This window comes from Neocloeon triangulifer, unplaced genomic scaffold (assembly GCF_031216515.1).
Source record: "Neocloeon triangulifer isolate White Clay Creek 2 clone unplaced genomic scaffold, ASM3121651v1 ptg000017l, whole genome shotgun sequence".
Classification (NCBI taxonomy): Eukaryota; Metazoa; Arthropoda; class Insecta; order Ephemeroptera; family Baetidae; genus Neocloeon; species Neocloeon triangulifer.
Genome location: NW_026775559.1, coordinates 6,025,057 through 6,149,419, shown reverse-complemented (window position 1 = coordinate 6,149,419; position 124,363 = coordinate 6,025,057). Strand labels below are relative to the sequence as shown.

At 37.9% G+C, this 124,363-nt stretch overlaps 18 protein-coding genes across 37 annotated transcripts; 10 read left to right on the top strand and 8 right to left on the bottom strand.

Annotated features, from left to right (window-relative positions):
• Positions 1-6,230: 6,230 nt before the first annotated feature.
• Positions 6,231-23,313, bottom strand: LOC132203705 (protogenin-like). The gene is made up of 18 exons (XM_059631656.1): positions 23,165-23,313; positions 14,977-15,173; positions 14,542-14,650; positions 13,651-13,853; positions 13,243-13,339; positions 12,712-12,856; positions 12,166-12,589; positions 11,879-12,109; positions 11,636-11,828; positions 11,088-11,435; positions 10,718-11,029; positions 10,416-10,662; positions 10,237-10,367; positions 9,936-10,177; positions 9,734-9,884; positions 9,509-9,678; positions 9,275-9,382; positions 6,231-9,221 (listed from the first exon to the last, which is right to left on the bottom strand). Exons 1-18 carry the CDS (start codon positions 23,226-23,228, stop codon positions 9,081-9,083), a joined length of 3,513 nt encoding a protein of 1,170 aa, XP_059487639.1. The 5' UTR covers positions 23,229-23,313; the 3' UTR covers positions 6,231-9,080.
• On the top strand, positions 22,990-25,929 carry LOC132203706 (eukaryotic translation initiation factor 3 subunit L). Its single transcript, XM_059631657.1, has 6 exons — positions 22,990-23,615; positions 23,680-23,870; positions 23,953-24,261; positions 24,320-24,620; positions 24,680-24,844; positions 25,199-25,929. Exons 1-6 carry the CDS (start codon positions 23,589-23,591, stop codon positions 25,862-25,864), a joined length of 1,659 nt encoding a protein of 552 aa, XP_059487640.1. The 5' UTR covers positions 22,990-23,588; the 3' UTR covers positions 25,865-25,929.
• A 1,765-nt stretch (positions 25,930-27,694) lies between these two features.
• On the bottom strand, positions 27,695-30,677 carry LOC132203345 (homeobox protein rough-like). Its single transcript, XM_059631060.1, has 3 exons — positions 30,467-30,677; positions 28,397-28,634; positions 27,695-28,242 (listed from the first exon to the last, which is right to left on the bottom strand). Exons 1-3 carry the CDS (start codon positions 30,675-30,677, stop codon positions 28,104-28,106), a joined length of 588 nt encoding a protein of 195 aa, XP_059487043.1. The 3' UTR covers positions 27,695-28,103.
• Positions 30,678-34,369: 3,692 nt separating this feature from the next.
• LOC132203342 (angiotensin-converting enzyme) lies at positions 34,370-39,992 on the top strand. The gene is made up of 13 exons (XM_059631056.1): positions 34,370-34,678; positions 36,318-36,476; positions 36,917-37,013; positions 37,283-37,426; positions 38,035-38,226; positions 38,278-38,375; positions 38,466-38,635; positions 38,698-38,822; positions 38,879-39,125; positions 39,188-39,286; positions 39,384-39,527; positions 39,592-39,758; positions 39,817-39,992. Exons 1-13 carry the CDS (start codon positions 34,370-34,372, stop codon positions 39,957-39,959), a joined length of 2,094 nt encoding a protein of 697 aa, XP_059487039.1. The 3' UTR covers positions 39,960-39,992.
• A 624-nt stretch (positions 39,993-40,616) lies between these two features.
• LOC132203604 (uncharacterized) lies at positions 40,617-47,442 on the top strand. Its single transcript, XM_059631489.1, has 7 exons — positions 40,617-40,758; positions 42,947-43,042; positions 43,101-43,227; positions 43,282-43,444; positions 43,823-44,641; positions 46,311-46,451; positions 46,684-47,442. Exons 2-7 carry the CDS (start codon positions 42,951-42,953, stop codon positions 46,896-46,898), a joined length of 1,557 nt encoding a protein of 518 aa, XP_059487472.1. The 5' UTR covers positions 40,617-40,758; positions 42,947-42,950; the 3' UTR covers positions 46,899-47,442.
• Positions 47,443-47,881: 439 nt separating this feature from the next.
• LOC132203603 (heat shock 70 kDa protein cognate 4) lies at positions 47,882-51,035 on the top strand. Its single transcript, XM_059631488.1, has 4 exons — positions 47,882-48,042; positions 48,335-48,544; positions 48,919-50,036; positions 50,249-51,035. The coding sequence occupies exons 2-4, from the start codon at positions 48,337-48,339 to the stop codon at positions 50,876-50,878; spliced, it is 1,956 nt and encodes a 651-aa protein (XP_059487471.1). The 5' UTR covers positions 47,882-48,042; positions 48,335-48,336; the 3' UTR covers positions 50,879-51,035.
• Positions 51,036-51,401: 366 nt separating this feature from the next.
• Positions 51,402-54,576, top strand: LOC132203602 (hormone-sensitive lipase). Of its 2 annotated transcripts, XM_059631487.1 has the most exons (11): positions 51,402-51,868; positions 51,928-52,114; positions 52,204-52,429; positions 52,495-52,685; positions 52,740-53,205; positions 53,265-53,440; positions 53,492-53,802; positions 53,851-54,007; positions 54,065-54,190; positions 54,246-54,359; positions 54,429-54,564. In XM_059631487.1, the coding sequence occupies exons 1-10, from the start codon at positions 51,510-51,512 to the stop codon at positions 54,327-54,329; spliced, it is 2,283 nt and encodes a 760-aa protein (XP_059487470.1). In that variant the 5' UTR covers positions 51,402-51,509; the 3' UTR covers positions 54,330-54,359; positions 54,429-54,564. The 2 variants fall into 2 exon arrangements, with proteins under 2 accessions (XP_059487470.1, XP_059487469.1); XM_059631486.1 differs by having other exon boundaries at positions 51,403-51,868; positions 54,246-54,576.
• Positions 54,577-54,579: 3 nt separating this feature from the next.
• LOC132203601 (centrosomal protein of 131 kDa) lies at positions 54,580-57,778 on the bottom strand. 2 transcript variants are annotated; one of them, XM_059631485.1, is made up of 11 exons: positions 57,631-57,778; positions 57,381-57,515; positions 56,625-57,309; positions 56,401-56,563; positions 56,137-56,344; positions 55,875-56,078; positions 55,407-55,817; positions 55,141-55,352; positions 54,887-55,076; positions 54,762-54,835; positions 54,580-54,701 (listed from the first exon to the last, which is right to left on the bottom strand). In XM_059631485.1, the coding sequence occupies exons 1-11, from the start codon at positions 57,712-57,714 to the stop codon at positions 54,593-54,595; spliced, it is 2,475 nt and encodes an 824-aa protein (XP_059487468.1). In that variant the 5' UTR covers positions 57,715-57,778; the 3' UTR covers positions 54,580-54,592. The 2 variants fall into 2 exon arrangements, with proteins under 2 accessions (XP_059487468.1, XP_059487467.1); XM_059631484.1 differs by having other exon boundaries at positions 54,762-55,076.
• Positions 57,779-58,121: 343 nt separating this feature from the next.
• Positions 58,122-61,131, top strand: LOC132203068 (peptidylprolyl isomerase domain and WD repeat-containing protein 1). Its single transcript, XM_059630525.1, has 13 exons — positions 58,122-58,216; positions 58,539-58,758; positions 58,815-58,917; positions 58,971-59,167; positions 59,223-59,310; positions 59,364-59,472; positions 59,528-59,746; positions 59,797-59,915; positions 59,970-60,156; positions 60,214-60,350; positions 60,399-60,685; positions 60,738-60,889; positions 60,949-61,131. The coding sequence occupies exons 2-13, from the start codon at positions 58,548-58,550 to the stop codon at positions 61,090-61,092; spliced, it is 1,953 nt and encodes a 650-aa protein (XP_059486508.1). The 5' UTR covers positions 58,122-58,216; positions 58,539-58,547; the 3' UTR covers positions 61,093-61,131.
• A 2,158-nt stretch (positions 61,132-63,289) lies between these two features.
• LOC132203231 (regulation of nuclear pre-mRNA domain-containing protein 2) lies at positions 63,290-67,566 on the bottom strand. Its single transcript, XM_059630854.1, has 11 exons — positions 67,283-67,566; positions 66,623-66,833; positions 66,430-66,556; positions 66,214-66,367; positions 66,022-66,151; positions 65,790-65,965; positions 65,570-65,738; positions 65,369-65,481; positions 65,264-65,314; positions 64,757-65,190; positions 63,290-64,698 (listed from the first exon to the last, which is right to left on the bottom strand). The coding sequence occupies exons 2-11, from the start codon at positions 66,807-66,809 to the stop codon at positions 63,912-63,914; spliced, it is 2,328 nt and encodes a 775-aa protein (XP_059486837.1). The 5' UTR covers positions 66,810-66,833; positions 67,283-67,566; the 3' UTR covers positions 63,290-63,911.
• A 33-nt stretch (positions 67,567-67,599) lies between these two features.
• LOC132203232 (tRNA (adenine(37)-N6)-methyltransferase) lies at positions 67,600-69,472 on the top strand. 2 transcript variants are annotated; one of them, XM_059630857.1, is made up of 6 exons: positions 67,600-67,722; positions 67,804-67,899; positions 67,951-68,298; positions 68,362-68,519; positions 68,581-68,983; positions 69,045-69,472. In XM_059630857.1, the coding sequence occupies exons 2-6, from the start codon at positions 67,853-67,855 to the stop codon at positions 69,334-69,336; spliced, it is 1,248 nt and encodes a 415-aa protein (XP_059486840.1). In that variant the 5' UTR covers positions 67,600-67,722; positions 67,804-67,852; the 3' UTR covers positions 69,337-69,472. The 2 variants fall into 2 exon arrangements, with proteins under 2 accessions (XP_059486840.1, XP_059486839.1); XM_059630856.1 differs by having other exon boundaries at positions 67,613-67,899.
• A 1,243-nt stretch (positions 69,473-70,715) lies between these two features.
• LOC132203738 (gephyrin) lies at positions 70,716-73,183 on the bottom strand. 2 transcript variants are annotated; one of them, XM_059631726.1, is made up of 4 exons: positions 73,025-73,183; positions 72,425-72,936; positions 71,872-72,282; positions 70,716-71,805 (listed from the first exon to the last, which is right to left on the bottom strand). In XM_059631726.1, the coding sequence occupies exons 1-4, from the start codon at positions 73,077-73,079 to the stop codon at positions 70,870-70,872; spliced, it is 1,914 nt and encodes a 637-aa protein (XP_059487709.1). In that variant the 5' UTR covers positions 73,080-73,183; the 3' UTR covers positions 70,716-70,869. The 2 variants fall into 2 exon arrangements, with proteins under 2 accessions (XP_059487709.1, XP_059487710.1); XM_059631727.1 differs by lacking the exon at positions 73,025-73,183 and adding an exon at positions 72,996-73,023.
• LOC132203743 (ragulator complex protein LAMTOR4 homolog) lies at positions 73,106-73,977 on the top strand. Of its 2 annotated transcripts, none has more exons than XM_059631731.1 (4): positions 73,106-73,215; positions 73,282-73,367; positions 73,429-73,546; positions 73,620-73,977. In XM_059631731.1, the coding sequence occupies exons 2-4, from the start codon at positions 73,296-73,298 to the stop codon at positions 73,724-73,726; spliced, it is 297 nt and encodes a 98-aa protein (XP_059487714.1). In that variant the 5' UTR covers positions 73,106-73,215; positions 73,282-73,295; the 3' UTR covers positions 73,727-73,977. The 2 variants fall into 2 exon arrangements, with proteins under 2 accessions (XP_059487714.1, XP_059487716.1); XM_059631733.1 differs by having other exon boundaries at positions 73,145-73,218; positions 73,284-73,367.
• On the bottom strand, positions 73,968-84,556 carry LOC132203739 (uncharacterized). Its single transcript, XM_059631728.1, has 12 exons — positions 84,395-84,556; positions 76,828-76,915; positions 76,609-76,764; positions 76,323-76,511; positions 76,147-76,266; positions 75,838-76,082; positions 75,651-75,786; positions 75,469-75,594; positions 75,286-75,415; positions 75,107-75,230; positions 74,843-75,039; positions 73,968-74,785 (listed from the first exon to the last, which is right to left on the bottom strand). Exons 2-12 carry the CDS (start codon positions 76,841-76,843, stop codon positions 74,482-74,484), a joined length of 1,743 nt encoding a protein of 580 aa, XP_059487711.1. The 5' UTR covers positions 76,844-76,915; positions 84,395-84,556; the 3' UTR covers positions 73,968-74,481.
• A 298-nt stretch (positions 84,557-84,854) lies between these two features.
• Positions 84,855-85,874, top strand: LOC132203742 (large ribosomal subunit protein bL32m). The gene is made up of 4 exons (XM_059631730.1): positions 84,855-85,001; positions 85,179-85,424; positions 85,478-85,611; positions 85,672-85,874. The coding sequence occupies exons 1-4, from the start codon at positions 84,908-84,910 to the stop codon at positions 85,816-85,818; spliced, it is 621 nt and encodes a 206-aa protein (XP_059487713.1). The 5' UTR covers positions 84,855-84,907; the 3' UTR covers positions 85,819-85,874.
• Positions 85,843-88,475, bottom strand: LOC132203741 (carbonic anhydrase 2-like). Its single transcript, XM_059631729.1, has 7 exons — positions 88,197-88,475; positions 87,568-87,672; positions 87,286-87,453; positions 86,658-86,814; positions 86,502-86,607; positions 86,219-86,446; positions 85,843-86,162 (listed from the first exon to the last, which is right to left on the bottom strand). Exons 1-7 carry the CDS (start codon positions 88,261-88,263, stop codon positions 86,010-86,012), a joined length of 984 nt encoding a protein of 327 aa, XP_059487712.1. The 5' UTR covers positions 88,264-88,475; the 3' UTR covers positions 85,843-86,009.
• Positions 88,476-88,788: 313 nt separating this feature from the next.
• On the bottom strand, positions 88,789-93,986 carry LOC132203737 (chromatin assembly factor 1 subunit A-B). The gene is made up of 9 exons (XM_059631725.1): positions 93,780-93,986; positions 93,554-93,604; positions 92,766-93,492; positions 92,300-92,603; positions 92,043-92,247; positions 91,797-91,990; positions 91,560-91,742; positions 91,366-91,504; positions 88,789-91,306 (listed from the first exon to the last, which is right to left on the bottom strand). Exons 1-9 carry the CDS (start codon positions 93,793-93,795, stop codon positions 90,240-90,242), a joined length of 2,886 nt encoding a protein of 961 aa, XP_059487708.1. The 5' UTR covers positions 93,796-93,986; the 3' UTR covers positions 88,789-90,239.
• Positions 93,987-94,350: 364 nt separating this feature from the next.
• LOC132203105 (endophilin-A) lies at positions 94,351-121,594 on the top strand. Of its 15 annotated transcripts, none has more exons than XM_059630588.1 (15): positions 94,351-94,537; positions 101,381-101,523; positions 113,446-113,514; positions 113,578-113,794; positions 113,850-113,983; positions 114,037-114,103; positions 114,366-114,464; positions 115,084-115,169; positions 115,222-115,325; positions 115,376-115,467; positions 116,487-116,588; positions 117,615-117,647; positions 117,875-117,961; positions 118,338-118,453; positions 118,505-121,594. In XM_059630588.1, the coding sequence occupies exons 2-15, from the start codon at positions 101,479-101,481 to the stop codon at positions 118,622-118,624; spliced, it is 1,371 nt and encodes a 456-aa protein (XP_059486571.1). In that variant the 5' UTR covers positions 94,351-94,537; positions 101,381-101,478; the 3' UTR covers positions 118,625-121,594. The 15 variants fall into 15 exon arrangements, with proteins under 15 accessions (XP_059486571.1, XP_059486568.1, XP_059486569.1 ...); XM_059630585.1 differs by having other exon boundaries at positions 115,069-115,169; XM_059630586.1 differs by having other exon boundaries at positions 114,037-114,105; positions 114,356-114,464.
• The last annotated feature ends 2,769 nt before the right edge of the window (positions 121,595-124,363 follow it).

Sequence of the window (124,363 nt, the reverse complement as noted above, 5' to 3'; positions counted from 1 at the left end):
CAAAATGACCCTTTGTTTGCTGCAGACGGGCGTTTCTTTCTGATAGCAGATGACAAATGTTGCATCTTGTTTTAAACGATTAAAAAAATCGTTCACGCCCTGTTGAATAGGGTGGTGATTTGATAACATCTCGCGAGGAGGGCGTTATCCAATTACGCATTTCCAAGCCAAATCAACTCAACTCGCCTTCAGAGACCTCTCAGCAGTGTGACACGGATTCTGTAAGTGTCTGCAGCTGGAGGTTATTTTTTTTCCAATTTCACTCTCTTGGTAATCGCGCGCAGAGCAATTTACGAGCCTGCTGCTGCTGCTGATCGGTTTCGCCGAGAATAAAACGCACCGCAAGCAAGTAATTAGCTGCAAATTTGCCATTAAGACAGCCACCTGGGTTTTCTCAGCCTTAATTACTGACCTTTTATAGAAAAATCACGCGAATCCAACTATTAACGCAGGTTTAATGTGGTTGATTTCTGCTGTAAGGTGTGCCTCATGCTTAGATTTTAGATATTGGACAATACAGGTCTTGCGCGCACTAAAAGCCATTTTTGATTAGCCTTTTTGGAAAGCATCGTTTTTCCAAGCAAAAAAATTATCAAAATTTTTTAGTGTAGTATGGTCCTAGACCCCATTACCTAACACATTGGCCTAATTAAGTATAAAAATAAATTTTATATACATTTGAAAATATCACGAGCTTCTGAATTTAGATTAATGTTATAGTTGACAGTCTATTTGGTCAGGAATGATTAATTGAAGCAAGACTAGAACCTCGACGCCTTGTTGATTTTCACGCTGATCCCTCGCTTGTTAATATAGAATTGACAGAAACGAACATGTGATAAGCATTTTGATACCTAGACTAGTAGAGCAGAGGCCCACCCCGAAGTATTTTTTGAGACACACCTGTGGAAGCAGAGATACGAAAAAGTTGTTCCCCTAACACTGAAAATTTTATTAACAGTTGTTGCAAGTTAATGGACACGGTGCTCAATGAAAAATTAATAGAAAGTGAATATTTTTGTAGCTGCCTAATTTATTTTAGAAGATCATTCCCGACGAGCGTCGCGCCGTCGAACCATTGCTATGAGAATTGTATCATATTTTTTAAAATTAACGCCATACTACTTGTGTGTGATCGAGTGAGCGAAAAAAATACAATGTACGTTTATTGTAACATACACTCTATGATTATTAATCACTAAGCTGCAGGACGGTGACTTGTAAATATTAATCACAAAATAAAAGGAGAGAGACTTAACCAACCAGCCGCACTTAATTATTATCAACATTCCCAGTGACCTTTCTAAACACAAAGTAAAAGTCCAACAAATTATTTGACATAAAATTTTCCTAAAACTATTTCAAAATTTAACATGGACATCATTAAAGTCTCATTTGCCTCGAGCCCTTCAAATAGACACCCCACTTGACAGGGGTGGCGACACTTCTGGCGCCAGTGCAGCCCTCGAGACGAACAGGTGGGCACCGACCTTGAAAGGTCACTCGACGGCCTAGATTGACGGCCACGAGGAAGAAGCAGCGAGCGTGCCGCATTGCATAAGACCGAGAGCGCCAAGGAAGCAGCTGCACGAGGGCCAAGCGCTGCCGGTGCCAACGAGGTGTTCTTGCTAATAAATCCAGCCAGATAAATAAATTCACGAGCAACCGGCAATCGGGCGCGCAACTAGTTAATTAGGAGTAATGGCACTGGCCTGGCCCAGGAAAAGTGGATTGGAATTTCATTAATGTATTCATGTTGATTGGAAGACATGCAATATATTCTACTGGTTTTGATATTTTTACGATTTTTACTTGAACCAATTGAGATTCAAAATTATTTAACATTCAGTCGGTGCAGCATAAATTTTAGAATTTAAATTTTTGTTAACACTTAACAGTCACTGTGACAGAAATAATATAATCAGTTTTGAAAGAACAAAATTGAAAAAAAAATAATAATAATATTCGTATATTTATGGTAGTAATTTATAATTTACAAATTTGATGACATATTGTTTCTCAAATAATGTTACAGAATTTATTTTAAAAATAATAACAATAATAATAGTTGTAAAATTTAAAAAATGCATGTTTAAGGTTGAAATTTTGTTGTATAGTTGGTATAGTTTATTAAAATAAAAATATTTAACTATCATTACTATAAATATTGTTTACAAATTAAAACTAGATTTTTATACTAAAAATAATTTGGGCAAAATGCAATAAAAATCAATCGGACAAATTTTGCATATTCGTGTCATATGAATGAAATTGTAGTTTTCATATAATATATGTCAAGTAAGAATTTGGAAACAAACTTCGTTCAATATTTAGTTAATTAATTTAATTAGTTAACACCGTTTTAGTGAGGGAAAAACGATTCCCTTATGTCATGAGCTTAATTTTAATTAATAGAGCCTGAAGACAAAAGCTTCTCTTGTTCTCACCATAAATTTCAGCTGATCATGATCAGCGCACGACTTTAAGCAAATCCTATGCCGCTCTTTCCAACTGAGGAGAAACAGGACATGGAGACCAAGATTGCCGCGCGCATACTTTCAGATCGCAACCATAAAAGCCGCTAAATTCGCTTTTCCTCTCATCAGAGAGCAAAAGTTGAAGGAAAGAACTTTCCGAGCGGAGGCGTTCGTTGGGTTCATCTCTTTGCAGTGCCCGCAAGGAGATTTCAACGCTGGAGCGAGTTCTGAAAAAGGTTGCGGGCCACACCCTGAAATGAACCCCTTCGCGCCATATTCGGAGCAGAGAGGAGACCGAGCAAAAAAACGGCGGCAACAGAAAATTTTTAGTGAGAAAAAACAGGGACGTTTATTAAACACGTGGAGTAAACAGCGACTCGCTTCGTGTTTGCTCAGGTGTAATATCATTCCAAGCATGCCTCAGGTATTTTCGTACCTGAGCTCTCATCCGTCTCGGCGGGCAGGTCGCGACAGAGTGACATGAGCATCGAGATTCGACGCCTTTCCTCCGGCGCATGCATAATATACAGTTTGATTATGAGAGAGAGAGAGCCTTTGCCAAGTGCTGCTTTATTCCAGACGGCTCTTCATAAAGTCCATCTCATAAAGGAAAGGTGCAAAAATGGACACCCTTCAAAATATGACTCATGCTATATAAAACTTCGAGGATCAAAAGCAATTTTTTTGTACTCCTTTAAACTTACGTTTATTTAGCTTTTTTAATAGCTCAATTTCCAATAATTTTTGCTAATTTTTATTTCTCCTGGATTTGGTTGGTTTGAAGATTGTTTTATAATGAAGAAGTTCATTTGCACATTCTTAAGTAAATAACGGTCAATTGACTAATTTGTCTTATACAAAATCATTAAATGAGCACAAAATCAAATTTTAAAAATAGAGCAAATAAAGCAATAAAAAAATACATTTTAAATAAAATAAACATGTCTTAAGTTATGCTGTAAAAACATATTAACAATCTAACAATTTGGACAAGTAAACAAGAAAAATAAAAAATATCAAAATCAAATAGTGGTAGGCTGAGAATGTGCGATCGTAACTTTTAGGACATTATCAATTAGGATATTTTCTTTAGGACATTTTCTGTTAGGAAATTATCTTTAACCTCAAATTAGGACATTATCTTTAGGACATTATGATGGTACCCAACCAGATAATTAAAAAATATAATTGAATTTAAATCACGCATAATTATGATTTATGGAAAGAGATCAATGGACGAAAACATTTTCTGTTTATAACTGACTTCTTTATTCCTTACATTATATATGTAATTACTTTTAAATAGATAAATGCTGAAACATTTCACTCTTTGCATTCAAAACTATTTATGGCTCCGTATCTCTTTCTGTTTCTTTTTTTTTCACGTCGCAATCGCAATGAAGGCGTAAGAAATAATGTTGAAGTTGCAAAGTCCCGCTTTTCTTTTCCTTTTTCTGCTCGGTCCGTAGGATAAATCTTTGCCGGAGAGTGCATTTCAGTGCCTCAACCTGTTTAAAAAAAAGACGCGCCATGCTCTTGATCTCGATGCAAATAATCTCTTAGGGTACGTTGACTCTCCCTGCAACATCTCCAACTCCTCCTTAACAACCTGGATCACAGGTGCTAAAGAAAACGCTCTGGACAGTTTTAATTGCAATTCGAGTAGAGAAAAAGCCATACATTTTCTTCTTGATCCGTTTTAATTTATTTGACTTTCGTTTTAAAAATTCAATTCCCTCGTAAGAGGCGGATCATGATTTTTTTTCTCCGCCGAGCATTCCGCTTAATTACGGTATAATAGCCCCTCATTAGCGACGTCAATTACACTCTGAGGACAATAATTAATCGGAGACAATCAATAATTGCTGCTCTGATTTCACGGACGTATGTGCGCAGAAAATAAATAATATAAAAGTCGAACAAAGGCTGAAAGGCTATCAGTTCGCTTTCCGCGAGATGTGGCCATTTACGTGCCGTACGCGGCTATCCATCAATAAATTATCGAGTGCCCACTTCGAACAGCCGTCTTTGGAAAATATCCTTGCAAGAACTAACCAAGCTTAAAGGGCAGTGAAAAAAAATTAAAGGAATTAAAGGATTATTGGTAATTGTTGCAGGTTTTTTTTTACATATACGATTTAAAATGTAAAGTGTTATTAAATTTAACTCTGTATTTTATAGCTTTTATAAAAGTTCTATTGTTTTTATTTTAAATCTATTTAAATTTACAATTCAACAAAAAAGACGTAATTTTTTTTTTAATCATTGTTTAAAAACTGATAAATCATAGCATAATTAATTTTTCTAAAAGTCTTAAGAATACATTCTTATTGCACTTTTAATTAACATTTCACTCAGAATACTTGACTCTTTCTCAGTGCACTAGCTTGCTAGCTTATATTCAATTAAATGCCGTTTTCCATTAAAGATGGCTAAATATTGAAGTTTGTAGAATCCCCGATAATCTCATGCATAGTGTACAACAATATTTTATCGTTTATTGTGTATTTTTATTTTTAATCTCCAAACGTATCCCCTGTAATTTCATTTTTAAATGTAATGACGCTCAAATCAAATTCTTAATGCTTAATATAAAAACAAGCCAAAAAAAATCAAACTTTTTAACAAAATCAGGCAGGAAGATTTTTTTTAAATCATTGAATAATTGTGTATTTTGTAGCATTTTGCATGAGTTGTAGAGACTCATTATTATCACTGCCCAACAACAAATAATCTTGCAATCTGGCAAAGAACCGCGATTAACTTTTTCACTGTCCCGCAGTGAAATAAATTACGAGGCTGGTTCTGCTAATCGGCGGCACAGTGTGCTCTACGCTTATTTATTATTTCATTTGATCCGCGAGCTGAGCCTTTGAACGCACAATTATCTGATTTGGCCCGATATGGAATGAAAATTGCAACAATAATGAAATGCATGCAGTCTCTTGAGAGCGGCCGCGTCGATGAGAAAAGCGGTGGAGAGGCCGCGAGGCCCAAGGTTTTCGCCATTTAAGGCGCTCGCTGCACAAGAAAAAGCTCTCGCGGCGAGAAAAGAGCAACGCACGTTAATGCGACAACCCCAAATTTACGCCATGCGAAAAAAATTTACTCAAAAAACTGAATTGTTCTCTGGGTGTGGCAATAAAGAACCTAATTATCAAGATTTTATATAGCATGAGAAAATCTCTGTTTGAAAAAGAAAATAATTTTCTTCTTTTGAAATTAAAATTTTGAATATATAAGCTACATATTTGCCAAAGTCAAAGATAAAAAGCATTTTTTTTTACTAGAGATGTTTATTTTTACGTAGCGTCTTTTATAAAATTTTGTCAGGTGCTGATTATTATTCATTCACTTTTCAATTTTTAAATTAAAATATAAATGATTCCTTTAAACAAAATTACTGTAGAGTCTAAGTGCTTCTGCCTTTCACAAATATTTTAGCAATTATTTGCAGCTCAGAAGATTTAAAATAGAGCAAAACTGATTTTCTTAAAGATGCAAAAAATTAATTATGATTAAAATTTCACAAATTTTAAGAAAATGATGAATTTAATACGATTTTAGGAATAAAAATGATAAAACAGTATGATTGCTGATAATTTTCGGATTCAAAATTCCTTCATTAAATTTTCGTTTTTGAATTGGTTTCAAGTCAATGAAAAATTCAAAAAATTGAGCACACATTTATGTGAATATTTTTGCTATTCAAAATGATTATCAAAGGGTTGGTTGAAATAAGACAAAGCAGAGTGCGACTGTTGTGTGATTTTTATTATTTTCATTACATATTATTTCTTTATGTATAATTTACAAACGTGAATCAGTCAAATGCAAGTATATAGGTGTATGTAGGTAATCAATAAAAAAGGGAGAGCGGTCGCGCGAATTTGCAAAAATTGTACACATCTGCGAGTAGTTCGACTTTCCGCGCGCCCTTGAGCCCACGCTCCGCGCGCGAGTGAATCAAAAAAATTTCTACAGAAGCGTGCGGAGCAGTTGCAAGCAAGGGTTGGTTTTCGGGGCGGCACGGATGGTGGCGAACCAGTTCAGGGGGGAAACGCCTCAGGAGTTAGACAAAACATTTCATCTCCAGCGTTCAGGGCTTTCGCACGACCCCTCGTTCTGAATTACTTAGCGTGTATTCCTTCTGGTTTTGTAATTTATTTTAGTATGCTATTATTTAACAAGTCTCATGGTAAATTAATCAAATCTGGCCAGTAGGAATGATGCTGCGTCAAACTTTATTCTTGGCGGAATTATGCATGTGTTATACAAGGAGGAGAGCTTGGAAAATTTTTCATTTCTTCAAAACGAATATTATTTAAAAATTTTCAACAATGTCCAATTTATATAAAATATACAAAAATATTTTTCAACAAATCAAAATATACAGGTTCCAATTTTAACATTCGAAATTTCCGTTTCACTTTTCCAAGCCATCCGACAGAGAACGTTTCGAAAAATGCAAGGGTTTGTTTTTTCGCGGAATGCGGTGGGAGTTGTGAGCTGCTGAGTAAAAAATTTGTTCGTTGTCTTAGGCCGGAGGGACCTATGTTTCTGGTTTACTGTTTGCAAAGTGACACCCCTTTTGTATTAATTTGTTTGTTTTGTCGGGGGAAATTGCCAGCATTTCCCTAAAGTCAGCGTACTGTTTGTATTCAAATCAGACACTACGCGGCTCAAAATACAAAGCAGATTTTCTCAATATAAATCGGTCGATCAACGAGTTTTCTTTTTTGCGATGACGCGAGAACAGTAACTGTTTTGTGTGTGTTTGTTTGTTTGTTTTTACTTCATTTTTCAATAATTAATCATTCCTCCTATTCCATCTAATAAGTATTAAATATTATTTAAAAATACAAAAATAAACGTCTGTCTGCGACCTATTTTTATTCTGATGGCAGTTTGTAAAAGTTATATATTCGTCATTTTAAAAATGTGTTTGTTTGCCTTGCTTGCTTGTGTTTGGATGAGTAAAAAAACCATTCTCCGCGTCTTCTTTACTTGGCCTTCTGTGACATTACACTGTGTTCATTGAAAAAGCATAAACGATTAAATTGCTACATACGAAACAGTGTGATATTTACACGCACAGGAAAAATAGAGAGGAGACAAGACGGGAAAAAACATGACCAAGTAGAAGAGCTGAGAGAAGCCACACACATAATTGTCTAATTAATTGGAAAAAGTCAACTAAAACAAACACTGCCATAGCGACGAACTGATTGTTCGCCAATGAAATCCCTGTGGATGGAAGTAATTTCTAGTTTTGAGGTACGTAATAAATATAAAAAAAGAAATGGTTTTCTTCCAAAAAAAGATTTACAATAAAAAAATAAACTATTAGCAACATTAAAATGCACAAACAGTAAAATATGCGGCAACGCTATAGAACTATAAAATCAATCAGACGAGAAACAGCGGCATCCGAACGGTGTTTTCCAATCAATGGAAATTTAAAAAATAGAGAACAAATCTGATATCAGCGATAATTTCTCTTCCAAAAAGATTCTTAGCAACGTCATTAAGAGATATTGGGCAAGATAGTGATAACTTTAGCTTTTCCAACATTAATCGAATATTATTACATTTTATTTCTATGCCACTGTTACGTTGAAACTTCCATTAACCATTCACTAAGCTTGTAAAGGAAAGTCACTGAAAGTTGAACTTTTCGACTTCAACACGCACACACTGAATCAACGTTTTCAAAGGAAAACCATTGACGATTATTATCCCTGGAATATTTACGAGAAAAATTCAACTGTTTGGAAATTAAAATCGGTGACTCGATTTACGAGCTTAGTGACTGTTGCTGCAGCCGTCCAGACAGCGGGCAACACTTTTCTTAAAGCCTAACTTATGATTCAACGGATTTTCAAAATTATGAGGTGTGTGGATTAAAGACCTCCTCTTACGCCTACAAAGTAATGATGCCACAAAAATTAAAAAATAAGATTTATCTGAAAATGTTAATTATTAAAAACTACTCTGAAATTAACAGATAAAACCTGTGTTGTTTGTTTGTGTGTCGTGTTTGACGGCATTATGACTTCTTGGGCAGATATTACTCTAAAAACCTCACAACGAACGCCGATTTGTCAAAGTGGCAGGCGGCAAGGAAGTTCTAAACAATAATTTCTTATTGTGTGTTGCTCCGGATAAATTAATGAAAAGGAATACTTGACACGACTGGGAGAGAAGAGTCCCTGAGTGTAGCACTTGAGGTAGATTAAAGAGTTACTTTACTTTCTGCAATTTTTCTCGAACCGTGCCCTAAATTTCTCTTGTAATTTGCTGTACGTATTTACAAATACTGAAGTGTTATTGCTGCGTGATTTCTTTTTCTCGAACTGTTTTTAGCCGTCATTGTGAATTCAAGTAAAATATAATAACTGAAAAATGCATCGTGAGCAATAATAAAGCTCAACTCAGCCAAATGCACATTTCTCGGTTTAACTTCAGAAAGGAAAAAACGAGATTCTTCATTATTTACAGAATCAGGTACCGACTGTGAGGTAGTTTACCCGTGTTCACTTCTTTCGAATAACTTGTTGTGTTAAACTTCTCCTCTTTAAATCTATACAATAGAACTAAACCTTAATCTTCTGCTAGCACCGTAACTTGAGTCACGTCGGCCGCCAGCAGAGGTTCCACTTGACACGACGGGCAGCCCCGAGAGTTGCAGCCAGGCCCAGGGCACGACGGACATGCATTCTTTCCATCTCCGTGCGAATTGAACTAAAGTAAAATTAGCTTACCAAAAGGCAACTTCAATTGTAAAACCAATTTACCTGGGGGTTCTCTGTGATGTGCACTTGGTTTAGCAGTGGGGTTGAAATGCCGTTTGGTACTCGGCCATTGCTATGAGCACCATTAGCTTTTGGGGTGGGATACCAACCCTGAAACAGGGAAAATATTTTAAATTTAGTTATACCATAAATGAGGATAAAGTTTAAAAAAAAAAAAAAAAAAAAAAAAAAAAAACTTTACTTGTGACAGATTTAGAATGAGTCATTACAACAAACCTTAGTGTCGAGGTGGGCTGGTGAGGCAGGGGGAATGTTGGAGCAAGAACTGAGGGCAATCATGTCGATGCCTTCTGTGTGGTGCATGCCATTGCCATTTGTCTGAGGTAAATCGTGATTAGGACTACGCAGCACTGAAGACTTGGCCAATCGCAAGGTGACAACCATTCCTAAGAAACATTCAGGATAAGAATTTTGGAGTAAATCAATGTAAATTTGACTAACCAATGATGATCAAGACCGCAGCTGTGCCGCACAAGATGGCAAGAAGTATAGTGTATCGTGAGGTAGGGTTGCTTGTTGTTTTGTCGGATGAGTAAATTTCATTGCTCAGCAAGCGAATCGGCATGAAGTCTGCTGCTTTTCCATAACCAGCCTGTAAAGAATTGGTCAGATCAAAATATCTTTTGAAAAATATTAAATTTACCTGAGTCGAGGCTTTTACTGTCAACTGGTAGCTGCTATGAGTGAGACCTGTGATTTCGGCAAATGTTTGGTTGGCAGAAACTTGGAGCCATTCATCCAACGGCTTGCCAACATTTTCCTCCAGGGTATAGTAGATTCTGTAGGAGCGCAGCTGGCCATTTGACTCCACTGGAGGTGACCACGAGACTTTCCCAGCAGTCAAGTTTGTCTGGGCGAACATGAGGTTTGCTGGTGGGCCAGGAACTACAATCATGCACAACATGTAAGTGAGAAAATTTGAAAATTTTATTATTATTTTTTACCATCTTCTAATGTTTGGCACTCTATTATTTGGCTGGAGGGTCCAAGATTGAGGTTTTTGTCGAACATCCTGACTGAGAGTTTGTAGGTAGTGTGAGGTTTGAGGTCCGAGATGAGCACTGAGTGCTTGGAACTGTTTTTAAAATTAGAATGGAATCAAACTTTAATAAAAAGTACAAACCTATTTATAAGAATGGCAGATTCTGAGGCAAGTGATTGGCAGCTAATGCTGAAAAATCCATCTGAAGAGCCTTCCCAACTGAGTTTGATCGCATTAGGACTTGTGGCGGCTGCGTCAAGAGACCATGGAGGGTGGCTCCCCTCGCTGTCCTCAGGTTGATCAGGCTGGAAAACTTTAAAGCCTGACCCGCCAGCCTCCCCCTCTTCATTAAGGGCTTGAACTTGGACCATGAGGGAGTCTTGGGGATCTGATTTTTTTATTTATTAGTTTGAAAAGCAAAGTAATATGTCCTCGGGACGTACCTATATTGTCAAAAACATAACTGCTTGTTGAACTGTCAACGTCCAATGGCCCCTTAAACAAAATCTCATTTTTCAACAGTGTGATTCTGTATTTGCTTGGTTGTATTCGATTCCTTCTGCTCATTGTCCAACTAGCTTTAATGGCCACTTTGTTGATCCCTTTTACTTCGACCTCTGGAGCAAGAGGAACAGTGTCGTTGGCATTGGGCATCTCGATTGACCACCATATGTCCTGTTCCGCTTTCAACTCTGGCCAGCCAGCTTTGGTCCCACTCAGTACTCGCACATCATACCCCACACCAGGAGTCAAGTCTAAATAAACAACAAAAAACTTTAAATCTCAATTTGTAGAATTTCAAAAGTTACGAACCTCTGATGGTGTAGTTGTAAACATGTGCAGGTACTTCATCAAACCATGCCGTTCTTGTGCCTACTACTCTGTACTGGACCTTGTGGGTTGTTATGATGCCCCTTGCTTCGTGTGGTTTGAGTTTTTTCCAAGCCACTTTGACCGATGTAGGGCTGATAGGCTGCATGATAATCTGAGGAGCAACGGAGGGTCGACCTTCACCTGTCCTACAAATGATGTTTTTGCTGGGTTCACCAGCATAATTTTTTGTGTAGGCTCTCACATAAAATGTATAGTTTGTGTACGGCTCAAGCCGATGCACAGTGAAAGCGTTTTCGATTGACACATCTTGCCGCTCATCTCCTCCATCTGAAATTTCAAAGTAGTCCCATTTTTACTTCAGTTTACACACTCATTTTTTTCTTAGTTATTACATAAGGGAAATTATTAAGACCTATCAAAATTTAAATTAAACAGGAAAAAAGGGCATTACTGATACTATGAGTAGTTATTATTTATCTCATAGTAATCTGGTTCCTTGACGGAAAATATTAACTGAAAATACTCACTGGTGGGGAAATAATGCAGTGTGTACGCTGTGACATTTCCAGGTACTGCATCCCAGGTAAACGAAATGCTGGAGGTAGTGATGTTGCTGCAGGTCAAGCCAGTCACATGACTTGCCTTAGTCTTCTGCTTGCCGACTTGTTCAATAAGCCGAGCCGCAGCCCAGACTTCTCCAGCTTCGTTCCAGCCACGGCACTGTCGTGATCAAATTAGAATCAAAATTAACAACCAATTGGAAAATGTACCTGGTATATGCCCGAGTCTTCTTTGACCGTGTTGCTGAGGTAAAGGGCCAAAACCTTCTGCTTGATTCGGCCATTGATGTGAAGGAGCTCTCCATTTTTGTACCATGTAACATTTGGTTTTGGGACTCCGTCTATTTCACACTCAAATTTCACAGTCTTTGCAATAGGATACATAAGACTCTGAGGAGGCGTCTTAATCCTAGGTGCCACCAGCACCGACACATTGTACCTCTGCAAAAAATAAATAAAAATAAAACTGTGAATTACAAAATTTTACAAATACTCACAATTTGAGCAAAGTGCTCTTTGTTCTGTGCGTCCACATTGGTGGCTTTACAAATGTAGACACCAGTGTACTGAACAGAGATGTTTTGAATCAAGAGGACATTGGTACCGAGCCTTGGTGCCATCTCTAAACTAAGCTCCTCTTGGCCGGGAGGTTGTGTGCTCCAGCGCAACGAGGGCACAGGGTAGCCAGAAGCCCCGCACTCCAAAAACAAGGCTTCACCCGTATGCACCTGAATGTCTACTACATTTGAGTCGGCCAGTATCTCGACAGGTCTGAAAATTTTCGAGGCTGGCACCACCTCTAAATGGGCGTCGGTGCTGACGCGTTTGTTCTTCTTGGTGGTAGCTACGCAACGGTACGACCCTGCATCAGAGGCCTGCACCGTGTCAATTAGGAGAACTCCTGAGGGCAACACTTGGTATCTGCAAAGGAAATATTGCAGATTGGTATTGCGAGTCAAATAAAAAATTTAATATAAAAAAATTGCAGGTTATTTGATTGATTTTTTTTTTAATTTCAGATTGAAAAAAATCATAAAGCTTACCTGTGATCCTGAGGTAAGGTTTTTCCACCCCTCTCCCAAAGCACGACAGGGGTTGGTACCGCTTCAATGTGGCAACTCAGTCTTGCGGAATCCCCCGTTTCAACGCTCAAGTTCTTTGGAGACTGTGTGAATTTGGCGGCCATCCCTGCACACAAGGAAAATGATTAGCAAAAAATTCAACTGCGCCGGAAATGGCTAGCAAGTGGCATGGAAAACCGAGCGAAGGGTTCTGCTAAAGAAAGTTTATAATGTGTTTGACGGGTGGCTGCATGATTGTTATTGGGGAACTGGATTTCTGTGAATTGCGCATTTTCCTCATTAGCCGCTTGGTTTCATCCTAGACCAGTTTGAGTGAAGGCGCACGTAGCCTCTCTTTTGAGAGCTTTGTTATTGAATTCCAACAAATGCCCTGAGGAGCTCCCCGGCAAGAACATCAGCTGGGATGGGGAAATAGCGATACAACAAAAAAGGTTCTCCCATACCTGGGATGAGTGGTTTTACATTTACACACAATGCAATATACATACACACCTGCAACTCTGAGGGAAGAGGTTTGCGAGAGCAGGGAGGCGCCATCGCTGCCAGTCAGCTTGCATTGGTACAACCCTTGATCAGATTCCTGAACACTCTGTGCAAAAAGAAGAATTCACACTTTACTTATTTCAATAACAGTTATTGGATTAAAGCCAGGAAATTAAAAAAAATATATATATTATTTACTGCAATCCAAATTTTCAAATTTAATTTAATATAATTATCTTCAGATGTTTTTAAGAAAAAAAAATCTACTCAAAACTTTAAACTATATTTTTTAAGATAATAAATAAAAATGTCTCTTGGTTAAAAAACCATAATATCTTTTATTTAAATTTAATATTGAATTTTGCATAAAATTTACTCTCAATTGAGAACAGGAGTTTTACTTTTGTGTGCGCATACCTCCTTAAAAGAAAGTGATCCATTGGGCTGGATGAAGACCCGTTCGTTGGGCTCTAATGGGCTTCCGTTGACCAGCCAGCTGACTGTGACTGTCCCCTCGGGACTGTTACCTCCAGGGGCGCATGCCAGCACCAGTGGCTTGCCCTTGGAGGCGATAACTGTCTTGGCTGGCTGCCGAGCAAACTCCAGACCAAGATCAACCCCTGCAATTGTTTAAAAAAAAATACCAATTCAGCATTAATTTTGCAATAAAAATACAAATGACATTTTTTATGCGCCTTGAAATTTATTGAGCAATTATTAATCGAGCCGTTTTCATATCAAGTAGCCTCTATTTTGGAGATGGATAAAAATGATATTATTTCTGGATTGCATATTGCCTGACGGAAATTATTGTAATTTAGTAGTGGAATAAATGCGAGAAACAAACCAAATTGCTTCCCCTTACATGATGTGTTGTTTGTAGCTGACAAAGCACGTGGAGAATAAAAAGTAGCTCAAGCGTGACGCAAAAAAGGCTGTTATTATTTCAACTCCACATGATAACAACCACTATGTTATTTCTCTATCTCAGGCTGAGCAATAAAGAAATTGAAGAAAACCAACCGAGTCTCCTTTAGGCCTTGCTTCCAACGCAATACAATACTGTTGTGCACAAGAGTGGCGCATAATGCGCAAGAACTGCGTAGTTTCTCATCAAAAAAGACGGGGCTACTTCATTTGATAGGATATCACAGTGACCATATTATGCAGTTAAAAAGATTCAGTTTTACTTCATTTCATAGGCACACATTTTAAATTGATTCTAAGCAGGAATTCAAATTAATTTTAATTTTTCAAGTTTGCCATTTTCAAAAAAAGTTTAAGTGGAAGAGACAGGATAGCACATACCATTGATTATGAGGGAAAAGGTTTGCGAATACAGTGAAGCGCCATCACTATCTCTCAGCTGGCATTTGTAGAGCCCCTGGTCTGACTTATGCGGGGGCTGACGAACAATCTGCAATTACAAAGCATGAAGAGTTAAAATAATTTCATTAAAACTTTCCTTTAACATCTTAAATAGCAAAGTTAGTACATAAATATATATAAAATTGATTTTTGCAGTTAGGACAATAGTTAAAAAATTTCTTGTTGACAATTGAAGAAATAAAATATAATTTGAATTAAAAATAAATCAAACATTTAAAATTTATAAAAATTGTTTGCTTTCCATTATTATACCACTTATTTTAACCAATATTCTTGCTCCAATATTTTATTGAAGAAACATTCGACTAATTAGATACATTTAGCATGAGAAGAGGATTTCTCTGTTTTTCTTACCCTCGTGAAAGCAAGTGATCCGTTGGGCTGGATGGAGACGCGGTCGTTGGGCACCACCACGCTTCCATTGACCATCCAGCTGACGGTGACTGTCCTCTCGGGACTGCCACCTGCAGGTGCACATGGCAGCACCAGCGGATCGCCCTCGGTGGCGTTTACCGTTTTGGTCACCTCCAGACCAACGCCAACCCCTGCAACTGTAAGACAAAAACAAATTTTTTTTTTTTAAACTTATAATAGAAATTTGGAATCTTCTTATTAAATTCAATAATGAATAAACTAAAAAAAAAATGGTCGATTTTATTATGCAGTAAATTAAATTGTATATTGGTGGAAAAAAGGAAAATAATTTTAATTCCAATTTTAACGAACTTGGTCATACAGTTTTAGATAAAAATTCGCATTTAAAACTTCCTTGTGAAAAGATAAATCCTTTCTTTTGAGAAGGGGGAAATTGCGCACTTTTCACACAACTCGGGCTTTTAATGCGTAGCATGCAAGACGGGGGGAAAATGTTGAACGACTTGAATTGCGCCGGTAAAAAGGTTGAAGCCCGTATAATTGTTTTCTTTTTCTGGAAACGTGAAAGTGCAATCGCACTCGGGGTTTTCATAATATTATTTTATTTGTGATTGTTGCAGTGCGGTCGAGCCACCGATTATGGGCCACGTGCGTCAATCAAAACAAGCTGGGGCGTAGTAGGGACGAGCGCGCAGGCCCTACTACCCCGAGCGGATCGATAGGCCGCCAATCGATACTCGACGGCAAACACGCCGCCCCCCTCCCCCGGGCCGACGGATTCGGCAATTCGGCCCACACAACCGAATTCGGAGTTGGTGCCGCGAAATTGCGCGTCATTCCGAAGCAAAATCGCGGCAAGTAAACGCGCCCCGAACTCGGACCGGCCGGTCCGGGGCGTGGCCGCCGCGGCCATTCAGCACAGCTTATGCAACCCGCCAAAGCAGCCCTTGCTTAATACGGAATAAATGTGTGCCGCCGCTTCGCGAAATTGCGCAGCCACGAAATGCGAGCGAGCGGGGCTCGAGCAGGAAAACGTTGGTGCTGCACGAAAAACGCTTCTTGCTCGGCTCGCTCGCAACAGCGAAACGCTCATGGGGGAAATTCTTATCAATTTTCAGCCCGGAGGAAAAAACTTTTAGAAAAACAAAATGCCAAGCAACAAAAATCAGCATCTTTCAATAATAATTTGAATAAATACAGTTTATATAATTACAAAAATACATCACAAAAAGGTAAAATAAATTGCTATCTACATGAAATTTTGAAACGTGGCACAAAATCAAATTTTTAATTAATATAAACTCAATTTCCTGTAATGTTAAATTTTGAAGAACTGAATTTTTTCCTGAGGAGTATGAAAAATCAGTTGCCGATTCTGGAAACTAAAACTATGGCTCGTGTAATCAATAATGAAGAGTTCATTTTTGGTTTAATAAAAAGGAATTGCCCAGGAAAAATAACAACAAATAAAATTAAAGCAATAGATGAAAAGTAAAGTATGTTGAAAGGGTTTCATTTGAAATTTAAATTGGAGGACTTGATAAATTTCATCATTCAAACAACATGACGCTTAATATATTAGGTTTTGTTTAGGGACAAACCAATACAAGTGAAATGGATAATATTACAATTTGCAAACTAACAATGATAAGCTAATTTTTTAATAAGTTTGCAAAAAGACGTAAGGAAACATAAAAAAATTTAAGACAAATTTTGCTTATCATGAAACAATCTGATAAGAGTGAGCAGTGAGCTTAAACTTAGCCTAATGGTTCATATAAAAAAAAAATCACTTTTTTGTACCTTTTTTAACTACAGCATATGTTGATTTTTAAATTTAGTTCATTTTTCAATTTGAACAAACACAAGGGTTTAAATTCAGGTTTAGCTCTGATGACATCCTATTTTGAGCATGCAATTGTTTCTAAAATTACATTTTGCTCCCCTATCAAGATCTTGTTTGGCCACCGTTCAAAATTCACCGAGACTTGCTACAAAAATAAACGACTGCAAAAAATTGCAGCCCTTCTCTGATATTTGCAGAACCAGATTAGTCTCGCCGAATTCATTTAAATTGTCTTAAAAAAAATAAACTGAAATGGAAAAAAATTGACGTTGATTGATTTTTCCTGTTATTTATAAAATTGAATGGCGAGCGTTGCGCGTCGTGCACGCATTATTGTCTGCAGAGCGAATTTAACACCTCGATTGTGAGCAAACAAAACGCACACTGGATGCTTTTCGCAAAGGGGAAAGCAGTCGAGTGTTGTTTGGCTGGTGGTGGTGAATGCACTTTTTGATGCCGGGCGAGCCTCTTCGCGAAATGAATAACCATTTGATGCTCGAGTCAACTGACAAAGCAGGAGAAGAGACGCGGCGAATAATAATAACGATAATTGTTTCGAGCGCTGTCTGCGCCACGAGAAACGCAAAACACGGGCGAATCTGCTCAAAAAGGCACTTTGTCCTCGCGACGAACCAATATCCATTTGTTTACTGCTGCAGCACACGTGCTCTCTGCCGACCAATGCAATCTTTGCTGTTGTTGTTTTTTTTTTTTTTGCATTTGGAGCCTTGAAGTTGTAATTACAGCTGAGAGCAACGTCGCGACTCGTGTGTTTTTATTCAATCCGAGAACGAAGTCGCGTGAAAAATCGGAAACTGGAGCAGTGTCGTGTGCTTTGTCGAGATTTTATTTCTTTTCCTCACTCTGCGCTACTAATTGTTTTCCCCTTGTCGACGCCAGCCAAAATTAATCTCATTTTCTCTTAATCTCGCGGCATACAATGCGCGATTGCTGTAACTTTTCCCACTTTATTGTGTTCTTTGGAAAAATGAGTAAAAAGCGCCCAAAATTTTTTTTTTTTCAAGCAATTTTCATTAATGAATTGTACAAAAATTTATAAGTCAAACAGGTAGGCAAGAGAAACAAAATACAAAATAAAAATTTGCGACAAGATCTTTGATTAAGGTTTAGTTTTAGATGACAATATCGGTTGAATATAATTTCTATGACTAAGTGTTGTATTAATTTGTACTGCGTGTTGCATAATATTTTAAGCTTTGTGTGAATATTTATTTGTATTAATAAACAAGTAAGATTAAAAATAATATTTCAATTTATTTGGAATCTCATTGGAATCTTCTGAAGGAAACAGAATTTAAATAAATGATTTTAACACAAAGAAAAAGTGACATTTTCAAACAATGTTACTTCAAATTATATAAGAAAGATGATAATTGAAATAAATATATATTCAGCACAAGTTTTTAACTTTACAACTATTTTTATCTCCGTGATTTTTAATCCCTCCAATTAGACAATTCGCATGCAAATTTTTTTCTATGCTTAAGAAACCAGCAGAGGCTTTTTCTGGTATATAAAAAATTATATAAAAAAATCGCAAATAAGGCAAATAGAAACAGACAATGTAAATAACTGTGAATTTTTCGTGGAATCTTCTCTTTCTTCTGGACTCCAAATGATCGCAGAATAAATTATAAACTTCAACATGTTTCTTAGCACGTAGGCCTTTGGCCAAAAGAATTCCGACGATTCACTCTTATCAAACTGAAATGCCCTTTCCAGAATGTTACTGAACAAAATTAGAGTGATTGTTTAAGTTACTGACGTATTCGGCGGGTGATTAAAAAAAGTCAACTTCCTGTCTGCAAGGGTTTGCACGAAGCTTGAATTAAAATAATAAACACATGCACAAAGAGGCAAATAATGAAAATTAATTTTTTTTTTTTTTAATAAATTTTCGGCGCCAAAACATGAAACGCTCGCTGACTTGAGGAAAACGCGGCCGCTTTGTTTGCATTCGCGAGAGGAGTCGCTATTTTGCGCGGATAGAGAGGGTTTTGAGGCATCTGCTGCTGGCTAGCCGTGGCTGGCAGAATAATCTTCACGTGCTTCCGATCAAGGTCACGGCCAGTGCGACCGAAAAGGAGAGTTGTCAAAAATCATTTTCGCAAGCGCTCAAGTCTCTCCAGCTAGGCGAGAGAATATAAAAAAATATATATATAAAAATCAGCTCTCGCTGGGGAAGCGAACGAAAAATCTCGTCCTTGGCCGGGACGAGAGAAGGAGTTTTGGATTTCGGCAAAACGGGAGACGCTGCGGATTTTCCATCCCGAGATGCCCACAAGGGCGGTCTTTGTTGCGCGGGACCCGCGTGATTTACAATCGGCTTCTTGATGTGTTCATTTCGGTTTTATTGACTAGGTTTGGGCGCGAGTTTACGTTTTTATCGCGCGACGCGAGCGCGGCGGCGATTCGCGAGAACGCCTATCCTCCTTCCTATTCGGCGTCTAATATTATTTTGCAACAGTTAGAGACAAACTCAAGGTCAACGGATAAAGGGCGCTTATTGCGGATCAAATTCAAGCGTTCGCACACGCCGTCTGAGCCAAACACCGACCTTTTCTAATACTTCTTCTCCGTGAAAATTGGCGGTTGTTTTTTTTTTCAATTACGGCAATTATTTTATTTCCTCTTCTAAATCCTTTACAAATTGAGGAAAACTCGCAACAATAATATATTTTTACTGGCGACAACGGCGGAGCAAATTAACAAGGAAAATAAGAGAGAAAAGCCTTTCTAAACGGCAAGCAATTTTTAACAATATCTTTATTTGTGTAGCGCTAAATTAATTTAAAAGATTTTTTTTCTTGTCGTATTTAAGGAGAAATTGCACAAAATATTTTTCACCACATTTACCAATTTACACCAAGGTGTAATTTGGTATTTTGACTTCAAAATCTTTCATTGAAAGTTAAAAACAACATTTGACCCGCATTTTCAAACATACTTTTTATGAAAAAAAATATCATTTTGATTTCATTTCCTTGAAAATTATAATCTTAAAACTGATTACCTAGAAAATTTTAATCTAGTAGTGTTAAAAATTAAAAGCATTTCTAAAATCACTGTTTTAATACTTTTTAAGTAAGATGTAGGATGCCTTTTATAGCCCTTCTGGTTCTACTGACTTTTTCATCATCCACAAAACAAAAACAAAAGTTTTAATTAGTATCAACATAAAAATAAAAAAGGGCATAGTAATAAAAAAGAATTAAATATTGGCAAATAATGTTTGAAAATTTTTACCGAGATCAAATAAATTCCATAATTCACTCGTGTTATTTGAAACAATCAATTATCTGTTTGTAAATTTAGTTAAGCGGAATTCTCTCTAATAAACCGGAATTATTGGCGAATTTTTTTTTACAAATTCAAATTGCCAATTTCATCTTTTTTTTTGTGTCGATCGAATCTGTAGAGGAGGGCATCAGATTTCAGCACAAATTTCCGTTCCGTTCACCAGTTGGACAGAATATCATGGTACGTTGTGAATCGGTGCGTTTTTTTCGCATGCCAAATGTGCGGAACATAAATAAAAGCTCGTTGAATAGATGGAGACGAAGAAATGCAGCCGAATCCGCAGAGGGCGGACGAAAATCGCGAGCAAAACAATGCTCGCAAGACGTCTGTGCTGCGAGGGAGCGAAACCGGCGGCGAAAATAATTCGCGAGACGTTCATTATGTTTGATCCATTATGATTTTGTTGTGTTTTTTTTTTATCTCGTTTTGCACGTGTTTGCTCGTCCATCGCTCCTATTCGGTGGTTTCATTTTGGTCGAGGGGAGGGCGGGAGTGGGAGGCCAAGGCCTAGAAAAGTGTTATGTTGGTGACTACTGTATATATTGTACTGTTGGTAACACTGTAATAAAGGTCAGAATTATCTTGGAACCCGAACCGACCGGACGTGTTATTCCGTTCTCCGCACTCTACAAGCGGCCAGAGGCCGCCAGGGCCGGCAAGTGGCCGCCCTTGTAACACCTCAAAAACAGGCCACCTCCAGACGTAACAAATGGCGACGAGGAAAAACTAATTTCGGTGAAGGAGGAAGAGGTGAGCGGAGCGAGAAAAGTGCGAGAACGGCGACCACGTGCAGCGTGTGGTGATTCCCCAAAATTGGCTTGGGTTGGTGTCCGGAGGCGGACCTGTCCGGCACCAAAAGAGACCTCGAAGGAGCCAACGAAGAGTTTCCGGCGGGAGGAAAGTCGGGCAAGAAGAAATTCTCCGCGTGAGGCTGCGAAAAGCCGGGCGTTACATCAGCCAAAAACGAGGTGAGAGTCAGCAGACATTTTCAAGTCGAGGCGGCCAGCCGGCCAAGTGTGAAAGTCGGTTTGGCCAGAGATCAAGAGACCCGCGGCCCAGAGTGTTTTTGCGAGCAAAGTCGCAGCGGCAAGAGAAGGGTGAGCAGAGTCACCTGCCGCAAAGTACGAAGCGTGACAGCCGTTCCTCGGACAAGGGAAGAGGACGGTGTGTGTCGGGGCGTCAGAGAAGGGCGTCGCCGAAAAGGGTCAGAGTGCGACCCAGTGAAGAGCTCTCCCAGGGTGGGAAGCTCACCGTGTTCGTCACCTTCAAGAAAAAGGGCCAGAAGGGAAAGGAGGAAGGAGGAGGACTTGGGCTCGTCATCGTGAGTTCGAGTGGAGAGAGACCACGAGCCAAGTCTTGTCTTCAAGTGCAGAGTCTGCTGAGCGCAAGAAAGAGGAAAGTGAAGGGCAAGTTGAGTCCAGGGAAAACCAGCGGCCACCAGACAGAGGACGTGTGGCGCTGTCGTTCGTACGAGAGAGACGCCAGGAGGAGGCAGCCGCCTTCTCTGGCCAACGTGTGAGTGACTCGGAGGGTGCAACCGCATCCTCGAGCCTTCGACCTGAGTTGAGGGGATCTCCTCAGGGGTCGTTTAAGAAGTGCCAGGCGAACAAGAGCCTGAGGTGAAAATTCCTGAGACGAGGAGGAGAGAAAAAGAAGAAAAGCAGCAACTGGAATTTCAGGCCGTATCCAGATTGCGTGAACATTTTTCGGTGAAAATAAGTTCAGTGAATATTTGAGATTGAGAAGGATTTTTAAGAGTTCTGAGTTGAGAAAGTTTAGAGCAAATTTGAAAATTCAAAAGTTGAAAGTAAATTCAAAATTTCTAGTAAATTTCAAAAGTGCAAAATTTGTAGTTCCAATTCAAGAGTGAATTTAAAGTAGTTCTCAAATTGCATTTTTGAAACCAAATTCTTGTGCATTAATTCTCACAAATTGGAATTATTGATTGATGGATTGATGGTATGACATCTTCTTAATTGTCTTAAAATAAAATAATTGAGTTTTTATCTTAGGCGGGAGATGTTATGTTGGTGACTACTGTATATATTGTACTGTTGGTAACACTGTAATAAAGGTCAGAATTATCTTGGAACCCGAACCGACCGGACGTGTTATTCCGTTCTCCGCACTCTACAAGCGGCCAGAGGCCGCCAGGGCCGGCAAGTGGCCGCCCTTGTAACACCTCAAAAACAGGCCACCTCCAGACGTAACAAAAAGGTTCTCTTCTAGCCTCCCTCCGTGGGCCCCCCGAGAACGAGCGTCAACAGGCGCGCACCGGCCGACCTGACGAAGACCGATTTCAGCCAGGAAATTAATTCCTCGGATTTCTCGGTCGGCTTGACAATCAAGAGTGTCAAATTAGCAAAACCTAATATTCATATTTATGCAAGTACGATGGTGGTACATTATAAAGAAAGAGGCCGCGCATTCCGCACGCCAGTCCTTGACCTTGCACAGCCGCTCCTAGTTTTCCCGAGGAGGCTGAAAGCTGAAAGCCGCCCCCGGCTCAGCCACCCCCGCACGCGCAAAAACACGCCCCGTGGGTTGGCACGGGGGTCGACGCCCTCCCACACCCCACACACGCAAACCCTGTCACCCTGTTATGCAAAATCAAGAATCGGCACGAGTGGTCTGGCCGAATAATGACGGCCGACAAGTTCGGCGAGGCCCGCCAGGGGCGCTCAGGGACCCAAACAAATGCGGCGCAAATCGAATTTGCACGCAGGCGACTCTCGGTCACACGCTGCTGGTGTTCGCCGCGGGCGCGTTTTTCGCGAATATTTACACCGTTCGGCTTTGGTTGGCCCGTGGGACACTAAAATGTTAAGTTATTGACGTGATGGAGATTAAAAAGAAGCGTACTGTCGTGTAAACGCGGCGAAACGGGCGCTGAAACGGCGGACACTCGTGACCCCGAGCATGCCTCCCTGACTGTCAACTGGGGAAGGGCGCGTTACGCCCGGGAAAGGGCGCAGGGGCACCGGAGGACCCGTGACTCACCTTGGACAGAGCCTAGTGCTGCTATTGTACACAAAAGGCAGAGGAAAAGCGGTCGAGAAGCCATAAATACGGAGTCATAGGTACGCACTGTAAACAGTGTAAACACTTTCCACTCTCGCCGCCATACGGCTTTATGATTAGTTCGCGCACACGCCCACCTCACGGCGCTGCGGTCGATCAACCCCTCCCCGTAGATTATTACCTCAACGCTCGCACCCCCCGCGATTCGCGAAATTCACCAAAAGCTTCTCCCAGCGGCCGCTGGTGGCGCATTCTTTGCGAAACAACGTATGGTGAGATTTTAGTTCCGAGAGCAGCGATAGATGGTGTGATAGTTCAAACTTCCGGCGCATTGTCGTGGCCGGCCAATTTCACGTGTTTACAGGCCATATTTTTTTAATTTTGAAGAAAATAGCGGCTTAAAATGTATTCCGAGGATTACGGGGAGTCGGTAAGACCGCTGCAGCCTTACTGAATCGAACTTTTTCTCATTAAAATGGTTTCTTTTCCTGCAGCAACCCATGGGGTACGATTACAGCTACGGCGGTGACTACGATGGACATACTGGAGATCCGCACCTAGACATGGAATACGACAGACAGTACGCCTACAAGGTGCCTGAAGTCGTCAATAAGTTCATCACCTACTTCAGAAACGCTATCGCTGAAGGGATGATTTTCGAGATACAAAATTATTACGAAAACTCGTAAGTCTCGAGCAATGTTTCATTGTAAAAATCAGAGGAGAAAATTCACATAATTTTAATCCTCCTTCATTTTTCGCTAAAGGTTTCCCAAACTCACCGAGCAATTCTTTGACAAGAAACCTTGGCCAGAAGAGGCTGATATTGCACCTCTCGTCGACAACGACCCTGTCTTCTTGATCCTGTACAAGGAGCTGTACTACCGGCATATTTATGCCCGAATTCCTGGTGGTCCCACCTTTGAACAGCGGATGCAGTCTTTTTACAACTACTGCGAGTTTTTCAACTACATCCTGAATGGAGAGCAGCCTGTTACCTTGGAGTTGCCAGACCTTTGGTTGTGGGAGCTCGTGGATGAGTTTGTCTACCAGTTCCAAACTTTTGCTCAATTTAGGTATTACATCATTTTAATTTATCTCTATCTCAAAATTAACAAATATTTATTTTGCCAGAGCACGAGGTGGCAAGAGGAGCCCTGAAGAGGTTGAGGCTCTTAACCAGAACAAGATGTGGAATGTTTTCTGCGTCCTGAACGTTCTTCACTCGTTGGTCGACAAGTCGAACATTAAGAAGCAGCTGGAGGTTTATGCCAGCGGTGGTGACCCAGACTCCGTTGCTGGAGATTTCGGGCGCCACTCGCTCTACAAGATGCTGGGATACTTCAGCCTGGTCGGCCTTTTGAGGCTGCACTCCCTCTTGGGTGACTATTACCAAGCAATCAAGGTGCTTGAAAACATGGAAATCCACAAGAAGGTTTGTTTTTGTCGAGACATGATTTTAAGACGAGACTCTAGAAATGAATTTATTTTTAGTATTCGCATGTACCCGCTTGTCAAATCACAACTTCTTACTATGTTGGATTTGCGTACATGATGATGAGGAGATACGCTGATGCTATCCAGACCTTCAGCTCAATCCTTCTGTACATTCAGCGCACCAAGCAGCTCTTCCAGACTCGATCATACCAAAATGATCAGGTATTTGATAAGAATTTTTTACATTTTTCTCTACAAATTAATACTTAAAAACTTGATTGATATTTAAAAAAAAAATCAAGAATGTATATAAACCAAAAACCAAGTTCAATTTTAAATTTTCTTCATTTTTATTCAAGGACAAATCACACAAATTATTATTATTATTTATTCTACTCAAGTCATACAAAAAAAAAAATGAAATTGGAAAAATGAAAATTAGAGAGCTAGAGGATAAATTGAAATTTTAAATTTGAATAATTTTTTGTCAAGTTCTGTGTTGAATTTTTTTTCCAAGTTTTATATTTGATTCTAAGAATTTCTATCTAATTGTAGTCTTTCTATCTCATTTTCTAGATAAACAAACAAACTGATCAGATGTACACCCTTTTGGCCATCTGCCTGGTGCTGCACCCCATGTGCGTCGATGAGTCCATCCAGCAAGCCCTGAGAGAGAAAGGCTACCATGAGAAGATGTACAAGATGCAGTATGGTGACCTGCAGGAGTTTGAGCAGTGCTTTAACTTTGGCTGCCCCAAATTCCTCTCTCCCTGCTCAAGCAGCACCGAGACTGAGGATTCGGTAAAGGAGGCCATGAAGCACCAGACCAACGTCTTCATGGACGAAGTGCGTCAGCAGAAAATGCTGCCCACCATTCGCTCCTACTTGAAGCTGTACACAACCTTGCCTGTGTCCAAACTGGCCTCTTTCATGGCCCAGCAGGCCCGCTCAGAAGGAGCCAGCGAAGGTGTCGTCGCTAAAGTCGACATTCCCAAAGAAACGGAGGACCTGATCATCCACCTGTTGTGTTTCAAGCACAAGATGAAGAACCTCGTTTGGAGCAAAGGTGCCTCAGGACTGGAGGGCCAGTTCCAGTCAGGATCAGAGCTTGACTTTTACATCGACCATGACATGATCCACATTGCAGACACCAAGGTTGCGCACAGGTATGGTGAGTTCTTCATCAGAAAAATCATGAAGTTTGAAGAATTGCACCGAAAGATCAAGCAAACGAAGATCTGAAGTGTGTTTATGTAACTTGTGGATGAATGAGAATAAAAGTAAGTCTTTGTCGTATTACACCTAAATTTTAAATGTTGAGCGTTCATTTGGTTTCAATGTCCTACAAAAGCCAACCATATTTCTTTATTAAATAAAAATTTTGAGATTCAGTAAAAGATTATTATAATTAAATTATTTTATGATCAATAAGCGGTAATGCCCAGCTTTATTATACTTAAATCTTAAATGCCGTTTTTAAACTTTTTAAGCAAAGTCACTTAATATATATTTATATGATGACCACTGACAATGCGCTTGAAAATCGATATAAGAGTTTTTTGCTATCCCATCATAAAATTGACGCCCCTCTACGCAATCTCAGTCTGCCTGCCACGTGCCGTTTCTCAATGGCTGGATCCAACAGCGCATAGCATGTATCAGGAGCACATTGCGTTCAAAGAGGTGACGGCCGCTGTTGTGCTGGTATTGTTTGTACTGCTAAGCTACAAATCAATTCAATTTTGCTGGTGTCTGTTTTATAGAAGAAAATTATGTTTTATTTCTTTCGTAAAATGCAACAAGATTTGAAGGATAAAAAAACGATTTTTTTTTATATTTATTTGCTTTATGGTTGACAAATTATAATCTTTCTACGCACTCCAGTATATTATTATTTTTAATCCACGCAGCTAATCACTTTTTCACCATTTTTGCGACCAAATTTAATGACCTGGTTTTAATATATTGAGTGATTTATAGAATAAAGGTCATTGTAAAATTGACAAAAATGTGAAAAAATGCTAAATTATTAATTTTATCTGTTGATTAAATTTGATAAAATAGTTTTTTTTAAAAGGGCTTACAAAATCGGGCACAATCTTTTAAGAATTTTTTTAATAAATAGATACATTTAATGTAAAAAAAAAAAAACAAAGATCTTCTATTTTTCTGCAGTGCAGTATTATTATTTTTATTGATTGTTTGTCAGTTGTATTTGTGACAGTTAAGTTAATTACTATTAGTTTGTCAACATGCAACATCAATTTCAATGTACATTGGGAGCTAATAAATTACTCATTAATAAATAATTATAATAAATAAGACACGTAAACACAAGCTGGTGATGGTGCAGATGACTAATAATTACTCGAATGACAAAATGAGTGCAGCACATAAGAGAGGGGGTATTTAATAAATGAGCTTGTATAAGTACAAAAGAGATCGAACCCCCGTAGATAACAATTAATAAACGATATACACTGCCATCGTTGGAGCGTAATTGCTTTGTAATAAATATGCCGCAGATTAAGGATCGTGAAGCATACAAAATGCTCGTTTGCTTGGCTAATGAAGTGCGCAAAGAGTGTTTTATTTGATTACCGGTGCACCTGTGGAATTTCACATGAGATTCTGCTGCTCGATATGGCTAAACTCTCCCTCGCCGCCCAGCCTTCCTTTCTCTCTTTGTTCAACCACCGAGCCAATTTCACGTATCCACTTTATTATATTCTTTTCAATACGAACGTCGGCCGAAAGCAAAAGATGAAAAAGTAAGTGAAACTTTGATTTGGTCAAGATTACATAACATTTTTGGAGCAAGGGAATTCATTTTTCTCTGATTCACTTTGCAATACAACTTTTTCTCTCTTTGAGTTTAATTTGCGGCGGGGTCAGAGATGAAATATCGCAGGTTTAATCTACCAAGCTCGTCGCGATCAAAGAGTGGGGGAGGGGGTGGGCCACGGCGCTCGCTTGCATGTGAATTAATATCAAACTACCCCCGCCCGCGCAGATGCTCCACTTCTCAGCAGCAGCAGCCGCGCCGGCCAGGCTTGAAGGAATGATGGGAGCATAGTCAAGAAATCATTTCTTAATGCGGGCATGCTTGGGTGAGCGAGGCGAGATTAAAAACGGCCTGCTGCGGCTACTCTCATCTCAATACTCTGCACAATATTCCTTATTTCTCTTGATTTCCATCGCGATTTTCATTATAAATAAAAGACACAAGCGTCTTGATCGGGGCAGTGAAAAGCACAAAGATATAAAAATGCAAGCAAGTATCAGTAAATAAAGAGCTGTTCATAAAAACATAATTCCCAGTGCAAAAAATTCTGAATAACTGAGAAATAGATTTACTTACACATTTAATTGAAAAATTCTTATTACAAATAATTGAAATTTGGAGGCATTAAGTAAAATTATTCCATTCCAACTGCCCCGAGAACATCTTGAGCGCGCTTGAACACTATAGACCGTTTTCTCATAATGAGGCGGAGACGGCCGAGCAGTTATTATTATTATTGTGATTATCGTGCAGGGGTGATCCTGGGTTTGGGGGGTGAAGACAAAGGGTGCAGTACGGTGGGCAGAAAACTAATCCGCTGGCCATTGCCAAATTTCTATAACAAAAGAAAGAAAAAAATGGAAATATTTAAATATTATAACAATGGTTCACTTTATAATTATTTCAAAGGTATATTTAAATACAAAATTAATATTTAAAAATTTTAGTTTATTTAAATTGCTTTATAATTAATTTATTTTTTATCACACCTGTAGTGCTGGTCAAGCTGCGCCTTTTCGATTCTCTTGTCCTTGGCCCGTCGGTTCTGAAACCAAATTTTGACCTGCGTCTCTGTGAGCGAGAGTCTCTCCGCCAGTTCAAATCTCCGGGATCGAGAGATGTACTCCGACCTGCTGAACTCGAGTTCCAAACGCAAAGTCTGCTCGGAACTGAAAGTTGTTCTTTGCCGACGAGGTCCTCGACCTTCCTTGCGCCTCCGTCGTGCTACTGCAATCAAAATTAGGCGAATTTTCAATTATAGTTGTATTTAAAAAAAATTATATATTTTTATAGAGGGAAACGATTCAGTATTAATACAAGTAACTGAAAATTGTAATCGAATAATATCAGCAGTTCACATGCAACTTATTTTATTGCGTCGCATTTTCATCCGTTGATTAAACGAAGACACGCAAAGTGTTAATAAGCGATCACTTCCGGGGATGATTTTGCCCCGATAATAGCTTTCGGGGGGTTGAAATGCAATCGTGCGCGCGTTTATCGAGATTCATCACTGTCATCATTAGAAAAACGTGCGCCACAGGAAAAAATAAGAGTGCGACCGCGAGCAGCAGAGCGAAACAGCAAAAACAAGAGGTGTGCGGAGGGACAGAGCCTCAGGTAGCATGATCAAAATACGCGGCCTGCCGTCAATGGAAAACTGCCGTCAGAATGGAAATAATTGAGAGCGGCGGTAAAATTTTTCCGCTTCGTCTGCTAAAAATTATTACGCTCGTTTGGCTCTGATTGTAAACAATTGTACAGTGCCTAGTTTTTGGTTCAAAACAGGAAAAGTATATTTTTTAATATAGGGCGGTTTTACGTTAAGTTAAATTTTATAATATGCCTAATTATCCAGTAAGACTAATAAATGGAGCATTCTTTTAGCCCAAATTGTTTATAAATTTAGTCTTTTATTCGTAATTTTAAGTAAAAATAAAAAAGTACATAATTATTTTGTAGATTTAGTTGAATAAGTTGGTTTCAGTATTCCTTTCAAATTTAAAAAAAAATTTTCTGCGTGAAATAACAACAATATAATCTTCTCAAGAAAGCTTCATTTTCTTTTAAAATGGAAAATTGTAAACAATGAATTTCTGGAGCAATTTTTTTAGCGGTGGCTGTCTTAATATTATATTACAGATATGGCCCAAAGGACCAATAGTGCAGTTGTTTGTCTTGGTTTAATCTTTTTCTTTAAAATTTGCACTTAACTTAAAATTTCCATATAGACATGTAGAATCTTAACAAACAAAGTGGGAAAGGGAAAAACCTAAATTTGCGACTTTGTAAGAGTTGCATATTCATTCGCAACTTTTTATTTTAACGTGCGATTATATAAAGTTAGAACAATTCCACAACTATATATATTATCTTAACTACATTTTTTGTATCCATATAACAAGTTCAACAATTTAAAATTAAGAGAAATAATGGATATGAAAACGATCATATAGCAAATTTAATTGAATTTACAGTTTGCAAAAATGAAATCCATCCCAGTATATTAATTACATCATTATTATTTATTACTGAATCAGAAAACGCTGAAAACGGAAAATGTGAATCATAATGCATATAAATGAAGAGAATTTAAAGCTAGAAGACAAAGCGGTTGCATATGCGATTTGCTAATAACAATACGCTCAGTAAATGCTTGCAAATGATAATGTAATCGGTTCCACTCGAGCAAGAAACACACGTAAGTACACATTATTCAATGGCGCGCGCTACGTGCGTAAGTCTCTGGCGCACTCGAAATCACTCCCACGCCGCGCGCGCGACTTGCACAATTAGGAGCGGACAAAACGTGAATCGGTCCGTGCAAAATAATCAAATCAACAGCTTCGCGGCGCGGAAATCGTAATTCCCTTGGTTAAATTTATTGGCGCGAACAAAACAGCCGCAGGCGCCATAACTTGACAACTGTTTGTATCACATAATAATTAAGCCGCGCACAAAGGACGGGCGCGCCCGAGCGGACAATCCGCTTTTCTTCTTTTCCACCCCCGGCGGCGCCGCGGCTGCTGAATGGGTGTTAAAAAAATCTGCAAACTTACGGAAGGCGGAGAAGCCGGCTGCGAAGGCGCCGCTCTCGGCGCCGGCGGCTAACGCGCGGTGCAGGTACGGCGCCACCATCAGCGCCACGGGCGCCGCCGGTGGGCTCGCGGGGGCCGACGGGGGTGGCGGCGAGTCGGCGCCATAGATTCTGGCGAAGAAGCGGCGCGGCGACGACGGCCGCTTGGTCGGCTCTTTGCTCTCGGAGGCCATGTGTCTTTGTGCAGAGAGTCTGCGATTCACCTTCCGCCGCCGGAGAGCCGCAAGGCTTCCAGGGGAGGAGCCACTGCGGGGGTGGCGTGCGCACCGACGGGGTGGCGCTTACACTGCCACAGTGGCTGCTAATTGTGCTTGATAAATACATAACATAACCATGACCAAAAACAGCAAATGAGCAGTGTATTCCACATTGCAATTATTTTCAAACCTGCGATTTTTGTTAGTGCGTGAATTAATCCAAACTATTATAATTTTTTTTTCAAAATTTCTGGATACCATCATTGCCACAACATATTATTTCTAAAAAAATGTTCCTTTAGGGTAATATTTTTTTTTTTTTCAAGTTAAAAGATTTTTTAAAGATGTTTTGGAAACTTGAGATAAAAATTAAGCTCAGATATCATTTGCATTATAGTGCTTGAATATTTTGTATAAATTTAAAAAAAAAATAGCTTTAAATCAGCTTTTTAACAAAATTATTACATTAATAATTATAAAGATCATATTTTACGTAATTAATTACTTTTTTATATTGGGGCCCGGTAATCTGAATGAAAATGTATTTCTTAATATGCTCGATAGTTTTCATTTTATTTTTAGTTGCAAAGTGTCTTTATTGATTGTATCAGAAGGCAATTACTGCCCAGGTACATCATACATACATTCAAATAAAATTATCAAATTTTATTTATTTATTTTTAAACCATCATTTTTTTTCTTTCGTTCCATTTTCATCTCTCAGGTAAAGCAATTATTAACTTCAAATGTGTCTTGTTAACTGTTGTAAACGAATATGTTGCAAAATTTGTTACCTCCAACTTGAGCAGACAAGTCAATTATGGTGTCACCGGATAAAGAAACCATACTACACCGCAAAGTATGCCCATCATGAGTGAGAGGAGCGTGTTAACCCCCGCACACAGGATGAACCTGGAGAGAATTCGTTTGAAGCAACTGAGCATAACAGAGATTTGATATGGCTGAGAGTTTTGAAGGCATGCGGAAATCAAAGAAAATTAAAGGCTTTCAGCGGATGAAACCTTTCCTTAACGGTCAATGATAAAATTCAAAATTTTATTAAGAAAACTAGTAAGTGCTGAAGATTAATATTATATCCTAATTAATAATTTTAACGTATTATGGACTCATTTAATTGAAAATTAAGTAATGTAAAGATTTTAAAACAACTCCCCCTGTAGAGAGAAAATCATTATTGAAAAGAGATATTTTAAATAGCCGACGAAGACTTTCAACAAGGGCAAGGGTTAGAAAAAGATTTAAGAGTCTGATTTTATGAGGTGCGTAATCTGATCCAGTGTAAAACGGAGAAGCCCTTTGCGCTCTGCCGTTGAGGTGATTTGTAATGTAATCACCTCTTTCCTTAATATACGGCGCGCAGACTTTTAAAATCCTTTCCCCGCGTCCGTGGTCTCTTTTCTCGCGCAAAACAACGCGCTGCTGTAGGTAAAAGTACATACTCCCAATTTGTGCCCCGCGACTTAGACTTGAGGTGCTTCAAATCAAATTACTTATTTTGATTAATATTTCAAGCAAAAGCAGAGGAAGTCCTGTTCTAATTGGTTGTCACATTCTCTTCCTCCTTCCAGACAACACGCATTTTTCAAGGCTTCGTCCGGCTGTCGAAAAAGAAGTGCGTCTAATAATATAATTTGTAAAAGAATTGCGCACTACGTCGTTGCGTCTAATTAGCAGGAATGTGCGTTATTATTTAATAGCACCTATGTTGTGAGAAGGATTTTCGTGGGAAAATTTTAGATGCAAAAGTTTTCTCTGAGTAACACTGATGATGACGAGAGCCGCATTTAAGTATTATTCATGAGATGTGAGCTAATTTTTGCTCCAGTTAATTGTGTCTGCCAGACCTTAATTAACTATTTAATTACGTGCAAGTTACATATTTATTTAATTCCTTGATTAAATTCAATAATAATGAAAGGTATGCAACACGCAGTGCATTTACGTCAACCGGGCTGCGCTAGTTTTTCTCCAGTTGCAGAATTAAGGTTATATAAGCCTCATAATAAAAATGAAATTTCATTTTCATATATTTTTAAATTTATACATTAAAATATGAATGAATTATCTAAACTTATTATCAAATTTCATTCATTCGATGCAATTCCAGCACACAATTAATTGCTATGTACATTTATAATATAATAATAATAAGGTTTTAAATTGAAAGTTCTCGTTCAGAATACTGAAAATTTTAAATCCGACAGAAAAACTTTCCCTGCTCTGTAAAAATATGATTTTATAATAAATGTTTTTGAGTTTGCTGTTTTGTGGGGTTTAATATGCTGGGAAAGCAAGGCGAGGAATTCCTGGACATCAATAACGACGAGCGGCAAAACACACGCACAAATTCGCCAACACGCGTTTCCTTCTCATTTGTGTAAAACAATGGTCCGCTTCATTTTCTGCCTGAAACAGCGACGTTCGCCTATTAGGGAAAAGCGCTTTTGTGTTCCGCAGTCGCATTATCGCACGTTCCTGAGGAAAAAATGCGTGCATAAAAAGTAGTCCAGAGTTAGTCATAATTGACCGAATTTTCAGGCATCCACAAGCAGGGAAAGTAAAATGTGAGAAATAAAGTTGGTGTTACATGAACGCGGGGCATTGTTCTCCTTTATTTATTTCTCGGCGTGTGTCACCATGTGCCGACGAGCGCTGTATCAATGTCGTCATTTTCAACTCAAGTGCAAGCTTGAAAAGGAGAGTCAATAGCTGCTCTTTTGTGTACTTTTGGAGTATTATTGTCTTTCAATTTGTTCCGCAGGTGTTGATCTATTTCGATGACAATTTTTTATTGCTCAACCCATACTTTAAAAATGAAAAATAAAAAACTTATTGTCCAATTTAGCTATAGCAAGGCCTGTAGAGTCTTGATTGTCTTGAAATTGAGAATAAAAAAGGTAGGTTTTCAAAAATATGCAATTTGGTGCAATTATCAAAAGATAAATCATAATGAATATTATTTATTTTCTGTATAAGTTGGGTAAATTTTTACCACAATGCTCTATTTTCCTTTGTAGCATATTTTTTATTCCCTAGCTTTTGTGCTGTTTGCAGGCGGGGCAAATCTCTTTTGCAGCATCATAACAATACAGCCAGCCTCACTCAGGGAACATTTTACTCATCGGCTTGGCGTTGAACGCCGCAGTTAGTTTTATGAAGTGTGAAGGATTATTTCAGTCAGAGGGATGAAAATCGATAAAACTGCGCCGTGTGCCGCGCCACACACCATAATTCACACAATGGCGATTTGAACGCCTGAACCACAGATTGTCTTACTGCTTTCCTTAAAATAGAAAAATAATCGTAATTTGAATGGATTTGATTAAGTTTTCACTTTCTATTAGCATGTTGAATAAATTTTATTATAACTGTTTTGCATGGAAAAAACGTGACACAAACATTAAATAAAATTTTTTACTGAAGATTTGGGTAATTTAATTTAATTTTAATACACATTACGTTATTTTCAAAATGAAGCCAATAATAATTTTATTGCAAACACGTCCTTGATGCATAATAAAATACTTCCCACAAACCTCATAAGTATAAAATTAAGCAGAAAAGAGGCAATTCCAAGCGTGCGACTTATCGCAAGTCGCCTGCCGAGGTGTTCAGGTGGCGGGGCCCAGACTCGACAGTCGCGCACCATGCCTCGTCCTGAGCACTTGACGGTGCTCCTAGCAATTCTGGCGACCGTCGCGGGTCAGCTCGACTTGCCACCCCTTTACGAAACACAATCAAGAGGAAACTTTGACCGGGGGAGAATCGAGCTGAGCCTCGAGCCCTTACAGGAAGACAAGGAACAAGACTCGAAGGGCAAGCCACACTTTAATAACGTCGACGTGCCCGCCCTTTTGCAGGAAATCGACGACCTCGGCACTCAGCAGTGCACCAGCAACGTTCTCGCGCAGTGGAATTACGAGACGGATGTTAACGAGGTGTCACAACTCTCTGCTGTAAGTTTTATATTTTTTCGGTTTATATTATTTTTTAAATAGATATTTTCTATTTAGTTTTCATTCAAAACAACAAAAACAAATCCTGGTATAAGCATCTTGCTTCTTCAAAATTAATTTATAATCTTGCCATAAATAATAAAAACAACGGTACACCTATTCCAGTTTTCCTAACTTTTTATTATTTAAAATTTACATAGAAGCAATTTTTATAATTGAAATAATAATTTTCTAAATATTTGCGATTGGAGATGCACTCGTTTTTTTATGAATCGTTGCTAGCAACATTAAAATTTTTTAGACGCATTTTGAGTGACCAAGATAGTTAAATTTATGTTTTTCTTTAACGGCGCGGGCGCTTACAACTCTACCGCCAATACAGGAAGCAGAGAAAGTAGAGCTCCCCTTTTCCTGATAAGACCGAAAATTATCAATACAAACCGTTCTTTCTGCATATTCACACTTACTCGTGCTCTAGGAAAAACAAGAACAAACAGTTAAACTTGGACAAAAAGAAAATATGACTAGTCGAGTTGGAATGCTATTCATTGTCATTAATTGCAAACAAAAAAAAGCACAGGCATATCTTATCATTGAAAAGTCAAATTGATCCTTTTAATTAACTGGCTTCTTTAATGTTTAGGATTGTATACAACATTAAATTTAAAATATTGAAATTTAAAAATAATGAATAAATAATAAAAATAATATTTTCAAAATTTCTTCACAATTAATTTTGTTGTTAAATATACCTGATAACTGACAAAAATACAGAACATTTTTCTTAATTTTTTTTTAACTTGTGAAGCGTTTGATAAGTTTTAGCTGCAAGTTATTTTTGAAGTTTTGATATTTTCAATTATTAAGATCCACTAAATATCCAGTGTTGTTTTTGTAGATTAGACGTATTATGTTTTTGGCGCTCCACAGTTTCATCCCACAAACTGGAGCAAAATTTCAATTTACGTTCGCAGCCGATTACAAAACTAGGAAAGCGAAATGAAAATTGCACCGTGGTGCTTGTGAAGGAGGTCGCGCGTCTGTGGCGAGATAACAAAAGTGGCGTTTATTCAGAGGCTCTGCTTGTCCGCCCATAAGCGCACATAAGAGTCGCGCGCTGCTCAGGGACGTGAGAAATTCATTCTTCAAAGTATATAGAGAAAGCACGCACTTAAGAAGGAAATAATAAGATTTGTCTGGGTTGTTAAATTTCATGTTAAACTCTTGAGATTAAAAAAAAAATGAATTAATATTGTTATAATCAGTTAGTCCTACTTATTGAAGCATCCTGCCACATGGTTTAATAATCATTGATGGATATTGCTAGGGCAAGTTTACACCAATGGTGAGAAAATACGTCTCAGGTTACACAATTATAATTATTGTGCTCTCTTCAGTGCTAAAAACTCTCATTGTTGTATAAAATAAGCGACTTTGTAACAACAGCAGTGTTACAAAAAAATTTGCGTCACTTCAGCGGAAAAATTACAATTTATAATAAACGACAATGATTTATTCAAGGACTCTGCGCCGATTTTTTTGCTCTTTAAATTTGTATAATTGCGTGAAGTGTGGGAATCGCATTGAATTTCTGCTGTTGACATTGTTTTGACAGAAGCTCTGTGTTTGCATTTTGCAGTTGCAAGAGCAGTTGGAGTACGCGCGATTTCAACACGCAGTTTGGGAAGTGATCAATAAGATTCCACTGGAGCATGTAAAGGACCGAAAGTTCCGGCGCGAACTACAGCACTTGGCAACAGTTGGACCTGCCGCACTCCCACCAGATCTTCTTGACAGGGTTAGTTGGGACAAATAATTTTAATAAAAAAAAGATTTAAAATATTTTTTTGTTAAAAGTTTGAAATAAAATGTTGATATAAGGCGCAAAATTAATAATTTAAGAAAATATAATTTCAATTTATTATTATTTTCATTAAACGTTAATGTATATTTATATTGTTTATCATTATGTAATTTTTTTATGCAACTGTTCTCTCGTTTTTTGACTCGTGAATTTTAACCTTGGTAACTGTGAGTTATTTGAGACATTAAAATTTATTACATCCAATAAATTTTATACATATTGAAGCAATTCTAAAAATAATTTTTTCCTTGATACAGCAAAATAATTTTTAAAATGTTAAATACTTTTGTAAAATTTAAATGTATATTGGAGCGTTTTTTCCCACTAAACAAGCTTTTGTTTTGTTTTTAGTATTAACGATTATTTTCTCACAGTACCACCACCTGATCAACGACATGCTCGCGGTTTACAACACGGCCACCATCTGCGCCCACCACGACCCCTTCAAATGTGGATTACGCCTCGAGCCAGGTAACGTTTTCATGATTTATTTCGCGCCTGGTAGGCGGGTTTCTCGCTTTTCCGCCCTCGCCGCGGACAGACGCCCTTAATGAGCAGGAAGCCTTTGCCACTCTCGTAATGATCCTGCTTAATGAAATTTATTAAGCCTAATATTTCACTGATGATACAAACGAACGCATCAGCTATTTTTTTTCTCCGCGGCAACACCTTCGTTTCACACACGCGACCCGATTTTTAATACGTATTTTAATTTAATTACGCTATTATTTATGATATAGAGTTGACTTTAATTATGGCGCGGAGTCGAGACTGGGACGAGCTGCAGTACGTATGGTTCGAGTGGCGCAGACGGACCGGCCAGAAAATTAGGGACCTCTTTGAACAAATGGCCCATGTCAGCAACCAAGCGGCTCAAATGAACAGTAGGAGAGCATTAATCATTTTTATTTTAACAATTTTATCATAATATTTAATTTTATTTTGAAATTAAAATGCTTTTCTAAATTAATGATACAACAAGCCAATTTGATCTCTTTGCTGCTTTTTTAACCATTAAAAAACATGTTTTTATTTTTAATAATATTAAAACAAGCATGCATGAAGACAGTCTTCTATATCAAGAAATTTAATATGCATAATAATCATTATTATCTGTCTAATTAAAAATACTTTAGATTGTATTTTAAATGCTTATGTCATTACCAAAATAGAAAATTAATATTTTATTATTGAAACCTATTCAATTTTCATTATACCATTTTTCAAATTGATACAATTTTAATTTAAAGGCATAATAAAATGTAGGTATTGAGAATTTGGCTTAATTTTTAATTTTATTTAACAAAATACTCTCCCTTCAATAATATTTACGATGATTTTTAGATATTTATTACTATAAATTGGATAATTCAAACTAATCATTATATGTTTCACGCTTTTAAAGCTCAAAATTGAGGTCTTACTTAGTTTTTATTGCTACAGGATATCGCGCGTTTTTCAGGAAAAATTAAGACGTGTAAATAAATTGCAGATTTCACGGACACCGGGGAGTATTGGATGTTTCCGTACGAGTCACCCACCTTCCGGTTCGACGTTGAGGACGCCTGGGATGAAATTAAGCCACTTTATGTGCAGCTGCACACCTACGTGAGGCGCAAACTTCGCGATCACTATGGACCGGAGAAAATTCACCGCAGGGCTCCCATCCCCGCACATATTCTCGGTATGGAAGGAATTACTTTTGCTCCGAAACAAGTTAATTTACTTTCTGCAGGAAACATGTGGGGCCAATCGTGGGGAAATATTTTGGACGTTACGATTCCATATCCTGGAAAACACTTCATCGACGTGACACCTGAAATGCAAGCCCAGGTTTGAAAAATTTATAAATTGCGTGATTTCACTCACAGAATTCATAATTAAGCAAAAAAATAATTTGATAATAATTTAATTTTCTTTTAGGGATATACGCCAGTAACAATGTTTAAAATCGCCGAACAGTTTTACTTGTCACTGAATATGACTCCGATGCCGCCCGAGTTTTGGGAAAAGTCAATTTTTGAGGAGCTGCCTGACAGACACGTGATTTGCCAACCAAGTGCTTGGGACTTTTGTAACGGAAAAGATTACAGGTTAAATTATGCTTAAAGCTTGACAATAATTTATAAATAAATATACTCGTTTTCTTTTTCAGAATAAAAATGTGCGCTCATGTGAATATGAAAGATCTTGTGACGGCGCATCACGAGATGGCACACATCCAGTACTTCATGCATTACAACCATTTACCAAAAGTGTTTAGGGACGGCGCAAATCCAGGTTTTATTATTATATTTTATTTGTTACGCCTTTTCAAATTTAAACTCAAATTTAAGCGTTTCATGAGGCAGTTGGAGATGCGATAGGACTGTCGATTTCTACGCCTGAACATTTGCAGTCGCTGGGTCTGCTAACTCGATCAGTGGACCATTTGGCGCACGACATAAACTTTCTGTTTTCGCAAGCGCTAGACAAGCTGCCCTTTATGGCGTTTGCGCTCACCATGGATACTTGGCGATGGGACGTTTTCGGGGGTGGTGCAATCGGAAAGGACAGATACAACTGCCACTGGTGGCGACTAAGGTTTGAAAATTTCATATATCTTTTAATTTTTTTTTTTTTTTTTAATTTTAAATTGCAAACAGAGAAAAATATTCAGGAGTGAAGCCACCGTTGCTCCGATCAGAAATCGATTTTGACCCTGGATCAAAATATCACGTTCCTGCCAATGTACCTTACATCAGGTAAATTTATATGAATTAAAAAATTAATTATTATAGAGTTTATTACATTTTTTTTTATTATCTTATCTATAAAATTGATTTCATTTTTAATTTCAAGGTACTTTGTGGGTAGCGTCTTGCAATACCAAATTCACAGAGCTTTGTGCATTAAAGCGGGTCGCTACGACCCTGACGACCCGCACCACAAGCCCTTGCACAAGTGCGATATCAGCAGGAGCCACGCGGCTGGGGAACTTTTAAAGTAAATATTATATTTAAATGACCACATATCTCAATTGAAAGCACAACATTTCTAATTTTATTAGAAAAATGATGTCAATGGGGTCGAGCAGGCCGTGGCAAGACGCCCTTTACGAAATAACAGGGGAGAGGAAGTTGAATCCATCAGCCTTGCTCGAGTACTTCCACCCGTTGCAAGAGTGGTTGCGAAAGGAAAATTTACGGACGCAAGAGTTCATTGGCTGGCTTTACGGTTGGTTTGATAAAATGCATGTTTGGTGCAACTAATTTGGTGCAACTCTCGCTTGCAGATGGGGATTACTGCAAACACAGTATAGAGACTGCGGGACTGCAAGTGTACGGAGGATTCTACAACACGGCCAAATCTCTTCAACCATCGTTGTTTTCAGTATTGTTGGTGACACTCACGTGCTATATTTATTTATTATACTGATGTTGATATTTTATCATTAAAAACTTATGTTCTCTTTATTTAAATATTTCTTGTTGGTTTTATTCCTTTTTGGTGAGAGAATTATAAAGGCGGAACCAACTTGCAATTTTTTTAGGCAGCCCTATAATCTCCTGTGAATGCTTGATGGTTGGCGCGGAGCAGCTTCAATTTTTTTACTCGCATGTGCTGCGCGTTGTTAGGACATAATTCTTGGATGATGCGAGAGTAACTAAATGTGTAAATTCAGTCAAGTTCGTGCTGACTTGGCATATGGTGGCAAGATATTTTTTATGAGTATTGTGAGAGAGACGAAGCTGAGGCTCCAGTTGAGAATATGAGGCGGCGACGAAATGAGAGCCACCGTCAGACTTGTGTATTTTTAGTGCTGGTATTTTATAAATCAACACTCATTAAACTTCAATTTAAAAACAAAACACATAAATTTGAGAAAAAAATACTGAGAATCAAAATAGTCTTGTTATATATGTGAACAAAATAATAATTGTTCTTCCTCGAGGATTATTATTTAGTTTTAAAAATTGGCTTTTTTATAGATCTATTACCATGAAAGCATAGAGCGGCACTCAAATTCATTACGAAAACAATGAGAGCAGAATGCAAAAATCCGCCACAACGCGCGGTGGCCCTAATCATCGGGTTAAATTTCACGCTGACTGCGCTCTCGCGACAGTGGCGGTTTCGGAGTCGCTTCGTGATCCAGTGCGCCGACTGCGCGGCTCCTGTTTAGTGCCATTAGGAGCGCAGCAAGGGCAGGATGGACTCGAGACGCTGAGACCAAGTAAGAACTGACATTAGGTCTTGTGAAGTGCTATTCTCAACCATCCCGCTTAATAGACTGCCAATTAATGTTCTCTTAGTGAACCTAATTAACTTCAATATTTCATTTATTATTTATTTTGATAAAAAAAAAAATGCTTCAAAAAAGTTTTCTATTTTTTTTATTGCAAAACTATTAGTCAACTTGTAAAAATAATAAACAGTTTTAAAATGTTCCAAAAAGTATAAATGGCTATGATCGAACCATTTTTTTAAGCTGTTTCGACCCGGCAGATTTTAGCTTAAACAAAATACTAATATACAAAAGTAATTAATTTTCCTAGATTATATTAAAATTAACAACTTTTATTATTTAAGAACATTGGAAATAGTTTCTTTCCATATATTTAAAATTATTCACGGCTTAACACCATAAAATTATTTTTAATTAAAAAAAGCACAGCGTAAAAATAAGTACACGGGCGCGAGAATGAAATTTCCCATATTAGTTTTGGTCCAGCATAAATGATTATAATCTCCCCTCGTGACTGTGCTGCGTTTACAGTGCCGTAATAGCAACAAGTATAGACGACGAGAGAGCCAGTGGGACTCTTATATTAATTCAACGCGAGGCTTTTGTAACGTAGTACAATTGTTAAATATACGACTCATTTCAAGATGTTGGTTCCGAACAAGAGCTGGCGAGGGGCCCTCGCTTTTAATAATTCCTTCCAACCTCTGACCTCTAATTGACAGGCAGCATGACTAACCGAAGCAAGAGGGCGAATTGGAAAATGAATGACAAGCCAGGCAGGCCCCCTTGAGATTGAACAAAACGCAGTCTAGTTTTCTTTCACGATCAGTGTGTGCATTTGCTCCCTGCGAGTGCATCCGAACAAAACTCGGCGAAACTGCTTTGCTTTTCTGTGTATTATGGAGCTGCATTTATAGCGTGCAACCCCACATATAACGAATTGAAAAGCCCAAACAGGAAACAATGCCGAGCTGTGGTGGTGATAATTTCACAGATTGACCTGGTGATAAATTTAGGACGGATGTGCGTGCGTGATATGCTTGGACCAGTTGAAGCGGCTCTAAAAACGCAGTGATGGGCTTTTTAAGTTATATTTGCGCGCGGGGCGTTCTGCAGTATAGCGGCATGTTCTAAAAAAATTGCACCCAAATTTTCCTTCAATAATGTTTATAAGTTAATTAAATTCTATTAAAAACTAGACTAAATCAATTGGATTTTTAAACAATATTAAAATGATCTGTAATCTGCATGAAGATAATTTTGCTGTATATTTCATAGAAATTTTTTGAATATTTATATATATATATAAAAATAAAAAAAAAAACGAGAGAATTTCTTGTTTGAGTGTTTATTCTTGGTATTTAAATTTAAATTTGCCTTTTCCTCAAAGATATTTTTTAGTCCATTATTTGATTCGTAGGAAATACAATAAACGGCTCAAAAAAACCATTGAGGAAAAATGGTATTTTAAATTCTACCATGAAAAAACTGTTCAGCTTAAACCTTAAATGTTGATTTGTCAAATAATATTGACATTATTTAATAATGTTATTATTGGCATTTACTGTTTATAATTAACAGCGTATGGGCACAATTCAATAACACTTTTAGATTCAAAGAAAAAAAAACTTGATGCAAAGTGCAGTGATTGTTTAGCCAGACGCGTGAATCATTAATTATCCGGCTGCTTGCCACATCATTTTTCTATTATCGTCAAGAGCAGATGTCATTGTTGCTGTTAATATATACTCATATATTCTATTGTATCTCGAAAAGACTCCCACACTCAAGCTTTACAATCCTTATATTATTTCCTTCTTTTCAGATAGCTGCGCGCATCTTTTGTCCTTTTGCCTTTGAACATTTGAAATGACTAAAATGTAGACGGTATATTCGCGAGAATTTTTTCTTGAAACAAGCTGCTTTAAGAAAAAATCTAAACTTAGACCAAATATTTGTACCTGACGTCATTTAGACTATATCATTCACGTCTGGCCAATGCACTGTTTATTTTCCCTTCTCAAAATGAACCCCAATGCACACGCCAAGGTCACAAATAGCGCCTATAAAATGTGTAAATAAATGTTTGGTTTAATCGCTTTAAGGAATAATAATAAAAAAATGCTAGTCTCACATTAAAATCGAGTGGAGAATAAAATTGATTTAATTTTTCCAGGACAATGCTTTTGCCGTTGGTGCTTGCTATCCTTTGCTCCTTCACATCTTTATGTGAGGCACTGATGGGAGATCATGTCTGCGCCAAAATTGAAAAGTAAAGCTCATTTGCAAATTATTCAAATATTAGTCAATATAAACTATTAATTTTATAGATATTCTGTTCCTGTAACAGTAAGCTATGCTAAACCTTACAAAGTAAGAGAAAATTACTGGTGTCCAAAATTCCCTCCAAGATGTACAAGGGAGAAAACGGAGCTGAAGACGGAATACCAAGTTGAGGTATTTTTATAAATAAAAATTTTGATACCATTTTTTAATAATGCCTGTGCTTAGAATATCACTAAAACACGGGTGGTCAATGTGTGCTGCAAAGGCTACCTTCAAGAGGACGACACCTGTGTGGCCTTTTGCACTCAAGGTTGCCAGCAAGGAACCTGCATTGCGCCTGATATTTGCAAGTGTCACACCGACTTCTATGGACCGTCATGCGAAAAAGGTAGAGGGGACAAGCGCAGGGAAAATTGTGCTTAAGCGAAAAAACTTTCACAGTGAATATAACAAGCTGATTATTTTTTTCTCGCGCAGCTTAAATAGCTACGCAAAGAGAAAATAAATAATAAAAATATGCATTTTATTAAATAATCTAGATTTTTTTTTTTCAAAATTGATTTCAAAGTATAAATAATGAAAATGGAAGTTTTTAGTAATGATTTAATTCGTTAACATATTGATTTATATAAAAAAATTAGCTAGTTTTAAAATAATTTTAATTCAACCCTAGATTACAATATTATTTGAGTCGTATTTCATTTTATATGTATATATTTTTTACAATATATTTATATCCTTATCCTTACTTTTATTAAATTTTCAGTGTATGAATTAGTGCAGTTTGTTCCGTCAAGTTCGACAACTACCATAAGCACCGCTGTTGAAGATTTTTCTGAGGTTTCGTTAACACTTTCAACTACCCCACGATGGTCTCCAGCGATTTCTACGACAACGACAAAACCTACATCACCGAGCCCTTTGCCCACTAGTGTTGAAAACACAACTCCTAGTGACGAAATGCTGAAAATTAGCTCACCTGCGTCTGATGAGCCAGCCCTTGCAAAAACCTCCCCTTCCGTTCTCAAAAATGAAGAAGGTCACACGCACGACCTCGAGGCTCAACCGTCCGACGCTTTTGAAGTGACCCTGGGCACGATTTCGTCAACAGAGGATCCCTTGGGGTCCTTTCCAACGTCCCCCTCCATTACATCGGAAACAACCCCACTATTCGCGAAAGAAATAGTGACTCCCGAAATTACTGAAATCATTGAATCGTCAACGGAGACGCAGCCCACCCCTTCCAACCCCTTGATAAACTTTTCGCAGCCCCTTTCCCCTCCGACCGGCGGCGACCCGGGTTCGACGTCCTTTGCTGGCACTACTGGCTTCACGCACTCGGTGATTGTGTTGAACAACCACTCCATTCACACTAGCGTCGCGACCCACCCGCGCCACAATCAGGCGCTCCATTCATTTTTTGAGGAACACGCTTTTCTCCTAGTCGTGGTTGGGGCGGCGCTCTCTCTAATTTTAGGCACTGTCCTTGCCGTCCTAGTTTGCCAGCAAGTCGTGAAAAACGGAAAGAAGAAACAAAATAACAGTTCTCAAGAAACTGTCCGGCATTTACCTCCTTTGCCAACAGGTATTGATTTATAAAAAAAGCTTTTGATCATTTTTCCATACAATAATTAAAATTGGTTTAATGAAAGTTTATTCAGTTTGAAAACTAATACAATTAGATTACATACATTTTATGAAAAATTCAAACCAAAATTACTTCTTCATGATCTTTCAATCTTATTTTAAAATTTTTATTGAAATTAATTGATTTATTTGTGAAATTATTAGATTATTATTACTTCAATTTTGATCTTGTATACCAATATCTATTTTTTAGTTGCACACAATTAGATTTTTTTTAAAGGCAAATGCACATTTTCTGCGGCGGAGGTTCCCCTAGAGTGCTTACGTTTTTCTTATTTTATTCATTCGATAGTTTATCAAAAAAATTAATTTATTTTTTATTTTTAGCAAATAAATAAATAATGATCTGATTCTGATTACATATACTTTGTAGTCTGTGAGCTTTGAAGATATTTATTGATATTTAAGGGTGTTTCTACGATAATGCGGCGCAGAAGAATTGTATATATTTTTATTTTTTCTGAAAATATTATTATCGCGCCGCACAACGTCGGTGATTTTAGGCCGGTTTTCTGAATAGTTAATTAAATACCGGTATGTAAAATATTTTTGAAAAATGCTTATAATTTTGGACTGAGGAGTGGTATTATTATAAATATCGTTTTTTTCCATCATAAACTAATGCACAAACCTAAATTTATACAATATACATGTTTTTCGTCGCAAAAAGTCCGAATTTTGGTGAAATTAGAACTTCCATACCGGTTTTTATTACACAATAACCGGTATATCTCAATATCTGTCAGAAGAAACCGAAATTTTTTCGTACCAACGTGAAGTTAGCCACTATAGCTTTCGAATGAGACCATAAAAACGATATGTTTCTTGCCTTTTTAAATTTTGGCTGATGGATATAAAACGGTTTTGTTAGTTTTCCTGCTTCCGAGATAGGGCTATTTTTGAAAATCGGCTGTAACTTTTTTTTGGGCAGATGAAATTTTCTGAAAATTTAGACACGTATTAAGGATGTGATAACGAATCGGCCAATGTGCCATATGACCACACTTTCTTGGCTTTCCCGCATTTTCCAACCCTATTTGACCCTTTTTGGGAAATTTTGGATTTTCTCAAAAATGGAAAATGCAAAAATAATTTCCTTTGGGGAAGTTTGTGCCTATGAGTGACGTCAAATTTTGGCTATCTCAGATTTAATTTTCCGGTTGCATAACTTCAGGGGCAGGCATCTAAATTTTTTGACCCTGATTTCAGGGTACTTAACCCTTTCATAGAAAATAATTGTTAATGTAAAAAATATTGGAAATTTTATCAGCATTCAGAATATATGCTCGTTTTTAACGTAGGACTTATACTTAATGGGATACAAGCGGAAAAGCAAACCCCTTTATAACTCAGCCATTTTCCGGAAAAGTCGGAAAATTTTTTCATAAAAGCTCTTATAATGGGCAAATAAAAGAGAAAAATTTGTTGGAAATATTTTGCAGTCATTTTTTCAAAATATTTGCAAATTCAGTGGGCGTACCCTACGATGATCGCCGAAACAGCCTTAAGCAATTTATTTACCATTCTATTTGATTGTATTTGAAAATAATGCATATTATGAACAAGAATAACAAGACGTCAATAATGTTGATTTTTCTACCCCCCAGCAATATCCTTGGAAATGCCATCAACCCCTATTATAAGTTTCTCTGCATGCTGTGAGTCTATTGATCTTCAGCCAGCCATATATTCAATGGGAACGTTCAAACCATCAGGTCACCAGCCCACAATTTCTAGAGAATTGCGAGGTTTGCATTTTTTTTACTTTTAAATTCCTGATTTAATTCTATAAAAATGCCATGGTTTTATTTTTGAACATTAGTGTTTCCCCCAACGCTATAATGTAAAATGCAAAATTATTGAAGCGAAAAGTTAGTAATACATATTTTCCATGACCACCAGTTATCTTCATATTTTGAATAACCTACATTGATTTGTGAGTAGAAAAATTTTTGCAATTTCTATTTTTTAAACTTGCAGAGGCACTAGAGGCTACCTATGACCACCCGCCCTCGCAAAGTAGGTCATGTCACAGCTCGGAGGGTCAAAGATCGCTGGCGGAAATGTGGGAAGCGGTGATGAGCGCCAGCAAAGAGCGCGAGGTGCCGCAGCCCGCGCAGGTCGACGAAGAGCATCTGTACCAGGAAATTCCGTGTTACCATCCAAGGTTGGAAATCCACGACTCGAGGTGCTGAACTAATTCACCGCCAGAGAGAAAAACTATTTTCTTGTGGTCAACTCTGTGAAAAGTTCAAGATTTTATTTTTTAAGACTGCTCATTTCTTTATTAAATTTAAGTGGCTCCTAAAAGAAACGAATTTTCTGTTTATTTATTACTTTTTTTTACTTATTATACAAAGTTCCTTAAAAAAACTCATTTTTGTTCAAAATTATCTGGGAAATCTATGCGTAATATAAACACGTGATGAAACGTCATTATTAGCACTTGCGTCACAAGCCAGACGGAGAGGAAGGTAAAAAGTCCAACGTCCAACACCACCGCTCTTATTTTTTCTTAGACAAAATATCAGTACCATCATCAAGTGACTCAAACTGGTTGATTAGCTTTTATTATGAAATTTCGGGTTTTCGTACCGAAAGTCTTGTATTTTTTTCGTCAAATTTAAACAAATATAAGTAACATAAAAATTAGAAAAATTATTTTTTGCAGAAATTTATTAAAATGATTTCTACTAAGTATGCTGTTTAAACCAAAATATCGCAAAATAAATATTTATTTTGCTCTCAATTACTCGTTTTAAATAGATCTCGTTCGGAATAAACTTGTGTTCCTAACGCTCTATTTTTGCATTATATAAGAAGCATGTAAGTATTTATACGTTCATAAAAGTGCGCACGTGCGATCGACCATTGCCCCCAATCCATGCAGCTTTTACCGCCAACGAAAAGTCGCAGTCGGGCGCAGTTAAACGCACCAATCGTAGGTTATTTACCAACATATGGAAAATACTTTTGGTGGTGAAAGAAAGGTACTGAGCAGAATTTTCTAATAAAGGTAAGCAAAATCCAATAAAAATTGAATTTTTTTTTCAAATAAATTTAAAATTATATTATTGTAAAGAAATTTAACCGCTGAAAAAAATCTACAATGTTAATGTTAATCAATAATCAAGTTGGTACCTGTATACAGAGCTGTTGCGTGATTGGTCAGAAGTGCTGCTGGAAACTTCTCGAACATTCTACACTGGAAAGGCATAAAACGGAGAGGAACAACAATTTCCTTCTCATTCTAAAATAACGAACACCGCTCAGCACGTCGAGGCAGACAGATCCTCTTGAGCACATTTCCTCTTTTTCATCTGCAATCATCCGCTAAAGGTGAGCACTTTTTCTGCATCTTATAAATCTAAATCAAAGTACATGAAGTAAATTTTCTCCTTTTATGGTTAAACTCGGGATTGCTTGTTAATTTCTCGAAGAATTATTCGTTTTAACAACGGTCGTGCCGGATGCACGCCGACAATGGCTACCGACAGAATTATTTTAATTTAGCTTTTCATGTCAAAGCGTCGGAAATTATTGAGCCTTGTGGAAGATTTAGCAATCTAAATTGAGAGATAATTGTATTTTTGGTTGAAATGATTTTGACTTAAAATATTTCTGCCCTCAGAAATGGCAAAGCCAGGCCCCGCAGTCGGTATCGATCTTGGAACCACCTACTCCTGCGTTGGAGTTTTCCAGCACGGAAAGGTGGAAATTATTGCCAATGACCAGGGCAACAGAACAACCCCTAGCTACGTGGCTTTCACTGACACCGAGCGTCTCATTGGAGATGCCGCCAAGAACCAAGTGGCCATGAATCCTAGCAACACCATCTTTGGTAAGTTGGAAAGTTTCTAGACCTCGAACCATCACATCGATGAGTCATTCAGATCCATACAAAATGCACGCGCTCAATTCTGCCTTCCTTGTAAGGAAATTTCAATTGCGGCCCTCATTATGCAAAATTGACATCATAAAAATGAAAGTATTAATCTGACACAATTTTCGGAATTTTCTTCAGTAGAAAGTTGTAAAAGCCTTTTTGCAAAATTATTATGTCCTCGACATTGTTAATGAATAAAGTTGCGTTCCTTTTTCCCCCATTATCATCACAGATTTTGAAAATATATTCATTTTTAATTGAATTATCAATTATTAGACTTTATAATTCCATATTTGGAATTAAAATTAAATGAAACTTTACTTTCACAGATGCTAAGCGTTTGATCGGGCGCAAGTTTGAAGATGCTACAGTGCAAGCCGACATGAAGCACTGGCCATTCACAGTCATTAGCGAGGATGGCAAGCCCAAACTGCAGGTGGAATATAAGGGAGAGACCAAGGCCTTTTTCCCTGAGGAAGTCAGTTCGATGGTGCTCATCAAGATGAAAGAGACCGCCGAGGCCTACCTGGGCAAGACTGTCAACAATGCCGTCATCACCGTGCCGGCTTACTTCAACGATAGCCAGCGCCAGGCCACCAAGGACTCGGGCACCATCGCTGGACTGAACGTGCTCAGGATCATCAACGAGCCCACTGCGGCTGCCATCGCCTATGGTCTAGACAAGAAAGGCCAGGGTGAGAGGCATGTCCTCATCTTTGACTTGGGTGGCGGCACCTTTGATGTGTCCATCCTGACCATTGAGGATGGAATCTTCGAGGTCAAGTCCACTGCTGGAGACACCCATCTTGGAGGTGAGGACTTTGACAACCGCATGGTCAACCACTTTGTGCAGGAGTTCAAGCGCAAGTACAAGAAGGACCTGACCACCAACAAGCGTGCCTTGAGGCGTCTCAGGACGGCGTGCGAGAGGGCAAAGAGGACCCTCTCTTCGTCCACTCAGGCCTCCATAGAGATTGACTCTCTCTTTGAGGGCATCGATTTCTACACTTCCATCACCAGGGCTCGTTTTGAGGAGCTCTGCGCTGATCTCTTCAGGTCCACCCTTGAGCCCGTTGAGAAGTCCCTGAGGGATGCTAAGATGGACAAGGCCCAGATCAATGATATCGTTCTTGTCGGAGGTTCTACCCGTATTCCCAAGATCCAGAAGCTCCTGCAGGACTTCTTCAATGGCAAGGAGCTCAACAAGTCCATCAACCCTGATGAGGCTGTTGCCTATGGAGCAGCTGTCCAGGCTGCTATCTTGGCTGGAGACAAGTCTGAGGCTGTCCAGGACCTTCTCCTGTTGGACGTCACTCCCCTTAGCTTGGGTATCGAGACTGCTGGTGGTGTGATGACCACCCTTATTAAGAGAAACACCACCATTCCCACCAAGCAGACCCAGACCTTCACCACCTACTCGGACAATCAACCTGGAGTGCTCATTCAGGTTTGTTACATTAATAACTAATTTTCATTTTATAATTATCGTTCAGTATTTATTCAAGATTATGTTAGTTAAATGCAAATGATGATTCCTTTCAAGGATCCGTGTTTCACCTGATTAATGATTAGAAAAGTCTTCTGATGCAATTTTTTTAATAATTTGTTTTTTAATTTCTTTAAAGCACATTAAATAATTTTTATGCCCTCTTTCTGCAGGTCTATGAGGGCGAGCGTGCCATGACCAAGGACAACAACATTTTGGGCAAGTTCGAGCTTGCGGGCATCCCTCCTGCTCCCCGTGGTGTGCCCCAGATTGAGGTCACCTTTGACATTGACGCCAACGGCATCTTGAACGTCTCTGCAATTGAAAAGTCTACCAACAAAGAAAACAAGATCACCATCACCAATGACAAGGGTCGCTTGTCTAAGGAGGAGATTGAGCGTATGGTCAACGACGCAGAGAAGTACAAGGCCGAGGATGAGAAGCAGCGCACCGTCATTGCTTCCAAGAACAGCCTCGAGTCCTATTGCTTCAACATGAAGTCAACCATGGAAGATGAGAAGCTGAAGGACAAGATCCCCGAGGAAGACAAGAAAATTATCATGGACAAGTGTAACGAGGTGATCCGTTGGATGGACTCGAACCAGCTGGCTGACAAGGAGGAGTTCGAACATAAGCAAAAGGAGCTTGAAGGCGTCTGCAACCCCATCATCACCAAGCTGTACCAGAGCGGTGCTGCACCCCCTGGCAGCATGCCTGGAGGTATGCCCGGTGGCATGCCTGGCGCTGGTGCCCCTCCTCCCAGCGGTGGCGGCTCTGGACCTACCATCGAAGAGGTCGACTAGTCAGTTATATTTCCAGCATTCCGTCAGCATTTTAATTGATTTCTCCTGTAAATCCACTTTGCTCCAAATGGAGTAGACTGATCAGTATCGGCCATTAAACTTGCGCTATGTTCTCAAGGTTCCATTCCAAAAATAAAATAAATTATTAAAGAGCCAATTAATAAAAATTTTTCTTTCGTGAGGTCAACCCCTAAGATTCATTATAATTGTTATTTGTTGTCAGTGTTGCTTGGCTTTTCTTCATCACAAAATTGACCCAAATAAATGGGATTTAAGCATGGTACTTTTTTTGGAGTTTATAAGAACTGACTCACTAACCATGAAGGATTGCAATTTTATTGATTTAAGAGCAGATTTAACTAAAGTTTAATCATTCTACAGGCTAGAAAAATAATATGTCTGCACCAAAAACATTCTTTTTAAAAACTTACGCAATACATAACTTGAATCAATATACAAGACAATACTGCAGAAGAAATTTTGAGGGTGAGGGAAAATTTAATAATAAAGGGGGCGTGGTCGTATTTCTTACATCTGGTTGAGCGAGATATTATGACACCAGACAAAATGATAATGTCGAAATCAATTATTTCTACTGTGTAACGAGAATAAGTAAACTACCCGCACCGGCATGGAGGTGGGAGTAGTCGAGGAAGAGGAAATCAAAGAGTCCTTTTCCAGCATCGTTGAAGCCCTGGTGCAGCTATGCAAGGACAACGCCGAGGCTCTGCAATCTGACGAGAGCGAGGCCGGGCAAAGGCTGAGCGCTGCCTTCATGGCCGTCACCGATCACATCGCAACCATCCGACCCTCGCTAGACAAAATCAGGGCTGTTGCACCCTTGTACGACTTCAGTCCTGAAACTCCGGGAAACGGCTATCGCAGCTTTGTCAATATTGTGGACACCTTTGTCATGCATGGTCTTAAATTGGCACGTGAAGTGGCGTCCACCAAGAGCAGTCTCTTCTTTCGCAAGACTGTCTATATGAAGTATACAAACGATAAAATTAAATTTTTGTGTGAACTGTAATCAATTTCTCGCTTTACAGGGAAGTAGAGGCGTGCAGCCATGTCTTGGCGTCACTTGGCACCTGCCTTCAGCACCTAGTCACTTTGATCGACTGGAGCGAAACTGGCAACCTCTTCCCTGACGAAAAGCATTCACCTGCAGAGCTGCTCGCAAGAGCGCAAAATATCAACCAGTATTGCTTTTATGGCAGGTGTCTTGGCTTCCAGGTAAATTGTTTTCTATTTACAAAAACCAATATAATTTATTAAAAATATTAAATTTATACTGAAATCGACTGAAATAATAATTTTATTAGTTCTGCGAAAGTATGAGGAAGGCCTTGCAGTTCATTTGCATTGCCATGGCATCCTACAGTGAGGCTTATTACAACAATGGAAGTTTGATCAGCAAAGCAACTAACTCTGTTTTGACTGGAAGCAAGTATCTTTTGGACCCTGAGCTACGGGCCAGACGAATTGTCAACATTGCTCAGTACTCCAATGTAGAGTTTTGCAAATCCTTTTGGCAACTTACAGAGACCGGTATATCTTTAATAAAGTCCCTCATTTATTTTCCCTATTTTTCAATATTATTTTTCAATCTTTAGATTTGATGCAGAAGTTGCCAAGCTTTGTAACACCATCCGTAACTATTAACCAGGAAATCTCCATTCCACCCCAGTCATTCACTATAAAAGGTGTGTATGGCTCAGATGTGATTGTTCCTGCTCCATCTTCTCACATTGGGCCAAAACCGGTTTTGATGCGCCTCATCTCGGCTAACCATAGAGAAGGAATGGTATTTACAATTAAATTGAATTGAAATATGAAATAAGAAAGCAAAAAAACTTAGCTTGGAAAATCCACCGACGCAAGCTCACTGCCGCCGTCTCCGTGTTTGCTGGTGCATTGTCATGGTGGAGGATTTGTGGCCCAAAGCTCGCGCTCACATGAGTGCTACCTTCGAGATTGGGCCAATCGACTCAATGTGCCCATCATCTCAGTTGACTACTCCCTTGCTCCGTCTGCTCCATTCCCTCGTGCTCCTGAAGAAGCTCTCTATGCGTACTGCTGGGCTCGGCAAAACTGCCACTTGCTCGGCTCGACTGGAGAAAGGGTCATTCTGGTTGGTGACTCGGCTGGTGCCAACCTCAACTTGGGAGTGGCAATCAAATGCTATGAAATGGGGTTGCCACCTCCACACGGCTTGTTCCTAGCATATGTTCCAGTCCTTGTCTCTTTCATTCCTTCACCAGCTCGACTTTTATGTTTGATGGACCCTTTGTTGCCATTTGGTTTCATGATGCGCTGTCTCAAAGGTAGTCAAGTTTATATAGATTTAAATTTAAAATAAATGTATGTATATTTTTATTTAAAGCTTATGCTGGACACTTGTCAATTGATGAGAAGAAAGACGAGCCCGAAGAAAATAATATTGAAGATCTTCCTTTTTTTGAGGGAGAAATTCCAGGGACGGAACCCAAACCCGACAATGAAGCCAAGGTGGAGGAAGATGACAATTTGACCGAACTGCCTTTGAGAAGTCCATCCAAAGTAAATATTTCATAGAAATTCCAAAACATTAATAATTTTATGCCCTCGTAGTTCTCTGACCAGGGATCCGACTCCATGACAACTGTGTCTCTTGTATCCCCTCCAGCCCCGCAACCTGAAGACTCGGCGGCGGCCAGGTCACGGAAATATGTGGCCCAGTTTTTAGATCGCTATGTACAGAATGGAAAGAACAAGGAGGACGAAGAGCAGGATGTTATTTTTGAAGCTCCACAAGTTGATAATGGGCCACAGTCACCTACACTTTCTGAGAGATTCAGCTCCATGGCTAGCTCAATCACTGGCCACTTTTCTGCCACCAGTCGTTCATTGAGCAGAGACCCGAGCCAAGAAGCTGCTTGCGGGTATGTCTGTGATTTTCATCATAGAGTTTTTTTTAGAATAATTATCAGATCTCCACATCTTCCATTGGATCCGTCGGAGTTAGATCAAATGCTTGACCTCGACCCAACTGAAGAGTTCAAATTCACGGTTCCGAAGGACCCATATCTGAGCCCATATTTTGCATCTGACGAGATTCTAAAACAATTGCCACCTGTTAAAATAATTGTAAATTGCAATCCATTTAAAGTTGCATACAAATGATAAATGGAACTCCATTTTTAGTCCCTTCAACTTGACCCTTGCCTGGATGATTGCGTCATGTTTGCAAAGAAACTTAAAAGTTTGGGAAACGATGTTCAGCTGGATGTACTGGATAGTCTGCCTCATGGCTTCTTAAATTTTTCACTTGTACGTAATTAAATGGTTATCATGCACTTATTTATCGGACTCTTGGGTTTTATAGATCAGCAAAGAGGCACATGAAGGCTCAAAATTGTGTGTCGAACGGATCAGAGCTCTTCTCGGCACGGAGGAGGTTAACAACTGAACCTCAAACCAAAGGATATTGTTTGCACCAGTAAGGATATCATGGATATTAATTACGTTGTGATATTAATACTTCTTTTTTCCATACTTAATTAAATAGCTAGCTCAGTCAGTCATTTTCATGACCAGGTAGTTTTAGAAAGCAATATACTTATCCATACCACTGAAGATTTTTAAAACTGCTAAGTTTCATAATTTATTGATAGCAATAAATAGCAATAAAAATTTGAATATCAGAAAAATATCTTGACATTTAAAGACAACTCAGCGACCCAGAAGAGACTCTAGGTGTTTACATCGTTTTGTCAGCTCCCCCTCTTGAACCTTAAGTTGTTCAATATGCTGATCTTTTTTCTCCAGCACGCCCTTAAGCCTGGAAAGCAGCAATTTAGTTATTAATTTTCCTCAATTATTAAAGATCAAAAAACTTTACCTAGCGTGGACTTGTTCCAATTCAGCCTCACGATCGGCTTTGGTCTGCTCAACTTTTTGCTCCAAATCTGATATCTGTTTAGCATACTGCTTTTCAACTGTTTCTCTTATGCGATGATGCTCTACTTCAAGTGCCTGAACTCGTTGCTCACTTATGCATAGCTCCTGCCTCAGCCGACTTTCATTAGATTTTGCCACCAACAGTTGCTTTTCGGAATCTTCTAAACCTTTTTGTGCCTCACTCAATCGTGACTGAAGCAATTTCTCATTCAGGTCCCTGTCAGCCAAAATTGATTTGTGCTGATCCTTTAAACGTCTAAATGGAACAAATTAATTATGCTTTAAAATCAATATTTGTATTCTTTAATTGCTTTAATTACTGAATTTTCTTTTCTGTTTCCTTTTGATGTTCACTCTTGCTGCGTCTTTCCTCAGCTTCCAATCTTTCGATAGCCTTTTCGATTTCCTGGTCTCTCTGATCTTTCAACTCTTGTTGCTTGGCTGCCAAAAGCTCTGCATTTTTACGGTTTTGCGCTGTTAACCATGTCGCCTGCTCCTCTCGCAACTCTTCTTTAGCTGCTGCTATTTCAGCCTAAAATCACCTTCAGTAAATTTCTCGTTTTGCAACCTTGCGATTTAAAATAACTTGTTTCTTTTCTTCAAGAAGTAAAATTTGTTGGTCGTGCAGCGCCTGCACCCTTTGCGCTTCTTGCCACGCCTGAGCTATTAGTGTTTCTTTCTGCGAATTCCAGTGAGCCTGCATTCTAGCAGCCTCCGAATTTGCTTCCTCCTTGATCCTCTCACTTCGTATTTCCATCATAGCCCTCTCTTCTGCCAACTGTCTCTCATAGCGCTCCGATACCAAAGTTCTCTCCCTGGCCAATTCCTCGTCTTTCTCCTTCAACATCAAACTCCTCAATTCTTCCACTCTTCTCGCCTCAGCTTCAATCTGAGACTGTAATTCTCTGGAGTGATTCGCCTGAATTTGTGCTACTTTATTTTCATGTTGCAAATTCAATCGCGTCAGCTCAGGCTCAAGCCCTTTTACTGTTAACTCCTAAAATTTTCCATTTGAGACTGTTATTTTAAAGTATTTTTGGTTATTTTAAACAACCTTTATACGCGCTGTTTGCCTTTCCACCCATTTCTCTCGTCGCACTTTTTCAGCAGCAGCAGCAATTTGCTTTGTCCTAGCTATTTCAACCGTCTGCCTTTGTTGAAGGGCCTGAATTGCGCCTAAGTGCTTGTTCTCAGCCTCTCGCAATTTTTGCACCAATTCTTCAACTTTTTCTACTAAAGATTTCTTGTCGGACAGAAGCTGCACATATGGAAAAAATTAGTGGAGTGAAAAATAATTTTTTTTTGTCCTTAATAACTTTTTCCATTCCGTCTTGAAGTTTTTTCAGCGCTGCCTCGTAGTCTAGTTTTTGTTTTCTGGCCATAACTCGATGCTCTTTGTCAGCAGCAGCCAAAGCGTCGGCTGATTCAACTCTGGCCTGTAGTAAGCTCTCTTTTAAAAGCTGTACGTGTGCAGCTTTTTCCTCCAGCGCCTCCTTTAAAATTTCAATTTGCTTGCTTCCTTTCCTGCTTTTTAAAATTCTTAATACTTTTTAATATTAAATTAATTTATTATTACATACATATTATTGGATGCTAATTCACTCTCTGGCGCAGGAAACGGCGTTATTTTATGCACCAGTTGTGTTTCACTTCTTTCTGCTTCGTCCAAAAAGTTGAAAATGCTTTTCAGGCAGTCCCTTGCAGACTTTTGTTGCGTTTCTTTTGTGGTTTGAGGCTCAATATCTGCAACGATTTTTTATTTTTTTTTTTATTTCAAAGTTAAATTTTAAATGAGAAAATTCACCTTCTGCACTTTCCTTGATGACTGTGATACTATTAAAATTATCCAAAAATGCCTCTTTTTCCTTAACTGTTGTTTTGGTTGTTTCTAATGTTTTCTCCCTAGTAGCTTCACTCATTTTCATAGTATTTTCTGCAAGTTTTGAATTCATGCCACTGCTTGAATCAGAAACAGAGATAGATGTTTTTTTGTGTGTTTTTAAAGGAAGAGAGCTCTTTTTCAACTCAATAGGAATCTCTCCGTCAATAATTTCCATTAATTCAATCAAGGATTTTGGCCTCTTTTTCCTTGATGAAGTTACTTTTACTCTTCGCACTGCTCCCGAAACATCATCCATCTCATATTTGACCTGCTCTTTCAGCTGCTCAACGACAGAATTAATGAAATCATCTTCGTAACCTTCGTCTGCAAAACGCAAGTGCTTTGGTGTTGATTTTTCAGTTTCAGCAGGACTGCTTGTTGAGTCAGAAAAAGGAGAAATTATTTTAGAAGTGCTGGCCATTGACTCCGCAGATTTGTTCTCCGCTCTTGACATCTCTTCGCTCATCCAGAGACTAATTTCATCTGATGCAAGATAAGTAGGACTTGAAGAATTTGAGTCAACTGCTTCTGATAATTCATCTATTTTTGAGAATATGACGGGAACATTTGCAGAGAGAGGTCGGCTTTTCTGCATATTGTTTGGTGACTAAAAATATTTTTTATTTAATAATAGTTAATAACGTTAATACAACAAGTTAAAATTTCAATAAAAATCACCTTTTGACGCATGGTCGGCACAGCAGATTTTGGTCTTGGTCTTTTGTTGATTTGAAGGGGAACTACTGTTGTTGAGGATTTTACAGGCGACGTTGATCTTAACATAGTGTTTCCAGGTCTTTGAGTCAAATTCAGCTAAAAATAGAATTTTTTTTATGCATCTGCTTATCAATAAATAAAATTAACCAGTTTGAGAAAAAAATAATAATAATAAAACAGCAGATTAAAATTGAGTTGGAAGATTACATACATGTGAACCGGAGAGGCAAATTCCACTTTTCCTTCCAGCCGCTGGACAAGCTGCGGACGCTTTACTTTTAATTATTGAAGGCATTTCGGAAGTCGCATTTGAAAGTCCAAGGCATCGATTTTGTAATATACCTCAAAATGCGTTTTGATGATTCATGAGTAGCGACGGAAATAATGCAAAGCTTTACTAACGCTGTTGCCATTGGCAACCAAGAATACAAAACATAGTACCATCAATAACACCAATGCCTATTTTTATAAAAAGAATGATTTTTTTAATTATATTTTTATTTATGAATACGCACAAAGATAAATTAATGAAATAACGCATTTCAAGAAAAATCAAATGAGGAATATAATTAATTTTAATAAGACACAAACTAAATTTCGTACCTTTAAAATTTAAAAATAAAAAAACAAGCACATGGCTTTAGCGCCACACCAAATTTAAATTGGTGACGCTTGCGCAGTTGAAAGAAAACATACCGGCTTGCTTTCGCTCGTGCCACTCCTTCGTTCGTTGCAAGTTGGCCGAGTTGTTTACAAATTTTAAAATTTTCGTTCACTCGCCAATTCTTCATTTTACTGTAAGTTTATTTCAGGATTTAGCTCAAATTCTTTACCGCAAAATATTTTGGAAGCCACTGTTATTATCATAAAGAACAAACTCTGTTAAAATACATACGGACGGCGAGGAAAAAAATAACATAAAAACAAGTGTTTTGTAGAATTATCGAGGCTTGTTTCATGTTGTTTGAATTGAAAAACGGCAGTTCCTCGATGTGTTTTTCAATGCGAGCGAATATTTTTTAGAGTTTTAATAAAAAAAATGTATTTAATTTTTAGCGTTTTACTGTGTTTTTCATTTTTAATTTTTAAGTAAAGTTTTCTGTTTTTCATTAATTAAAGGCCCTGAAAATGTCTGACAACGATAGCAGAAATTCTGAATCTTCATCCAGCGATGAGGAAAAGAAGAGGCCTAGTAAGTCGACTAAAAAGAGCAACAGCCCTCCACCTCTTAAGGAGACCTCTTCAAAGAGAAAGGATGAGTCGTGTGTAGATGAACAAGAAAAACCAGACCAGGAGGATAAGCTACAACCTCCTCCAGCAAAGAAGAAATTGCAAATAGGCATTTTAATGCTGATTTTTTTAGGAAAACATTTTAATAAATGATGATCTTGGTAGATTTGCGTTACCAGCAACTGTACCTGGACAACTTGCCCTGTGCTGAAGCGTACGAGAAGAGCTACATGCACCGTGATGTGGTCACTCATGTTGCTGTCACAAAGTATGCCAACTTTTATAGATTTCAGAACTGAATTATTGACATTGATATTGCAGGACCAATTTTATAATAACTGGTAGCTGTGACGGCCACGTGAAATTTTGGAAGAAGTCTGAGGAACTTGTCGAGTTTGTGAAACACTTCAGAGCTCACCTCGGTGCAATAAATGACCTTGTTGTGAACCACAGTGGCGCCCTTTTGTGCACAGTAGCTGCTGACAAAACCATGAAGATTTTCGACGTTATCAATTTTGGTATTTTCTTTCAATATTGTCTAAATTATTCAAAATTTAAATAAATATTTTCCAGATATGATCAACATGATCAAACTGGACTTTGTCGTTCGGTGCGCTGAGTGGATCCACTTGCCAGGAGATGCAATTTCTACAATTGCTGTGTAATAAATATCTTTTGATATAACTAAAGAATCCTAATTTTTCTTGTTTTTAGCTCAAATTCGGAGAATAACAAAATTTATGTTTACGACGGCCAAAGCAGCAGCACAGAACATGTCCATTGTTTTGAACATTTGCATGCAAAACCTGTTGTGATCATGAAGGTAAGAAAAGAAATCAAGGACAATATAAATAGGAAACAAATTTTGAAACTTTTAGATCAACATCCCTTTTGCCACCGTTGTGTCTGTTGACCAAGCTGGAATAATTGAATACTGGATGACCTACAAACATCAGTTCAAGTTTCCTACTTTTGTCCAGTTTGAGTCAAAGCTTGACACAAGCTTGTATGAATTTGCCAAAAACAAAACCTATCCTACTGGGCTCAGCTTCTCTCCTGACGGTCAACTGATGGCCACTTTGGCTGTAGACAGAAAAGTAAGGCATCTTTAAATCAATTGCCGGTAGTCATTAATTTAATTTTTTAGGTTCGAATTTTCAAATTTCTTACAGGGAAGCTGAAATTAGTGATAGATGAAAGTCTCCCACGATACTCTGAATTGCAGCAGGCAGATCCTCAAATTCCGCACATGGAATTTGGCCGAAGGTGACAGAATTTGGTTATAGTTTGAGGATGATACTGATTTAATCAATTTCTCAGGATGGCCGTCGAAAGAGACATAGAGAAACATGAAGTCCAGGGAAATATTTTATTCGACGAATCGGGCAGTATGGTTTTGTACTCGACTATGCTGGGTGTCAAGATTGTCAGCATCAAGACTGGCAAAGTTCTGCAGACCATTGGCAAACAAGAAAACTTGAGAGTTTTGAAATTTGCGCTTTTCCAAGTGGGTTTCATTATTTATTCATAATAACTAGAATCTCTTTAAATTTTATGCTTTTAGGGAAAACCAAGGAGAGTAAAAGCTGCAGTAACTGTTGAGATGGAGGCCTCGGAAAATCCCACTTTAGACAATGCACAAGCAGATCCTATGCTTGTGTGCACTGCTTTCAAGAAAAACCGATTCTATCTCTTCTCTAGGTAGAAATAACAAATTAAAAGAAAAAAATTTCCATATTTTTTTTATAGACGAGAGCCAATCGAATCTAAATCTGTGGATGCAGACCGAGACGTCTTTAATGAAAAGCCTTCCAAGGAGGACATCATAGCGGCCACTGAGGCGTCTGCTACCCAGAGAATTTTCAACAATGCCATTATCCACACTACCTACGGAGACATCCATGTTATGTTATTCAGCAAAGAGTGTCCGAAGACGGTTGAGAATTTCTCTGTCCATGCTAAGGATGGTTACTTCAATGGTCACATCTTCCATCGTGTCATCAAATCTTTCATGATTCAAACAGGAGATCCTACCGGTATGACAAAAATACATTTTGCCGAATCAAAAAACCAATGTTTAATTTATAGGCACTGGGACCGGTGGTGAGAGCATTTGGGGAGGAGAATTCGAAGACGAGTTTCACCCAACCTTGAAGCACGACCGCCCTTATACCCTGAGCATGGCAAATGCTGGTCCAAACACTAATGGCAGTCAGTTTTTCATCACAGTGACGCCGACGGTAAAATACGTGGTTAAATTCAGAAACAAACTTGTTATTGATAACATTTGAAATTTCAGCCATGGCTCGACGGCAAGCATACAATCTTCGGTAGAGTAATAAAAGGAATGGAAGTGGTCCAAAATATCAGCAATGTAAAAGTAGATGCTAAGACTGACCAGCCAGTCGAAGACATTTCCATCATGAGTGTAACTGTTAAATAAAGCCAAAATTTTAAGTTGTTTTGACATTTCGCATAAATACATAAACGGTTTTATATTTTATGCTTAATTTACCGTAATTTACATTATTGAAATGTATATCATTAAATTTATATTTTTTTTCTTTACCAAAAAATAATATAGTTATTTGAACAAAATATTAATATAATATGTATGTTGTTTTAAATTTTGGTTTGTTGCTAAAGCATACATCATACATTTTTATGTCAAAATTAAAATAATTTTACAGCATAAAATAAAAAAATTATTCTCTTTGAGTGAGTTTATAAGTGCCAATTGAATTGGACTGAACCATGGACCTAATAATTTAATTTAAATAATAATTTAGTAAATCAATGAACTGAAACTTTATTTCAAAGGAGAGCTCGTCCTTGGAGAGCTCTTTCTACCCTACCCAAGGAAAATCGTAGGAATGCTTCTACCAATCAGGATTGCTTTGCCACACCCCTTTCTCAAAAGCAACAAAAATAATAAACAAACCCCAGACTCGCAAGTCGACTTCACCAGTTCACCATTGACAGATCTAAGTAAGTGACTTTTCATAAACGATACATAAATATAAAGGCTAAAAATAATACTAAATACAAATATTCATATTATATGCTCAACAATTTGTTACAGCTCTATATAATTAACAGAAATTAGACGATATTGAATTTCATTACAATCTTAATTTTCTATTAAATTACATACTTTTTACTTCAAACCACTTCAAACTATTTATAAAGAAGTCAAAGAAGTGATCTAAATTCTAAATTATTTAATATATATTAAGAAATTAAATATATATTTAATATTGCAATGAAATATATTGCGTGAAATAAATTATCAAGCATTTTATTTTAAAAGTAGAAGGTGTAATATTGACAAAAATATTATTGTTTTAGAGATACAAAAATTTAAATAAGGGGAAAAACGCTGATAAACTTCAGGATGAGTTCAACAAGCAAGAAATCGCAGGCGCCTGCCTTCCTGGGTCGAAGTGCTTTCCACCGTATCAATTTTCTCTATCAGGCCTGCAATGTGGTTTCTGGAACTAAGAATAAAGATGTCAAGCGAGTGCTGAATGCACATTATGGACAACTGCTGTCAAAAGTGGCTAAAAAGAGTGTGCTGCGTATGGACATTTCGATAAAGAGAAAAATTTGTAAAGGTTGTGGCTCTTTCCTTAATTCCAGTGATTCTTGTAAAGTGCGAAAAGACAAGAAAAACAAAGGTTCTATGAGAACAAAATGTCTAACTTGCAAAACTTTTAAAACCATTGGCACTGCTCACAGAGAAATTATCTGGCATGAAAAGTCGGAATCTGTCCACAACATAATTGAAGAAAATAATGCTTGAAAACTTGCACAGGTGTTTGGATAAAACAGGATAAAATAAAAAATATGATTTATTTAGAAAAGGTTCTTTTTTATTTATTTTAAGCGGCTTTTCCACTTATAGTGTCCTAAAATTTGTTTAGTACATCCATCAGACAAAAAGGAGTAACATAGATTGAAATACTAGATACAGAAGATAAATTTTCAACTTAATATATCAAGCCAATAAAGCTGCGTTCTGTTTGAAGGCGTACAAGATAGCGGATATATTTGATAAATTACATTTTTTTTTTACCAATTTATTCTTCCAAAATGGAACAAATGTGTGTTAAAATTTTTATAATCATTAAAGGTACATTTACATTTTTTAAATGAGCATGTACCAAATAATTTTCCTTTATTAAACCCGTCTCAGAGTTATTCTTATTTAAGATAAACACTGGGATTTTGTTATCTCCTATTTTGAATTGAATTGCTTATTTTCAATTAATATATATAATTACTACAATTTTTGTTCGTTATAGCTTATAAAAATTATCACAGTCTTCAGTTTTTAAGTTCCATAGTAAACTTTTTAAGATGATTTTTAATGCTTGGGAGTTATTTGATCTGGACAGTTAATAAAATAAAGGCCAAACAGAAAAAACTCTTAATATCAAGGCATGTGGCCAAAAGATTTAAGTAAAGAAAGAAGAATATTTTGGATTATGGTTTTGAAACTTGTATTATGAAAGAGGTTTAAAAAAATCATTTTAATTTAATGCTGCAATAATTTTAACTTTAAAATTGGGCATGTTGCTACAATTTTAAGTCAGTCTAAGCCACGATTCATAATCATGAGGGTAGATGCAAACATTCAGTCATGTCTTGGTATAGTTTTATTTTACATTGATGGTAAGTTTTTTGAGATGAAATTATGCATAGGGATATACACATGTGTGCCTGCATACTTTTGTTATCAACCTGCCTAAACAATGAGCTGAATCAACTAAGAAGCCATTAAAATTATGAACCACCAAAAAGAGCGGATCTCTCCTGTCATCCACTGTGACGGACACTTTTTTCCTTTAGTATGGCACGCCAGTGAGTTGCGAATGGGTGGTTGCAATATTTTTTATAGAATCACAAGGATGACTGTTGAAATACACTGCAGGATTTTTCATAAAATAGTTTTACAAATGTTAGATGATTTCAGTTCAAAGTCTAGAATATGACTAAAATATTTCAGAGGCTTACCAGGGATATTTGAATATTATATCAACCTAAGGAACAAAATTTGAGCAGCCCCGAAAAACCATCTTGTCCAGACTAAAAAATAAGTAATAAAATCCGAAAAGTTTGCAAGTGTTTACAATTTGTTTGTAAGATCAATAATAACAAAGCTAAGAAACAACAAGCATTCTTAATTTTAATGCGATTTATCGTTTGAAGTTTTGAGTCTGATAATGCAAAGCTATACAATAAAACATTCACGCAACTCCATCACCATCTGGCAAAACTAGCTCGTCCCCTTCCACCTCGGAACGGTCTCATTGGACTGGGTCCTCGGAACCTGGGGGGTGCACCACGAAGCATGGGTGGTGTTCCCATGCTTCCATTTCCACCACCTCTGTTTGTAAAACCTGGCGTGTAGCCTGGGTTATATTTTCCATAATTGCCTCTTGGTCTGAAAGGTCCACTTGGGGGAGGACCTGAGACTGGGCCCATCGGTCCTCCAAAGCCTACTGGAGGACCTCCAAATTGGTCGTTCATCATGTCTCCAAAATGGTCGCTTGTGAACATATCATTTGGCGGACCATTGAAGGGCTCAGCCAAATGCATCGGTCCTCTTGGGCCTTGAATGTGCGGCTTCATTTCTTCAAAAACGGGCTGCGACTGGAAGCTCATGTCTTCTTCAGCGCCAGGAGGAGGAGGATTCCACTCCGAATCTTCCTCGTCAGCTGCAGGAGTAGGCAGCAATGGTGCCTTTGGTCCACCAGAGCCATTCCTTTTTTTCTTAAACGGATCACCGTCTTCATCACTAAGGTCCATATCTACGCTCTCCATGTTCAAATCTCGGCGCATTTCTTTCATTAGTACTCCTAGGGGTGGTTCGAATTTTTTGCTCAGCAGAGGCGGAATGCTGCGCATGTCAGAGTCGTCAATGCTCTTCCTGTTTGATTTCAGAGCAGCATTTAGAGGCCCAGTCAAACTTATGAGGTTTCGGTGGTCTATATCTTTTTTCAGTCTCGCCCCTCTGTGGTCTACATCCTCCGGTACAACTCCCGTCCTGAAATCAGGGTACAAAATCAGTAACCTAAACTTCTAATTCTTTCCCTGTTATTTACCTATCGTCGTACTGCACTGGTTGGTTAAAACCTTCCTTTTCAAACATCGGAGGTGAATGTGGTCCATCTTCAAATTTCATTTTCTTTTCTGGAGCAGACCATTCAATATCGTGACTATTATTCCAAGGGTTACGTGGCCCTTTCCAATCATTGAAATTTTTCCACTCTGGAGGCTCATTCGAATGATGGAAGCCCCTTTGTCTAGGTGGCTCAGGAGGCGGTGGTGGAGGTGGTGCACTGAAATTATTCAGTAGTGGTGCGGCGAGATGTTGAGGCATTGGAGGAAGAGGGGGCTGCAAGTTCATTTGTCGCGGTGGTTGCATTGGCGGTGCTGGAGCTGGATTTAAGGACTTGAGGAACTCATCAATGATGAAGCCTTCATCAGGCTTTTTAGGGTTTGTGCTTTTGCCTCCTATCACTTCTATTTGATTGTTCTAAGAAAAAAAAACAAAAATTGAGTAAGAAGAACAGAGATAAGATTAAAAAATTGTAATAAGAAAAACTTACAGGGATGCCATTATCCAATGGAGGCATAGTTGGCGGAGGCTCTCTAAAAGACTGTTAAAAAAGCTTTGTTAGTATGAAAAATCTTTTCTCTGAAAAACTCATTACCTGAAAGTCAAAGGAAATATTTGAACCAATAAAGCTACCCATTCTCATGTCAGATCCACTGGGGCCAAATACATTAGGGTTGTAAGCAGTTTGTGCTGCTACTTGCTCAGAAACTACAATAGAAAAATTCAAATAACATCTTTTGATTAATTTAAAACTTTGTATTGATTATTATAAAATGTGACATGTAATAATTTTAACCTTCATTGTAATTACTTGATCCCGGAGGATCAGGCAGCTGCAAATCATCAGATCCTGATGGCGAAGGAGCATTAATGTCTGGCGAAGGGACTGGACTGGCTAAGCTTGGCAAGAGTTCATCTGCATGTTTCTTTAGCTTCTTTACTTTTATGCCAAAATTCTTGTAAGCCTAATAATTTTTAGAATTACAACGTGAAAATCTTTCAACCAAAAGCATTACAGTGACGACAATTTTTGCTTCTCCCTTTTGGTGCTCATAAAAGACTTCTCCTTGCTCCAAAAGCTCGATTAGCTTGGCTCTCTCCATTATCTCCTCCTTTAAAGAGGTAACATAGCTTTGGATTTTAGACATTCCTTGATCCACCTCAGACACCAAATCAGCACCATGTCTGCGATCTAAGAAAAGGAAACATTATTACTTCATCAATTGTTTAAACATTAATTAGTAAAACCTTTGAGACTTGATCGCAAGGTGTCAGCATTTGTCAGGTCCAAAGGATATTCTTTGATGTGCTTTAGCTTCAAGTCTGTATCATCTTCTAAAATTTTGCACCCTCTAATCTTATCCACAAGCCTCAGGGGCTGAATAGGAAATGTTTATATGAGTTTGTACAGTTTTTAAGGCTTTAAAAACAAAATCCTACCTGAAACTCGGCCACAAGCTTTGCTGTGTCAGAAGACACCCCTTTCTGACAATCCAGAAGCCCGTTCAAGTCAGCTATGAAAGCCTCATCGTAAATGCCTCTTTCACCCCATATCCTAAATATGCGTGTAATGTTGGTTTTTACTTTGTCATCCCTGTAATTATAAGGGTGAAGTAAAATCTGATTTTTTTTTCATATTAAACAGAAAAAATATACCTAACAAGGGTGACTGCTCGTTGCAAAAAGAGTGCCCAAGTATTAACGAAATCGTAATTTTTCTTCTTGCTGTACTGGATCACATCGTTAGCCAAGTAAAACAGGATCAACCTGTTCTCCATTTTTGCTGAAATTAGCAAATATCCAAAGTGAAAAAACAACTTTACTCAGGTACATAATGCCTTATAAATACCTTTTTTCATTACTTTGAACCAGCAGTTGACGATCTTTTTGTGATGCTGCTTGTGTTGTAAACACCAGCTAGAGAGCTGTGAAATACTTTCTTGGGTGTTTTTCAAGTTGCTGAGACTTTTCTCAAAATGAGCTTCGCCAAAATGGTGCTCACTAGTTTTTGACTTCAGAGGATCGGGCTTCTCCATGTTAGAAAATCAAATGTGATACATCTGAAACATAGGAAAAGTTTTTACAATGAATGTTAACCTTGAATTTTATATTATGCGCTAAATAAATATAGATACTCATAATACAGAGAAGTATTGTTTTGGATTATTTTTAATCCCTCGTTTTAGCTAAAATAATATGTCTTTTTTGAAGCTTTCAAAAAAAGGAAGCAAGAATTTAGTTATTTATACTTGGCTACATAAAAAAAATAAAGAAATGTAAGACAAAAACTAGTTTGTAATTTTATATTATGCACTATAAAAAACAAAATTACAGGGGTAGTTGGGAAAATACTATTCAAATAGTACGATAACATAGCAGTACAGCTTGGTAAACTTTTACTCCTGCTGCCTGCTGGCAATTAAAATTAGCAGTACATATTAAAATTTAATTCAGCAAGTCCACAGAGAAAATTGAAATGCAAAAACTAGTTAGTAAAAATTAAATTTACCCAAGGCAGAAACGTGGTTGTGTGTAGTGAACGCGGGTGGTATTCGGAGATTTTTTTCACAGCGACGAATTTAGCGTCACATTTTCAAAATTTAAGGCGTAAAACGACTTTTAAATCAAGAAATTTATTTGAAACAGACCGATTATCGTCAGAAATTTAAAACAGATCCTCGAGATTGCTCAGAAACCGCGAAGAAATTGCTGCAGAAACGATTTGCAACTCAAAATCTGATGATAAACACTCCAATTGTGTATCGTGCATTCCGAGCCCACTTCCGCCATTCGCCTTTTTGCTCACTAATTGCCACGCCCCCATTTCACGAATTCCGCGTATCAAAACAAGAACGAACAACAAACCGGAGAAGAAAATAACAACACTTCTTGATAACAACAAGAAAGCAGAGGGACTAATTAAGCAGAGGCAAGCCTGGCAAGCAAAAGGTGATAAAAAAAGAATTCAGCGGAGCGTTTGCATTTGCATACAATCAAAACATAATTAAGATAATATGTAATGGCTCGAAGTCCTGCGGATGGGAAAAATCTGGAAAATCTAAAAGCAAATAAAACTGTCATGGACCAGCAGATAAATGTAGCTCGGAGTGAGCTGAAAAACTTACGGTGTGTGAATTATTTTTATGTTGGACATACAAATTTATTTTCCTTTTGTAGTCAGCAGATTCAGTCGCTTGGACATGTTCATAAAAAAGAAATGGAAAAAATTAAGGACTTGCTGAAAGCTCCTGAAGTTTTCCTGCTCCAAGAACCGCCAAACTTGCTTGACGTCAGGACCAAATCTGAGCAGCAACAACCCTCGTTAGATCCATCTCCTGCGGAACCACCAGACACTATTTCGTTCCAGATCATCGGGCATGTTTCTTCATGGTTCACAGAGAAAAGAGGTACACCGAGGCAGCCAGGCGTCTGCAAAGAAAGCATGGGAAAACTCACCCTGAAAAAGGATCTATTTACAAACCCGGAGCACACTCTGGACGGGCTGAACAATTTTTCACACTTATGGTATGTAAAAATTTTAGCTTTACTTATTCAGAAATTTTTAATAAATATATTCAATTATTGCAGGCTGATTTTCCATTTCCACAAAAATTTAGCTACACATGTTAAAGCTAAGGTTGCTCCTCCCCGACTTAATGGAGAGCGAGTTGGGGTGTTCGGCACAAGAAGTCCTCACCGACCATCACCTATTGGACTCTCTCTTGTGAAGATTGAGAACATCGAAGGTTATAAAACACTTGGAATAATTCTATTTTAAAAGACAATTCAATTGTATTTTCTGGGCAGGTGCAACAATATTATTTTCTGGTGTAGACATGGTTGACGGAACACCTGTGCTGGATATCAAGCCGTACATCCCACACTATGACAGCCCGTGGTGTTTGAGTCAAGAGGACGATGATGACGAGCCGACAGGATCAGCAGGGCTCTACAGAGAGGTGGCAACTGGCAGTTCAAGCGACGAAGAGGCAAATTACTTGTCTCCAAAAAATATCCCTGCTCCCAGCACTCCCAACAGATCTGTGAGCTGTCGGGAAGAGCCCGACGGGGAAGAGGACTTGCCCGGTGCTGCTGCTGTTGGAGGCAAGCCGGTGGTGTGCACCCTGACACCTGCCAAGAACGAAACACAGCCCACCGTCAAGGTGCCCTCCTGGATCGAACAACCCCCTGTGGTTCGATTGAATGTCAGGTAGATTTAAATTTTTTAACCAAAAAAGATCATTGAAGTATTAATTGGTTTGTGTCATTAGATTCAGTGAGAGGGCTGTTCTGCAGCTGGTAGAAAATTGCCACGATACAAAACACACAATCTCAGCCATCAGCAGTGTGTTACGAGAAGACCCTCGCTCTGTTTATCTCCGCGATCGATGGGCAAATCACTTTTACTCTTTCCTCATCAAAGATCTTAGCATCAGTTGCAAGTTTGATGACAGAGCTAAAATTGTAACTGTTTTTCAAGTTAAACCCTCAAAAAAATGTGATCTTTGTGGAGAAATGGAGTGGCAATGTTCGATTAATGCAAAATGTGAGTCAAAAAAATAAAAATCAGATTTGCAAGGTGTTGTGATAAGAATTTAAACGCGCACAACATAACTATTGTACTACTTACAATATCAAAACGCATAAAGTAAATTGTATCTTTGAAAGCTAATAAAAATATCTAAATTGATTTATGGAAAAAATTTGTGACATATTATCAAACAACTCGTTATTTTCTAATATCTTTAAATAGAACATAAGTCTCCCTGCTAAATGGGAGAAAATTTAATTATAGTTTGAAATAAAGGTGCAGATAAGTTATTTTTTTAATATGTAGAGCACAAAAAAACATACTAAGCATATTTTTTAGGGTCAGGCTACAAGTCTAGGGCGCAGGGACGTAACTTCCTATAGGACAGGTCAGACATGTCTGAGGGCCCACGGGGTCAAAGGGCCCACCGAAGCCACTGTTTTAGGCAACCCACAACGCGTATGTGACAAGGCGCTGCCTACTTTACAGGGGCGTCCGAGGGCCCCCGACTTTGAAGTTACGTCCCTGCTAGAGCGCCTTGTGTCTTGTAAAGTTTAAAAACGTAGAAGACATTACCGGCTTTGGTGGATTTGATTATTAATATTATTGATTATTGAATAATTAATTGCACTTTCACTTGATTATTTAAAGAATTTTTATAATTTGGATGATAATTATTCTTAAATTTCACAAATAAAAAAGTCAGGAGAAAAATGAACAAGAAAAAATATTGCAAAATACAGAATAACATAAATTTTGAGCAAAGATATTATTATCCAATAAATATATGAAAACCTACAAAAATAAATAATACATAGTTAAGATTTGACAACATGTTTAAATTCATTGCTCTTACTAAATAGAGTGTCAGTTATGTAAGCTGGATGATCAACCTATGATATTGTTGATTCTCCATTTAATTCTAAGTTCACTTTGTTTCATTTTAAGGAAAAAATGTTTGCTATAAACTTTTATCATCATGAATTTCTGTAAGAGGAGGTCCCATAAGCATTTATTCAAAAAATTGCATTCCCTTACAATAAGACACAAGTTATATTCATTTTTAAGAGGCTCAACCACCACATTAAAGGATAATGATATTCTGGTCTTGGAATGAACAGCCGGCTTAGTCCAAAGAAAGAGCCTGGGAGCTGGATGGTGGCAAATAGTTGGCTGCTGGCGCTCAACAGGAGAGCTGTGGTGAGTCAGCAATCAGCAGAAAAAGATTAGTATGGCTGAGACACCAAGGGGCCTTGAAAACTTATGGGCTGTAAATATTAAATTGTGCAAAAATAGGAAGTTTTTCCTTCTGGTTGTATTTTTTTTACTAATTTTGCAAATTAAGTACGGTCATGCTTTTTTTTACTAACAAACGATAATGTGTAGTTACATTTTATAGTAGTTCGATCAGTTATATATGTATAAAAATATCAGGATTTATTAAAAATTGAACATATTTAACTTAAAAATAATGAGCCATAAAACACACATGGTAGGTAGAAAATCAACAAAGGAATTTACTTAGCATAGGTATGAAATCTTTTCCCATATGTTAATACAGCCAATTATTCAATAACCAAGGCTCTTACTAAAGAACCTTTACATAAAATTTTCCTCTCGTCCGTTTGTGCTGGAAGCACTAGCAGGACACTTCCACTTTGAAGGCTGAGTAAGCGACTGCTAATTTGATTTCCTGTAAGATGAGCCACTGGCACATGTTCTGAAGGCACTTTTACTCTCTCCACAACTGCTCTGCAGAATTCAGGCCGTATGTCTAACTTGATATCTTCAGCAAGCTGCACTGACATTTCTCCTCGGTACTTTGTGTCAAATCCAGCCAAAGCTCTTAAAGCAGGAAGGGCGAATAGGTGGCAGGTGACTGTTGCAGAAACAGGATTACCTGGCAGAGCGAAAACAAACTTTTTCCGCCCACCAAATGAGCAAGTGGCAAACGTGGTTGGTTTTCCAGGTTTCATGTTGATTCTGCCAAAATGTATTTGCGCCTGGAATTCTGTTGCAAGGATGTGCTTTAAAAAGTCTTTTTCCCCCATGGAGACACCACCAGAGCTGATGACCACATCTGACACATTAAATCCCTTTCTCAAAGTGTCTGCAATCTGTTCTGGAATGTCTTTGGCAATTCCTAAGTCATGGACATGGAAGCCGTGCTGCACCAACAGCGCCATTAAGGTCGGTCGGTTCGAGTCGTAAATTGCAAAAGGACTGTGCGCAGACACATTCACATCAAGGATTTCATCACCGGTCGAAAAAATAGCAACTGACGGTTGCTCATAGACGGTTACTTGACTGAGGCCTGCGGACGCCAAAGCTCCGATTTGCGCTGGGCCAATCTTGGTGCCTTTTTGGACTACAACTTCTCCTCTGGAAAGGTCACTTCCTTTTGGCCTAATGTCCTGACCCTTAATAGCCGCCTCCAAAACTTTTATCTTCAGCTCCACTTTCCCGTCTAGGGTTGAGTCCAATAGCTCAGTGTCTTCAACCTAATTTAAAATCAAATTATCCATTTGTTGTTTATACAAAATATATTAATTGTTTGTGCCAAGTACCTGAACCACAGCATCAGCACCTCCACAAACTGCGGCTCCAGTGGTGATTCTGAGACATTCTCCGTGAGAAAGTTGTTGATTCTGGTCGACGCCACCAGCCACAATGTCACCGACAACTTTCCTTTCTCCTGCGCCATCCTCTGACAGAACTGCATAGCCGTCCTTGGTGGAGGCAGGGTAAGGAGGAATGTCGCAGAGAGACGTACAGTCGGCTGCTGCGATATAGCCAAGGGCTTGACTAATGGGCAGCTTGGTAGTTTGCTGCAAGTTGCCAATCTCGGCCAGAATGATATCTAAAGCTGCCTCTACACTGATCATTGGATAGGGCGATTTACGAGGCCGGTGAGCTACTTTTGAGGGGTCGGTTTCCACCTTTTCATGGCTACAGCCGCAGTGCAGATTGTTATGCACCTGGTAAAAAAAATGATTTTCAATTAATTATAAAAAAGTTGGTTTTTATTTTATTTAAAATTATGTGCTGTGTAATATTTTCCCAATATTTAAATAATCCGAAATAATCAAAATATCAGACAGACTTTAGAAAAATCTTTACCTTCTCAACTTTAGCCGTCTCTCCCTTCAGAAGGGCAACAGCGTGTGGAACGCCTTTGAGCGCAGTCTCGGCATTCTCCAGTGCGCCCTTTGGACTCCCTGGCAAGTTGATTATCAGTGTTTTTCCTCTAACCCCTGCTACGCCTCTGGACAGCATTGCCATCGGAGTCACGTCCAAACTAGCTTTCAGCATGGCAATGCAAATCCCTGGAGCTTCAATGTCCAGGATGGCCTTTGTAGCCTCTGGAGTGACATCTCGAGGTGCGAATCCAGTGCCTCCGGTGGTGAGCACAACGTCCAAGTGGAGTGTATCCGCCCAGTCTTTGAGGACTGCCTCGATCGTACTTTTCTCGTCCGGTACAATCGATGTCTGGACGACCTGACACTGGAATTTCTGCTGAGCGTCCAGCAACTTAACAAGTGCTGGGCCACTTTTGTCCTCAGCTGTGCCAGCAGAGCAGCGATCGCTGACAGTTAAAACTCCAAACGTGATCATTTTGTACTCCTTTTTGTCTGAAAGTATGATTGGAAAATTATAAAACCGAAAATACTTGTCCTAATTATGTACACACGATGATAATACTTTTTATTCAGGCTATACCTTTTTTCCTTTGATGTTTATGTTGACTGCATTTATTTTTAGAAAAAAAGATCATGCACAGTCGCAAAGCAAAGAGTGGGCGTTGCCGAATCACGTGACTAAAATATAAAAGTAAACAAATGGTCGAGCAAAAAGTCACATGATTTAGGGGATTTCTTCGATATATATCCGATTTTCTAGTTTCAGTAAAAGTATGTGAAGTATTATTTACCCAATATTATTTGGATAATTATTCATTTGCTTAAAATACTTTTCAGGTAAAAAAACTAAAATGTTAAATTTGGAGAGAATCCCAGACCAAGTTGGCTACTTGGTGTTGACTGAGGATGGTGCAGTTGTTGCTGTAAGCTGGCTATTTATTTCAAGAAATGATTTTAATTTTTAACTTGCTGATTATATTCCAGTCCGGAGGTGAATTGGAGAACGATGAGCAGCTTGCAACCAGCATTACGGAGCTGGTATACACAAGCGAGGTTTTGGAACAAGGATCGGCCCCTGATAATAAATTCCACAAGATAACAGGTTTAACGGCTTTAAATTATTAAATAATTTTATACAAATATTATCCTCAATGGCTAAATTAAATTTATTCTAGTGGTGTACGAAGACTACACCCTTGGCATTTGCCTTTCCAACAAAAGGATCCATGTTGTCAAGAGGAGAACCCAATTGAATGACTCCCCGCTGATTGATATGAACTGAAAGTGCAAAGAGTAAATGTTAATGCATTATTGTGATTCTCAATATCTGTAAAAAAAAATTTGTAGCGATGTTTATGGTTTCCCCTCTTCATTTATTTTTTTAGTTCCATTTCCAAGTTTTATTATTATAAAAAGTTAAATTGCAGTGTATATTTACAACTTGGAATCCTCGATGATTTTCTAATAATTTCTATATAATAAGAAATAATGATATTTAAATTTTAAAATAAAACTAAAAATACTTCAGCTTTATACTTCAATTTTTATTTCTCGTAATAATCCAGTTATGTACAGTGTGCATTTATGAAGAAAAAACTTTTTAACGGCTCTGCCAGATATCAATCTACAGATTGATTGTCTCTTGACTGGCAATAATGAAACAATTAGAGTAATAAACAAAACATATTATGATGAAACTACAAAAATAAATAATATAGCTAAGCTTCAATACCATGTTGTTCTTACTTAATAGAATGTCAGTCATGCAATCTGGATGATCAACCTATGACTAGGTTTTTGGTTTTAAATTTATTAAATTCACTTTATAGTTAAAGGAAAAATGTTAGTTAATGTAATCATGACAAATTCCTATAAGAGGAGGTCCCGTAAGCATATGCCTGTGTGTCAATGTCATCATATCATAAAAAACATTAAAAATAAAGTTTGTGCGCGTTGAATTTAAATAAATCATTATCATCAGACATAATGTGGCCTAATAAAAGCATTTTCATATATCATGGCACGGCAAAAAAATAGCTATTCATTGTCAAGAGGCTCATCCATACCAATGACAATGGCTTTCATTACACTGGCAGCTGCCAAGGCTGCATATGGCTGCCATTCATTTCTACGAGAACCATCTCTGTAGTCGGAAATTCCTCTGATGGACATGAAATTGTCCCTGCAGTTGCCTTGCACACTTTGGACGGCGGCATCCAACTCCGGGTCAAAGGCGATCACTCCATATTTGGAAGTAAACTGCTGTCTGCAAGATTCGTCTTTGGCAACATATCGTCCCGAAGCAACACATCCCAAGTGCATACGAGGACAGCCTTCCAGTCTAAAAAATAATAAAATTTACATAAATTTCATTTTGAAAACCCGCTTTGATAATTACCTAGGGGATGACCCTTCCGATGGCGTAGGGTGAGCAACTTCAATCACCTCCCTTGGGCCGATGTTCATGTAGAGCTTGTCGGTGTCTTCAGACGGTCTACTAAAGTCGATGGAGCTTTCTGAATCTTTGTTTCCTCCAAGTTGAATTTGAGAAGCCAATAAATGTTGCAACCAGGCAGGCTCTTCCCCAGAATCCGCCTATTTAAATAGCCAGAAGTTTAAAAAATAAGTAATTAGGATGGTTGGATGGTTCAATTAAACTTGCCTCATCTTTTACTTGCTGAGCAAGAGATTGCAGTTCCAGGCTCTTAGGGCACCATTTTTTGGTTTCAAAATCACACTTTCCATTTTCATCTTGGCTCAATGAGTCACAATAGCAGTAGACATAGCTGAAAAAGTTGCTGCATAAGATTTTTGTTTTTGTGAATTCATAAAATTCATTACTTCTTAGGAGGGTTTCCAGGGTGCGAAACAACAACGTCACCTAGTCTCACGTGCTTTGATTCGTCGGTGTAGTGAGGGACACCACCACCCACTCCAATTAGGAACACATACTCGACTTGCTGGAAGGTGCCTGGAATAACATTTAGCTTTAATCAGATATACAAATTTTCAAAATGTTATTACCCAAGAGACGAGTTGTTGTATTTCCAGCTGCAGTCATCGCCTCCCTAGTGTGACCAGAAGTTGGCAGTTTAGTAGTTACGACTCTGTGGCAGCCAAGAGTCCCAAGAGTGTAGACATTTGACTCGCCTGCATAGCATCATAAATTAACATTATACCGTAAAAGTTAAAGATGGAAAATTTACCAACAGTGGTGAATCTGACATAGGTTTCTGTGTCGGACAGCATCGAGTCAACAGCAAGCTTTTCACAATAAAGCGCAGTAACAACTGCAATTGTAGGCTGCTTGGAGGCAACAACTTTTGGCATCGCTTTCACCACCTAAATTATTTGTATTTAGTAAGAGCTGAAATGAATTTTCCTTACATTTACCTGAATGACATCAGATCGCGAATGGGCCGCTCTAGTGAAATGTCCTGGTTGGTCGGCTAGGGCGTGCACCAAGCCCCTTGTTTGCAGATCAGTAAACATTTCAGCCAGGTGGTTCTCATCCCAGAACCTGTCCTTGGCCAGCTCAGTCAGGGTGACTGGATTTGGATAAGCAGCCTCTATCACTTCCATCAGTCGTTCCTCTGTAAGCTCAACACGCTTCCCTGTTGCACCTTCGTCTGCCGATTCTAAAAACATACAGGCAATGAGAAAAAATTTTCACATTATTTTAAAATTTATCAAATGTATTACGTGGTCTTTCAGGAACCTCCTCTGTTTCGCCAAGTTGCCGCATCTCGACTTCAATTTTGTCCAAACCCTTGTAGCCATTCTGCAGCAACTTCATGATTTTCTTGATGAAACCAACATAATCTAAAAATAAAAAGTGATTTAAGGAGATGTATCAAGTTTTATTAATTTTTTAATACCCCTCGGGAAGTCATTAGGGCTGACGAGGTGTTTGAAGAAATCTTGTGCGAGGGTTGCCTGCTGCTCGTCGGCACAGCTGCACCAAAATCTGAGGGTCCTACTTTCCTTAACATGTTTACCAGTTTGTGCCGAGACAAGGAACACTCGAAACTCAAGGGCCAGCTGAGCAGGGGAAAGCTCGCCGGCTCCTGCAACATTAAAAGAGAAAAATTTAAGATTTTATAACAAGCGGATTTTATTTGTCACTGGAAGCAATTTGCTGGTTGTAAATAATAATACGCTCACCTCCTTCACGCTTTTTAATAACTAGTCCTTGGTGCGCGCCGCCCGCCACATGGGTGTCCCCGCCGGCTCCGTTTTCAACGATCACCCTTTTCTGACGCTCCACCAACAAGGAAGTGCAGCCAGGGGCCTTTTTCAAAGGCGTCATGACAATTTGTTCTAAAATTATTGAAATATGTAAAAATTGTGATTTTCATTAAAAAGATTTCTTCGTCTTTATACCTTCAAGGGTTCCCATCTTTGCTGGGTGGGTATATCAGGTACCGAAAAGGTGTTGATGGCAAAAATTCTCTAAGATTTTTTATATCATCTGCAACAAAAAATATTTAATTAATTATTGGCTTCACTGCGATTAATTATGATTAACGCTAATTGTGCTGTCGGAAAAGAGCAATGAATCGCTTAGTTTACAAAAGGAGGAGTCGAGTGAGCGAACCCCTGGCTCTGACGTGAGCCCCGCAGCTCTGCGCAAAATTGGCACCCTTTGAAGTGAGATGAGGGTAAAAGCGGAATATTTCTGGCACATCGCACACGCCGAGCAGGCGGAAGTGGCTGCGGGCAGGCGGAAGAGACGAAAAGTGAGCACACGGTGTGTGGGTGAGTGTGTGTGCAATCAACGTGTTAGGTCAGTGACTCTTGACGCGTTTATTTTGATGTATACGCACAGACCATCGAATGAATTATCATATATTATGCGTCGTTTGATGCGCTAGCACGATATACAATGCAAATAATTTTTTTAAGACAGCGGTGGAGAAATATTGAGAAGAGCAGGAGAAGAGATTAGTTTATATCAAAGTGGAACAATAAGACTTCTAAGAAAATAACAATCAAATGCAGTAAGAGGCCAAAAACAAGGAATATTTTAGTTCATATTATGTTTGTATGAAAAAATATTGAAATGGAATTTAAATGTATTATGAAGCTAACAGTTTTGATTGTTTTGGAATTTTTCACTATTTTCTTTGATCATAAATAATAATAAGATCACATTATAAATCGAACAGCAATAATACAAATAAAGTAGCAATAAAATTAATGACAAAATGAATTGTTCAAGTATATTAAGCGCAGTGCAAATATAGATAACAAACTAAATTTAAATTTCACACACGTTGAAAAGTTTATTGAGAGGAAAAGCTATATAGTACTAATTTATAACAACAAAACCATTTAAAGGCGATCAAGCTTTCAACGTAAGAGAATAGCGTAAGCGTAATTGATGAACGGAGAGAATATGGTGTACAACCATACATCACGCTCTATTAATAGCAAGAGGGACGTGATGTGCGGTTGATTTTATACATAGCCTGGTCGTTCAATAAAGTAGATTGCTTGGATAAACAGCACACAATAAATAAAAAGCCTTGCGAGAGAGCTAATCAATACGGCGAGCGATCTCATCAAGCCAAAAGGGAGAAGAGTGCAATGAAAGGGTCATCACAATTTCGTATAGACTTTTACAAACTACACAGCGCTACACAGTTTTAAAATATAATTCTTATGTAGACCGACTTAAAGATGCAATGAATTTAATATATATGATTTTATTTCAAACTCATTCGAGTACGATGCAGTGAATTATAAATAATAAATAAATATTTATTCAAAGAATTTTTATTGCTCTCTTAAAAAGTCAAATATTACTTGGGTTGGAACCGAGAACGAAATTTGATTAGTTGAGCAATTTCCTGCGATTCTAAAACAAACCCTGGACCGCACCCTGGCTGCTATAGAAATAAATACACAGCACAATCGAATTTGGTGGCGGATATTGAGAGGAGGAAGAATTATTAATCGCACGCGGCACATGTCCTCTGCGTGCTGCTCTCAAATTGATCGTAAAATATAAAAGGCTTCCAGCTCGTCTCGTCTTTTACATCACGCCTAGACGTCTCGCAAGAACATGTGCTCATGTATGGTGTATAAATAAATAACGTGAAGTACATGGATAAATTGGGACGTGTTCCACGCATTGCAATCAAGCCGGAGGTTAAAATTATTTCTGCCCACAATCGGACAGCATAAAAGGCTTGAATTGCGATTTCAATACTAATGAGCACAGAATTTTAATACATTGTTTTACTAATCACCACAGTGAAAATTGAATGTCAAATCTTGAAAATGAGGTACATCGGCAAAGTTTCCCCAAGGTCCGCGCATCAGCAACAATGAAAAAAGTTTTGATTGTTGTTTGAGCTCTCTGATTGGGTACAAGTAAAGTTGTACCCAATCAGAGAGCTCGGCAACAATCGAAATTTTCTGATGAGCGGACCTTGAGTTTCCCAAAATAGAAAGTTGAATTAATTAAGGTTTACAGATAAATAATACAGTTTTTGAGGAATTTTAAGACCAATTGATTTTTCTTTTTTTAATCAAAACCATTTTTGTTCAAATGTTCAACGCCCTTGCTTCTACAAATTTTAAAGACATTTTTATACAGTTAAAATTTTATACTGTTTTGATCTACTTGTAAAAAATTATACAAACGAAACAGAATATGATATTCCGTATCGATTTACAACGGGTGGGTATCACGTACTGCTCGAAAGTGCATTCCTGCTTGCACGTCCATGCATTAATTTGATATGATGATGAACTCTGAGCACAGAAGCGCCTCGAGTGAAATAGTAATTGCAGGTGATCAACAACAAACAACCCACGTTCTTGTCAACAAGCACGTGTCAAATAAAAATGAGCAAAATTCACCCGCGGGAAAACGCGTTTAATATCCGCTCAAAAAAATATTCTAAACTGGGCCGCAGCACACTTGCGCCGGTTTCCACGAGGAAATCGACGTCACCGCGCGAGTGCGAGGACGTCATCAGCAGATAACGCAGTCATCGCCGCGCTTTGCGCAACCTATCTCTCGCTTTATTAGTCATCGACAGTCGTGCAGGTGTAGTTCGCATCGCGAAAATGTACACCAAGAGCAAGTGCAGCAGAAAATCAAATACGGAGAAAGATAAAATGTAAACCGTGCAAGGAGTCGGAGGTTGCAAAATAAAACGTCGACCGCCGTCTCTGTGTTTGCAGAAAGAGCTGATATGATAAAATATGAGCAAATTTTTTGCTCAATATATTTAAATTTAAAAGATAAGAGATGTTTTCAAAAGTGATTTTTACTAAAAAGAAGCAATAAATATCGAAAATCTCATATTATTTTTTTGAAACTTTAAAATACTATTCTAAGAATAAGAATCCCATTTATTTGTTAAACAGGAATCCAATTTTTGTGGCGTGCCAGATTCAAAAGTGCCTCCAACAAATCGGCTCCTTTTTTAAAGCGCAACACAGAGCTGCTTGGAACTAAAAATAAGAGCCATTGAAAGAATTGAGGCTCCAGATCTGTGCGTGGATTCGCGCACAAAAAACGGCACCCCTCGCTCAAAAATTGTTTACATCCACCGCGCGGATTATTTCCGCTCCCATACGTCTCTCGCGGCAGCTGAATCGTCTCAGGAAACATTCAATTTGGCTCGCGGGTAGACTCACGATTCGATGGGTCAACCGACAATGTTTCAGGCACTCGAGAATTTAATTCGAGTGACCGCTAGCTGCGTCACACTATACACACTACTTGTTATATTTATTCAAATGAGAAAATGACACTCGATCTGCGTGCCCTGGTTGGTTTTAAGTATCGCTTCAAAGGTGAACCGAATAAGTAGTGCCGGGGGTCATTTAATACGAATGAGACAATTCGCTTGTGAGCAGTTTGCGCTGCGACGATTTGTGGGACTTAAAAGACTTATCACTGAAAAGGGCACTCACTATCGCTGCTCGCCGCGTGCAATTAGTCGAGCAACCGCCCCAACGTCGGGCAGAGATAATAAAAACTATAATAAAAAGGATTTAAAGTAAAAGATTTAAATAAATTGAAATTTTTATTAAATTCAAATAAATTGATTTTGGGATCCATTTTTGTCATGTTCAGAGAAAACATTTAGATTTATTTTTAATGAATGTTGGAAAACGCAGAAAAAAACAGCTCTTTTTACTTTTTTAGTCATTAAATTTGGCAAATTAAGACTATCTAATCCCTTGTGTTCTTTTGAGAACAGTAAAAAAATTAAAGTTGAATAATTTTAATCGTTTTATTTATAATAATTCTGAATTTCAAACATATTGAAATTTTAAATTTAAACTGGTTTAAAAATCTTTCTGTAATTTACTCTCCTGTGCAGCAAAATTTAATTAGAAGTTAACGTGAAAAATTTAACTGCGCCAGCAAAAAAATTAATATACATATCCCAGAAATTGGAATAAAAATTTGCTACAATGATCAATGAAAAGTGTTGCGGCTCCGTGAATTTTGCATTTTGTTGGTGAGTAGGCACTTCAAAGAGCACTTAAAAATAACAGTCTTGTAATAAAAATCGAGGGAAAAAAATAAATATTTTGATCCATAATTCAGTGACAACCACTTTAAACTCCACAGCAAAACTTTGAACTTAATCGACTCTATTGTTCACTATTGTTGCTGTGCCCTAATCTGTCCCTGCTGTGTCAAACCACGGACTTAATCAGTCCCAATTTTCCCAACAGATCACGAGCGAGGCACCGTAATTCCGTGTAAAAGAAGCCAATTGCATTCGGAAAGATACTCACACGTGCGTCGCCGGCTCCGTCAGCGGCTCGACTGGCCATGATTTCATTATTTTGCTGTGGCGCGGCCGCCGCGCCTCTCCCACTATCGATTAGGCGCCGTGTGCGCGTTTCGAAAATAGCGATGCATGGACAACCCCGGCCACGTTGGGGTTGCTAAATTTCTACCCCCTAGACTGACTCATCGCCCCCCGGAAAATTGGATACTTTGGCGCTCTGGAAAAGGGGACGAAAAAGTAATTTAATGCCACGCACCAGCGCTGAAGCCAATCAAAAATATTATTATAGTGAATTTTACTAGCAAAGGCACATTGCGTGTTTGCGGTGCTGCTGAGGCGCCACCGATTTGACATTCGTGTATAATGTGCGGTCGCATTGGAGTCGTTCCAAATAGCAAATAATGTTCATACTTTCCGTGTCGATGCAAAAGTACAGCTTTTCAAAGAAGCGAGGGAAACTTGTAATCACCAGAGTTTTTAGATTACCTAGACAAAGATTAAAATTTCTTTACAAGTAAATAGCCGCAAATCAGATAAGTAATCGATTAACAAATTATTTTGTTTTAGTTTTCAAAATTGTCTTGAAATCCTTGAAACACGGCTTATTAATTATTATTTTCGTTTTCAAGGCCTTCCTTTTATAAATTTACTTTTGGATAAGAGCGATTTAAATGAAATTTTTGAAATTTGTGCTTCGACGGTAAAAATTAAAACAAGTTGGAACAGGGAAAGTTCTACGTCTAAACATCACTTTTCCAAGCCTATAGTTTGTGATTTCTGGACGTGAAAAAGTTAAAAAAACCAATCAATATTTTTAAATTATAATTAAATGAGTCAATCTAATGTAAAATCAAATATTGATCAAATAAAGCATATCAGCAAGATTATGGCAAATTTAATCTTTAATTTTAAATTAAATTTTGTAAGCATGCTTTTTGAAACAGAAGTACAAATTTACAAACGTTAAATTCAATTAATGCATTCCTAGATGCGTCTTGATTAAAAAATAGTCTGAACGCGTTTGCAAAATGCAAATTGAAAATTGCAGTCAATTGTTTAGAAATCAGGTTGAGAAAAACACCTTGAAGTCTAATTGCAGCAATGGAAATTTAAATATTATGCGCAAGCGTTTCTCTTTAAGGAGCATCCGAGCATTAGAGGTTTGATTGAAACAAGAGAAGTCTCCGTCCAGTTCATCTCCATCGGCTGCAACTAGAGCGATCAATGCAACATAAATCGATAGAAATTCAAGCTTGTCGCTTTTTTTGTCACGCAGCAGCTGTCTGCGAATTTGACCTTCAGGGCATCGATCTATCAATTATTACTGACGCGTTGAAAGCGGTGAAGGAGGAAAATTTAATATTGTTTTTGCTCCAATTTCACCTCCCAACGACATAATTGCTATTTAAAAAAAAAATATTCTTTTCCAGAGAAAACCAAAATTGCTAAAGAGTTTGTGACCACTAATTTGAAGTCGCTTTAATAGTTTTAAATTGGCCGGCAAAAACTTGCAGTTCTTTCGTGCAATCAAGTGATCATTTTTTAATTACCCTAAGTGTCGGTCGGATGGGCGGTGGCCGCCAAAAATAAGCGGCTCATGTTTTGAAAGTGGCAATTTAGTGTACAGCCTCTCTGAAGGGAAAACAAAAGGGGGACTTTGAGAAGAGTTGGTTTTATCAGCCTGCTCAAAAATGAACCAAAAATAAACTGAGCATGTTTAGAGAAAAGAACAAGATGCTTGATTAAACAGGCTGACAATGTTTTTCTTGGGTAAAAATTATTGCTCTTAAAACAATTGTTTTAATGTTAACATAAACATTCTTTGTTTCCACAAAAAAAAATTATTTAAGATCATTTCAAAGCAACATGTTAAATTTTTGAAAGAATTAGAAAAGTTTCTATTGAAAAAGTTTCAACGTGTCTGGCAGTACCACTGATTGAATAAAATACGTTGTATTCGTGCAGGTAATTACTTTTGACTTTGCATGTAAATTGCAATTTAAACAAACGCCTGCAATTTTTGTTTCAAATTTTTGACACGCAAAGACTTAGCAAAAGTTCAAAAATTGCTAGGCATATAAAGACATATTAAAGTAGCAGTTTATTTTTATAAAACGATGAGCCATGTGGTGAATGTTAAGAGTATCTCGTTGGTTTATTGGCCCATCTGCAAACCATTGCATAAATTTCCCCTCGTCACAAATCTAGCTAGGGTTGGAACAATAAAGCATCCATTATTCTGCGCTAAGATATTTTTTGCTCTCTACCCTGAAAGAAGTGCAAGCCGTTTTTTTTTTATTGTAAAGACGCTAGATTTCTTTATCACTTATTTTGCAAATCTAATATTAATAATAAATTATTTGTTTTGATTAAAAATTCTATTGGAGCTGATCTTTTGAAATGTTAAACAGTTGATTAGTGACGAGACAAGGAAACCTGTGATGAATAAATAAAACGGAGCCTGACGTCACTCAGCCTTTCAACGACCTTTCCTTTAAACCTGATGAAGGCGCATACGTATTAATGATTCATAACAAACGTGCTTTGCGGAATCAGGTGTGCAATTTAATAAATTCAGTTGGTAAGAGTTTGTACGTATTAATTAAGTAACGATTAGAAAAATTCTAAATAAATTAAATAATTGAAAAAAGGGATATGTTTTAATTTAATTGATTAACAAATATTTTAATTACTGAACTTTCTAATATTTCAGAGTTCAATCGGTTCATAATTCCAAATTAAAAATTGTTTTAATTAAAAGAGATCATAATTTCAAATTCAAGATAAGCTTCAATAAATAATTTCATGTTTCCTAAACTGTTCGCAAAAACTAAAAAAATAATACACATGCTAATTATGTTAAAATAATAGTGCCCTGTAAAATAAATATGTAATATAAAAAGTCATGTGTGCCCTGACCTTAATCAGAAACATTAGAGTTTCTGCCTCCTCTTTGAGCTCTCCCGAGGCCGGACAAAAAAATGTCGATGAAACGCGCGGATGCTGGATGCAAAGTGAAAATTGAAAATACATAATGTGTGTCGAACGTGTGCCATTATGAGGCCCGCGGCCACTTCCAGTGCGTTCGTTTCAAACGAGTTTTGTGACAGAAAACAGTTTTAATCACGCTGGACTGTGATGCGACACGATTCCTACTTGCTACATGTCGGAAAGAAACTCACCGTCAATGAGAATTATCACTGGGTCATGCAGATTTTTGACGAAAATAACAAACGCAGACTTGTCGTGACCGTTTGAAACAAATCTATTTTTTGTTCACTGCATGCATAGCAGACTGCGCTAGTGAGAATTTAGCTACTCCCCGGCAGAGCGCACCATCTACGCGCTCCGTTTCATGCGGTTTCGTTTTTCATTGCAAGGTTTCGTGTGGTTTCGTGTGGTTTCGTGCGTTTCGTGTTTACATTCCTCATTCTCATTCCGTAGGAGTATTATGAAGGAGCGCACTCCACACCACTTATTTATGTAAATCAAAATAATTTATCTGTTTTAAACAAACGAAAATTAAATCTAATATTTTATGATTTTTGAATGAAATATCCAGAAAAGTTTGAAAATTTTCTGATTTGAATAATTATACTTTTTAATTATTTTTATACGTCTCCCTTCTATACACTACTTCAGTTGGAAACACTTGCCGTTGCACTTGCCAGAGCAGAGCACAGAGCAGCTGAAAAATGGCATTGAGGACCACATTGATTTCTGCAAAACAATTAATAAATTCGTTTGAGGAACTGTGCAGTGTAGCTTTGGGACTGAGACTACCCCAGAGTAAGATATTCGTTTGATTATACGTCCATCAAGTATATTATTTCCAATAACTGTGCCCTATGCCTGTCAATCTTTTGTGTTTACAACGCGTTCGATTTTTGCTTTTATGATTTTTGAAACATTTATATCTCATGTTATTTTTGTTATGTATTAAAATTTTTTAACCATCTTGTCTAGAACCGCACTTCCACGTGGTGCCAGTTACAAATTGGGACCAAGTGTCCACACCTGTGCCTCAGAACTCGAATCCTTTCGGTATCGGCAATGGATTTTTGTGGGCAGTTCCGAAGCACAGGAGGACTGCAGAGAGAAGGATGAAGAGGAAGTTTGGATGCGAGGGAAATTGGAAATTAATTCTGCCTAGAAAAGACTTGACTGTGTGCAGTAGATGCGGCCACCACCATGAAATTGGCATCATGTGTTGTAAGACCTCGACTATTATTTTAAGATTTTTAATTTATTTCTTGCTTTTTTAGCCAACTGCTATAAAAAAGTTCAGGAGGAGACAAAACTTGCTCAGAATCTTGTCCAAGAAAAGCTGGGCCTGAGTGCTGTGGACAAGGAGGTGATTCTCCTTTACGAAAATGAGTCGCCACCGCAAGATGCTCAGGTATAATTTAAAAATTAAAATTTTCAAATCCTAGATTGTAAATTTTGGTCTCTCCTACAGAATAAGACGGTCGTTGAAGTACCTCGACCCCGACCTCAGTGGTTCAGCCGCAATTTGCTGCAGAGGTCAACAGAGGTAAACTCGCCCAAGGCAATTGCAGAGCCGGAGACTGTTTCTGTGAGTGTAAAGCCTTCTGACCTGGGCTGAACAAGGTAGAAAAAAGAACCTGTCCATAGTCAAATAAATTGTTGCATTTTAAATAGGATCAAATCTATTTCAATCAGATTTAAATTACAGCCATTCTTTCCTATTTTAAATTTTCATATATTTACATACATCCATGGCACTTATGAATTTTGTGTGTGAAAATTAATTCGATTGCAAAGTAAAATTTGATATCACTTTGATCTATGAAAATGATTATGGTTGTGGAATCGAGTTCCGTTGGCAAGCCGATGAACATAAATCGTTCTCCCAGAAATCGGTTGCGGATGTCTGAAGTTGTCCACCATTGGCTCTTCCCCAAAAGAAAGTTTCCTAAAAAGATCCATCTAAAAAAGGAAAGAAACATATATCTTTAATTGAATTCGCAGTAGTATAAAAATACTTGGTCAAAAGAGACGTGAAGGGGTTGTGGAAAAAGAATCCAAGTGACGGCTTCCGAACAGGGTGGGGTGGTCAGTGAGCCTCTGTAGGAGTAAAAAGTATCAATGTCTCGAGGTTGCATCCAAGCTAAGGGCAAGGGGTGTTCCAAGGTCACTTTATCGCCAATGTTCTTGACCAAGGGCAAACTCTGAATCAGGGTATCAAGACGGGCGTTGCCTCTCTCTCCTGCCTGTAATAGGATGAAAAGTAACAAGAAAAATAAAACATTTTTTTTTTAAATTCACCGAAAAGAAAAAGGCGAGCACAGTGAGTCCGTCTCTGTGTTTAAGTGCCTCGGTGATCGTTTCGTATTTTCTGTTTCTGTGGATAATGTGCAGCTCCATGGCAAACCTGCAAGAATATATTAAGTTGCCGTGACAGGCGAGTAATGAGAGGCGCACCGTATGGAGTTGATGATGTGCTCGGACCCCCTGTTGTTGCGCCGTCCCCAGTGGAAGTGAAGCCCGACCATTTCGTATTCGCCTTTCAAAGGCCCTCCGAATATATACGGAATCGGCTCGTCATCTTCATCGTTGGGTTTAGCGGCATTCAGAGACACTGAAACCGCATTTTTTGCAATTACTCATTATGTTTATTGCGAGTGTCGGGCAGTCGGGGATGCTTGGCGCAATCGCAGATATTCGCCGGATAAGCGCGTGGATCTTTTAATTGAAAAAAAGTGGACCGTCTGCATTCAGTGCGAGCACTTCAAGGATGCGCGGCTCGTCTTTTGACAATCGGCTTTCAATTATTTATCAGAGAACCAGTAATAAAAAGGTATTCCAGACATGAACACGGCAACTCAGCGTCTCGTCCCCCATTGTTTTGGCGATTGAATGTTGGTCGCACGTCTCTTTGGCAATTAATTCTGAGCAGGTTGGCGATTTTCCTTACCTTTTAATCAAAGCCAAACCTGAGCCAAACCAAAAATTAAATTTTAAACTTATATCGAATCCTCTTTTAACTTCAATCTTGAAAATAATCCAGCAGATTGATGGTGAATTAGTTGTTTTGCCCTATTATATTTACCAGAGTGGCCATTATTGGTGAGGGTGACCGGCGCTGGAAGAGGGTTGTGGTAACCAACCATTTCGAGGGCTGGGTAAGGCGCTGGGACTGCGTGCTTTGTTGAAATTTTGATGGGCGACTGACCTTCACCACCGCATTCCGAATGGTGGTGCCGCCAACTCTCCTGGCCTTAAAAAATATTGAAATTAATATATTTCAGTTTATAAAATATTTTGCGCAGATTTAATTATGTTTTGTGCTTTTTTCATAATGCGATTTATATAATAATTTTTTTAATCTCACCTTGTCGCGAGTAGTCCCATTTATGATGGCTGTGGTGCTTATGTTTGTGATTATCTTCGTTTTCTAATTTTTCCTTTTCTTTTTCGTCGACTTTGCTCTCACCACCTGCAATTTCGCATGAATATTATTCAATTTGGTACGTTTTACTAGAAATAGTTATTTGCGGCTGTTACCGTTTTTCGAGTGGCCTAATCTGATAAAAGGCACCGCGCGCTTTAACAACGGAGAAAATTTGCTTAAGGAATTAGAAGCCTTCCGAATCGTGTACTATTTGTTTCATTAGGGTGGATTGAAGCGCGCAGGTGACGTGAACAATGTACTACTACAAACGTGATAATTTCTGACGTAATTCTATTATTGCTCAACTCAGTCTTTTATTGATCTTGCCAAAAATTCAAAACTAAGAATAACATAAAATTTTTAAAATAAAATTTCAAAAATTAGTTTTTGAACAAAAAATTAATCCAAAGTAGTTTTAATAAATTTTTTAATAAAATTGATTGAACATGAAACATGATGTGCATTTAAAATAAAAAAATCAAAACGATTAAAGATATATCATGTTTTCCTTTTTTTTTAACTTTTTTTATAGAGTGATTTATTGAAGTGTAAGATATTGAAATGATTACCTTGGGGAAGTGCTGAGAATACGAGAAGTATGAGTAGAAAGTGAGTAGCTAATTTGGAGTAAATCATTTGGAGCGGCGTGAAATACAATACACCTGGACGGTTGGAGCGCAGGCTAAAGACTGACCCAGGCTCGCCCGCCGACGTGATATCTGCATGCAGGTGTCTTGCTCTACCCTTCGACTTCACAACGCAGTCTCCAAAGAAATAGCCGACGCGAGGCACAAAATAATCCTGACAGGCGCAAAAAGCTTCGCGAATCTTGTAACAAAACTGCGGAGTGATTTTGCAATTTTTTTTTCTCACCTGCAGCAAGTATGCAGGTGCAAAGAGTTGTGGTCCAATGACGCATTATAAAGAGCGTTAATTAGCAAAAATAAATTAAAACGCTTTCTGAAAATTCACACGCGCGATGTTGAAAGGCGAGAGTGCTTTTTGAGCTGCAGGCGAATTATAATTTATCAAATGCAAATCGAGCGGAATTACCTGTTCGATAATATAATATATAAATCAGTGCCAACTGACAATGAGAGAAACAAGTTGCTGCGCTCCAGGTATATATATTTATTTAAAAAAATAATCACACACTCATTCTTGTGTGTGTATACAGACATGAAAAATTGCAATGCTGGTCTCTGAATTATAATTATCAGTGCCTGTGATATAAACGCTAGTAACCAGTAGATTGTAATCGAAATGACCCTTGCTACAAATTCAAACATAAACATGAAACTTCAATTACGCTTTATGAAATACGTTTACTTCAGCGGTTATGAATGGCAATTTAAGCTAGGGCTGCGTAAAATAATTTTATTTTGTATTCGAGGTTACAAAAAGCTGAACTCAAATTTTATGTTAATTAAAGTACTTCAGATCTTTTATATTTTAAGTGTAATTTGGTGTAATTATTATAAGATTTTTTTTTTTAAAAATTATTAATATTTTAATTTTTTTTTCTACAATTGCAAGCTTTAATTCAACACTGCCCTGCCAATTTCACAGCACCTTTAATTGGCACAAGCTCAATGTTGCCTTTGATTTTATTGTTCAGCCGTTCATCTAATTTATTTTAAAGTTTAATTTCATCGGTGATCGGTTATTATGCTCTCAGCAAGTAATTCAAAACACATTGCTTTCGTTTTGTCCTTATTAAAATTTATGCCTTGCAAAGTTGTAAATAGGCCTGCTGCGCGACTACGTACTGTAAAAGAATTAAAGAGTGTCATTAGGCGTTTTACCACAAGTGTCGTAAATCGCGCACTATGTGTTTGCCCAGGAATTAAATGACGAGACCGTTTTTACGACTTTTTCAAAGTACGGTGGTATAGTCCCTTGTCCATAAACAGGTTCGCTTTTTATCACGAGGCAACGCGCCGAGGAACAACAGACGTGTTAGTTACAAAATTTGATGAATTGCGACCAAAACATACATTGCGTCAACACAACTAAACGGGAGCCCATGTTTTATTTGAAACCCCTAAGGTAGTTGTTTAAAAATGCGCCTAGAAAATGGTGCACATGACTTTTATCAGTTGTCAAAAAATACAGCTTGCCTTAATGCAGTTGTCAAAGAATAACAACTTACAAAAAGCATTCAAACAACGTAAGCTCCCAACGCAGGCCGCTAAAAATAAATCAGCTCAACCAGATATGTCTTAATTGCACTAGAAAGTATTAAAACAGGAGTTTGATGAAATTGTCAATCCTCTTTGTATTTAATTTGTATTTTATTTAAGATATACTCACTAAAAAAAACGTTGTTAAGAGGATGATTTAGTACATATCATTAAATTCCAGTCTGTTTGGAGAAATTGTAAATGGGGGCCTCAATTGTGAAGTTACTTTTGCCTGATTATTAATGACCCCCAACATTTATATAATTTTGTTGATTTTTTATTTTGCAAAACGTTTTCACTCAGGAAGTATGGTCGAAGATATTTACATTTGATGTGAAAGTTATAACGTTGGTTTACATTAGGAAGAAAATTATATTTCACTTGTAGGCAATAGATATGAGCAAGTTGCTATCATCACTTCTAGAAAAATTAGTTAAGAGGGACCACATCATCGTCATCAGCCTTGCTATGTGTTGCGATTGGAACAGGGTTGAAGGCCGGAGTTGGTCTAGAAGAGGGAATGGCTTGGCCTCTTGGCACAGAAAATAGCAGTGACACTCGACGTCCTTTTTTCTGCTCACCGGCTGGACTTGGTTTGTTGACGCTCTGGTTTGCAGAACTGCTGGGAGTAGATGGTTTATTTGCGTCCGAGGAGGATGACGCGGGAGGCGATGCTTTGGCAAAAAATGCAGAGGCAGGGCTGAATGGGAGGGTCTTTTTCTCCAACGCCTCTTTCTTCTCAGCAGCTTCCCTTCTCTCTTTCACCTCTTTGGCCTTCTGCTTTTCAACCTCAACTTGTCGCTGTCTTTCTTCGGGTGTGAGAACTTTGGTGAATTTTGTGATCAGGGTTCCCTGAATCTTGGGAGGAGTTTCTGGTGCTTCTGGTTCTGGAGTAGTTGCAGCACCTTCCATAGGAAACTGCTCTTTCTTAGCGTCTTCAGTTTTCTTTTCCACAGCTTTAGGAATTTTTGATCTTTTGGCAGCTGGCTTCAGAATATAGGACCAAGCATTCGGAAGAGGCAGGTCCGTCAGATTGTTCTTCTCTCGCTCCTCTTTGGACACCCACCAACACATTCGACCTTGGATTGGACCTTCATCTGGACAGGCCTGCCAAACTGCCAGCTCTCGCAGTTTTTTGTTTGCGTTCCCCATTGAGATGAGAACTCGCTCTTCTACATTTTCAGCGTCAGGGTCAATATCCGGATGCATTTTTCGATCCCAGTAGCTGATGAACTCTTTCACGAGGTAGTGCCGGTTCTTAGTGTTGCCGTGCAGCAAACGAATGAAATCGGAAACTGCTTCATCAGGAACTCGCAACTTGTTTCTTTTTTTCTTTTTGGCAGAGCCATCAGCCTTTGTTGCGCCGTCAGTATCGTCTGAAGGCTCTTCTTCCAAGTTATCACATTCTACCTTTTCTGTATTAAAGGAAGTTGGAATCTTGTCAATCACAACCACGGCAGCAAACTGTTTCAGGAGATGCATGACTTGACCGTGCACTGCAAGAGACAAAATTTAAAATTTACAAGTGAAGCACGTATTTTAAGAAATTTATTACCAGGGTCGTCTTTTTTAGTAGGGTCGTCTGGATGGAAGCAGGTAACCATTCTAGGCAGCAGCTGCTTCACTTTCTTTTTCATTTCTTCTCGGAACTCAAGATCAAGTTGTTTGAGTCTCTCCTTTTGTTCTTCAACAGGCTAAATAGTAAAATATTTATGATAAAGAAGTTTTTGAATTAACTTAGATCCTTACCAAATATTCATCGGCACTGTTACCAGCTTCCTCATCGCTCAAGTATCCGTGGGGAACAAAGACATCATTGTCAACCTCATACTCTTCGTCCTCAGACTCTTTGTCATCGTCAGAGCCATGCAGAGACTCACCCGGCTCCTCTTCTTCCCACTCTTCATCAGAGTCCACCTCATAATCAAACATCTGCAGGAAAACAATTTAAATAAAAAACCTGAATCCTACAGATTCTTTTATTACTTTGTCTTGGCCAAAGGGTTTCTTAGGAGTGATGCTTGTGCTTTTCTTTGACCAAGTTCCCCAGTATGCTGGTCGACGGTTCTCAGAGAATTGGAGCAATTTGGCTCGAGGTGGCTTTAAATTTTTCTCGAGAACGTTGCTTGTCACCACAATCTCACCAAATTTTTCTACCTCGTCTTCAACTTCTTCCTTTTCTGAAAAGAAATTATGAGAAAATTGCTCAAAATTAAAGAGAGTGTAATTAACCAATGATTCGGATATCATCGTCAGGGACATTTTCACTGGCAGGGAAGGTCTTGGCACTCTTTTTGGGGATCACTTCTTTGTTTTGAAGCATCTGCAGATACAGTTTTTCTGCACTCTGACACTCAACCTTAGTTTCAAATTCAACTCGGTTGCTCTCTTCTAACGAGCTGCGGAGGATAGGGGCCAGTCGCATACCTTTCTTCAGCTGAAAATAAATATGTTAGGAAAATATGCAAAATAGTAATTATATAGCTTACAGTGAAAGGCATGAAGTTATTTAGAAGATTTTCATTTTCTTCTTGAACTTTTGTAGCATCTGGGTTAGCAGCCTTTTTAAAAAAGTTAGCAAATGCAGCAGCAGACTTTTCCATTTTCTTCTTCTCTTCCTCCTCGGCTTTCTTTCTCTCCTCTTCCTTCTTTTCTTTTTTCATCATCCTCTCTTCCTCCTTCTTCTGCTTTTCTTTCAGCTTTTCCTCCTCCTTTTTCTTCTTTTCTTCAAGTTTTTTCTCCTCTAGTTTGCGCTTCTCCTCTTCCTTTACTTTTTTCTCTTCATTTTTCTGACTGCAAGAACAAAAAATTGATTATTTTTTGTTTGTTATAAATAATTCCAAAACCACTTTTCATTATATTGAAAAATATATATGATATGATTTACAATAATACTTAATAGGTTTATCTTTAATTCTTTGAAACAAGGAATATTAATTGTTTGAATTTACTTACTCAATTTCAGCCTGTTTCTTTTTCTGTCTCTCTAATTTTTCCATATTTTTCTGCTGCTCTTTCTCTTCCCTTTCTTTTTGTCTCAACTCCTTCTCCTGTTTCTTTTTCAACTCCCTTTCCTCTTTTTCCTTTTCTTTGGCCTCTTTCCTCTTCAGACTCTCCATTTGCCTTTGAATTTGCTTGGGGGTGAGCTTTCGTACTTTAGGCGTGGTTTTCATTGGAGTTATTGGAATATCACTGATGGACGTAATAGAGTCTTTGTCACACATGTCCATCAAAAGACTGTTATTGAAGCCTGACTGGTTCAAGCTTGTATTTGCAGAGGTTACGTCACTTTGTTCCTCTTCATCTCTGCTATCTGCTTCTGAGGAAGAATCACCTTCTGATTTGCTTTCCTCCGCCTCAGATTTTTTGTCTTCAGATGAATCTTCGCAAATATCCATTGTTTTAAGTTCGTCCTTGGAGCTATCACCAGAATTAACTGGACCGTCTACCTTAGCAGGAATTTCTTCGTCTTCTGCCTTTCCACTTTCTGGAGCAATAACTTTCAAATCTGGGTTATTCTCTTTCGATGCTTCTGTGGCGTCAATTTTGGGAGGATCAACAATTTCGACACCACAACGAACAACCTTCAGAGTCTGAACTTCATCATCATTGGTTTCACTAAGTTTTCTTTTTCTTCCATTTTCATTTCGATTTTTCGCGGCCGTGAAGAAAGACAGCACAGCTAAAGAAAAAAATTTAATGAAAATAAATACATAATTATTCAAAAAAAGATCAACGCTTACTTTCTTGCTTCATCTTTTTCTGCGCTGGGCCAGACGACGTCACATTGGAGCCTAAAATCAAGTTTGATCAAAATCAGTTCTTTGACTCTTTCCGAGATGCCGAATGTCACAAAAGATTTCTCATCCATAAGCATACTTCAATACAAAGAATGCGAAAGAGCAAAATTGAAAATTAAATAAATATCAACAAAAATCTCAAACATGGCTTCTAAAAATTGACCCATACCTGTAGTGCTTTTCATGATGATTTACAACAAAATGCAGACGATGAAGAACGAATTTGTGCCTAACGGTCACTTGGTTACTTATTCATAAATGCAACAATGTAAATATCATGGATGCAATGGTTTTTAAATGAAATATAAGCTTAAAACAAAGGACGTATCCTATGAAGCGGGGGTGCCGTCGAATCACCTGCACTGATCCCGCCAAATAAAATCACGTTTCCAGCTGCAGCAGTGCCGAGGCGCGGGAAAATATTTGGTGTTCTGAAAGGAGATTTGGAACCAATTTTCCTTCCTATGATTTGTGTGTACTCAGCAAGGGATAAAATTATTTAAAGAATTATTTAACAAAAAATATAAAGTTTTGAGTCTTTGTGTATTTATAATTAGAGGGAATAGTTTGTTATAATTTGTTTTACATAAAATGTTTTAACTCCTACGTAAACCTCCACTGAATAATTAATGGCAACATTAATGGTGGTCGATCGATTAAGTATGGCCATCTGTTATCGTAATAATAAACCAAAGTGAATCGTGAATGGTGCTCGCAGTGACAACTAGCACCTGTAAACAGAACCAGCTGTCGTCGGAGAAGTAAAAAACAAACAGAAAAAGCAGTTTGCTCTACAGCTGCAGTTCGGAGGTGTAATTTTCGCGAATTTCACCGCAAATTGTGGGTCAGGCTTCTTTGCTGCCTACCGAGAGAGCGACAGAAGTCCGGAAAGGATCCGTGACCGTGAGCGAGTTGAAGGACTTTCTGGTAAGCACTGAATTTCAGACTGAAATTACTCAGAACATTGCGGTGATTGTGGCACTCCAGATCGTTCACCGCTAATTTATCAGTTTTCCACTCAAAGTCCTTAGATTTAAGTGGAAAATTGCACAGATAAATATGAATTTAACAAGCTCCAGTACATATTTAACTTTATTTTCATTGTGCGCTCTTCCCATTGCCACTCTCAGGGACAACGATTGTACATATTTTTTCATTGTTGAACTAAGCACACTGTGAAAGATTGATATGTTTTTATTTTAACATGCGTTTATTGAAATTGTACTAACAAATTCATATCGAGTGCATATATTTAAATTTTGTATTAAATTTTAGTGAAGAAAATTTAGTCTCGTGACCACTCTCGTGACCTTTTTAACACATCCGTTTATTTGTCTAATGAATGAAAAGAGACTGATGGCGTGCGCAGATCAAACAAGTTGCATTTCGACCGATATAGCAGCATTAGATTGATTTTGCGCGAGGCGTGCGCTGAATCGGCAAAGCTTTTATTACTTTTTATTTTCTGTCAGGCGACACTGGGCAAAAAGTCAGGTTGTGAATGGGAAAGGCGTGGGCACGGCGTGGGGGTGCTTTTTGTGTGTGGGCGTCCCAGAGTCTGCGGAGAGCCCGACGAGGGGGCGAGTTGCCCCTGATGGCCGCGTGTGCCGCAATGCAGCAGTCACGCCCCCGCATAATGCATACTTAATTGACCTTATTGATAAAAAAGTAATTTTTAAATTATGTACCCATTAGAAAATGTTAGAAAATTATATTTCGATAATTTTTTTAATCAGTATTTGTCAGTTATTAAGTTTGGTTTAAATAATTGGAAATTTTTCTTTTGTTTAAACTTTTATTTTTAATTTCTATGAAGATTTCTCTTTCACATTAACCCATCTAAAAAACATTGAATTTTTAACTTAATTAATGCTAATTTTTTATTGTTTATATGTAAGTTTTTTTTATTAATCAGAACATGACAAAAATTATTTGTTCCAAAATAAGCTTAAATTTTTGCTTCTTTAAAAACAGAAGATACTTTTTTGTGTTCTTTTCCTTATTTTTAGTATTATTTAATTCTCTTCATGTTTGATTTTTTCTGAAAACCAGTTTTTGATCTTGGCGGATTTAAAACTACTTTTAACAATATTTTCTCTCATGCTATTAAATTTTTTTCTGCCAATAAATTATGTTTATTTATTTAAGGTAAAAAAACGCACGTACAGTTCAGACCAATTCTGAATGGTCTGTGTGGGCATTTACGTCAGAATAACAAATTCCTCTTTCACACAGACCTCGTTCCTTTCAGGGGAGCACTTGGCGTAAATAAAAGTTTATTCCTGCATCCCTCGTGCTCAAATTGAATTTGCGTCTCTGGTGCGTAGGCAGGCAGCACCTGCTGCCACCAAAGAGCGCCAACCGACCTTGTTTGCCCAGCAAAAAAGCAAAATTGGTCCTGTTAGCAGTTATTTTTTTTTTTTGCTCTTCATACATTTGCCCAAATCACCCACTTGCTCAAAGAAGTTGTTGCTCTGCCGAAATTACCGATCTTTTTTATGCCAAAACCGGCAATTCTATTTTTACACCAATGAGAGAGAAGAGAGACGCTTTCTCACGTCACTCTCCTGTTTTTTTTTCGACTTGCGTTCTGTCTGCGATGACATAATTGCATATAAAGACGTCAGTGCTGTGCGAATCTAACCCAATTAGGGTGATTGCTAATCTTATTTCTGAGACTATAAGGGAGCAAGAAACTCAAGAAAGGGTTTCTCTGTGAATCAGATTAGACTACAAATATGAGCATTCCGTGGAAAAAAGCATAATTACTTTAAAAATTTGTTCTAAAGAAGGAGACTAGATAAATAAATTACGAAACTATATTTTATAGGGAAAAATAGTTAATTGAATTTTAATTCATTGGCATCTATAGATTATGATAATTCATATCAAATTAATGTAAAATTAAAATTCAACTTTTTGTTTAGAAGGTTTCTATTTAAAATTTTAATCTATTGAGATATTTTAAAATGTTCAATAAAAAAATGCAATACAAAAAAGGCCTACAACATCTGAATAATGTCGATACCACCAATGAGTTTCCAACCTACATCGCAAGGTTTTCTGTGAACAAGAAATGTTGTGTGAAACTTTGGCACTACATTCAGAGCTGAAGTCACATGGCCGAAAAGTATTGATTTGGCGGCAACACAAAAAGCGATACAAAGTGTTAACGCGGCCAGATCAATGCCTCCTTGCTCGCAGATTCGCGAACTCTCGGCGCGCAGTTCCATTCCTCCCCGATTTGTCCACGCACGCTCCTCGGCTTTTCAATGGACTGACAGGAAAAAGCGAGCAGTATAGATTTCCATAACGAGCGTCTCCCGAGGGACGTTGCCCTGCTGTGGCGGAAATATTACGCTCTGAATTTATCGCCGCCCGTGTTATATTGAATCAAAAGGAGTTTTTATTACAATTGAAGATGATTTATTGATGCAAGTGAAGGGTAATACCTGCTATTAAACTCCGAGGATGGCAATTTCGTATCTTGGAGAGCTTGAGATTTTATTTCCACGCCAAAAGGGAAGATTCATGGTTGACGAATTCTAACATTTTCTCAAATGAACATCTCTAGAATTAAAGTAAGACAATATTATTATCATACAACACATCGACCTTTTTGAAGAGATTTTTAATAAAGGCAACAATTATTGCATAATATTTAATTTCATTACAATTTTAATTGTGAACCCATTTTTGTCAATCAGCCTTTTGGAAATATTTGCACGTACATTTTTATCTTTTTTAACCAATTATCGATTTTCCAACAAATAATTTATTCATTGAATTTATGCTTCCTTGCTGAAATATATTTCTTAAACTGTATTATATAGGCATTTTATTTTTTTTTAAATTATAACATTAAAAATTTTTTAATTTTGTGCAATTTGTAATTAATTAAACTTAATACAATTTATTTACTTGTTGTTCATTCCCGATTCAATCAGCAGAGCTTGAGTAAACAACGGTGCTGCGCGCTTTGCATAATAAATAGTCTCATGCAACAATTATCCAACAACAGCATGAATGAATTTTTGTGCGTTCCCTTTGGGCTTAAAATGCCTTTTGCAGATTTTGTCTTTTGATGGTAAATGGATTTACGAAAACAAACCGCTGGAGTGAATTAATGCACGAGCTGAAAAAGTCACCACTCTCTGCGGGAAGTCGAGCCGAATTAGGCGAGTAAGTGTGTGTGTGTGTGATATTTTGAGATGCAGAGGATTCGTCGTGGGAGTCGCTCTTTCTCTCCATATAGCTCTCTTGCGCCTACCAGATGGGCTCAATGCGACCAGAGTTGCGGTCTGGGACCATTATTAAAAGTTAAAAGCCTGCCAAGTAGGGAGAGAAAATTTGCAATTATTCGCAAGCAAATAATGAAAATTAGTCTCAAAACTTTTTGTATTTCATTAGTCACAAACTTTCTCTTTTAAACAACTTTCTGCACACAATTTTAATCAATTTCTAACAAGATTTACTTTCCTAATATTTGTACAAAAATCATTTTTAAATTTTATGGCAATCAAACATGGAAATGAAAACGTTTATTTATTGTAGTACGTCCAGTGTGATTTGTCAACATAAATTATATAAATTAACACCTGTGAAGTAAGAAAATTATTAGATAAATTATGATAAATTAATAAAAATATAAAATTAAATTTACAGCTCAGAATGTTTTATTTTTATTTTGATCAAACAAGTCAACAGCACCATTTTCAAATCCCAGAAAAACAAAACTATAGGGAATAAGTAATTCAAATGCTGATTTATACAATTCGGGATGATTATTTTTATTCGAATATAAAATAATTCAAATAATTTTTATTCATTAATAAATAAACTCAATAAAAAGAACAAAACCCTGCAACTGTAAACGCTCCAATCACAGAGCGTTAAATCCCAAATCTCGGATATAATATCGAGCTGCGGGAAAAGTAGGGCAGAAGTGCATTCGACCTACTTTTCCAGAGCCCCCCGCTCGTCAGTTTTGTGCCGCACCAGGAAAACACCCCTGAATAGAAAAAAAAGCAGAAAACTGAAGGAAAAATGGCAGCTGAGTACAAATGAATTATATAACAAAACGCCCAACGGAAACTTTATTAAAGCAGTCTGGAGGGTGGCTGCTGACATTGGCGCTGCTTTTGCAGGCGAGGGCACGCGGGGGTTGACATGCGCAGGGGTGGCTCTTCGATTCGGCTGCTGCCCCCTTCGCAGCGCGGCGCAAAGGGGGCAGCAGTTCGCTCCACTTGAGCCTCGCGAGCGGTGCATTGGAGACCCGAGTTTTCGCCTCACAGCCGTTGAAAGCAGGTGAGCAACCCCTGAATTCCACCCCCGAGCGACCTGAGAGTGGTTTTAATTTGCGCGTTTTGGTAAAAACTCACTTTTGTGCTTCAAAGGCGTGAAACTCTAGCGCGAGGCGAAAGTGCATTAGGTTTAAATTCTGTTTCGCTGAGCACACCAGTGGAAAAAGTACTGGTGTCATTGTCGAGGCGGAAAGAGGAGAAATTTGATTCTTATTACGATTTTGAAGCCGTTTCTCTTATGCATGTACATGCCTGGCTTTGTTCGGTTCGCGTGAGAATCGGCGCCTTTGCTTATTATCATTTTTCACATCTCCTTTATCTGCTCAGAGATGACGTGTGCCACTTAAATTTTGACGCTAGCTCTTACTTTTGTTTGACTTTGAATTACAGCTTTGCGTGCATAAGACTTTACGGGAAGAGAGGAAAATTATTGAAAGAAAAGATTTAAAAAAATAATGATTAGTGTGAATTGCGCTGTAGTTTATGGTTAATGGTAGTAAATTAATCAATTTAATTCATGCACCTGAAACAAAATAATGTAACGTACACCATAGTAAAGTAAAATACTGTGAGTAATAAACATACATGCGTTAAAATTGCTGTCAATTTTCCTTTTGGATTCAAAGAAAAATTATCCAACTATCTAGTACCTGACAATTTGTTCCGAATCACTGAGAATGAAATCAATATCTACGGCTCTTTGCTTTAAAGGATACTATTATTTGCATCTGACCAAGTGGCAATTTATTCAGCAAAGTTCTCGGCAGCGAACGCAAACATAGCAACTTGGTGATGCAACTGGCACACACATATTTTATTGTATAATGCGAACCGCAAACTCGAGCCGACTGCGACTTTAGTGCACACAGATAAAAAGTCCCTTTCACGCCACGCTCGCAGACGCAACTAATGTTATTGTAGTTCAAGCAGCAAAAAATTTCCTTCCATAAAAAAGTTTGGTCAAAAGGAAACCCCCAAAGAACAGACGACCCAAGACAAGCATAATTGCTTGAAAAGCAGCATATCTGTCACGTATATTTATTTTAAAACTCAAAATAAACCACTGGCAAAGGTGAACCCAGGTCACTAAAAGTACAATGGAAAAAAGCCTTATTATTTTAAAGATTTCAGATCTTTCTCTCAACTTCAAACAAATTTAAAAATATTTATTCGATTTTGAAATTTCTCCTCGTAAAAAAAAACGCTTTTGCAAATTAAGATTATTTTCAAGCATAAGACGTTCAGGTCATGAATTTTTTAAATCTTCAAACGTACTTCTAGTTGAGAAGATTTGGCACAGTCTCCTGCAATGCAGGAGCAAGTTGTTCTGGCAGAGAGAGAGGCCGAGATGGAATCTGCCGGCTTTTGAAGAAGTGCACCGTGCCAAGCTCGGCTTCACTTGGTGCGTGGGCGTTTGACTGGCAGACGGCGATAATGCGAATCAACTCTTTAGCTCCAGCTTGAGACACGCGAAATTAAATCTAAATCCGCCAATTCCTCGGTGAACTAGAAATTTTGATTAATAATTCTTGCGGTGCCGCAAAGAAATCGATTTTTGCAGGCTCAGCCTGACGAGGAGCTGAAGCAAATTGGAACATTCAATATTCATCTCCCGAACAAACACGGCGTGGAAAAATAATTCCCAGAGCCCAAGTGCTCCTTTGACCTCGGAGGCCCAAATTAATCAAACGTTAACTCGGCCATTCAGTACTGGAACTGCTAGGAAAGTTTTGTGTTTGAATTGGCCAGTGGAGAGCAGGGCGTGTATAATTGGCGATGGAAACCCCGCCGGTGGATCTGCAACGGTTGCAAACTCACTCCAAATAACGATTCTTGAATGAACTGGAGCAGCGCGGCTTATGATGAATGGGGACCGGGTCGATTTTTTCCACTGAGCGCTCCAACCGCGCTTCTATTACTCATTGGGGAATCCTTTGGACACTTTGCAACCAAGGAATACACATGGCACTGCGCACACTATGAAATTAATACTACATAATATAAATAGCGACCATTACTGACGATGATATGAATTCCTTTCATTCTGCTGGCTCTTTTATTGCAAAAAAATGTGACCCAGCTTTTAGCAGCCTCTCCCATTACTCTCCCTCCCTGCAAAATATTTGTTCAGTGAAGAATTTTCCAGTTATTTTGTTCTCATTCCATTTTAAATTTATATATTAAAATAAAACCCGCAATTGTCTTCATCAAGGAAAAAAATTAGCAAAAAAAGACCAGCACATTTTGGGGGTTACATAATTTACTTTCAATTTTCACCAAGATTTTTGACGCTAGAAACGTATGTGGGACTAGTAAAAAACAATTAAAAATTTATGAATTAACCTTTGAAGCTAAAATGTTATTATTTATTATTAATAATTCATTGATGTATTATTGTGGGTATTTAAATTATGAATGTTCTAATTCAAGTGATATTTTCTAACGATATTTCTCTTTATTGTTGCAGATCGGTGCAAAGCACCAATACCGTGAACAGCGCGATCGCTTCCGGAGCAATCAATAATTTAGTGGCCCGAGCAGCAAACAACAAACACAACCTCAACCATGGCGTTCGCCGGTCTCAAGAAGCAGATCAACAAAGCCAACCAGGTGAGTTGTCCAAACAGAAGGACGCTCTTCCAGTTGTGTTTATTTTCGAGTTTTTGAATCCCGGTTAGAGCAAGAGCAATTATTTTGTTATTCGTGCAGCGCAAAGTGGCTGAATCATTGTCGGGGCCATTAATTAATTAGTTCGCGCTCACAGCGGACGCTGTATAAATAATTTATTGCCAGAACGTTTCTTACGTCGCGAATTAACAGACACCAGGCGTTCTGTACCAACACACACATGTTGTGCTAAGCAAACCGAGGCTTTCCGAGTCGTTAGATAAACAAAACAAACATTGCTTAATTTGGAAAAACTTTTCCTCAGAAACGGAAGGACCTGAAAATATGCTATTTTAAATAAAAATTTTCAGAAATTAAATATTAAGGTCAATTCCAGAAATTTATTTACTGAAAACTTGTAGTAAATAAATCTTGAAAAATTTGTAAGCACAATTTTTTTTTTTAAATATTTTCAAAAATTATTATTTCCAAAGCTTTAATTAAAATTCCCTTCGTCTTAAATTTTTGGCGCATAATTGGAAAACTTTGACAACGCCACAAGCATAAATACCAGATATATATAGGCCTATTTATATTAAATTAGTGGAACGTTTAACGTTTTATAATAAGAGAACAAACTTGCTGAAGTTTCGAGGCAACTTCGCGGGCAATATTGCCACAGACGGAAAAGTCATCATAGTACCCACCGAGAACAGCCGCCAGTTCACGAGTGGCGGAGCCAACTTACTTTTTCGTTTGCAATTAAAGCGAGCTTTTGCGGCTGGCCAGCAGCGGCGAGGTGCAGAGATGATATTTATTACTCCGAGACCGACGTTGCTCCCGAATCCGAAAATCGATTACATTATATGGCATAGCGCGCCGCCACCTACTTTTATTGGACCATTTACAGATGTAATGGTCGCCTCTGAGCGACTTGATTGAACAATCCTTTGGGAGCCCTAGAACTGCGCTGAGTCCAGAGACTGGATGTTTGAATTAAAAAATATGAAAATAGGTGAAATTTAGACGATTTATTTAAAATAGGAAGAAGAATAACCTGCAGTTAGATTTTTTCCATAATAATAGCTCTCTTTCTATAAAATAAATATATTTTCATGGCCCAAATTCATTTTGCACTTTGCATAGATTTAAAATCAAATAATAGGTCCTTTGTATTTACTTTTCACATAATCTATCTTTAATGCTGCCCTGCAAAAAAGTGCAAGGCAATTTCCGCTGCTGCTGGCTCTGCATTGACGGAAGTTTAATCTTTTTGCCGCAGAGATAGCAGAGAGAATAATGTTTGCCGCGGGCTAGTCGCGCGCCGGCCGTTTTTCCTATATGCACATCGGGCTTATTTTTACACCTCTCCCTGTTGTGTACAAATATATAGGGCTAGGTCGATCGATTGTGTCACTGCTGAGGTTTCACACTCGCGATCTACACGCGCATTCATTCTCCTTGTATGTACATTGAGGTGCATGTAAAAGCACATTTCCCAGCTGCCGAGCCGATACATGCATTGTCCATGCTGAAACAATGAGCCGCTAATTGCGCGGATCGCGATGCATTTGCGTTCAAAATAATTGTTTGCGGTGAAGCGCTTTTGTTGAAAAACGTTGTATGGCATGGAGCTATTGATTGATCATTGCAATAATTTTCTTATTGAATGCCACATTATTATTATAAAGGGAATTATTATACAAATTAGTTTCATCTCATTTTAATCCAAGAAAGGAAAACTCCCCTGACATTCTTAATAAAAAGAAAATAAATATTTTCTTTTAGAATTTTGTAAAGTATATGTTTCATTTAATATATAAAACAAAACTGTTTTTAATTTAAATGCTCAGTAGTAAATAAAAAATGCGTGCTAATTTTATGCATTTTAATAAGTAGAATTAATTTGTCTTGATTTTAAAATTTAAAATTGTTATTTTTATGTTTTATATAGGGACATAGTAGATTAAAATGTTAAAATCCATTTTCAACCGCACATTTTCTTATCAAGCATATAACACAATTTCCTTTTCGGTCATGAGCGCGTCTAGACATATTGAAGCACGAAAGTTCTCTAAATGTTAAGCAAGCGTCGAGGGTATGTATATAAAATATAGCTTAAAACAATCTCACACGATTGGAGACAATTGGTGTTTTTGCACGCGTCGCGAAACAATTCATCTCGACGAGAGGAACGCGTCGCGCGGAATCTCGTTTACGGGTTTCAGCGTCTGGCTGGGTTGCATTTCTAAGCCTTTCAGGCGCCATGCAGACGTCTCCAGATAAATCTCCTTCCTCCTCCGCCCGCGTTATATTGCGCCCCAGCAGCAACCAGGGCTCAGAAGTTGGGCGTCACTTTTCGTAAAAAAAAAAAATAAGACTGTCTGCGTGCACTGAATTTTTAAATCCACCCGCATGTTATTCTTTGATTGCTCCATCAGTGGCGTCTTTTTTTCTCTTTCTGACCAAAAAACTTTGTCTCAATTCAATTGATTTGTTTGGCTATTTTAAATTAACCGTCCTACGCTGAGCTAAGTTTACTTGAATTTGCCCCGCACTTCTGTGAAAATCTATTAAAGCATAATTATAATATTAGTTGCTTCATTAATAAATAGTCGCACTCTCAATTCCCTGAGCCCTGCTTTCAGTTAAAAAAAGTTTCGTGCCCACGAAAGCTGACAAAAATCATTGTCCTGCTAGAAATTTTAACGACCGGCTTAAAATATTGATCAGCGGATGATGTTGCTCAACGTACGTCATCGATCTGAGAGGGCTCTCTTTTATTCTGTTTGTGCAAAAGCCAAGTGGGGATGAGTTTCTGCAAACACTCGCTCGCACTTTGTTTAAAAGCTAGGCATTGTCTGAAATTGGGCTCTTTGTATATTTAAAATCCAAAATCTTCTTGTAACTTTTGCTCTCAAACAATCCATTTTACTTACAGTAAATTTATCTTCACTGAGAAAAATGCTTACCCATAAATCAGTGATGAATTAATTAAACTTGCAAAATTTAATTAAAAATGAAGAGCAAGAGCATATAAAGTTTTAACAGCATTTTTTGCTAGATCTAAAGTTATTCGTTTATTATTGGATCTGTGAGATTTTTTCATTGAATCTGCAAAGCAGCGATTAAATATTAAAAGTGACTAAATTAAAAAAAATGACAATACGAATCGCAGTTGACTGAACAAATATTTTGCGGCATTTTTAATTTTTTTTATATTCTTGATAAACTACTTTGTGTTTGATTGAATCTTGAAGATTTTTTTCATTAACCGCCGCGAAGCAGTGCCAAACTAAAATATAAATAACATTTACATTAAATATCATTTCAAACCTTCAATAAGCATTATTGAATTATTATAACGGGCCAAATTATTTATTTAATAGACGAGAAGAAGCTCAATCGATGGAATTAATTTTAAACGGCATTATTTGATTATGGTTCTTAACTTTGTCATTTATTTTTAACTTAATTTTTTTCATTTAACAATGCAAATCAGTGTGCCAAACTCTAATATTTATAGCATTGCAGCGAAAAACATTTAAAAAAGTTTTATTTAAGTTTATCTGTATAAAGTATAAATGAAGCTCGTAAGTTTTAATTAATCATACATATTGAAGTAGGAAGAAAAATCTGAGAAACTTTTATGACGCTTGAACAGGAAAAAGTTGCTTATTTATTCAACAAAGCTTTACTAGAATTTAAACACCAAAAAAATAATTTCCGGTGGTCAATTCCCTATTATGGTAAAACCGACCTCTATAGGGAATTATATTAAAGTGCGGTTGTAAATTATGTGGTAATTTTTATCGAACCAAAGAGTTTTGTGGTTTGGTTACAGTAGTTCCTCATTAGTAATTTTATCAGTTGTAACTCAATAAAACTTAATTTTATAATATATTTTAATGAAAAAACACTAACAAACTTTTCCAAATAAGTCTTAACAATTTTCCTGCAATCGGTTTCCTTCATGATTTGCTTTTCATTATTGCAATTTAATTCAATAATATCATGAAACAATGCAACCCTTCGGAAAATCTGAATGGGGATTGTAGTTCAAATGTCTCTCCAACTTCATTAGCAATTGAATTGCTAATTGGCGTTTCATTGCACCGAGAAGAGCATGCGGCAAATTAACTCAATGCACTGTCACAACCTTGACAAGATTGCCGGCCGTTGAATCGCTCAGCATTGATCTCATCCTCTGGGTCACAATTATATTTATGCATCCCCAACATGCAGTTCTTACAACAGTTTGACCTTGTTGTCCTACCTGCGCTCCACTGCTGCGTGATAAATTCGGTATGAGCGCCAGTCCTTAAGGAATAAAAGCGTTGGAAAATTCATTTCTTGTTGTCGTGGCAGCAAAACGAGATGAAACTTAGCCAGCCGAGCCGTGAGCACTTAAACATTTTGAAAATCTTCTTCAAAGGGCTGAGGAGACTTCACAACTTTTGTTCTGTGCACTCAGTCAGAGAGGATTTTCCGTGAATAGTTCAAAGAGATGGATTTTCGTCAGAATTGAATAATGAAATCTAATATAATTCCATTTAATAGCAAAAAATATATTTTGTATTAATTTTTCTTCGCGATTTAACTAAAGTGACTGGCCCAAGAGTAATTTATGAATTTACTGGCAATAAATATACATGAATGTGGATGTCTGAGCCTAATTGCATGAGTCATCCAACAGCAGACACTGAACTCCCTGTGCAATCCGTTTTTAATGACAATATAATTCTCCTAATTTACCACCTATGCTTAAGGAAATGGTAAACCAATCGATATAAAATTTGATTGTATTTGACGTCACATCCTGTCCATCCCCAAAGTGACCATTCTAATGCAGTCAGTCAGTCGCTCAGTGAATTTGGTTGAGTGAGGAGTGCTTTCACAGCTTAAAAGAATGGGCAATCTAAAAAATCGCGCGAGGAAACGTAGCAGAAAACTCTGCCACAAGGCCCTGCGAAAAGACAAGGAAACCGTTCAGCCGGCTGCGAGCAATGGAGTTTGGAATGTTCACGCAGGAATCGAATTTGATGATAATAGGAATGATCTTTCAAAGGCCAAAAAAGAATCCCAAGCTAAACCAAAAAGACGAGTATCTTTTACTACTAGTGAAAGTCCTCCAAGGAAATTCCAACGTCCTGACCAATTTGATGAGAAAGTATTACAACCTCATGCGAAAGTAAGTTTGTTTGTTTATCAACTCCTTATTTTTTAAGATTCATTGCTGAAAATTTGCATTGTCAAGTTTAAACGATATACTGAGCAAAACTGTTGATAATTTAACTTGTGCTAACATTTTAATGTTTGAAAATTGATTTTATAATGGAGCATCTATCTTTTTTTGTGACTTTTGTTGATCAGCAAATTCAATATTAAAATTAAAAATTAATATTTTTTAATATTTTGAATACCACAATTTAATTTAAAATTTAGAAATAATTTCCCATACAAATAAAAGAGGGAAAGTATTTTATCTTCATTATTTTTTTCACTTTCAAGGGCAAATAATGTTATATTTCCTCGTTCTGGCTACCGGCAATTAGTTTTGGGAATTAAATGCTCAGAAGTGATCCCGCGATGAATAGGCCAGGAGGATCACGTTTGACTCCTTTGATCTTGCGGGGAAGTAGCAACTGGGATCTAATTAAGAGGGTGGCTTTAGTCGCTACCTCAGGCAGTCAGCGGAGTACATAATCATTTCTCTTCACTCTCGGGCTAATCCGAAACTTCATTTAGCGAACCGTTCGAATTTGCATTCGACGCTCGCGTGCTCTTGTTTTGCCTTCAAACGACACAAGTTTCGTGACCAAACTGGCAAACGTAAATCTTTTCCGGAGGCGAGACGACGTAACGTCAAACACACGTTTCACGCCGGGCGAGGGCTCGAGCAGTTCAAGCCAAGGGTGGTGCTTGGACAAATTATAGACCTCAGGAGAGCAGTTTGTTTGCCAGATGCAATAAACCACGCGTTGTGGCATAATTGGACGTTCGGTCACTCTTACGCCATCAGCACAAGCTAATTTCTAATTTTCCAACTGGGACGTATTTGCAATTAATCGATAGCAATTACTAATTTGCAATTTTATTGTGCTTTGCATGGAAGAATCATAAAATAAAATTGGCAATATTGTATTTATTGCTTCGTTTTATGATTATTTTTTGCAAAGCAACTCAAAGAACAGAACTAATTTATCACTCAATGTGCTGGAAAAATTGAAATCTGATTTTCGCAGGTCACATTATATGATGTCAGACTTGATATGAAAAAGCTGAGTTTAAATTTAAATGTTTTAAAACAGCCGTTTGACGTGGCGATAAAATGAAATATTGCAAACTAACACGCAAGAGCATGCAGAGCATTATTTATGTTTTTATCTGACGAAGTGAAAAACATTGAAATAAAATTTGTGTCACGCTCAATTGTTGAGCAAAATATCTCGTTTTTCTATTGATTTGTATTGGCATAAATAGTAATTTGAGATGATTTTTTTAATATCAAGTTTTTGACCCATAACCAGAACCATCTGGCATCTTATCCCTTTGACTAATGTGCAAACTTCCTAACATTTTACACCGTCAATCATATGGCGTACACAGACACGTCAACTTTATGCCCTCGTATCCTATGTAGTGCATGCAGCATTTTAATGGCTTCCTTGCAAAAAATGAAAAGCACAGGAGTATTACCTTCAGATTTCCATGCTTAAAATATGATAATTTCTAAAAAAAATCCTTTTAAATGCACAAGGTTTTTTTAAAATTATTTTTATGGTTTTATTTAATGAAAATTTACCATATTTTTCTCAGTGGTTTTCTTTCATGAGACATCTCCTAGTGCTACTAATTATGAGTCATTATTTGTAAACAAAATTTAAAATTTAACTTTTCGCAGCAAGCTTGCTCGTAACTACAAAATTCTCTTCTTTCAAGACCCATTAACGATTCTGATCTGACCAAATTATTTTTTACAGAAAATGTAAACCAGAAATGAAAAGTTGGAAATTCATTGCAATTTCTTAATACTTTTTTTCAGTTATTTTTTATTTCATCGGCCAAAATGATTAAATTATGTAAGTACGAAAAGTATTAAAACTTAGGAAACTAACAATTAACCACCGTGAAAATGATTTTCTCTCTTTGAATATATTGTAATTCAAGTTGGCATAGTTAATTATATCGTTGCGGTCCCATGAATGGAGTCGCGTGCTTGCTTTTACGCGGGGCAATCGCTCACAGGGACGTAAATTTCGCACACCTGCCGCACCTAATTAATCCGGCGGTGCCGCAGTCCGGCTCGGAGGAGCCCGGACGCCCACGCACCAGGGCTAGCCGGGGCTTGCGTCATCGTTTGGCCCTCGACGCTGACGTCACCATTCAGCTGATACTACGGAACACGTTGAGGGCGTTTGGGTCGTCGTCGGCGGCGATCGACCCATCCTCTCTCTTCAGCACCAGAATCAGCGGCGGCTCGTGCGAGAGTGGCCCCGGCTATCGATTTCGCCCGCTACCCTGCCTGCCACCCCCGCCCTGCCTCCGACCGCCCACGCCGATACGTTTGCCGAGACGCGAAAATAGCGGCACACGTTGCCTCGCCAAAGAATAAAGGGTGCGTTGCGTATACACACTCCTCTCACTCAGCCGCGTCGGAAAAGTGCCGAGCTTTTCGCAGAAAAGGGTTGGTGATTTTGGTTTGGTGTGGCGCCTGATTTGTTTGTCAAAGGGGGCTCTTCTATCCATTCGTGTATTTTTCATTTGAGAATATAATAATGATTTTATTAAAAAAAAAAAAAAAATACGCTCCTTTTGGAGAAAAGAGTTCCACATCTTTGTTTGAGGAATAACCGAGTTTGGAAATACAATATAACCGAGATTGAATGCGAAATCGTTTAAACATTATTTTTTTGGTAAATATTTACATCACAAACTTCACGCTCTCAATTCACCCCACAAAATTGGTTTAAAATGTCAAAAAATTAGATTTGTTTCATAATCCATTTTAAATCATTTTAGTCACTGGTAGCGATTTAACTTATTACGGTCACTATTGAATCATATTGAATAAAAATTTAATGAATTTGTAAGATCTGAACAATATGAAGTAACAAATTGTTTCAGCATTATGAATGTTCTTGCACCGATTCGCGCCGGAATTTTAAAATTTGGGGGATACTCTTATATAAACCAAGATTTAAAACTAGTTATCTAAATTATGGATCAGCTAATTGTGTTTTGGATTAATATTTTTCTTTAATCGTAAAGCTGCGTTAAGTTTGGGACATAAATTAAGAATTAAAACTTTCTCATAATTTTATTTATAACTCATCATAAAACTGTAAGGTATCTTTAATATTAATATACTAAATTGACTGAGCAACCTGGCACATCTTCAAACCATCCATCAATTTGTTATGCAGTTTATTATATAATGCAGAACGATGCAGAATCTTCTCTATCATTGGCCTCCTCATTCCATAAACGCTAACTTCGAATAAATAACATTAGAATGTTGGTGCTCAGCCAAAACACCGAATGCTGCATCTTTGCCGCGCATCTATTAATTTTTTTACAACTCCGTTTCCCTGCATTGCTTATTTTATTGCAAACTAATAAAACCGGGAGCTTCAATTTTTTGGAATGCTTTGATTCAATTATGCATTAAAATAGATTTCAAAAGAAGCCGTTAGAGCGAATCGCCGGAAAGTAATTTATTATCGCACAAGAGCTGAATCGTTTAGGTTGTCACGTTTATTTTTCACTGTGTCAGCAGAAGCCTATTGATTGACAGCCGGGGGCAACTTTTTGGATGCGCCGAACTGACAAGTCTCAAAAGCCACTTCTTGTCATCTTTCTTCTTGGTCCAAAAAGTTTTTTAATAGCGTGCAGAAAAGGAGGGAAATCTTGAATGAATTTTTTAATATAAAAGTTGTGAATTTTAAGATTTTTCTCCAAATCTAGTTCGTTTGATCGCAGAGTGATAAGCTTTGAATCGATTACATATTATTCCAGCAGCCCAGAGTTGCAATGCCAACCGAAAGTCCATTTGCTAATTTGAGCGTGTCCAATTAGCAATTAAACCGCTGTTGCCACATTCTGTTCAATGATCATTCGTCAAAACCGCATTTGTTTCCAAGCTAAAAGTTGGCCGACGTCGCAAAATTCAAAATGAGGACATCTCAAATTTAATGTTCCTGTGGGTGACGTTCTGGGCGTTGTCATGGCTACACACGGTGAAGAGACGACACCGTGATGAGGCCCATTTCAATGCGGCCGAAAAAGACCCCGGCTGATAATGCGCTTATGCAACATGTCGATCCGTTTCACAAAAGGCGCTTTGAAACAAAACGCGCAATTGGTTCCGAGAAGCTTCTTTACACTCGCGCCGAATCCGCAGCGAATTTAGATGAAAAGTGCTCTCATCTCTCGGAACTTTCTTTTTTTCTATTTTTGCCCATTAGTGGTTGGACGGGGCGAGCAAGAGAGGAGTCGCGTGCCTCACGGAAAAGGGAAAAACACGCACAGCCCAATCGATAAATAACTAGCTCGCTGCTTACTGTTGCTGCCTCTGTTGGGAATTCCTTGGCCGTTCCGCTCGTGAATAGCACTCCAATGGGAATTGTTCTTGATCCCCTGTGACGCGAGAGAGATGTGGGAGTAAATACATGTTATTTACACTTTCTAAGAAGAATCCTCAAGTTACTTCACTAAAAATTTACATTCTTAATTAAATTTTACACAAATGAATCTAAAAATTTGCCCATTTTTTTCTCTCACAAATTTCATGTCGTGAACCTTTTTTTATGGTGAAAAACATAATTAAGAGTAAAATTTTGAGCTAAGTTTGAGCCCGTGAATCTATTTTTGATTTTTGAGAATAAATAAGATTAATTAAACGAAATCCAGCACGTTACTTTGGATCGGGGCAACAATCACCCCATCTGTCATAATTTGACCATGACACTGAACTTTTTCCTTCACCTCTCATATAAAAAAACCAATTTACCAGATTTTAAAAGTTCCGCACCTTAGAATAAATTACACCCTATTCTAAATTCTTGCCTCTTGTCTGTTCATTGAATAAGCCGAGCATACACGTGCATCAGCGCTTGTGGTTTGGATGTTCGTTTTTCCAACCCTTTTCCTCTGATTTAATATTCCACTTGAGCTCACGGAAGAATCTCTCCTCGCATGCTGCGGTTCATGTTTAATCATGAGCTATTTTGCGTGCGTGATGCTTCCAATTGAATTTAGCGGGGCATCTGCGAAATTTATTGGCAGAACGTTGTCGGTGTATAATATATTATTAAATTTGCGCGCTGCCTGAGCTGCCTTCGGGGAAAAGGCCGCTCAGAAATGCAATTTTCAGCGCGGCAAATTCGATTTGAACCGAGCAAGCAAAGAAGTATCGTTTTGCTTGGTGGCTTTTTGTGGAACCGATTTGGCCGGAATCAACTTTATTGTCTTGTAAACGCGAAGAAATTATAGTCCGTGTCCCTTGAGGACTTGTGCATCTCGCGCAGAAGTAAGATTCTCTACGGTAGTGAAGGACAAGAGGGGCTTCATGCAAAACAAGCTTGGAACAAGTCGAGTGCGCTGTTATGCAACCAGCGCTGCAGCGAAAAGTGGGTTGCACGAGCAAGACGAAAGAAAGACTTGCACTTTTCCTTTGAAATTCCACTTCGCCGACGTCGCTAAAGAAATAAATCCGCGGCAATCAAGACGAACGGGGAAAAGCAATTATTTGCCGGCAAACAATCCTGTTGCAAAATTGCATCAGTAGCCTCTGCTCTCTTTTTCCTATTTATTTGATGCGAGACTTTCCATCCTTAATTAGCTTTTATCAAGTCACGACCGTTTGAGTTGAGCTGGAAAAACACCACCACCCACGCCCGCACTTTTCCAAATAGCTTTCTGCCGTCTTTTTTTACAACAAGCGGATCCTTTTCTTCAGCGTGGGTGAATAAACGCTTTTACCGCAAACAAAGCCTCCGGGCGGAGAAGTCGACACTGGGATTTTGTAATGACGATGAAAATTCCTCGGAAGCGGTATTAATTCATTCGTGGGCGTTAACTTCCATCAAAAGAGCTTTGTGCTATTTTTAGTGTTTTCATTTTAAATTTTATATTTCCGAGAAATAATTTTTTTAAGCTTGTAATTTGTTATTTAGTTTGAATCAAAGTTAAAATACAAAATTGAATCGATTAGGCGTCCCATCACTCTCAGCAGAAGCTAAATCAATAACAAGTTTATCCTCGTGCTGATTGCAATTATCATTTTCCGCCGGCTCCACGACCCACTTCAATGGCCTGGTCGATAATCCCCACAGCATAATTCTTTGCCTGGCAAGAGCATAACCGCTTCAAGTACGCGCCCCTTGCGTTACATTGGGGTGCTTAAGCTCTTATCTTGGCCTGAAACAAGCCTTTTTAAGTCCAGGGCGCATTAATAGTACCTATAGAGATTTTCATTGAAAAGCTTGGAAAGGCGTGCTGGAACACTCCACACTCTCAAAAGCATTTTAGCTAAATAATGAATTTCTTGATCCCTGTGCAGAATTTTGATTAAATTGGACGCTGTTATTGAAGCGCAGCCCTCAAGGGCACTCACGCCATTGTATTGAATTGGCGAAAAACAGCGCATGGTCCAAGATCGGACGTCACGCAAGCACTGTTTGATTGAGTGGACCACTCGACATGCTTCATATGCTCTTTCGATTGTGTAGATCTTTAATTAAGAAAGACCTCGCTAATTAAGCCTCATGCCACCGAGTAATTCTTCTGAGGATAATATATGGTCGATTATTCTGTTTAGGCCAATCAGATAGGAGGCATTGTATTATTTCTAAAAATTTCCTTTGTTTGAAAAAAAATAGGGTTATAAATTTAATAATTCATCTTTAAAATTTTCTGTTGCAGTACATGACAGAAAAAATGGGAGGCGCCGAAGGCACAAAGTTGGACAATGACTTCATGGAAATGGAAAGGGTGAGGATCTGTCATAATTTGATTTTTTGTTTTACTTATTTTTTAAATTATTATTTTTCTTAGAAAACTGACGTTACAAATGAGCTGGTAGAGGAGCTCCAGATGAAAACCAGGGAGTACCTTCAGCCAAACCCCAACGCCAGGGCCAAGATGGCTGCAGTCAAGGGCATTTCAAAACTCAGCGGCCAGGCTAAGGCCAACACCTACCCTCAGCCTGAAGGCGTCCTTGGAGACTGCATGGTCACCTATGGCAAGAAGCTCGGAGAAGATTGTCATTTTGGTAAAGTGGATTTCTTTTCCTTTACCCTTGTGGCTAAATATTTTTGTCACTACAGGCGCAGCGTTAGTGGAATTTGGAGAAGCTCTGAAGCAGATGGCTGATGTCAAATACTCTCTTGACGACAATATTAAACAAAACTTCTTGGAGCCCCTGCATGCCTTGCAGATGAAGGATCTAAAGGAAGTCATGGTAAAAATGTTTTTATGTAAAGTGGAATTACTTGATAATGTTTATTATTTCAGCACCACCGCAAGAAGCTTCAGGGCCGACGACTGGACTTTGATTGCAAGAGGAGAAAACAGTCGAAAGGTATCTAACAACACGAGACGGGAAATACTTGCGCCTATCTGTTCGTTGAATCGTCTGTTAAGCGCACTAACAGTTTACATGTTTAACAACACTACTGTTATTTACGTAAAATTTGAAGCAGGAATAGCATGTCCTAATCTCGAGGCATGGGTTTCTTTCTTCTGTCAATTAATCTAGACTAGTTTTGACTCTCCGCCCCCCTCTGTCGTGGGTTTACTTTGAGTATTTCTTGTTGTTTTCATGCCCGTTGGTTGTCATTCAGGAGTGCGAAGGGGTCCCAATCTTGGACCCGGTCCATATGGATCGTCTACATCCAGTCCATATGGCAGCCCTGCTCGCAGCCCTGTTCCTCCTGGTTTTGGTAACAACATTTCTCTTTGCCCTCTGCTCAAATGCAGAAAAGTGCTGCTTCATTCTCATGCATTTATTGGACAAAAATTGGCTCTCTTGCTGTCAAGATTTGAATTCTGCTCAGCAGACTCTTCAGACAAACAGTTTCACCTAGAAAAACATGTGATGTTTCAAAATAGACAGTTATACATATGACACTGCCAGAATTCAAATCCTGACCACTTTTTGGCTACTCACCTGAATGGCATAAAAGATTTCCTCACCCCTTTTGCTCTTTAAAAAAAATCTAATTTGCTATGGGTGTAGTTTTTTTTTATTTACTATAGTTGCTTTTTTATTCACGGTTATGTGTTGACAATTTTTACAATATTAAATACTATTGTGAAATAAAACATACACTTCACCAAGTGGTTATGAAATTTTCGTTTAGCTTGGTATGTGCTTATATTTCTGATTTTAATTTTGCTAAAACTTACAGTTTGGTTTGAATTTTCATCGTCTAAATTTAGTTGCCCTCTTACTATTATTTTGCATTATTTTTATTGATTTATAATTTGTTTTATTAATTTTACTTTTATTTTCTCTCCCCCTCACCTTCTGGTGACTACCTTTAGGCTCTCAAATTCCAGATGATGATATTAAACATGCTGAGGAGAAGTTTGCAGAATCGCTTCATCTTGCCCAACTTGGGATGTTCAATCTTCTTGAAAATGACGTAAGTTCAGAGAGAAGTTGTAAAGGATACAATTTAATTACATCCATTTCAGGTTGAGCAAATTTCACAGCTGGCCACATTCGCAGAGGGTATGCTTGAGTACCACCAACAGTGCACAGAAATCCTAAAAGTCCTCAACGAAACTATGCAGGAAAAGTGAGTTTTTTCTGATTATAATTTTCCAGCCTCTATAAAAATAATTTCAGGAGAGAAGAAGCAGCAGAGAGACCAAAGGCAGAGTTCGTGCCAAAAACCTTGGCTGATCTTAGCATCGAGCCTATCATGGACGGACTCAATGGTGCGAATCAATTTAAGCAGCCACCCCCATACTCCCGCAACCCCCCGCCCCCCTATTCTAATAGCAATGCAAACAACAGAGCTTCTGCGCCTACAATAGGATGGAATTTGCATTCTGTTAAACGTAAGAGTTGTATAATTTTTTGGCTTGCCACGGATTGGTGGTGGTGGACTAACCCTATTGACATAATTATGGTCGGTGTCCTGCCTTCTTATTTTGTGTTAACCCAACCACTTTCCTCTTTCTTTTGTGTCCATTTTTATGTTTCAACGCTTTTTGTTTCATTAACATTGCTTTAACGTTTTTAACTCCTTAAGGCAGGGTACTGTGTGGGAAATGAAATTAATTAATCAAGCTCTGTGGTATGTATTGGTTACAAAATCACAATTTCTTCTCTCATTCCGTATTGCCATCTTGTAAATTTTCATTTATTTTATGATACTTATCAGGCCTTTCATATTATGGTACTTTATAGTATTAATATTACTTGTTTAGAAAAAAATCAATCTCAGTTTTACTTGGTGTTGATTTGCTGATAATGACATTTGATTAAATTTGCAAATGTAATGTTACATTTCATGGGTAATAATCGTTTATGATTAAAGAAATTAAAAATGCTTTATTATAGTCAAGGGGTTCATTTTTTAAATTTTATCAGCTGGTTAGAAATTTGGTTGAGTGTATTTTCTTGGGGTGCACTAGAAAAACACAAAACACGGCTTGCTAGTGTGTGAACACGGACATGTATTTACCTTTTGCCTTTTCGCAATGAGTAATGACTGACAAAATATTATAACAAAAACTTAACACTCTGAAATATCATTCTACATTATGCCAGTTTTTACTTTAAAATTTAAGTTAAATAACTTAAAATATTATTATCATAAAGTCATTTTCTAAAACGTTCATGTAAAGTTGGCCGGCCGTTGGCCTTCATAGAGTGTTAATTCGACGACAAAGGATGCGTGACTGACTGTTGCATTATTTTTCTATCTCTTTCTGACAAATGGGTGTTGTAGTGATGCCCGGACGCTCTCCATTCCACTCCCCTGCGTCTACCCCGGTACATCAGCCTAACTCGCTGCTCTTTGCCAACAACTCAGACAACGCACATTCCAAGGGTACATTTACATGCAAAATGCCAAAAATTGCTTATCCACGCAAATTCAGCACATTTTTACACGTTCAAGTTTTGTTTGGGGAGAAGTGATGATAACTTTTTTTTGAACCTACTGTGATGTAAATAATTCTACTTAATACCCCATTTTGTTTATTGATTATATATCAATTCAAATCCCAATATCGCTTAACTTAGCCCTTTCATATTAATTGAAGACCCTTTAATGTACATTGTCACGATATCCCAGGTCTATTCAAATCCTTTCCCATTATTGTGACTTCCTATGTGATAATCTCTTCCCTTCATTGAAATTTCTAAAGCTACTTTAAATAAAATGATATGTTTATCTCTACCCATTTAACAAAACTCTTGTCATGGAGCATGGTGATTTGATCTTTGCATGTTGATAATGCTGCATCATATTGTGTTGTCTTTGATGCCCTTATTTTTGTTTCAACAACCCTCACGCGAATCTGCAATTTGCATTCTTGGCATGAAAATTTCCCATATATGTCGAACCACTTCTTCTGAAAAAATATCATGATTTTTCCATTTCGATATTGGCCATTCGATCATAATGTATAATTTATCAGTGTTCACTTATATTTCCTATCAATTCACTACTTCTAGAAGATGTTTTTATCTGACTATATTGCTTGCTGCTGCACTAGAGAAACTGAAAAAACTTGCTGTTAGGCAACTATAGCATTGCTAGGACTTTCTTCTCGGCAAACATATTTTTAGACCATGTAGAGCTCTATACTTCTATGTGACATTTTCTTTTAGAAAGAGGATCCTTTTGACTCTCTTCCTTAAATGGTGGTTCGTGTTTAGCAAAAGTAGTGCCGGTCCCTGTCTGAGACTGTTTCATCTGAAAACAGTGATTTAAAGTTCTGTTTTCAGAAAAAAATGGTCTATAGGCGCCAAAATGGGTAGTAGTGCGAATCAATGTAAAAAATCTAAAAGAAAAAAAATACAAATAATGATGCCATTTTATTATTTTCAAATCTGCTCTTTATTTGCTCAGGTACTACTCCCTCCCAGGATGAGGGATATCAAGGTAAGAGAAGTCTCACGAATAAATGAATACAGGGGAAATGAAGCGATCAAAAAAGAATGAATGGCCAATAAAAAAAAAGAACAACCGAAAGACCGCGCATTATAAAAATATAGGCTTGATTAGGCAGGACTCCTTGTTTGATTCATAATGCTCTCTTCACCCCCCCTTCTTGTCCTTGCGCTTGGAAAACACCGAATTTTTGTCCTTGACTCGCTCTCTTCTTCAAGGCTCTTCTCAGCATACCTCACCCGTGCTTAATAAGCCTAATCAATTGGAGCTGGGAGCTTCTGAGCAGCAAGCCCGCTCCAATGCTGGTAATTTGCCTGGTCACAAAAACTGTCTGTGTGTTTTCCAAATTGTCAGTGTAAATTTTAGACCCTGTAAATCTATTGCTCCTGCCTGCGGTACAAAAATGATAGGTACACAGAGGAGAGACCACACAAATATTTGTACATTTTGAAGAGCGCATGGGTTATTATTTTTGAACAGGGAGATTATTTCATAGAGACCCCTGAGATGAGGAAATTCTTTTGTACATAAATCTGAGGGTGCTTTTTATTATCTACATATATTGCTTTTGCTTTCAATTATTCGCTTTCGGTACTTTGCCTGTAGTTAGTAAATCAGTTAATTTGAGTAGATTAATTATGTACCAATGCTTAAGCCAGTACTAATAAGACGCGTTTGCAGCCTCACCACTGCCGTCGCCAATGCGCAGTCCAGCCCGGACTCCGATGAATCAAACTCCGTGCTGCAAGGCCCTGTACGACTTTGATGCACAGAACCCTGGAGAGTTGGAATTCAAGGTAAAAAATATCTAAATTCATTTAATAAAAATATTAACTTAATTTAATCAGGAGGGTGATAACATTACACTGGTCAACCGTGTGGACGAGAACTGGTACGAGGGCAGCGTCAACGGCAAGACAGGCTACTTCCCTCAAAACTACGTTCAGGTGGTGGTACCTCTGCCCTAAGCATCCACCCACTGGCAGCAGCTCCGTGCTATCCATCATGCGTATTTTGAGTAATAATTACAATTAACTTTGTAACCAGCAATTTATTCTCTGCATATCCCCCGGCAAACGTTTCTTCCACTTCTGAATTCGCCTCTCTTTAAATGGATGTGTATTTGATTCGAGAATTCCATCCGCTCCTGAAAAAGTTCTCTCGTTGACCAAATCAATCCGCGTTCACATTTGATTGCAATATATCCAAAGATGAAAGTTTAAGCACAAGTGCTTAGCAATTATGTAGCAGATAATTACGATATTAGTAAAAACAAGTAGCCGTAAAGTTAAGGGAAAAGAAAAGGAGACAAAATATAATCGACTAAATCTAAGAAAATGGAAAAAAATAATCCCTCTCTAAAATGAGTAAAGCGTTGTTGATTCAAAAGCTCTAATTATGTAAACTGTTATGCAATTTGAAATTTCAGGCCTCAAATTTGAGGCGGTCGAATGCAAGCGTGCAGTTACTCTCCTCTATCTCCGTGCTTGCCGTCGTAGTCTCTGTTTTAGATGTTTTTTCTGGCTCGGATTGCGCCGCTTGAAATTTGCCGGTCTGAAGTTTTTGAAAAAAAAAAATGATATCATTCACATACTATACTACTAACTAAATTACCATAAAGCGTCATGAAGTAAAAATAGAACCCAGCCTGGACTGCATTTCGACTTACTCAGTTTCCTCTTGCACTTTTTGTTTCGAGTTAAATAGAAAACAGAATTGTCTCGATAGGAGATGATGGATGCCGTTTTTACAGGACGAGAATCTGGCACGGTTGCGGGAAAGTGTGTAAACTTTTCTGGCCGAGCGCTCGGAACGAAACTGGAAGAGCCGCGCTTTTAGAACCAACCATCATGTTTGGAGGCAATTCTAAAAGCGTGCTTCCTCTTGAGGTGACTGCTTTTGGTAAAGTCAAGACAATACTTATTATTAATTGATGAAAATTGTTATATTATCATATAGTGTGAATACATAAGCGGATATAAATACGATCGCGTTATTTTTAAGACAAAGTGTAGATTGCCCATGTGCGTGTCAAGTTCATTATCTTGTAGACAGATTTTCTCGACCAAAAGACCGCAGGCAAGCAAAAATTATCGGTTTTTTGGAGGACAAGATCAAAAACTAAGCGTTCATCATTTGTTGTTAATGTATCTGTGAACACACCTCTCTCTGCCCTCACTTTAAAAAACAAAACTCTTTTTGCCAAACATGTTGCTCTTGTGCATGCTCCCGCTACTCCGTGTTGCAGTTTTCGAATCTAGATGTTAGGTGGGCTTGTCGTCAGAAAAATATAAAAAACCAATTCCAACGTTTTGTTCTTGTCCGTTTTCTTTTGATCGAAAGGCCGAACTAAATTACAAGCAAATCACTCTCGCCACTCCGAACGTGCACGTCTTATAGCCTTAAAACACGAATTAAAACAAGTGATGAGCAACATAGAATGAGATATCGTACTGCCATTTTAAAGTAGCATGGCGCCAATAACGCGCCAGTCATTAGATTGAGGTGAGAGCAAAGCACACGTGTGATTTCCCTGGTTGCCTTTTTGATCGGCAGTGAATTGAATTTTTAGCTTTCATTTTAAACCAAACAATTTTAACAAAAATTTTAAAAATGCCTTTTATTTTATTAAGGAGTTTTCCTTTAAATTTGGTTCACTGTCAGTCGGAGGCAGATTGATTTGGAGTGTTGAAGAGGAATTAAATTGAATTATGATTTGGCATGAAAGTTGGAGACGTAGTACGAATTTCTTTATGCTTGTTGGTCGGTTTTATATATTATCATGAAATATTTATATTAAATGCACATCCCCATTTCACAGGCGAAAAATTTATTTATATTTCACATTGGCTGTGATATGTTGAACTAATTTTAATTTAAAACGTGTTTGTAAGAACAGAAAGTCGCTGCTCCTTGTGGTTAGTGGTCGATTTTCTGTTTCCGTTTGGGTAGTTAGACTACCCCCTTTTCTCTTAATTTGGAATAATTTGCTGGTAGTTAGTTGTTCTTTTCTCAATTTTCACACAATATTTAAATTTAAAGACAAGCAAAATAGGTTCATTTAATGGTACAAAGCCTAGCAAAACTCACTCTTAACTTTTAAATATAATTATTATTATTATTGTAAAGAGGCATCAATATTATAGAAGCAAAAGCAGAGAGATTTGAATTTTAAAAAGAAAAAAAGGTGCAACACATTACAAGGTTGAATTCCATTGATTTCAGCCCATCTATATGAAATACAGAGAAAATACTATATCAATGTTAAGAAAAGCTATTCGATGTTGTTGTAGACGTGGTTCAATTAAGCAAAATCAACAGATTCGTCCCCCTATGAGATTCAAAATGGATTTATAATTAACAAAAGAAAATGCTGAAAATCTTAATAATCACAGAGCGATAGTTGTTCATCTAGTTGCGACGGCTCAAAATCTAATTGTAATTTATCAAAAATGCAAGCAATAAAATCAAGAGATTATGAAAAATCGTCAGGGGGATTTTCCACTCAAATAATCAAATCCATCAACGCTGCTGAACATTCCTGTTTTTTATATGTATACACGCGTATTATGTTTAAATAAATTTGAGTTGATTCCTTTTCACTATGATCACTTGTTGTGTCAAAAGTCCGATCGTGTGTCAAAACAGCACGCAGCACACTTCTTCAAATTCACTTGTAATTCTCATCCGAAACTACTCAAAAGCAGTGAAAGTGATTTTCGTGCATCATTCATTCTTGCGTGCCCCAATAATGTTGTGTCTAAAATGGAATGTGCCATACACTATCTATACAGCCGGTCTGAATGAAATGATGATGGATTTGAAGATATGTTGCCGTGTCTGTTTATCATGAATATATTATTCTTTTCATTTTCATTGAGTGCAAATTAATGTGGTTTCAAACAAAATAAAGCGTTAGATGTATTAAAGCAATCATATTATCATTCTTTCATTTGTCTAATCAATCTTATAAAATAAGTATACTATAATGTTTATTGGAGGTATCCAGATTATTTATTTGGTGCGATCATCATGACAATGAATCTGTATTAACGCAGTTAATTTTCCGGCGCGAGCTCTGGATTAATTGATTTGCCTCCCGGTTAATCAGCAGCACCACGAGGAGAGCCTCCAACGCCTACACGTCTGCTGAATGATTATTTGCTGGGATTTTGAAACTTAATTAATGCCGCCACCCACGCGGCACAACAAGCGTTTTGCCTCCCACTACTTTTAAAGTTAAAAATAATATATTATTTTCTACAGGAATTTCAGTTTAAATTTACTTTATTTTATCTAATAATAAAATGATGTGTCCATAAGTAAAATAAAAAAATAAAAAAACTAAAGTAACACTCTTCGAAAGATCTTTTAAGCATTTAATTTTCTTTGCACAATATGTGACCTTTAATAATTAACTTTTTTAGGCAAAATATTAAAATTTGTAATATAAAACTGTTGTTGTATTAATTTTGATGAAATTTATTAATTTTTTATAACTTTTAGAACCTAAAATAATTTAAAACTTTTAATTAATTAGTTATAAATTATAAAATTGGTTGATTTTCAATGTTTATAGCATCAAATTTATATTCCCGAGTTAAATATAAATTTATTCAAAATTTTATAATCGTTGACGCAAACCCTGCTCGTCCCGAAATTATGTTGGTACACAGCAGCCGTCAGAGACATGGGGCCTTATGGCTCTGGGAGGTAGACATCTTTTTTTTGGCCAACATAACAGAGCTGATGAGCAGGGTTTGCGTTGACGTTTTATCAAACAATTGTATTCAACATGGGCAAACTTTCATCATTTCATCTTCATTCGCTCAATATTGATGTGAGCATAAAATATTTTAACTGATCTGCTAGTGAAAATATTGATGTAAAAATTCATCTTGCTAAAAACTTCATTCTTTAGGTAAAAATTTTGAAGCTAGAATTATTCGACACTTTTTTTTATAAAACCAATCTTATAATTAAATTCATTCTAAATATTGATCGTGTGCTTTTTTACAATGCTTGGCTTCGACTTGCCGGCCTGTGAAGCAGTGCGTCGGGGGATTTAGCCAAATTGATTCCGAGTGTAAGTATATTGGCGGTGCAATAAAAGCTTATTCGCGGTGCGGCGAAAAAATCTCTCCGATCCGTCCGTTCACTGAGCCGTCCGTGTGCATGCAGCGGGGCAGCAGACTCGCTGCTTTTTGCGACTAACTGATTTAAGCTGCAAAGCTGGGATCAATGTTTTCCTCGTGGCTGGCTTTTGGCCATGTTTCCAACACAATTATATGCTGCATCTCTGCCCCTGCCCCGTTCGCTCTGCTTATTTAATCCTCTGGTTATTTAGAGCAACCGATCGTGCCCCGGAAAATGGGAAAAAAATCCCGTCAGACTGCGCGCTCAAACCGATCAATTCATGATTGAAGCCGGACTGAAATGGAGATGCAAAGAAATGAAAATTTTCAATATGAATAAATATTATTATCTGCTGGAAATTATTATTACAAATATAAAAAAAGAATAGAAATATTTTAAATTATGTATGGTTCATTGGCAAATTAAATTTCATACTATGTATATTTATCAACCTTGGAGAATTTTATTATTTCTTGTAAATAACCCCCTGATCAGTTGATCACCAATTATTTTGGATGGTTTTTCTTATGCCTCGAATTTCCTCCAAAATGTTTCCCAATTATTTTTTATATCCTTCTTCCTTTATTGAGTGTTAAAATAGAATTCGAATTTACGACTTAGCCACACACACTTGTACATAATGCGCGACAGCTGATCTCGTGTAATTGGCTGCCAAAGTTTGGCCACTCATTATTCCAACTCGAGCCACGCGCCGTGCACGTGCGTTTCTGCTTCGTAAATAATTCCCGACAGCGATTTGTTTAGCCACCCTCTACACTTAAAGGCGTCCACGGATTGAAATCTCTTCCTTTTTATTGCAGCTCCGATAAAACTACTCGGCGCAAAAGATAAAACCTTCAAATGATACTTTTTCAAATTAAATGCAAACTAATTTTTCAGCTACGAGAATCCATTTAATTCACGTCGAAATAGTTTGCTCAGAATAACGTGATGATGAGCAGTTTGATATCATCACGCCACGTAATTCGCTGCCTTGAGCGTTTAGTAGCTTTTGAAAGGCCAACTTTGTGCTAATTAGTCTCCCATCTAATTATCTTTGAGCAAACTCGGCTGGTGGACAGTACAGAGAGAAACAAGGGAATCTCATTTGGTGGACAAAAGGTGAAAAACGGAGCCAAGCAAAAATAATAATATAGAATTTGTTTCATTTATAAAGCTTCTTTGAATGAGAACATAGACAAGATTTTCCTTAAACTTTTGCCAGGATGAAGAAAATAAAATGAAAATTAATAAATTTAGGTAATAATATACACCTAAAGGTCGATTTTCGCGTCTAAAAAAAGTCTTGAAGTTGAAATTGTCAAGTTATGCAACTTGCTCAACTCGACAGTCCAGCGTGTTGCCTGAACACGATTTATGGCCAAATTATGGAGATGGAGCAACAAAGTAACAGAGATATGAATCAAAATAAGTGACGGCCAGCAAGTCTCAACGATAATAAAGCATGTGTGAGGAAATAACAACGAAAAGGAGAAAATAAGACTTGGGCACAGATATAAATCATGCTGGGGGGCTTTAACATTGGGATTTCGTTCCTCTTGTTATAAAAA

What these genes read in the sequence shown, in the direction of transcription:
- LOC132203705 (XM_059631656.1), bottom strand. Translation starts at nt 23,228, where the DNA reads ATGGCTTCTCGACCGCTTTTCCTCTGCCTTTTGTGTACAATAGCAGCA. An exon ending in ACCTTACCTCAGGATCACAG is followed by an intron (nt 12,590 to 12,711) that starts GTAAGCTTTATG and finishes TTTCCTTTGCAG; the next exon opens with ATACCAAGTGTTGCCCTCAG. An exon ending in TCTGCCATTCTTATAAATAG is followed by an intron (nt 10,368 to 10,415) that starts GTTTGTACTTTT and finishes TTTTAAAAACAG; the next exon opens with TTCCAAGCACTCAGTGCTCA.
- LOC132203706 (XM_059631657.1), top strand. Translation starts at nt 23,589, where the DNA reads ATGTATTCCGAGGATTACGGGGAGTCG. An exon ending in CAAAATTATTACGAAAACTC is followed by an intron (nt 23,871 to 23,952) that starts GTAAGTCTCGAG and finishes TTTTCGCTAAAG; the next exon opens with GTTTCCCAAACTCACCGAGC. An exon ending in CAAACTTTTGCTCAATTTAG is followed by an intron (nt 24,262 to 24,319) that starts GTATTACATCAT and finishes TTATTTTGCCAG; the next exon opens with AGCACGAGGTGGCAAGAGGA.
- LOC132203345 (XM_059631060.1), bottom strand. Translation starts at nt 30,677, where the DNA reads ATGGCCTCCGAGAGCAAAGAGCCGACCAAGCGGCCGTCGTCGCCGCGC. An exon ending in AGCCGGCTTCTCCGCCTTCC is followed by an intron (nt 28,635 to 30,466) that starts GTAAGTTTGCAG and finishes TTTTGATTGCAG; the next exon opens with TAGCACGACGGAGGCGCAAG. An exon ending in CAGCTTGACCAGCACTACAG is followed by an intron (nt 28,243 to 28,396) that starts GTGTGATAAAAA and finishes CTTTTGTTATAG; the next exon opens with AAATTTGGCAATGGCCAGCG.
- LOC132203342 (XM_059631056.1), top strand. Translation starts at nt 34,370, where the DNA reads ATGCCTCGTCCTGAGCACTTGACGGTGCTCCTAGCAATTCTGGCGACC. An exon ending in TGCCACTGGTGGCGACTAAG is followed by an intron (nt 39,126 to 39,187) that starts GTTTGAAAATTT and finishes AATTGCAAACAG; the next exon opens with AGAAAAATATTCAGGAGTGA. An exon ending in GCGGCTGGGGAACTTTTAAA is followed by an intron (nt 39,528 to 39,591) that starts GTAAATATTATA and finishes TAATTTTATTAG; the next exon opens with AAAAATGATGTCAATGGGGT.
- LOC132203604 (XM_059631489.1), top strand. Translation starts at nt 42,951, where the DNA reads ATGCTTTTGCCGTTGGTGCTTGCTATCCTTTGCTCCTTCACATCTTTA. An exon ending in TGGACCGTCATGCGAAAAAG is followed by an intron (nt 43,445 to 43,822) that starts GTAGAGGGGACA and finishes TTAAATTTTCAG; the next exon opens with TGTATGAATTAGTGCAGTTT. An exon ending in AATTTCTAGAGAATTGCGAG is followed by an intron (nt 46,452 to 46,683) that starts GTTTGCATTTTT and finishes TTAAACTTGCAG; the next exon opens with AGGCACTAGAGGCTACCTAT.
- LOC132203603 (XM_059631488.1), top strand. Translation starts at nt 48,337, where the DNA reads ATGGCAAAGCCAGGCCCCGCAGTCGGTATCGATCTTGGAACCACCTAC. An exon ending in TCCTAGCAACACCATCTTTG is followed by an intron (nt 48,545 to 48,918) that starts GTAAGTTGGAAA and finishes TTACTTTCACAG; the next exon opens with ATGCTAAGCGTTTGATCGGG. An exon ending in AACCTGGAGTGCTCATTCAG is followed by an intron (nt 50,037 to 50,248) that starts GTTTGTTACATT and finishes CTCTTTCTGCAG; the next exon opens with GTCTATGAGGGCGAGCGTGC.
- LOC132203602 (XM_059631486.1), top strand. Translation starts at nt 51,510, where the DNA reads ATGGAGGTGGGAGTAGTCGAGGAAGAGGAAATCAAAGAGTCCTTTTCC. An exon ending in CTAACCATAGAGAAGGAATG is followed by an intron (nt 52,686 to 52,739) that starts GTATTTACAATT and finishes AAAAAAACTTAG; the next exon opens with CTTGGAAAATCCACCGACGC. An exon ending in AGCCAAGAAGCTGCTTGCGG is followed by an intron (nt 53,803 to 53,850) that starts GTATGTCTGTGA and finishes AATAATTATCAG; the next exon opens with ATCTCCACATCTTCCATTGG.
- LOC132203601 (XM_059631484.1), bottom strand. Translation starts at nt 57,714, where the DNA reads ATGCCTTCAATAATTAAAAGTAAAGCGTCCGCAGCTTGTCCAGCGGCT. An exon ending in TTTGCCTCTCCGGTTCACAT is followed by an intron (nt 57,516 to 57,630) that starts GTATGTAATCTT and finishes TTCTATTTTTAG; the next exon opens with CTGAATTTGACTCAAAGACC. An exon ending in TTCAAGACGGAATGGAAAAA is followed by an intron (nt 56,079 to 56,136) that starts GTTATTAAGGAC and finishes CCATATGTGCAG; the next exon opens with CTTCTGTCCGACAAGAAATC.
- LOC132203068 (XM_059630525.1), top strand. Translation starts at nt 58,548, where the DNA reads ATGTCTGACAACGATAGCAGAAATTCTGAATCTTCATCCAGCGATGAG. An exon ending in AAAGAAGAAATTGCAAATAG is followed by an intron (nt 58,759 to 58,814) that starts GCATTTTAATGC and finishes TGATCTTGGTAG; the next exon opens with ATTTGCGTTACCAGCAACTG. An exon ending in GCAATTTCTACAATTGCTGT is followed by an intron (nt 59,311 to 59,363) that starts GTAATAAATATC and finishes TCTTGTTTTTAG; the next exon opens with CTCAAATTCGGAGAATAACA.
- LOC132203231 (XM_059630854.1), bottom strand. Translation starts at nt 66,809, where the DNA reads ATGGAGAAGCCCGATCCTCTGAAGTCAAAAACTAGTGAGCACCATTTT. An exon ending in CATTGGATAATGGCATCCCT is followed by an intron (nt 65,191 to 65,263) that starts GTAAGTTTTTCT and finishes TTTTTTTCTTAG; the next exon opens with AACAATCAAATAGAAGTGAT. An exon ending in CCAGTGCAGTACGACGATAG is followed by an intron (nt 64,699 to 64,756) that starts GTAAATAACAGG and finishes CCCTGATTTCAG; the next exon opens with GACGGGAGTTGTACCGGAGG.
- LOC132203232 (XM_059630856.1), top strand. Translation starts at nt 67,793, where the DNA reads ATGGCTCGAAGTCCTGCGGATGGGAAAAATCTGGAAAATCTAAAAGCA. An exon ending in AACAATTTTTCACACTTATG is followed by an intron (nt 68,299 to 68,361) that starts GTATGTAAAAAT and finishes CAATTATTGCAG; the next exon opens with GCTGATTTTCCATTTCCACA. An exon ending in GAAGATTGAGAACATCGAAG is followed by an intron (nt 68,520 to 68,580) that starts GTTATAAAACAC and finishes TTTTCTGGGCAG; the next exon opens with GTGCAACAATATTATTTTCT.
- LOC132203738 (XM_059631726.1), bottom strand. Translation starts at nt 73,079, where the DNA reads ATGATCTTTTTTTCTAAAAATAAATGCAGTCAACATAAACATCAAAGG. An exon ending in TAAACATCAAAGGAAAAAAG is followed by an intron (nt 72,937 to 73,024) that starts GTATAGCCTGAA and finishes TCATACTTTCAG; the next exon opens with ACAAAAAGGAGTACAAAATG. An exon ending in GTGCTGATGCTGTGGTTCAG is followed by an intron (nt 71,806 to 71,871) that starts GTACTTGGCACA and finishes ATTTTAAATTAG; the next exon opens with GTTGAAGACACTGAGCTATT.
- LOC132203743 (XM_059631731.1), top strand. Translation starts at nt 73,296, where the DNA reads ATGTTAAATTTGGAGAGAATCCCAGACCAAGTTGGCTACTTGGTGTTG. An exon ending in AGGATGGTGCAGTTGTTGCT is followed by an intron (nt 73,368 to 73,428) that starts GTAAGCTGGCTA and finishes ATTATATTCCAG; the next exon opens with TCCGGAGGTGAATTGGAGAA. An exon ending in TAAATTCCACAAGATAACAG is followed by an intron (nt 73,547 to 73,619) that starts GTTTAACGGCTT and finishes AATTTATTCTAG; the next exon opens with TGGTGTACGAAGACTACACC.
- LOC132203739 (XM_059631728.1), bottom strand. An exon ending in CCCTAATGACTTCCCGAGGG is followed by an intron (nt 76,267 to 76,322) that starts GTATTAAAAAAT and finishes TTTTATTTTTAG; the next exon opens with ATTATGTTGGTTTCATCAAG. An exon ending in TACAACAACTCGTCTCTTGG is followed by an intron (nt 75,416 to 75,468) that starts GTAATAACATTT and finishes ATGTTATTCCAG; the next exon opens with GCACCTTCCAGCAAGTCGAG.
- LOC132203742 (XM_059631730.1), top strand. Translation starts at nt 84,908, where the DNA reads ATGGCATTGAGGACCACATTGATTTCTGCAAAACAATTAATAAATTCG. An exon ending in GGGACTGAGACTACCCCAGA is followed by an intron (nt 85,002 to 85,178) that starts GTAAGATATTCG and finishes CATCTTGTCTAG; the next exon opens with AACCGCACTTCCACGTGGTG. An exon ending in TGAAATTGGCATCATGTGTT is followed by an intron (nt 85,425 to 85,477) that starts GTAAGACCTCGA and finishes TTGCTTTTTTAG; the next exon opens with CCAACTGCTATAAAAAAGTT.
- LOC132203741 (XM_059631729.1), bottom strand. Translation starts at nt 88,263, where the DNA reads ATGATTTACTCCAAATTAGCTACTCACTTTCTACTCATACTTCTCGTA. An exon ending in CACCAATAATGGCCACTCTG is followed by an intron (nt 86,815 to 87,285) that starts GTAAATATAATA and finishes ATGCGGTTTCAG; the next exon opens with TGTCTCTGAATGCCGCTAAA. An exon ending in CACATCATCAACTCCATACG is followed by an intron (nt 86,608 to 86,657) that starts GTGCGCCTCTCA and finishes ATATTCTTGCAG; the next exon opens with GTTTGCCATGGAGCTGCACA.
- LOC132203737 (XM_059631725.1), bottom strand. An exon ending in ATAACTTCATGCCTTTCACT is followed by an intron (nt 92,248 to 92,299) that starts GTAAGCTATATA and finishes ATTTATTTTCAG; the next exon opens with CTGAAGAAAGGTATGCGACT. An exon ending in TACTAAAAAAGACGACCCTG is followed by an intron (nt 91,307 to 91,365) that starts GTAATAAATTTC and finishes TGTCTCTTGCAG; the next exon opens with TGCACGGTCAAGTCATGCAT.
- LOC132203105 (XM_059630583.1), top strand. Translation starts at nt 101,479, where the DNA reads ATGGCGTTCGCCGGTCTCAAGAAGCAGATCAACAAAGCCAACCAG. An exon ending in AGATCAACAAAGCCAACCAG is followed by an intron (nt 101,524 to 113,445) that starts GTGAGTTGTCCA and finishes TTTCTGTTGCAG; the next exon opens with TACATGACAGAAAAAATGGG. An exon ending in CGGAGAAGATTGTCATTTTG is followed by an intron (nt 113,795 to 113,849) that starts GTAAAGTGGATT and finishes TTGTCACTACAG; the next exon opens with GCGCAGCGTTAGTGGAATTT.